General features: G+C 47.2%; 2 protein-coding genes across 3 annotated transcripts; one reads left to right on the forward strand and one right to left on the reverse strand.

Moving 5' to 3' along the window:
* The first annotated feature begins 12,049 nt into the window (after positions 1–12,049).
* tmem243b (transmembrane protein 243, mitochondrial b) lies at positions 12,050–48,782 on the forward strand. The gene is made up of 5 exons (XM_038811970.1): positions 12,050–12,180; positions 33,126–33,369; positions 38,186–38,236; positions 46,595–46,699; positions 48,216–48,782. Exons 2-5 carry the CDS (start codon positions 33,292–33,294, stop codon positions 48,336–48,338), a joined length of 357 nt encoding a protein of 118 aa, XP_038667898.1. The 5' UTR covers positions 12,050–12,180; positions 33,126–33,291; the 3' UTR covers positions 48,339–48,782.
* Positions 48,768–120,927, reverse strand: dmtf1 (cyclin D binding myb-like transcription factor 1). Of its 2 annotated transcripts, XR_005462357.1 has the most exons (18): positions 120,821–120,927; positions 103,498–103,613; positions 94,576–94,707; positions 90,826–90,932; positions 89,071–89,188; positions 88,035–88,111; positions 86,487–86,644; positions 86,355–86,387; positions 84,563–84,672; positions 81,099–81,327; positions 79,695–79,846; positions 78,888–79,100; positions 74,420–74,505; positions 71,809–71,958; positions 58,368–58,763; positions 55,073–55,193; positions 50,329–50,428; positions 48,768–49,866 (listed from the first exon to the last, which is right to left on the reverse strand). XR_005462357.1 is itself a non-coding variant. In XM_038811969.1 (17 exons), the coding sequence occupies exons 2-17, from the start codon at positions 103,604–103,606 to the stop codon at positions 49,790–49,792; spliced, it is 2,268 nt and encodes a 755-aa protein (XP_038667897.1). In that variant the 5' UTR covers positions 103,607–103,613; positions 120,821–120,927; the 3' UTR covers positions 48,768–49,789. The 2 variants fall into 2 exon arrangements, 1 of the variants encoding a protein (XP_038667897.1); XM_038811969.1 differs by lacking the exon at positions 50,329–50,428.
* Between the last annotated feature and the right edge of the window lie 23,252 nt (positions 120,928–144,179).

A 144,179-nucleotide genomic window follows, 5' to 3' on the forward strand; every position in this document is an offset into this window, starting at 1 on the left:
CCCTTGTTCCCAAACAACATCCAATATTATATAACTCTATGAGCTGAATCCAGCAGATAATTACCACATACAGGTTATTTATCCACAATTGGGAAAACCTCCGGTTTCGAGTTTTGGATTTTAACCAGCTACCTTTTTAGAACTAACTTGTTTTCAGGAAGGCTGTTTCTTGCAGCTGGGAGTGGCTCTGATGGTAGCTACTGTTATTGTGATCCTCTCTCCAGTTATTGTGCTACGGATATATCATTCTTCCCCTTTAATGTTCCCCATCCTGTGGATCCCAGTGACATAAGTAAACATTTTCTTTTCTCACTGATATGCTAATTTGCATATCAAAACCCACTTAAGATAGTTGTCCTTATCAATTTCCCCATTTTATTTTATCGCAATTCAATTTTAAAATCTTAATCTTCCCCAATTCGTAACATAGTGCTATTCAAAATAAAATAACAATGTTGGGCCGTAACTCACACCCAGCGGTGGAAAGCCACGGACTGCTGGAATGCATACCTCCCTGTAATGATATGTATATAGGTATGCCAGTGAAGGGTTAATTATTACATCTCAGTGTAACTCAAACACTAGAGGGCAACACCAGTTCCCAGTCTAAATATCAGACCTCATGGAATGCTGGGTAGTTAGTGGAGAGTTAGCAGAGGAGACAGAATGATCACAGCACGAGGAGGAATTTAGATTAGAGAGAGTTAACAGGAGGACATCATTTATAAATACTAGATTATAGATTACTGCTAGACAGAGTCAACCTTACTTTATTATTAGTTATAGATCTAAAGATTGGCGGTTTCTTAGTCACCTACTCAACGGGCCATTCTGGATCAAAAGGCAAAGAACAACGACATATTACCACCAAAGGTAATATAACATGGTACCAGGTGTGTCTACTGCAGCTAACTAGATAGTTTAGTGAGGATCTAGATAGAAAACTGAGAAGCAATTCGAATTTCGAAACACCAACCTGTTACTGCAGAACATCGACGAATCCAGGACTGATGGAGAAAGCTCAAGCTCCGTGGCAAACTCCGGATCACCGGTTAACTTAAAAAAAAAAGCTTTTATTGGGGTTTTCAAAATTATATACATTGCCGTTTGTTTTCATTTATTGTACAGTCACAAAGGTGATCATCGGTAAACTTGATATTAACTGGAGTGTTCAAGCAGCAGTTTCCAATTTATTTAGATGCTTCAGATTTAAATAATGACAGTGATGCACGTAAAATAGTTCTAACTATGGCTGGTCCACAAGCCATCGAAATCTATTACTGTTTTCAATTTGTGGTGGATCAAGATAAAACCAAATTTGAAGTAATAATTGCAAAGTTTGATCACCATTGTAAAATTCAAACAAATGAAACTTTTGTGCGTTTTATTTTCTTTTTTTAAAATAATATTTTATTAAGGTATTTGAAAATCTTTATAACAGTAACATAAACAATCACATCAACATGATAAAATAAACATCTCTCCCCCCAGCCCAATCTTCACACACCTCAACCAAACAACAATCCGCCCCCCCCCTTTGGAATACTGCATCTGCTGACATTTTAATTTTCCCCGAGAAAGTCGACGAACGGCTGCCACCTCCGGGTGAACCCTAACATGGACCCTCTTAAGGCAAACTTTATTTCCTCGAGTCGAAACCCGGCCATATCACTAACCCAGGTCTCTACACTCGGGGGCTTCGAGTCCCTCCACATTAACAAGATCCGTCTCAGGGCTACCAGGGAGGCAAAGGCCAGGACGTCGGCCTCTCTCGCCCCCTGAACTCCCGGATCTTCCGACACTTGAATGATCGCTACCTCCGGACTCGGCACCACCCGTGCTTTTAGTACCGTGGCCATTGCCTGAGCAAAATCCTGCCAAAACCCTCTAAGCTTCGGGCATGCCCAAAACATGTGGACATAATTTGCTGGGCTTCCCACGCACCTCTCACACCTATCCTCTACCCCAAAAAACTTGCTCATCCAAGCCACTGTCATGTGTGTCTGGTGGACTTAACTTGTATCAGGCTAAGCCTGGCGCACGATGAGGAGGTATTAACCCTGCTTAGGGCATCCGCCCATAGCCCCGCCTCTATCTCTCCTCCTAGCTCATCCTCCCACTTGCCCTTAAGCTCCTCCACCGGAGTTTGCTCTGCCTCCGAAAGCTCCTGGTAAATATACGATACCTTCCCCTCTCCCACCCAGGTACTGGAGACTACTCTATCCTGTATCCCCCGTGGCGGCAGCAGCGGAAAGGCCGGCACCTGTTTTCTCAGGACGTCTCGCACCTGCAAATACCTAAAACCATTCCCTGCTGGCAATTTAAATTTATCCTCCAAAGCTTTCAAGCTGGGAAAGCTCCCATGTATAAATAGATCCGCCATCCTTCCAATTCCTGCCCTCTGCCAACTCCGGAACCCACCATCTAGCCTACCCGGTACAAACCTGTGGTTATTACCGGGTCCAAATTGATGCTCCCTCCACTCTCTAATATCTCCTCCATGTGGTGATATGCATCACTGTAGATACACAAGGGGTTAATGTAAGTACATGTAGAATAGCTAGACACTAGAGGGAGCACCAGAGACATTACACACAGGCACTCAACCAATAGGTCAGTAAGATAGGACACGGCCAATGGGCATTCACGATACACACAGAGGTGACACTACCACAGGGGGGCATTACACCAACCCATATATAAAGGACACAGCACATATGATCTTCCTCTTTCCAGTGGAGACACTCAGTGAGTACAGACACAGGGTTGATTGAACATCACACCCATCATGTGGATTGTAGAAGACTGGTTCGTCAGTCTGAGTAGCTATAGAAAGATTAACGGTAGAGTCGAATCTGAGTAGGAGAATTGTTAATAGTTTAATAAACATGTTGAAGTTATCTCCACGTCTGAACCATCCTTTGTCAGAGTGCACATCAAGGAAGCAGCTTATGCTACGCCAAGAGCAGAACAAGACACTCCATTGCCCCCAGATCCTCAGAGCCGCCACCACCACCGGACTTGTGGAATATCGGGCCGGCGAGAACAAAGGTGCCGTTACCAATGCTCCCAGACTGGTGCCTTTACATGACGCCGCCTCCATCCGCTCCCATGCCGACCCCTCCCCCACTACCCACTAATCATGGCTATATTAGCCGCCCAGTAGTAATTGCAGCGCCAACCCTCCCTCCCCCCGACTACGCTCCAGCAACACTTTCTTCACTCGCGGGGTTTTACCTGCCCACACAAAGCCCAAAATAATCTTATTCACCGGCTTGAAAAAGGCCTTAGGGATGAAGGTGGGGAGGCACTGAAAGACAAACAGAAATCTGGGGAGGACCGTCATTTTCACGGTCTGTACCCTCCCCGCCAGTGATAGCGGGAGCATGTCCCATCTCTTAAAGTCGCCTTACATTTGTTCTACCAACTGGGATAGGTTTAACTTGTGTAGTACCTCCCATTTCCGGGCCACCTGGATTCCCAGATATCGAAAGCTCTTCCCTACCATTCTTAGCGGCAGCTCTCCCAGTCTCTTCTCCTTGCCTGGAACGCAAACATCTCACTTTTCCCCATGTTAACATTATACCCCCAAAAATTGCCAAATTCCCCCAAAATTTGCATTACTTCCCCCATCCCCTCCAATGGGTCCGAAATGTACAAGAGCAGGTCATCTGCATAGAGAGAGACCCGTTGCTCCACCCCCCTGCCCCCCCCCCCCCCCCCCCCCCAAACCAGCCCTTTCCAGTTCCTAGAGGCTCTTAATGCCATGGCCAATGGCTCTATGGCCAGAGCAAACAGTAACTTGGAGAGGGGGCACCCTTGCCTCGTCCCTCGGTGTAGTTCAAAATACCCCAACCTCAGCCGGTTCGTACGCACATTCGCTACTGCTGCCTGATAGAGCAACCGCACCCAGTCAATAAAGCCCTCACAAAACCCAAACCTTCCCAGTGCCTCCCAGAGGTAATTCCACTCCACCCAATCAAAAGCCTTCTCCGCATCCATCACTACCACCACCTCCGCCTCCTCTCCTTCTGAGGGCATCATAATAACATTTAGAAACTTTCGAACATTGTCCTTGAGTTGCCTGCCCTTAACAAATCCCGTCTGGTCTTCCCCTATCACCCCCGGGACACAGTCCTCTATCCTTGTGGCCAGTATCTTAGCCAGCAGTTTGGCATCCACATTCAGTAGAGAAATCGGCCTGTATGACCCGGATCCTTCTCCAGCTTCAGGATCAATGGAATCGAGGCCTGCAACATTGTTGGGGGAAGGACTCCCTTCTCTCTTGCTTCATTAAATGTCCTCACCAGCAGTGGGCTCAATATTTCTGAAAACGTCTCATAGAATTCCACCGGATGGCTGTCAGGTCCCAGGGCCTTGCCCGACTGCATGCCCTCCAGCCCCTTGATTATTTCCTCAATCTCAACTGGGGCTCCCAGCCCCTCCACCAGGTCCTCCTCCACCCTCAGGAACCTCAACTCATCCAGAAATTGCCTCATCTCCTCCACCCCAGCCGGGGGTTCCAACTCATATAATTTACTATAAAAGTCCTTAAACACCTCGTTCACCCCCGCTGGGTCCAGGACAGTATTCCCGTCTCTACTCCTAACTTTACCTATCTCCCTGGCCGCCTCTCTTTTCCTGAGCTGGTGCACCAACATTCTGCTTGCCTTTTCCCCGTACTCATAGATCACCCCCCTTGCCTTCCTCAACTGTTTCACTGCTTTTTCTGTGGTCAACAGCCCAAACTCCACCTGTAACCTCCGCCGCTCCCTCAGTAGCCCCGTGTCCGGGGCCTCCGAGTATCTCGTCCACTAATCTATCCCTCTCAGCCCGTTCCACCTTTTCTCTGTGGGCCCGTATCGAGATTAATTCCCCTCTGACCGCTGCTTTCAAAGCTTCCCGGACCGTCGCTGCAGAGACCTCCCCCGTATCATTTGTTTCCAGGTAGTTCTGGATGGACTTGTTAACCGGCCCACAGATTGCTTCGTCCGCTAACAAACCCACATCCAGTCTCCACAGCGGGCGTTGCCCTCTCTCCACACTAACCTGTAGATCCACCCAGTGCGGGGCATGATCCGACACTGCGATTGCCGAGTACTCAGTATCCACCACCTTCGATATTAGCTCCCAGCTAAGAACAGAAAAGTCGATGCGAGAGTATACCTTGTGGACATGTGAAAAAAAGGAAAACTCCTTCGTCCTCGGCCGTGTACACCTCCATGGGTCTACTCCCCCCCCCATCTGTTACATAAAACATTTCAATTCCTTTGCCTCAACCGGCCTGCTCCCTGTCCTGGATTTTGACCGGTCCAATTTGGATCAATGACTGTGTTGAAGTCCCCTCCCATGATCAGGTTATGTGACTCTAAGTTTGGGACCTGCCTCATAAATTCCACGTCGTCCCAATTCGGAGCATATATATTCACAAATACCACTCGCACCCCCTCCAGCTTCCCACTCACCATTATGTACCTACCCCACTTGTCTGACGTGATTCACCCTGCCTCGAATGCCACTCGTTTGCTGATCAAGATCGCTACCCCGCCCCTGGTCTTTGAGTCCACTCCTGAGTGGAACACTTGGCTAACCCACCCCTTCCTCAATCTCGTCTGGTCTGTTACCTTTAGGTGTGTCTCGTGTAGCATTGCCACATCCGCCTTCAGTTCCCTCAAATGAGCGAACACGCGAGCCCTCTTGACCAGCCCATTCAGTCCTCTCACATTCCATGTGATCAGCCTGGACGGGGGGCTTCCAACCCCCCCCCCCCTCCCCCCCCCCGCTGACTAGCCATCACCCTTTTTGGGCCAGCCTCGAGCGCACGCCCTCCACTTCCACCCACTCGGTCTGTCACCGTTCCCAACCTCCCATTTGTCCCCTAGTAACAGTTCCTCCCCTGTCAGTAAAGCAGCACTCCCCTCCCCTCCCTCACCCCCTAGCAACAACACCAGAAATCCAATCCCCCCAAGTCAAGCTCCAGCTTAATACCTGTCTACCCCCCACTGCGCTTCCGAGAGTCAGCTGACCCATGCTGACTCGATAGCTCCCGCCCCGGCACCAAGCAGTCTGTCTCCCTATTGTACTCTCCTCTCTCTCCCTCCCCACATGAATAAACATTTTTAAAGCATCACATTCCCCAGTAAACAAGCAACAGAAAAAACAGTGAAGAAACAGTCACTTTAGAAAAATAGTCACCCAAAAACCAGAACTAAATTCAAAGCCCACCCCCTCTAACAAGGTCCTTGCAAAACAGATCAACCTTTAATCATCCACACAGCTCATTATTTCACATAGAGCTACTTAAATCTATATAAATCCAGCTCCACAAATCACTGCCACAGTACTTCTCCAAGGCTTAAGTGTCTTTTAATTCGCCTCTAGCTTCTTTTCTTTAATAAAGGTCCATACTTTGTCTGGTGTTTCAAAGTCGAAGTCCCATTCCTCATGTGTGTGACCCACAGACGGGCTGGGTACAGCATCCCGAACTTCATCCCCTTGAGGGTCGTTTTTGCCCAATTGGACCCAGCTCGCCTCTTGGCCAAATCCGCTCCCAGGTCCTGATAGATGCGCAACTCACAGTTTTCCCACTTGCTGCTCCATTCTTTCTTGGCCCGCCGCAAAACGTGTTCCTTGTCCATGAAAAGGTGAAAACGTACCACCATAGCCCTCGGCGGCTCGTTAGCTCTGGGCTTCCTCGCGAGGGCTCTGTGCGCTCTGTCCAATTCCAAGGGAACGCCCCAGCCCCCATCAACTTCTCCAACATGCCCGTCACATAGGCCCTCGCATCCGATCCCTCACTGCCTTCAGGGAGGCCAACAATTCTGAGATTCTGCCTCCTGGACCTATTCTCCAGGCCCTCCAGCTTCTCCTTCATTCTTTTCTGGCGGTCGTTCATCATCCCCACCTTGCTTTCCAGCACGGTTATATACGCCTCGTGCTCGGACAACTTTTGTTCGACCTCCTGGATCGCTCGCCCGTGGGTTTCCTGATTCTGAACCACTTGATCAATCGAAACCTTATTCGGGTCCAGCGTGTCCTTAGAGGCTGTCCTTCAGCTTGGTGAAGCAATCCTCAAAAAACTTCACCAGCTGCTCCGTCGACCACTGTGCCGTCTCCCGGCGGCCCTTACCCTCCGCCATGCTGTCCCGCGTTACCAGCTCTGCTTGCGTCTCCCTTATAGGACTTTGTTGTCTCACACGGCCACTTCTGGTCCAATTCTTCATACACCTTGTGTGTGGGGGGGGGTGGGGGGGGGGGGGGGGGGGGGGGGGGGGGGATTTCTCCTTACTGACTCACTCTTCACTGAATTATCCCATAAAATCTGGAAAAAACGGGGGAAAGAGGTCCAAAAGTCCGTTACAGGCGGGAGCTATCAAATGTGCAACCTACCCCTCCATGGCCGCCACCGGAAGTCTTGAGCATTTAATTTTCACAAAGGTGAATCAATTGATTGCTTTGTTACTGATCTCAGACTGTTAGCTCAATCTTGTAACTTCTCAGTATTGAATGATTCAATGATCAGAGGTCCAACATCCGATGCACGAAGCAATTTGGAGCCTGCAGCAAGATAGTCTCCACAGTTTTCACCCTGGCAATGGAGCAGTGTAGCCATGACCCCTTATGATGGGACTGGATGGGGAATGCGCACTGAGGGCATTCTTTGACAGAGCAATTTCAGAGACAATACAGACAGCACACAGATTTTCCCTGGTTTCTAAAAGTAGTTTGAAGCTTCTTTTCCTTTAGTTTTGTTATTTATTTTGAACAGTTAGTGCTTTTGTTATTGACTCATTCTAAGGGCGGGACTCTCCATTCTCATCCATGGTCGGACGTGTTGTGGGAGAAATCAGGAAATCTGGTGTTCCAGCCGAAACTCCATTCACTTTCACTGGCACCAGAAAGTCCCAGCTGTCAATGAGGATGGAAAATTTCGGCCAAAGTGTAATTATAAATTTCCTTTTTTATTTTATTTTATTTCTGGCTAATTTATCCAATTAAGGGGCAATTTAGCCTGGCCAATCCACCTACCCTGCACATCTTTGGGTTGTGGGGGTGAGACCCACGCAGACACAGGGAGAATATACAAACTCCACACGGACAGTGACCCGGGGCCGGGATCGAACCCGGGTCCTCAGTGCTATGAAGCAGCAGTGCTAACCGCACTCCTCTGGGACAACACAATGAGCAAATGACACAGCAAAATGATCATTCAAGTGGGCAAAACGAGTCTCCTTGTGAGATTCTGGTTAAAATGCTGACACCTGCTGCTGCACCCTCTGGCCAGGAACCACCCAGTCCAGAGAGAGAATGAATTGACGTGCAGTGGTCCCTCCAAGAATGAATAGAATCAAAGAATTTTACAGTGCAGAAGGAGGCCATTCGGCCCATCGAGTCTGCACCGGCTCTTGAAAAGAGCACCCCACTTCAGCCCACACCTCCACCCTATCCCCGTAAACCATTGCAGGGGCTGGATTAGCTCACTCAGCTAAATCACTGGCTTTTAAAGCAGACCAAGCAGGCCAGCAGCACGGTTCGATTCCCGTACCAGCCTCCCCGGACAGGTGCCGGAATGTGGCGACTAGGGGCTTTTCACAGTAACTTCATTGAAGCCTACGCATGACAATAAGCGATTTTCATTTCATTTCATTTGAATATGTCAATGTGAATAGCTGCTCGACCTGTGTAATGACATTGCTGCTGCTCGTTACCAGAGTTGGACTGGTCGTCTTTCAGAATCAAAGTAACCTTTGACAAAGGCGAAATGCACGCCACACAGGTGACTGGATTCTTGTGGACAGCTTCCTTAGGTCCGTGGCGAGTGTTGTTGCTTTGAGCTAACCTTAAACTCCTGGCCAATAGAATAGCATTGCATTATATTGAAACTCATTCAGGTTTGTTTGTAATTTGTGTTGAAGGAAATAATGTACAGGATTTCGAGTTGCATTCCAAGAATCCTGAAGTAGGCACTATGAATTTGAAGAATGCAAAATGAACTTTTTAAATGAAGAAATGGCGTTTGAGGTGAACTTTCCCTCACAATCAGACAATGTACGCTTCAGGTTCAGTATGAAACGGATTTTAATATACAAAATACAAGCACATGCACTCACTGCATTGTTTTATAGGAATTGTGTTTACACACTGGTTTAGCACACTGGGCTAAATCGCTGGCTTTTAAAGCAGAACAGCAGCACGGTTCGATTCCCGTACCAGCCTCCCCGAACAGGCGCCGGAATGTGGTGACTAGGGGCTTTTCACAGTAACTTCATTAAAGCCTACTCGTGACAATAAGTGATTTTCATTTTATTTCATTTCATTAACCCTACCCAACCTAAGGGCAATTTAGCACGGCCAATCCACCTAACCTGCACATCTTTCGACTGTGGGAGGAAACCGGAGCACCCAGAGGAAACCCACGCAGACACGGGAAGAACGTGCAGACTCCGCACAGACAGTGACCTAAGCCGGTATCGAACCTGGGGCCTTGGAGCTGTGAAGCCACAGTGCTAACCACTGTGCTACCGTGCTGCCCTAAATTGCCCCTTGGGCCTATTGCAAGGCCTCCCACTCCTGAAAGGTGTATACATCCCCCTCCCCGTTTGCAGGTCTTACTCCCCCATAGCCTCACAAACTCCAGCCACCCGCCCCTCAGTGACCCCTCTTGTCCCCATGCAAAGCTCTATCTATTCCACTGCAATTCGCCTTCTGACCACCTGAGTGCAGTATCAGCCACTGGGTGGGCTCCTCAACATTTTAACCAGAAGGCAGAGGGGGGCAATAGTGCCCGTGCAGATCAGCCCATGGTATAAGGAATAGGAGCAAGAGTTGACCAGACCACCCCTCAAGCTTGTTGCACCAATCAATAAGATCATGGCTGACCTTCAACTTCAATGTCACTTTTTTGCACTGTCCCCATATCACTTGATTCCCTTAGTATCCAAAAGTCTATTGATCTCAGCTTTGAAGACCTTAAAACTGTGGGCAATCACAGCCCGCTGGCGGAGAATGTTCCAAAGATTCACTACACTCTGAGTGAAGAAACCTTTCCTCATCTCAGTTCTCCTTAACCTGAGACTGTGCAACCTGGCTCCAGTTGTTAAAATCTAGTTTACAATCTAATCTAGTCAACAGGATAAACTGCAGCAATTTTATAGAAAGCATATCGATATACAGCTGTTCCGTGGAAGAAGCTATCATCAGATAGGAAGGAATTCAATGGATTGCAGGCCTTACAACCATACTTGGTGGTGCATTTTAATATACATCACAGTACATAAGGGAAAAATTGAAAAATTGAAAGATTTACAGGCTGTATTTTTAAATTGAAGCTTGTTTAGGATATGGGAGTTCCAGTAACCTGTACTCACCTGATGTCTGTGTCTATGTATTTACATTGTGTATTTATCCTATGTCCTATATTTTTCATGTATGGAGTGATCTGTCTGGATTGTACGCAGAACAATACTTTTCACTGTACCTCCGTACACGTGACAATAAATCTTTTTTTATATAAATTTAGAGTAATTAAGGGACAATTTAGCATGGCCAATCCACCTAACCTGCACATCTTTGGGTTGTGGGGGGTGAAACCCACGCAGACACGGGGAGAATGTGCAAACTCCACACAGACAGTGACCCAGGGTCGGGATTCGAACCCGGGTCCTCAGCGCCGCAGTCCTAGTGCTAACCACTGCACCCCATGCTGCCCAGACAATAAATCTAAGTAAGATGTTTATCCTAAAATTGGCCAGCCCTCCATTTATTTCCCTCCAATAGGGAGTGTCTTCCTATCGGTCATGTTTAGCACAATAGGAACACAAATATTTGGAACAAAATTTGGAAAAAGTCATTCCAATATCTATACCATGTAATGAAATATTAAGTCACAAAGATAAGGAAGATACTGAATTAACCCCACCCAGGCCACTTTTGAAGTGTTATAATTGGATTAGTGCTGTTGTCTGACTTAAGCTGATTGACAGCAATATGGTGACGAAAATAAAAAGCGCAATGGTCGATTTATTATTATTCACTCTTTGTAAACATTTGTATTATTTTATGAGCCCTTCCATCTACAAATCCTTTCCCTGAAGGCATATTTGCTGCAATAATTGCACGAATCACACAACCATTCCATGAAAATAAAACCTGTGCCAGTATAAACAAACACAAGACAGCACATCGCTCGATGTCACAAAGCTTGTGTTAGAGGATGGCATGATGAGAGGAAAGGAGGAGAATCGTGGGCACTTCAACCTCGAAACGAAGAGGGCTGACAGAAGATTTGAATAGAAGTGTAGACGGGGATAATGAATAATATATCAAAAGTAAATCCAAAAACATGCAGAAGTGAAGAGGGCACTCACTGGGGCGCGTATGTTTGCCAAGTTGTATTAACTAAACGTTATTACAATTACACATTCCTTCCTTGAGGCTTTTCCCAGCCTGATTGATGCTCTGTAACTGCAAAACTGATCAAATAAGTCCTTTTATCGAGGGCTTCCATCTCACTAAGGAGGCTTCAGGCTAATCCACATCCAATACCTGCTCTGAAAACTCTGCTCACATTTTGATAGCTGTGACAAATTCCACCACACAAGTTGAGTCCTGCACACACCCGGACCTGTATCTGCGCAGACCCGGGCCTGGATCTGCGCAGACCCGGGCCTGGATCTGCGCAGACCCGGGCCTGGATCTGCGCAGACCCGGGCCTGGATCTGCACAGACTCAGACCTGTATCTGCGCAGACCCGGGCCTGTATCTGCACAGACCCGGACCTGGATCTGCACAGACTCAGACCTGTATCTGCACAGACCGGGATCTGCACAGACTCAGACCTGTATCTGCACAGACCGGGATCTGCACAGACCTGGACCTGGATCTGCACAGACCGGGATCTGCACAGACCTGGACCTGGATCTGCACAGACCGGGATCTGCACAGACCTGGACCTGGACAGACCCGGTCCTGGATCTGCACAGACCTGGATCTGCACAGACCTGGACCTGGATGTGGACTCACCTGGACTTGGGTCCGGATGTTGTGACGTTGCCTTTAAGCGCCGCCCCTTTAAGGGTCGCTGACGTCGCGCAGTTTCTGTTTGGCCGACAGTTTGAGCAGCGGGGCGGCGGCAGCGACGGTTAGAGCGGAGCCGGCAGCCGGGAACCGGGAGCGGGGCCGGTGAGTGAGTGAAACCGCACCGCGCTGCGGGCGGGGGAGAGCCGCGGGCGGGTCGGACCGGGCCCCGGACCTGAGCCCCCGGTACCCGGCTCAGTGAGAGGCCCGAGGCGGCGGCGGGGCCCCGGGGTCAGGGACCCCCCCCCCAAGGATGAAGGTCCCCCCCCCCCAGGATGAGGCCCCCCCCCCCCCAGGATGAGGCCCCCCCCCCCCCCCCAGGATGAGGGCCCCCCCCCAGGATGAGGCCCCCCCCCCCCCAGGATGAGGCCCCCCCCCCCCAGGATGAGGCCCCCCCCCCCAGGATGAGGCCCCCCCCCAGGATGAGGCCCCCCCCCCCCCAGGATGAGGCCCCCCCCCCCCCCAGGATGAGGCCCCCCCCCCCCCCAGGATGAGGCGCCCCCCCCCCCCAGGATGAGGCTCCCCCCCCCCCCAGTATGAGGGTCCCCCCCCCCCCCCAGGATGAGGGTCCCCCCCCCCCCCCAGGATGAGGGTCCCCCCCCCCCAGGATGAGGGTCCCCCCCCCCCAGGATGAGGGTCCCCCCCCCCCCAGGATGAGGGTCCCCCCCCCCCAGGATGAGGGTCCCCCCCCCCCAGGATGAGGGTCCCCCCCCCCCAGGATGAGGGCCCCCCCCCCCAGGATGAGGGCCCCCCCCCCCCAGGATGAGGGTCCCCCCCCCCCAGGATGAGGGTCCCCCCCCCCCAGGATGAGGGTCCCCCCCCCCCAGGATGAGGGTCCCCCCCCCCCAGGATGAGGGTCCCCCCCCCCCAGGATGAGGGTCCCCCCCCCCCAGGATGAGGGTCCCCCCCCCCCAGGATGAGGGTCCCCCCCCCCCAGGATGAGGGTCCCCCCCCCCCCAGGATGAGGGTCCCCCCCCCCCCAGGATGAGGGTCCCCCCCCCCCAGGATGAGGGTCCCCCCCCCCCAGGATGAGGGTCCCCCCCCCCCCAGGATGAGTGTCCCCCCCCCCAGGATGAGGGTCCCCCCCCCCAGGATGAGGGTCCCCCCCCCCCAGGATGAGGGTCCCCCCCCCCCAGGATGAGGGTCCCCCCCCCCCCCAGGATGAGGGTCCCCCCCCCCCCAGGATGAGGGTCCCCCCCCCCCAGGATGAGGGTCCCCCCCCCCCAGGATGAGGGTCCCCCCCCCCCCAGGATGAGGGTCCCCCCCCCCCCCAGGATGAGGGTCCCCCCCCCCCAGGATGAGGGTCCCCCCCCCCCCAGGATGAGGGTCCCCCCCCCCCCCCAGGATGAGGGTCCCCCCCCCCCAGGATGAGGGTCCCCCCCCCCCAGGATGAGGGTCCCCCCCCCCCCCAGGATGAGGGTCCCCCCCCCCCCCAGGATGAGGGTCCCCCCCCCCCAGGATGAGGGTCCCCCCCCCCCAGGATGAGGGTCCCCCCCCCCCCCCCAGGATGAGGGTCCCCCCCCCCCCCCCCAGGATGAGGGTCCCCCCCCCCCCCAGGATGAGGGTCCCCCCCCCCCCAGGATGAGGGTCCCCCCCCCCCCCAGGATGAGGGTCCCCCCCCCCCCCCAGGATGAGGGTCCCCCCCCCCCCCAGGATGAGGGTCCCCCCCCCCCCCCAGGATGAGGGTCCCCCCCCCCCCAGGATGAGGGTCCCCCCCCCCCCAGGATGAGGGTCCCCCCCCCCAGGATGAGGGTCCCCCCCCCCCCAGGATGAGGGTCCCCCCCCCCCAGGATGAGGGTCTCCCCCCCCCCAGGATGAGGGTCTCCCCCCCCCAGGATGAGGCCCCCCCCCCCCCCCCCAGGATGAGGCCCCCCCCCCCCCCCAGGATGAGGCCCCCCCCCCCCCCCCAGGATGAGGGTCCCCCCCCCCCCCCAGGAGGGGGGCCCCCCCCCCCCAGGATGAGGGCCCCCCCCCCCCAGGATGAGGGTCCCCCCCCCCCAGGATGAGGGTCCCCCCCCAGCTCCTCTTCCCATTTACCCTTCAGTTCCCCCACCGAGGCCTCGTCTACCTCCTGCATCACCCGGTATATGTCCGAAATCCTCCCTCCTCCAACCCACACCCCCGATGGAGGCCCCGTATCGGGGCCTCCATCGAGCCCCCCACTTCTCCCCTATGCCGTCTCCATTGCCCCCAAAATTTGAGGGTAGCCGCCACCACCGGGCTCGTGGTATACCTCGTTGGAGGGAGCGGCAACGGCGCCGTTACCAGCGCCTCCAGGCTCGTGCCCACACATGACGCCGCCTCCATCCTCTTCCATGCTGCCCCTTCCTCGTCCATTACCCACTTACGCACCATCGTTGCGTTGGCAGCCCAATAGTACCCACAGAGGTTGGGCAACGCCAGCCCCCCCTATCCCTGCCTCGTTCCAGGAACACTCTTCTCACCCTCGGAGTCCCATGTGCCCACACAAATCCCGTGATACTCCTGTTGACCCTCCTAAAAAAGGCCTTCGGGATAAGGATGGGGAGGCACTGGAACAGGAACAAAAACCTCGGGAGCACCGTCATCTTAACGGACTGCACCCTCCCCGCCAGTGACAGTGGTAACATATCCCACCTCTTAAACTCCTCCTCCATCTGCTCCACCAACCTTGTGAGGTTGAGCTTGTGCAGGGCACCCCAGCTCCCAGCCACCTGGACCCCTAGGTACCTAAAGCTCTTCCCTGCCTGCTTCAGTGGGAGCCTACCAATCCCCTCCTCTTGATCCCCCGGATGCACCACAAACAACTCACTCTTGCCCAGGTTCAACTTATACCCCGAGAAACCCCCGAATTCACTAAGAATCCTCATCACCTCCAGCATCCCCCCCACCGGGTCCGCCACATACAGTAACAGGTTGTCCTAATACAGCGACACTCGATGCTCCTCCCCACCCCGCACCAGGCCCCTCCAGTTCCCTGACTCCCTCAATGCCATGGCCAGGGGCTCAATCGCCAACGCGAAGAGCAAGGGGGACAGGGGGCACCCCTGTCTCGTGCCCCGGTACAGCCGAAAGTACTCCGACCTCCTCCTATTTGTGGCTACACTCGCCATCAGGGCCTCGTAGAGCAGCCTCACCCACCGGATAAACCCCTCCCCAAACCCAAACCTCTCCAACACCTCCCACTCAACCCTATCAAAGGCCTTCTCCGCATCCATTGCCTCCATTGCCACCACTATCTCCGCCTCCCCTTCCATGGCCGGCATCATAATGACATTGAGGAGCCTTCGCACGTTCGTATTCAACTGCCTTCCTTTCACAAACCCCGTCTGGTCCTCGTGAATGACCCTGGGCACGCAACCCTCTATTCTAGTGGCCAGGATCTTTGCCAGCAGCTTAGCGTCGGCGTTCAGCAGCGAAATCAGCCTATATGACCCGCACTGCAGAGGGTCCTTGTCCCGCTTCAGGATCAAGGAAATCAGCGCCTGTGACATAGTTGGGGGCAAAGCCCCTCCCTCGCCACGTTAAAGGTCCGGACCAACAGGGGGCCCAACAGGTCCAAATACCTTTTATAAAATTCCGCCGGCAACCCATCCGGCCCCGGCGCCTTCCCCGACTACATGCTCCCTATCCCTTTGACCACCTCCTCCAGCTCGATCGGAGCCCCCAGTCCCTCCACCTGCTCCTCCTCCACCCTCGGGAATTGCAGCTTGTCCAAGAAGCGCCCCATTCCACCCCCCTCCACCGGGGGCTCCGACCAGTACAGTTCCCCATAGACGTCTCTGAAGACCCCATTAACATCTACTCCCCTCCGCACCACCTTCCCAGCCTTATCCGTCACTCCCCCAATCTCTCTGGCCGCGTCCCGCTTTCGGAGCTGGTGTGCCAGCATCCTGCTCGCCTTCTCTCCGTATTCATACACCGCCCCCTATGCTTTCCTCCACTGAGCTTCCGCCTTTCTGGTAGTCAATAGATTGAATCTGACCTGAAGGCTACGCCTCTCCCCCGGCAATCCCTCCTCTGGAGCCTCCGCATACCTCCTATCCACCCGCACCATCTCCCCTATCAGTCTCTCCCTCTCCCTCTGCTCCCCCCTCTCGCTATGGGTTCGGATGGAGATCAATTCCCCTCTAGTCACCACCTTCAATGCCTCCCAGACCGTCCCCACTCGAACCTCCCCGTTGTCATTGGCCTCAAGGTACCTCTCGATACACCCCCGAACCCTCTCGGCCACCTCCTCATCTGCCAGCAGCCCCACCTCCAAGCGCCAGAGCGGACGTTGGTCCCTCTCTTCCCCCAGCCCGAGGTCCACCCAGTGCGGGGCATGATCTGAAATGGCAATGGCGGAGTATTCCACATCCTCCACCCTCGAAACCAACCCCCTGCTCAGGACAAAAAAAATCAATCCTCGAGTAGGTCTTATGTACGTGGGAGAAAAACGAGTATTCCAAGGCCCTTGGCCTCGCAAACCTCCAGGGGTCCACCCCCCCCCCCATCTGGTCCATAAATCCCCTCAGCACCTTAGCCGCCGCTGGCCTCCTACCTGTTTGGGACTTGGATCGATCCAATGGGGGATCCAGTACCATGTTGAAGTTCCCCCCCATGATCAGGGCCCCCACCTCCAGGTCCGGAATGCGGCCCAACATACGCCGCATAAACCCTGCATCGTCCCAATTTGGGCCGTAAACATTCACCAACACCACCCGCTCCCCCTGCAGCTTGCCACTCACCATCACATATCTCCCGCCACTGTCAGCCACCACATTTAATCCCTCAAACGACACCTTCTTCCCCACCAGGATCGCCACCCCCCTACTCTCATCCAGCCCTGAGTGAAATACTTGGCCCACCCATCCCTTCCTCAGCCGAACCTGGTCCACCACTCTCAGGTGTGTCTCCTGGAGCATGGCCACATCCGCCTTCAGCCCCTTCAGGTGCACAAATACCCGGGCCCGTTTGACTGGCCCATTCAGCCCCCTCACATTCCAGGTTATCAGCCAGATCAGAGGGCTCCCTGCCCCCCTCCCCTGCCGATTAGCCATACCCCATCCCTTGCCCATCCCCGGCCAGCGTCCCCCGCTCTGCCAGTTTCCCACGGCGGCAACTCTTCCCCCCCCCCCCCCCCCCCCCCCCCTCCAGCACCCCTGCGTCCTCCAGCTCCTTCCTGACCGTTTCAGCAGCAACCCAGTACACACCCCCCCCCCCCCCCCCCCCCCAAGGCTAGGACCCCTCCTAGCCGTGCCCCTCCCTGCATAGCACTCCTGTGAGCCAGCTAACCTGCTGACCCCGGCGACTCCCGCCCTACCTCCGGCTCCTCCCCACATGGGACTACCCCTCCTCCATCGTGCCCGTCAACGGGTCCTCCCCCCCCCCCCCCCCCCCCCCCCCCCCTTTCCGCGGGAAAAGAAAACAGCCAGCAACAACCCGCGCTTCTCGGCCCCGACCCCGCCCCCACCATCTCCCAACGCGGTAAACCCGCAGAAAGCCCGGGCTTTCGCCCTGCCCGGCCCCGCCTCCTCCAGGGCTATGCCCATTGTCAGTCCCCCCCACCAGCTCCCCGAACTCCCCGTTTACCCCTCTGCCTGAACCCGTCCACTCGACCCCTGCAGAAAAACCCATATAGAAAAGACAAATCAACATCACCCCACCCACCCTAAGGCCAACCCACATCTTGCATTAAACCAAGCAAATACAAATACAGTATTATACAGCATCCCCCATCTTAGACCCTCAGTTTGAGTCCAATTTCTCGGCCTGCACAAAGGCCCACGCCTCCTCCGGGGACTCAAAATAATGGTGCCGATCCTTATAGGTGACCCACAGACGCGCCGGCTGCAACATGCCGAACTTCACACTCCGTCTATGGAGCATCGCCTTCGTCCGGTTAAACCCGGCCCTCCGCCTCGCCACCTCCGCACTCCAGTCCTGGAAGATCCTCACCTCCGTGTTCTCCCACTTGCTGCTCTGCTCCTTCTTGGCCCACCGGAGCACACACTCACGATCCACGAACTGATGAAACCGCACCAACACCGCCCGCGGCGGCTCGTTCGCCTTGGGCCTCCTAGCCAGAATTCTGTGGGCCCCCTCCAACTCCAGGGACCCCTGGAAGGACCCAGCCCCCATCAGCGAGTTTAACATAGTCACCACATAGGCCGCCATGTCCGACCCCTCCAGCCCCTCCGTGAGGCCCAGGATCCGCAAATTCTTCCTCCTCGACCGGTTATCCAGCTCCTCGAACCGCTCCTGCCATCTTTTATGGAGCGCCTCGTGCATCTCCACCTTCCCCGCCACGGCCACGGCCTCATCCTCCCTTTCGGAGGCCTGCTGCTGCAGCTCCCGGATCGCAGCCCCCTGGGCTGTCTGGGTCTACATCAGCTCCCTGTTGGTTACCTTCAGGGACACCAGCAGCTCCAACTTCAGCTCCTGGAAGCAGCGCAGCAGAGCCGCCTGCTGCTCCTGAACCCACTGCCTCCAGTCCCCCGGGCCTCCACCGGCCGCCATTTTGTTTTCCTTCCCCCGCTTTTTTGGGGGTGCTTTCTCCGGTTTTCTCCTTACCCCACTCCTGGTCCGGACCATAGGACCGTTGGGGTTGACTCCTGACCTCTTCCCACGTCGGGATTTGCCGCCACAGCTCCGTTGGGGGCCCTGAAAAGAGCCCCAAAGTCCGTTCTCAGCGGGAGCTGCCGAATGTGCGGCTTAGCTCCTCATTGCCGCCACCGGAAGTCTCGCTTACTCACAAAGATGACGACAGCACAAAGGAACCGGCTGAACTCTGCACCTGATGTGCGCATTGCCCTCTCCTCCTGTGAACCCGATTGGAGTCTGATTTATGAGGACCAAATTGGCTCACCTGTTGCAAAAAGGTTTATGGCGAATGGCTTGGGTCATGAAGGTCAGCTGGCATGGGCCCCAAAGGTCAGCTGGTTGGTAAAAGTGGGTCTGGGGGTGGAGGGGGGAGGGAGAGAAAGAGTTTGCAAAACACTGCAATACGTGGAGCCTGCTGTGTCGTCGTCACCCCCCCCCCCCCCCCCCCCCCCCCCAGGTTCAGGCAGCAGTGCTGTGCTGGTTTATTGTAATCAATGTATTGAGCTCACCATGTGAGATTTATTCTGTAAGCCTCGTGTTGGCTGGTTGTGCTGATTTCCCTTTATGGTCATTGACTGGTGAAGTGAGAAATGTGTTTTTGAGTTTGTTGAAGCACCTTTCTCTTGGCTCACTCAGCTGTGTTGGTTTCTGTTGCTGCCGCTGGCATGTGATACAATACTGAGTGTAAAAACCACACGGCAGATCTGGCAGCTTCTGTGAAAGCGAGAAACAGCCTTTTGACAAGAACCTTTCGTTATACCGGCTTTTTTTAACCTTTTGCTCAAATTTTTAACATACTTTGTTTTACCGGGGTAATTTGTGGTAGAATAGTACTTTTCAGGTCCAAATGTGACGGTCTTTGGTTCAGCAAACCGCTTCACACTGCTACCAGATAGTGGGCTGCACCTGCTAGTTTCCACTAACCGGGTTCTGCCTACCAACTGGGTTCTGCCTATCACCCGATTGAGCAACATCGTGTATGAATTTCAGTGCCAGGGCGATGCAGGTACTTAGGTCGTACATCTGTACTGTTAGATGTGATTGGGCAGCATTTGCTGAATAATCCCAAATGCGCCTGCAGTTACACTAACAATCTATTTACAGTTCATAACGTGGCTCATTGATACTTGGTGGAAGTGACGTACATACATATGTAGGGATCTGTTCCCCTCAGCAACAAAAAATGTTCATGCTGTGCTCCTTTTTGAATTACCCGGGAGTTTGGAAGGCCAGGAGTTCCCTGCTGTTTTTTCCATGGCAATGTATTGGCAGATCAATTTGCCAAACAATCTCTCTGTAGTATAGAGTGTGACCATTTATAATTTGGTATTCTTGTTATTCCTGTATCTGTCGTGATGAGTGCAAGGTAAAAAACTTTGTCAACATGTCTCTCTTTTCAGTAGTTTTTTTTTCTCTGCCTTCGGGTGCTACCAGATTAGTGGCACTAACAGCAACAGTTGCGGTGGGAACTGCTTTGCAATCTGCTAACCACTTACAGATATTCTACTTTCCGTGGCGCTATTAGTCTGAGAAAATGTTAGAGGCAAATTATTCCAGTTTGCCTATACGTTGATTTTTGTATACCAGCCTGTTTAACGCTAGGTTCTGTTTGTAATGCATGCCGCTCTCTGAAAAATGTTTTTTTTTAAATAAACAATTTTATTGAGGTAGTTTTTGGCTTTATAAACAGTTACAGACATCATCAGAAAGAAAGCAAAAAAGGCAAAAGTGTGCAAACATCCACGTACTTTCAATACTTCCATCGTAACATATTGCACAAGCCCGCTCCCCTCCCACCGGTACTACCCGCTGAAAAATGTTTTTTGGCAAGTTTTCGGACTGTGGAAGCATTAGATACCATGTTGAAGTTCATCCATTTGGGAACAAATGAGAGAAAAATAGCTCCTTTACAGTGAGAGTTGTAGGTTGGAGTACTACTTTAGATTTTTACACAAAAGGTTTGCATTTATTTTACCCTGACTCCATCTTCTTTATTCAGCTGAGATTTTACTGTGCTACCTTGTGAGATATAAGCCTTCTATTTTACTCTTCTGACTCTGTTAGGACTGGCTAGAAGCCAAGCTGACAAATCCACTTTCAGCTTTCAAAGTCCCATAATAAAATGACGGTTCCACACCCAGACAGAGCAAGGTACATCAGAACTTTCAGCACAGTGTACAGTTTTACTTGGAGCTGGTGTACTTGGTCCCTGCCTTTGGCCCTCCGGACACGGCGTGCATGGCCAGTTCCCCGGGCAGCAGCAGCAGACGTGCAGTGGGCTGGATCTCCAGGGAGCTGATGGTGCTGCGCTTGTGGTAATGTGCCAGGTTGGAAACCTATCTGTGATGTGCTCGAAGATGACGTTGATGAACAAGTTCATGATGCCTATGGCCTTGGGAGGAGATGCCAGTGTCAGAATGAACCTGCTTCGTCACTTTGTATGTGGAGATGGAGTGACTCCTCGACTTCCTCCTCTTGTCGCCCTTGGTTGCTATCTTCTTCTGGGCTTTCTTGGTGCCCTTCTTGGTTGGAGCAAACTGCAGACACATTGAAGGTGAAGCTGATAGTGGGTAATGCTGGCTGTCAGCTGCACTTTCAATTGAAGAAGACAATTTATGTAAATGGTTAAAACATTGTATGAGTACACAGTGCACTGTTGTAAATGGTTAAAACATTGTGTGAGTACATGTACACTGTTGGAAAAATAAAGTTCACCCTGAAAGCTGCAAAACCTGAGACACCAAGAAAATAGCAGGTTCATTTATTGAAAATAGTTGATCTTAATAATGGCATTGAGAGAGCTGTAGTTGCTGTTGGTTGTTGTGGTTTGGGGACGGGGCGGGGGTGAAGATTCCTACCCCAATTTTGCTATTCACTTGTTGCTGGATGGGGAGGAAAGCATGACTCTGGCTGTGATGACCCCTGTAGTTGAATAACCTCCTAGCTCTTCTTAATGCTCCTATTTTGGAAGTGCCTGACAACTTTGGAACCATATTCGAGGAGATAATGTCTTTAGGAAGAGAGGAGAACAAGCTTTTTACATGGAAATGTGAACATACCTTTTTAGGATGGAAATCTGAACATTTTGTGCTGAGCGTTCTTTGGCTCTGTTTGCTATCTCTTGTTGTCCATTGCTTTAATTCTGTAATGTTCTATTTCTCTTTTTCATTCTATTCTACTTATTTCCAGACACTCGCTTTGTTTCTCTGCTCCCTTGGGTTATGACTTTGTATCCCTCCTCTCATTGTAGTTCCTCTTGGTTTTGAAGTGAATTATAGTACACATGCATGTCACCATCCATGGGATGTTAAAGAACTAAATCAATCTAAAGCAATGCAATGTACTTCAGATTTTACGTTTTAAAATAGATGCCTACCTAAAAACATTTATTTCCCTGATCAGAGGAATGTCAGTACTTGATAATAGAAAGTAACTACTTATTAAGTCACAGTTTCACAAATTGTCAATTACACCTTGAATACTGACCTGTTGTAAATCACTACCTGTTGAAAATTGTGAAATGCAAACACCACAGTTTTGTAATTGTTCCATACTGAATTAAAAATCTGCAAATACTACACCGATGGAAGTGTTTACATGTGCAATTTTATTTTGTTTCTCTATTTAAATGCATTAGATTTCTTTTTAAAGATCAGTTATTTTTATGGAAGTATGTCTATGAAATGTTTTCTACATTACAGCACTGACCGTATTTCAAAAAGCGTGCCATTGGCTGTAAAGCGCTGTATAAATGCAAGTCTTTTCATTATTTTGCACAGTGGAGTGTAAACAAATATGTTGGAAAAACGTGAGTTAGTAGGATAGTTTGTTTATTTTGTTGAAACTAAAGTTGCTGCATGATGCACCATCGATTGCACGTGAGGCGAGTGATTTACCAATGTTAGGCTTTAATTAACTAGAACACAGCCTGGCGATCGTCTACAGTGGAAAGGGACGATCGTCAGGCTTCTGAGCATTTATACCTCGTTGATAGAGGCGTGGTTAACTCAGCCTCTCGGCCAATCGGTCGAAAGGCACATGACCGACCAGGGCCAATGGTAAGCCGACGTTCTGGCCCAATGGCAGACGAGTATGCAGATCATATCATCACACTGCAAATAAGTTGATAATTTTAGTTCTATATCTGGCATTTTGATTAATGCAAGTAGGAGAGCAAAGCAGTAAATACTATGTTGAATAATGAAGGACTTGTGCAATCAAAGCCCTCACTCGTTTTCTGTAGCATTGTGGCACTAGACTAACCTGGACATTTCATTGTGTACTTGCACTGCGGTGTGGATTGGTTTGATCCTGCCTTTTTGCATATGTCAATCTGTACAGGAATTATCCCCACTGCTAAATTTGTGAGGCCCTTTGGTCACTTAGATGGCCCAAGTTGGGTAGAACGGAGGCACAGTGATGATCACTGCTGCCTCACGGCGCCAGGGACCCAGGTCCAATTCCGGCCTTGGATCCCTGTCTGTGTGGAGTTTGTGCGTTCACCCCGTGTCTGCGTGGGTTTCCGCCGGGTGCTGCGGTTTCCTCCCACAATCCAAAGATGTGCAGATTAGGTGGATCGACTGCTAAATTACCCCTTAGTGTCTTAGTGTCTAGGGATGTGCAGGTTAGGTTATGGGGTTACTGGGATGGCGGGGACTGGGCATTGGTAGAATTAGCATTCGAAGAGTCGGTGCAGACTCAATGGGCCGAAGGGTCTCCTTTTGTATTATAGGAATTCTATGAAGTTGGACTGCATACCCAATCTATAGTGTCGTTACCCCCCCCCCCCCCCCCCTGCCATTTACCTGGAAGCTGCTGAGTAGCCTGAAATTGAAGTCTGCGGAGTGTGTTGATCAATTTCCATTGATTTCAGACCTCAAGGTTTAAGTACATGCTAATTAGGATGATTGGTTCTGGATTTGAATAGTCAGTTACAATTTTTGTGCATGTGTATTGAAAACTTTGTATGTTTCAGATACCCAACAACTGTGGAATTAGTGATAGATGTTGTTGGTCTTCTCCATCTCCCTGTAACCAAGATGTAATTTACGGGTTTAAAGTACAACAGTAACTTGTTACTGAGCTGAATCATCAAATGTGTTTCATTTGTGAGATGGTGGATTTTTCTGCTGCTTTTTCTTTGTTGAAAGGTAACAACAGAGGGGGGTCCCAATCAGCCCATGTGATCTGAACCTTGCAGAATATTACCTGTATAATCTTCCCATTACAGCATCTGTTTGTAATGGCACATGCTACCATTGGTGTAGCGTTAAAGTTAGGTATTATAAATTGGATGTGGATGTTTGATTCTGTAGTGAGACATGTTTTGAAATGCTAACTCAGCATCTGAATGGTTTATTGTAAATTCAACCCCAAGTGATTACAATTTTGCCAGTGACTAGGCGCAGGGACATTTTGAGAAAAATTGGTAAATTTGAAAAGTAGCACAAAAGAAAATTGGAAAAAGCCATTGAAGAGTAAAGGGACAGGAGGGTGTCTTGGCAGGTACACATCCAACTTCAAACTATAATCTTCACTATCTAAAAATAACTTCCTAAATTTTTCTCATTAGCTATTTTATAGAATTATTTTATCTGCTCAATTATTAAGCAGGGTTATTATTGTAATTAGTACAGAAATATCCAGAACGTTTGATTAAACTCTAGTTGTGTCAGTTTAATTTAGATATTTACGATTTGCTGTTGAAGCCAGCTTGCAAAGCACCTTGACCCAATAGTACAGCACAGGTTGTCATCCAGCACATGCTGTGCTGCACAGTACTTGGGAAGAAAAAAACATCAAAATAATACTTGCATTTATATATTGCTAGGATTACAGCTAATTAAGTATTTTAGAAGTGCAGTCACTTGACTGCAATGTGGCAGCCAGTTTGTACACAATAAGCATTTACCAACAGCAATGTGATAATGACTGGATAGAGGGTATTCTGATTTTGTGATGTCGATTTGAGGGATAGATATTATCCAGGACATTGGAGAGAACTTCCTTGCTCCTCTTCAAAATAGCAGCATGGGATCTTGTAAGAGAGAGCAAAGAAGGCCTTGGTTTAATGTCTTGTCCAAAAGAAATTGTGCTTCCAACAGTGCAGCACTCCCTCAGTAGAGTGTCAGCACAGATCTTGTGCTTCAGTTTCTGCTGTGATGCTTAAACACAACCTTTTGAGTCCAGCAAGAGTGCTACCAATTGAATACAGCTGATACTAGAAGCATTGAATGAGCTGATAGATTATGGTCTGAACCAGTGGCTTTTACTAATTTAAAATATGCAACAGAGTAGAGCTTAGTATGCTTCTCATTGTTTATTTAATGGGATATTTAATTATCCAGTTTTACAGGAGGAGTTCATTTAGTCCTGTTGTACCGCCTCCCTGAAAGAGAAATCCTTTATGTTGCCCTGCCCGTGCTGTGGCTGTGGCAACCCTGTACATTCCAGTTATGAGCTGCTGTGTAAATGGGTGACCAGATTTCAATCGAGGGAAAGGAAACCACAGCCTTCCGGAAGATCTTAGCCGTGAAATATTGATTGCTTTGCATCCCCCATCTTCAGATAGCAAAGGAAACAAGATGTAAACATTTAGAAATGAAAAAAATCTTTAAAGCCGAATTATTTAACTTCCGCTTAATTCCTTTTGACATTTCTTCTGTTTGTGGGTTAACCATGTATAAAGTACTGAGGAAACGGACAGCATACTGATGGCAGTAAAATCCAGTCATTTACAATTCACTACCATTGAAGAATCATCCTGGACTGATGAATCAGTGTCATGATTTAGAATCATAGTGTCATTGTGCTTTTTACTCTATTTCTGTTCAGTATATAAACTCATTTTAGGGCCATGAGGTAATTCTATTGATTTGGTCCCTTTTTACTTTTAACCCATCTTCCTGGAGCTTTGAGAGTGTCAGTTCTATGTTTGTTCCAACTTTCTTTCTATCACGTTGCTTACCAGGAATCTGCCTCACTCTTCTCCCATGGGTATGTGTTGGAAGGTTTTACATTGATACTTAACCTGTTTGGCGGTGTTAGGAATAGATCTTCCTTGTCGATCAAGTCCTGGAGTGGGGCCTGGAGCTTCTGGCTTCGAGGAAGGGAAGTTATCCACTGCACCACAAGACCTCCCAGAGAGGAGCTTCGTGAACCAAAGATCACAGAGAAGCCCTGCTGATTTGTGGTTTTTAAGCTGGTTCTTTGAGTCATTGCGATGTGTTCAAAGTCAAAGATGTAATCAAAAAATAACAAGCTGACATTTAATGAGACCATAAGATGTAGGAGCAGAAGTAGGCCACTCAGCCCATCGAGTCTGCTCTGCCATTTAATGAGCACATGGCTGATCTGATACAATCCTCAACTCAATTTTCCTGCTTCATCCCTTGATTGTCTTAATGATTGAAAATATGTCTGTTTCGGCCTTGAACATACTTAATGCCCCAGCCCCTACAGCTCTCTGCGGTAACTAATTCCACAGATTCACTACCCTCTTGAGAGAAGAAATTCCTCCTCATCTCTGTCTGAAATGGGTGACTCCCCTCACTCTGAGATTCTGCCCTCTGGCCCTGGACTCTCCCACAAGAGGAAACAACCTCTCAGCAGCTACCCTATCAAACCCTCTGAGAATCCGATATGCCTCAATAAAGTCACCTCTCATTCTTCTATACGCCAATGAGTACAGGCCTAACCTACTTAACTTTACTTCTTCATGAGAAAATCCCCTCCATACCCAGGATTGACCTACTGAACCTTCACTAGACTGCCTCCATTGCCAGTATATCTTTCCTTCGATAAGGGGATCAAAACATTCACCGTATTCCAGGTGCGGTCTACCTAGTGCTTTGTATCATTTTAGCAGTGCTTCCTTCTGTTTATACTCCATTCCCTTTGAAACAAAGGCCGACATTCCATTTGTCTTCCCTATTAACTGCTGAACTTGCATGCTAGCTTTTTGTGATTTATGCATGAGGACCCTGGAAGTCTGTAGAGGGATTTGGATAGGTTAAGTGAATGGGCTAGGGTCTGGCGGATGGAACACAATGTTGGCAAATGTGAGGTTATCCATTTTGGTAGGAATAACAGCAAAACGGATTATTATTTAAATGATAAAATATTAAAACATGCTGCTGTGCAGAGGGACCTGGGTGTCCTAGTGCAGGAACAACAGGTGATTAAGAAGGCAAATGGAGTTTTGTCCTTCATTGCTAGAAGGATGGAGTTTAAGACTAGGGAGGTTATCCTGCAATTGTATAAGGTGTTAGTGAGGCCACACCTGGAGTATTGTGTTCATTTTTGGTCTCCTTACCTGAGAAAGGATGTACTGGCGCTGGAGGGTGTGCAGAGGAGATTCACGAGGTTAATCCCAGAGCTGAAGGGGTTGGATTACGAGGAGAGGTTGAGTAGACTGGGACTGTACTCGTTGGAATTTAGAAGGATGCGTGGGGGATCTTGTAGAAACATAAATTATGAAGGGAATGGATAGAATAGATGCGGGCAGGCTGTTTCCACTGGCTGGTGAAAGCATAAACTAGGGGGCAGAGCTTCAAAATAAGGGGAAGTAGATTTAGGACTGCGCTTAGGTGGAACTTCTTCACCCAAAGGGTTGTGAATCTATGGAATTCCCTGCCCAGTGAAGCAGTTGAGGCTCCTTGATTAAATGTTTTCAAGATAAAGATAGTTTTTTTGAAAAATAAAGGAATAAAGGGTTATGGTGTTTGGGCGGGAAAGTGAAGCCGAGGCCACAAAAGATCAGCCATGATCTCCTTGAATGGCGGAGCAGGCGCGAAGGGCCAGATGGCCTACTCCTGCTCCTAGTTCTTATGTTCTTATGCAGTCTTTCTCGATTTACATAGTATTCAGCTCCTTTATTCATCCTACCAAGGTGCACAACTTCACATTTTCCTACATTATATTCCATCTGCCACATTTTTGCACACTCCCCTAGCCTGCCTATATCCTTCTGTAGACTGTCATCCTCACCACCTAGTCTTGTCATCTGCAAACTTGGCAATAGTACATTCACTTCCCTTGTCCAAGTCGTTAATATATATTGTGAATAATTGTGGCCCCAGTTCAGATCCTTGTGGGACTTTACTAGTTACAGGTTGCCATTCTGAAAATGTTCCTCTTATCCTAACTCTCTCTCTTCTAGCTAATCCTCCATCCATGCTGATATACAACCCCCAATACCATGGGGTCTTAAATAGCCTTTGATGTGGTACCTTATCAAATGCTTTTCGAAGATCCAGGTATATCGCATACTTAATCTATCCTGATCATTACCGCCTCAAAGAATACTAATAAGTTTGGTGGGCATGATTTCCCTTTCAGAAAGCCACTCTGAATCTGCTTGATTATATTCTGCATTTCTAAATGCTCTGCTATTACATCCTTTATAATGGACTCTTAACAGTTTTCCCCAATGACAGAAGTTAAGCTAACTGGCCTATAGTTACTTGTTTCTTGTCTCCCTCCTTTTTGAATAAGGGTGTTACATTGGCAGTCTTCCAATAGAACATACAGTGCAGAAGGAGGCCATTCGGCCCATCAAGTCTGCACCGACCCTCTTATACTCACTTCCACCCTATCCCCGTAACCCAATAACCCCCCCTAACCTTTTGGACACTAAGGGGCAATTTAGCATGGCCAATCCATCTAACCTGCATGTCTTTGGACTGTGGGAGGAAACCGGAGCACCCGGAGGAAACCCACGCAGTCACGTGGAGAATGTGTAGACTCCGCACAGACAGTGACCCAGTGGGGAATCGAACCTGGGGCCCTGGCGCTGTGAAGCCACAGTGTTAGTCACTTGTGCTACCGTGCTGCCCTAATCCTCTGTCCCAATCCTCTGGGACTTTTCTAGAATTTAAGGATTTTTGGAAGATTACTACCGGTGTTATTTCTGTTACTTTTAATATCCTAGGATGCAATCCATCTGGTCCAGGGGACTTATCGACCATTGGCCCCATTAGTTTCCCTAGTACTCTCTCCTCAGTGAGTGTTTTTGTATTTATTCTTACCCTCCCCTTCTGCCCCTTGATTATTTACTTTTGGAATGTCATTAGTGTCTTCCAATGTGAATACTGACACAAAGTATTTGTTCTCTGGGAAGCATTTACCACCTCATGGCTTAGCAGACTATAATTAGGCGTTGGGAACTGTATTTACGTTACTCACATTGGTTTTTGTAAGGTTGGCACTTGTAGTGACAGGAGAATGTGTCACATTTTGACATTTATCCAGGTTGTGCAGCTCAGTTGCAGACTCCATGCATGAATAAATGGGGGATTTGATGAGTTTAAGTCTAGTTAAGCAGGTTGTTCATGATCATTCATCTTTTTTGGTGTCCTATTGGACATTCTTGGTGTGTTCCAAGTAGCTCTGAAGCATCCTAGCACATTTTGGAAATATAACATCTGTCCTTCCCAATTTTTTGATTGTTTGGTGTTGATTTTTTGATGTTGGTGCCAAGAGTGGGTTCAACGGATGCTGGCTTTCGCCTGGAGATGTTGGTACCAAGGGCGGGTTGAATGGATGCTAGCTTTCGCCTGGACCCATTACAACAGGAATCCATTGGGAAGAGGTCAGGAAAGGAGGAGAGTTTTCCTGTTGCTCTGACTAATGTGGGAGAGCAATGTGACAATCAGATGCTCATTCAATTCATTGTTAGTAATGGTATCTTGCTGCTGCTGAACTCTTTGCACTTTGGTTTAATGCACCTTATTTGAGATATTTCCCTCTTATTGTAATGAGATGCTGTACAAATGCAAATCTTTCTGTTTCTTTTTTTGACTGGGACAGAAAGGCAAGGAAATGCTGCTGAAGCTCTCCATTTCCACATTGATAGAACCTGGATGTGGTGTGTGTCAGTACCACAAGACACAGGAACAGGAGTACACCAAATGGCCCATCGAGCCTGCTGCGCCATTTAGTATGGTCACGGCTGATCATGGGCTACGGTCACGGCTGATCATGGGCTATGGTCACAGCTGATCATGGGCTACAATTCCACTTTCCTGCCTGCTCCCAATATTTCTTGATTTCATGCGACCAAAAGTCTGTCTATCTCGGCCTTAAATAGAGTCAGTGATGAGCATTCACAACCCTCTAGGGTAGAAAGTTCCAAAACTTCACAACCGCTCAGTCCTTGGGTAGTACAGTGGTTAGCACTATGGCTTCACAGCACCAGGGTCCTGGATCCGATTCCTGAATTGGGTCAGTGTGTGTGGAGTCTACATGTTCTCCCCGTGTCTGCTTGGGTTTCCTCCGGCTGCTCCAGTTTCCTCCCACAAGTCCCAAAAGACATGCTGTTAGGTGAATTGGACATTCTGAATTCTCCCTGTGTGTACCCGAACAGGCACCAGAATGTGACGACTAGAGAATGTACACCGTAACTTCTTTGCAGTGTTAATGTAAGCCTACTTGTGACAATAAGGATTATTATTATTAAATTATCCACTCCTTAGACTGTGTTGCCATGTTCGAGATTCCCCAGCCAGCGGAAACAACCTCGTGTCAAGCCTCTACAGAATCTTGTGTATTTCAATCAGACCATTTCATTCTTCAAAACTTCAGAGAATATAGGGCCAATTTACTCAGCCTCTCATTATAGGACAGCCCTCCTGGGGCTGGTTTAGCTCACTCAGCTAAATCGCTGGCTTTTAAAGCAGACCAAGCAGGCCAGTAGCACGGTTCGATTCCCGTACCAGCCTCCCCGGACAGGCGCCGGAATGTGGCGACTAGGGGCTTTTCACAGTAACTTCATTGAAGCCTACGCGTGACAATAAGCGATTTTCATTTCATTTGAATATGTCAATGTGAATAGCTGCTCGACCTGTGTAATGACATTGCTGCTGCTCGTTACCAGAGTTGGACTGGTCGTCTTTCAGAATCAAAGTAACCTTTGACAAAGGCGAAATGCACGCCACACAGGTGATTGGATTCTTGTGGACAGCTTCCTTAGGTCCGTGGCGAGTGTTGTTGCTTTGAGCTAACCTTAAACTCCTGGCCAATAGAATAGCATTGCATTATATTGAAACTCATTCAGGTTAGTTTGTAATTTGTGTTGAAGGAAATAATGTACAGGATTTCGAGTTGCATTCCAAGAATCCTGAAGTAGGTACTATGAATTTGAAGAATGCAAAATGAGCTTTTTAAATGAAGAAATGGCGTTTGGAGGTGAACTTTCCCTCACAATCAGACAATGTACGCTTCAGGTTTTATCTTTCAGCAGCTTTTATTTTCAGCTTGGAGTCCCTGGACCCGCTGGGTTCTGGGAGAGGATCCTGTGGATGTTGAGGTCACTGGAGTTTTGAATATTCCTGTGTTTGTTGAATGAGAGCACAAATTTCAGTAACTCTACACTGAACGTTTTATCTTCTGCAGCAAGAGCTTTGTTTTGTATAGTTGATATCATCAGAGTTAAGGACAGAGGGTCCTCATGAGTATGTTGGTATTTGGAGAGAAACCCTCGCATGTGTGGAAGTTCCTGTCCTGCAGTAAACAAATAGACTTTGGAGTAAAGCATCTGTCTTTGAATTGGGATGTGGGGAGGGGAAAATTAACACTTTTAACTTTAAAAAAAAAAAAAAAATTTGCTCACATCACTGTGGAAATTCAAGTTTGTTACAAGTCTAGCAGAGAATTTTTCTGACTTATGAACTTAGCAATTACATGGAGGGGCTATTAACAATTTCCGAGTAATATTCTGCATCAAGATATTGATCAATTTTATAACACCTAGAGAGAAGCAGGAGGAGGCCATTCAGCCCTTCGAGTCTGCTCTGCCATTCATCATGATTGTGGCTGATCATCAAATTCAATTGTCTGTTCCTGCCAATGCACTCTTTTCCCCCCCCCCCCCCCCCCCCCCTGTATCCTTTGATCACTTTTGTCCCAAGTCCTATATTTAACTACTTCTTGAAAACATACATCTACTTTCTATGGTAATGAATTCTTAGGCTCACCACTCTCTGGGTGAAGAAATTTCTCCTCATCTCACCTCATCCCGTATCCTCAGAATGTGACCCTGGTTCTGCACAACCCCACCATCAGAAACATCCTTCCTGCATCTACCATGTCTAATCCTGTTAGAGTTTATAGGTTTCTATGAGATTCCCATCTTATTCTTCTGAACTTTGATGAATAAAATCCTAACGGACTCTATCTCTCTTTTATATGACAGTCCCGCCATCCCAGGAATCAGTCTGGTAAACCTTGGCCGCACTGCCTCTAGAGTAAGAACATCCTTCCTCATATAAGACGACCAAAACTGCCCACACTATTCCAGGGGTGACCTCACCAAGGCTCTGTATAACTACAGCAAGACATCCCTGCTCTCAAATCCTCTCCCAATGAAGGCCAAAATGCCATTTGCCGCCTTTACTGCCTGTTGTACCTGCATGCTTACCTTCAGTGACTGGTGTACAAGGACACCAGGGTCTCGTTGCACATTCCCCTCTCTCAATTTCTAGCCATTTGGATAATAATCTGCCTTCCTGTTTTTGCTACCAGAGAAGGCAGCTTTAACCAATTATAGTGCTCATTGATCTTTGTGTAATCCAATGTTTTTGGGAGTTGAAATAAAACCAGAAAATGCTGGAGGTGCTCAACAGATCTGGCAGAAAGGTCATAGACTTTGAAACTCTGTTTTCTCTCCTATGAAACTGCCGGATCTTCTGAATATTTCCATACTTTCTATTTTTATTTCAAATTTTCAACATTTGCAGTATTTTGCTTTGAGTTGATCTGCTAGAGTATAGTTTCTGAAACAAAATCTGAGCTCTGATGCTATTCGTGTAGCTCAGGGGTGGGCAAACTTTTCCGTGCAAGGGCCACATTCAGAAATTCACAATTTTAAAGGGCCGCATAGTATATTAAGTAAAATAATTACTTCACCCGGTTATGATTCTGGGCGCCTCATGTAGAACATAGAACATAGAACAGTACAGCACAGAACGGGCCCTTCGGCCCTCGATGTTGTGCCGAGCAATGATCACCCTACTCAAGTCAACGTATCCACCCTATACCAGTAAGTAACCCAACAGCCCCCCCCCCCCCCCCCCCCCCCCCCCATTAACCTTAAAAAACATTTTACATTTTTTTAATTTTTTTTTAAATGACTTGGTGGGCCGCATAAAAACCTTGCGGCCCGCGGGCCGTAGTTTGCCCACCCCTGGTGTAGCTGTTCATTTTAGAATGGGTTTCATTGTGGAGAAAATTAGATATAGAAGTTTGTTTGCCTGCTGTTGCCATTAATAAGGAAATGTACTGCATAGTGCTAAGTATATTTGAAGAACTTAATTTTAGTTACATTAAACCATTAAGTTAAATGGAGAAACATAGCCTGGTAGTGGCATGTGTTGGGGGGGCTGTTGCTTCGTACAAAGGAAACCTTTCTTGTCACAAGGCAAAGCAAATCAAAAGAGCAGTAGGGGCACAAGTTCATTCTGACTCACTCATTTATTTTTTTATTTCAGAATCATTCACCATGAAAAACAAGTGGAAGTAGTCAGCAGCTGAAGTGCATTCCGTTCGATGCCTCCACAAATGAATATATTTTCCATAATGTACTCAGGATAACTTGTTTAAAGAGAGCACAAGCAAGATTTTGGTCTGCATGAACGTGTACCATCTAAAATCGCAATGGATGAATATGCCACAAGGACTTATGGCACTAGCGTGCAAGACAACAGGCCCTTGTTTGGAGAGACATCAGCAAGGGTAAGGACATCTAGAAGACCATAGTTCACTGTGATCTCCAATTTTAAAGATTCAAAGACGAGTTTAAAGATGCATTTGGTTACAGGTATTATCGTTTCAAATTTGGTTTTTCACTGAAGCTCCAAGCAATTTGAAATGTATCTTGTTTATTGCTCTGCTTTAAGGTTTTGGTTTGAAATTGATGCATTATTTCGTGTAAATCAATGTGGGAATGAACGTGGAAAGGCAACAGATACCTGGAGTAATGCTGTGCACTGCTAGCCCATCACAGATGACTATTTTAGTTAGATTACGCTCCCTGGAGGCTGGTACGTTAGTTAATCGTATGTTCGTGTTCACATTTTGAATTTTCAGAACTAGGCGTGGTGACATTTTAATTTCTGTTTAATGTAACTGAAGTTTACAAACCTAATTTCATAACGCTTATCCAATGAACTATCAAGGGAGTACTGAGGAATTTTGAGGGTGTTGAATGGTAAACTGCATATTCAAAGCAACGTGTTTTTTAGATTGTGTCTCATGTTATAAAAGAATTGGCAAGAAAGAATGACTCTTACCATCAAATATAATTATTCACAAACATCTTTGAAAATATATTTGTATTTAGAACCTTAGTTTAAATAGGAAAACAAGCAGGAAAATTGGATTATATTAGTTCTGACGTGGAGCTTGTTGCAGCAAAAGGTAGAGTGAACCATCATCTGTGCTGAAAGTTTATTGGTTCCAACAGCACCAGTTCTTAAATGCACACTATTCATTTATTGTTAGTCCATTTTATGTTTGCTTTATTTAATTTTATGTTGTCTCTGCTTTTTGAAATCAATTTTTGTTACATTGCATGTTTTCCTGTTCTGTGCGTAGTAGGTGAAAAAAATACTTCTCTCTTCAAAATAGAATTAAATTCCGTGCTTGTTTTACCAAATGAAATTGTAGCAGTAGCTTACTGTTTTTTAAAATATTTTTATTCTAGGCTTTTTACACATACACACAAATATCAGAGGACCCAAACATCAGCCTGAACTGCAGGAGCTTATTGTTAACAGTAGCTTACTCCTGATATTATTTGTAATGTCACTTTCTGCTCTTGATACACAAGCACGCTGAGGAAGATTTCATTTCCCTGTTTACAGCAAGATTATAAATATAAAGAACTAATTTACACTCTAGCTATAAATACCATGCAGAGGAATTCTTCCCAGTTAGTCTGAAATGGTATACAGGCCAGCACCAAGAATTTGGTGTCAGGTCGAGAAGATAAGTAAATGGGTGTACATCCTTTAATATGCAAAATCTTGATGGTGTTTTCATAGAATCATAGAGTTAGAGTCCAGAAGGGGGCCATTCGGCCCATCGAGCCTGCACCGGCCCTTGGAAAGAGCACCCCATTTAAGCCTACACCCTTTCCCGGTAATCCAGTAACCCCACCCAACCTTTTTTTTTGGGGACACTTAAGGGCAGTTTAGCATGGCCAATCAACCCAACCACACCTTTGGACTGTGGGAGGAAGCTGGAGCACCCGGAGGAAACCCACGCAGACACTGGGAGAACGTGCAGACTCCGCACAGACAGTGACCCAAGTTGGGAATCGAACCTGGGACCCTGGAGCTGTGAAGCAACCGTGCTAACCACTGCGCTACCATGCCGCCCACTTTCTTTAATGTGGCTGATGAGTTTTTAAAACACTATAGCCTTGGTGTAGGGTCAAAATCAAAGAAGATGCATATTGAAAGTAATGTAAATTGCTCAAATGTTGATCTCACTGTTTACATGATGCAAGAAAAGTCAGAGGGATGAAAGGACAGTTAGTTCATCCTCCTGTGCTGCCAAAGCTGTATTTTGCATAACACAAATGTATTTACCTCTATTCTGCTTGGGAGAAGGCTATGATTAATCAAATAAAGTTTTGTTTCCCAGTTTCTACAAATTGTTTTTCACCAATTTCCATTTGACTTGTGTAGCCTTGGTTCATTTTCAAATAAAGCTGGATTATTTAATATATTCTTTCTAATATATTTTGGTGAGGATCTTCTATTAGCTTTCTGGACTGTTCAAGCTTTGCAAATCCTCTCTCATTGTTTATCTTTACACAGGATAGGGCAGCACGGTGGCGCAGTGATTAGCATTGCAGTCTCACGGCGCCGAGGTCCCAGGTTCAATCCCGGCTCTGGGTTACTGTCTGTGTGGAGTTTGCACATTCTCCCCGTGTTTGCGTGGGGTTCGCCTCCACAACCCAAAGATGTGCAGGGTAGGTGGATGGGACATGCTGAATTGCCCCTTAATTGGAAAAAATTAATTGGATACTCTAAATTTATTTTAAATTTTTTTTACACGGGATCAGTTTCAATATTCTTTCCTACAAGTTTTTCAGTTAGTGCATCTTGTTGTGGTTCCGACTAGAAACTGAACACAATATTCACTGTGGGCTGGACCAGTGCACGCTCAACCTGCAAGCTGGTATTTCTCTATTACCTCTTTTAGTTGTTTCACTTTGTTTGAACACTGAAGGTGTTCCCTTCTTAAATCTTCCTGTACTAATGAATTGTGTTAATTGTGTGTATATATTGCCCTATTTTCTAAATGTCTAAATATCGAATCTCAAAGGAAGCATTGCCATCTATTTAATCTTTAAAATCCTCAGGGTTTTGTCAGACAGGATCTTCTGTTTTGAAGTACGTTGTGGTTATTTTAAGTTTTGGACAGGCACTAAGCTTTGATTCCATTATTTTACCTGTTACTGATGTTGGACCAATAGATACTATGTTCATTTTTTAAAAAAGTTCCAATTAAGGGGCAATTTAGCGTGGCCAATCCACCTACCCTGCACATCTTTGGGTTGTGGGGTGAGACCCACTTAGACACGGGGAGAATGTGCAAACTCCATACGGACAGTGACCCGGGGCCTGAATTGAACTGTGGTCTCCGTCACCGTGAGGAAGCAGTGCTAACCACTGTGCCACCCAGTCTATGTTCATTTTAAATACACAGTGGCTCAGTTTCTTCAAGTTACTCTTGTAAACTGATGTGAAATGAGCGGTTGAGTGCAGAAATCTGAACAAAGTGGTGTTTCCCCAGCTGTCTGATACCATGTTCAGGATGGATGTAACACTTGATATATAATATGTCTGCCAAATATGAATGGGTATAATATAATTGAATGGAAGCTATTAGAATATATCACACAATGCATTACCTGCCATTTGTGCCATTGCACCTGTGTGTTAATGTTGCAATCCTGTCACAATAAAGTGTGTGCTCCAGTTGTAAATGAGGGCAGCTGGGCAAGATTAGGGCATTGTACTTCAATATTTCAAGATGTAAAAGAACTGGTTTCCATCTGTGCTTGGTGGGTGGGGAGGAAAAGGGAGCGTGTGTATGTGTTCTCAACCTATATTGAGGAAAGACTGGTTCCAGCTTCCTCCTCATAGTGAGCAGTAATTAATAACACTTGTGTCCTGGAAATTCACCCTGCAGTTGTCATTTCCTTTTCTATCATGGTCTTGTGTAGTTTGTTCGTCTAGTGGATGTACCGTTTATCTATTTGGAGACTATTTATTCAGCACACTTCATAGAATTGTAGACATTTATAGCACAAAAGGAGGCCATTCAGCCAGTGCCCGTGCTGGCTCATTGAAAGAGCAGTTGTGTTCAGTCCCAGATCATTCTTTATCTTTGGCCATAACCCTGTTAAGTTTTTCATCTGTCCAAGTCCCTTTTTAAAATTAATGATTGAATCTGCTTCCACCATCTTTTCACCCTTGTTGGGATGTGAACGTATTCCGAGTGCAAACCTTTCTCCTCCACTCCCCTCTTGAGGTCTCACCAGTGATTTATAACCTGGTTACTGACTCACTTGCCAAAGGGAATGGTTTGTCCCAATCGACTATCAAAAGCTCTCGTCTCTCAGACCTCTATTAGTTCACCTCTTAACCATCTCTGTTCTGAGGAGAAGAGGTCCAGTTCAACCTTTCCACGTAACCGAGACCCTGGTAACCTTTCTCAGGCCTTTACACCTTCCCTGAAGTGTGCTTTGCAGGTTTGCCCGCAATGCTCCAGCTGAGGACTAATCGGTAATTGCTAAACTTAATTTTTGATGGGGATGTTTGCTGACTTTTGTATTGTTTCTGAAGCATTCCAATTATTCTGAACCTGGATGTCCTTTAGCAATAATTTCTACTTAAATCCTTTCATCTCTTGTCTCTTTCTGTTGTTTAAAATATGTCATTTTAAAAGTCATACTTATTTGCTGGTTCTTAATATTTCAGCCACTAATCCTTAATTAATTATTATGGATGTTGATCTAAACACTTGCCTAAACCATACTGAACTAGATGTTAGTCACATTGTGAAATTAAAAACACTCCATGCTGCCCCTGATGGTTTTTTGTTCTGTTGTATTACCTCCTGTTGTATTAAGGAATTCCTAGTTTATCAATGCCATTTCACTGTAGGAATACATAAAGACCATTGCATGACTGTGGTTGGAGTTTTTTGCGGGGCTGAACGAGGATGTAGTCTGGTATATGGTGAATGGGGACAGCAGGATCCAGCGCTAAAGATGGTAGGCTATTTGTCCTCTCGAGCCTGTTCTGCCTTCAATAAGATCATGGATGGTCTGATTATGGCCTTCACTCCACTTTTCTGTGTGCACCTGTAATCCTTGAGACTCTAATTGATCAAAAGTCTGTCTTGAATAGATTCAATGATGCAGCCTCCACTGCTTGGGAAGAGAATTCAAACACTGATGATCCTAAATTGGGTCAGAGTATCTTCTGATTATGTGCATCTTGAAATCTTTCTTGCACTGTTTTTTTTTCAGGATCGCATTATCAACATTGTTGTTGGTGTCCCCACTTCTTTATTGCTAATAGTAAGTACAGAGTTTTTGAATCTTAATTTATTTACAGTTAATTACTTTAGTGGTATCCATAGATCTGTATTTTGCAAAACTGCAACCATAAAATAGACAAACCTAGGGCAAATGCTTCTATGAAATAGATTGTCAGGAAAAATGTTTGCCACCAGAATATTGGATTCCAATGAAACTAGTAACTGTAATGGGAAAATGTTAGTATCAAGTGTTCTAGAAACAACCAACCAAATACGTTGAGGGTGCATCTTTATCTGAACGTATCTAATGGTCGGACAATACAGTGGAGATCGGAGAGGGCAAAGCAAATTTGTTTCATTTGCCAATATTGAAGGTGCTTAATTCTTTACAAAATGGTATACTTGCAACCCCATTCATATTGGAGTTATCTTTGTATATTTTTTTATTAATACTTGCAAATGCACAGTGTAACATCTTAAAATGTTTCTCACAAAGATTTGCTGAAGTCCAGTGAATGTTTGTTCTATGTTAGTGTGGTAAACCACTGTTACACCTGTATTAGGTGATGTAAGGTAGGACCTGTACGACAGGTTCGCCGGTAGTCCCTGCCTGCTGGCTCCACCCAGTAGGCAGAGTATAAATATGCGTGTCCTCATTCAGCAGCCATTTCGCCAGCTGCTGTGGGAGGCCACACATCTTAGAGCAATAAAGCCTCAGTTGTATCCAACTCTAGTCTTTGTACAATTGATCGTGCATCAGTTAGTAATTCTCCCAAATAGCAGTAAAGCAGACAATCTACTTTTGTGTGCATGAGGTACGGGAATAAGTTGGTTGCGACACCCGGAGGATGCTCGCTCTTAATACCATGGAGTTCCTCTGAACCATCAAGACAGGAAGTTGGGCCCCCAGTCTGATTTGAAGAGATGATGCCTCCAGGAATGGAGTCTTCTCTCAGTTGCTCATTTTCATTTTCACTTAAGATGTGTAGAAAATCTTTGTGTAGGCTACTCTGAGGCTATTAAAGGACAGATTTAAATTCATAATATTGTAAAGAGAGCACAATTATTGGTGAAGAATCTTCTCATTCTGAAAATAGTCAGAGTTTTACAGGACAGGAACATAGAACATACAGTGCAGAGGAGGCCATTTGGCCCATCGAGTCTGCACCAACCCACGTAAGCCCTCACTTCCACCCTATCCCCGTATCCCAGTAACCCCTCCGAACTTTTTTAGTCACTAAGGGCAATTTATCATGGCCAATCCACCTAACCTGCACGTCTTTTGACTGTGGGAGGAAACCGGAGCACCTGGAGGAAACCCACGCAGACACGTGGGGGGAACGTGCAGACTCCGCACAGACAATGGCCCAGCGGGGAATTGACCCTGGCGCTGTGAAGCCACAGTGCTATCCACTTGTGCTACCGTGCTGCCTATCCTTTCCCGGCCATCAAACACCTTTCTATTCTATTCATATTTCTACTTTTCAGCATTTTCTCATTTAGACCATAAGACAAAGGAGCAGAATTAGGCCACTCGGCCCATCGAGTCTGCTCCGCCATTCAATCATTGGCTGATATTTTTCTCATCCCCATTCTCCTACCTTCTCCCCATAACCCCTGGTCCCCTTATTAATCAAGAACCTATCTATCTGTCTTAAAGGCACTCAGTGATTTGGCCTCCACAACCTTCTGCAGCAAAGTGTTCCACAGATTCACTATGCTCTGACTGAAGAAATTCCACCTCATCTCTGTTTTGAAAGAGGGCAACATGGTGGCTCAGTGGGATAGCCCTGCTGCCTCACGGCGCTGAGGTCCCAGGTTCGATCCCGGCTCTGGGTCACTGTCCATGTGGAGTTTGCACGTTGTCCCCGTGTTTGGTGGTTTCGCCCCCACAGCCCAAAGATGTGCAGGGTAGGTGGATTGGCCACGCTCAATTGCCCCTTAATTGGAAAAAATGAATTGGGTACGCTAAATTTATTTAAAAAAAACTGTGTTTTAAAGGATCGTCCCTTTAGTCTGCGATTGTGTCCTCTGGTTCTAGTTTTTCCTGTGAAAACATCCTCTCCACTTCCAATCTATCCAGGCATCGCAGTATCCTGTAAGTTTCAGTAAGAGCCTCCCTCATCCTTCTAAACTCCAACGAGTACAGACCCAGAGTCCGCAACCATTCCTCGTATGACAAGCTGTTCATTCCAGGGATCATTCTTGTGAACCTCCTCTGGACCCTTTCCAAGGCCAGCACATCCTTCATAGATATGGGGCCCAAAACTGCTCACAATGGGGTCTGTCCAGAGCCTTGTATAGCCTCAGAGGTACATCCCTGGTTTTCTATTTTAGCCCTCTTGAAATGAATGCTAACATTGCATTTGCCTTCTTAACTGCGGACTGAACCTGCACGTTAACCTTAAGAGAATCGTGAACAAGGACTCCCAAGTCCCTTTGTGCTTCTGATTTCCTAAGCATTTCCCCATTTAGAAAATAGTCTCTGCCTAAATTCCTCCTTCCAAAGTGCATAGCCTCACACTTTTCCACATTGTATTCCATTTGCCACTTCATTGCCCACTCTCCTAGCTTGTCCAAGCCCCCTGATTCCTCAGTACTACCTGTCCCTCTACAGATCTCTGTATCAGCTCTTTTTTTTCTTTTTTTTCATTTATTTGCTCTATTTCCCCCCCCAGCCACTCAACTGCCATTCCGAAAACATGTCAGGTTCCACATGGAGTGTCATGGTAGCAACCAGGGACAAGATTTCAATTCCCGGCTTGGGTCATTGTGCGGAGTCTGCACGTTCTCCCCGTGTCTGTGTGGGTTTCCTCCCACAAGTCCCGAAAGACGTGCTGTTGGGTGAATTGGACATTCTGAATTCTCCCTCTTGTGTACCCGAACAGGAGCCGGAATGTGGCGACTAGGGGCTTTTCACAGTAACTTAATTGCAGTGTTAATGTAAGCCTACTTGTGACAATAAAGATTATTATTATATATGCTGTGATGCCACATCACCTCATTGAACCCTTCAACTACCTTTGATTTGTCTCCTGCATCTATTAGAGGTGTTGGAAGACAGAAGTCAATGCAAGTTGGCAAGGATAGGGGTGATGAGTGAGTGGTACTTGCTATGAGAGAGGTGTTATAATCCCGGTTGATTTTATAGCTGGATGTGAAGATCCCAGAATGCATCCCTGTCTCAAAAGACCATAACTTTTATGTTTTTTAAATCAAACATGGAGGAACACAGTCATAGGACCACTAATTAATTTTTTCCAAAAATTATTGAACATGGAAAAATTGGATTATACTATAGTCCTTTACTCTTTCTCTCTACCACCCCCCCCACCCCCCCTTAGATTAACAATTACACGCCGTTTAAGATTATCGTGGGTGACAAAAGTACATTTGAAGATTGAATGATCTCCATTGACACAGCCCTTTTTAAAATCACATTGGCTGTGGCCAAATACACACTTCACTCTGAACCCAAGTTAGTGTCTGTGGCTGTCTTGAATCTCCCGGATGATTAGTATATGAAAGTTTCCAAATTCTAATCCCAAATCCCTAATTCAAATCTCGTAATAAGGCTTTCCATTAGAAGGTTACATCTGAAATCAACTCTACATTTCCCAAAGGACCCTTTGAACAGAGCTTCTGCTCCATTTCTACGGGTGAATCCACTCCAGGTTTTACACTAACCCCTCTTGGAATTTCTTTGCTGTGACTGCTTTTACACACTAGGTCCAGCCACCAAATCCCACAGCTATTTCAATTTATATTCCACAGACTGTAGTATAATCTCTCGAACCTGAAAATCACTTCAGATGTCTTTCTGGCATCTCGGCCTTCCTTTGAGCTCTGTCTTTATTGAACAGCCCTCCGTTCTCATACTTTAACCTCAGACCACCTGGAAACTTCTTTTAATTTCTCTAGATTCCTTAACTAGCTGCTCTTTAGTTAACCAAGAGATGTTCCCTCTTTAGCTTTCTAAAAACACTGCTTTTAGCAGAGCTGTGGGACCTGTTCCCTCTCCGGCTGTCTATCTACAAACTGCTGTAGCTTCCAGCTAAATCTACAGAACAAAATAAACATTTTTTTTCCCTTACAGGGGCCTCTAGTTGCCAAGCAAATATATTTACTCTTCACACTGTAGCTCACTTATCACAGTTGGCACTTAACCAATCCACCCCCCCCCCCCCCCCCCCCCCCCACCCAAACACCTTTGTCCAGCATGAATCTAACTATAAGTCCCTTCCAGGCACAGAAATATTAAATTAAACCCACCTAAACCTTATTTCTAATGTTTACCAATACAAATATAAATCCCTTGACTAATGTAGGTTATGGAGTTTGGAATGAGCGGAATTTTATGGAGGAGGAGGAGGCCAACTGGGGGAAGGTTGAAAAAGTGATGCAAGTACACTTAATTTGTCTTTGTCTTTTTGTTTACCCAAGTTGGAATTTGGAAATGTCAAGCCTATGGTGCAGAAGAGTTCAAAGTCTGACTTCTTTATTGTTCAGCTGGCTTCCTCAGCTATTCTGGGCAGTCAGTGTTGTGGGTAAACATTTAAGCTCCTTGTGCAAATCTTTGACCTTGATTCATGTGTCAGCACGTGCAGTAAGTTATGGAAACACCATGGGTACTGCAGTACAATTTCTTCAAGTTCTATGCTTGGCTATCGGGTTCAAATTTGATGTATTTGCTACTGTTACAGTTGCTTTTGGTTGGGCCTGTCATACCACTTAGTGTGTCAAAAATACTTCAGCAGCTGTGACATTGACTGTGGTTAAGACATAAATCGTTTGAGTTTAATTTTAAGGACCTGAAAGTGTGCAAAAGTGGCCTAAGGAACAGAGCAAGTTTCCTCAAAAGATTCTTCTTCAGCTGTGATCTTGCTGCACTCAGCTGGTCTGGCAGCATTTATTGGGAGAGAAACAAAGTTGATGTTTCAAGTAAATGACCGTTCTTCTGATTTGGGAAGATTTAGAGATGTACTGGGTTTTAAGCAAGTACAGAGGTGGGGATTATGTGGAGTGAGGAGGTGGAAGGCTGGAGAGATTAAATGAGAAAAGGAGTGATGGTGCAAGGCAAAAGGAGATGGGAATGGCACAAACAAACAAACAAACAAAAGCTGTGTATTGAGGTTTTAATGGGAGGGGAGAATCGTAACCAACAACTGCCATATTTAAAAAAAAAACAGGGGGTGCTAATGGTTGAGTTTGAAGGCTGTGAAAAGCCTAATCAAAAGATGAGGTCCCAAGTTGGAACAGCATTGAAGGTCAAAGTAAGAGTGGAGAATTGAAATGACTGGAAACACTGTCCCGTGTGTGGACTGAGGGGAGATGTTTTGCAAAGTAGTCATCTGATCAGTTTGGTTTCCCCAGAAGACAGTATTGTAAGCAATGAATACACAATACTAAATTGAAAGAGGTACATGTAATTTGCTGTTTTCCCCCAGAACGTCTTTGGATGGTGTGAAGGGAGGAGGTAAAAGTGGAAGTGGTGTATTTCCTGCACTCGTATGAAAATTTCCTATGGGGAGGGAGGGAGCGAGTAGCAGGCCAAGGTTTCACAGAGGGAATGGCTCCTTCAGAACGCTGAGAGGAGATGATGTGCATGCAGGTAGCATCACGCTAGAGATGGTGGGCAATGATGGTGAATGGGGATGTTGAGGCAGGTGGGGTGGGAGTTGAGAACAAGGGGAACCTTTTTCATATTTCTGGGAGCGTTTAAAATAGAAAGAACACCAGGGCCTTGTTGACAGTGTTGAAAGGTTTTATTGTCAGACCAGAGAAATTAAAAGAATGGAATGGAGTCCTTGCAGGCAGCAGGGTGGAAGCGTAGCCTCAGTAACTGTAGGAGTTATTGGGGCTTACAGTAGATATTGGTTGGTAACCTATTTCCAGTAGGGGCCGCAGGGTAGCATGGTGGTTAGCATAAATGCTTCACAGCTCCAGGGTCCCAGGTTCGATTCCCGGCTGGGTCACTGTCTGTGCGGAGTCTGCACGTCCTCCCCGTGTGTGCGTGGGTTTCCTCCGGGTGATCCGGTTTCCTCCCACAGTCCAAAGATGTGCGGGTTAGGTGGATTGGCCATGCTAAATTGCCCGTAGTGTCCTAATAAACGTAAGGTTAAGGGGGGGGGGGGGTTGTTGGGTTACAGGTATAGGGTGGATACGTGGGTTTGAGTAGGGTGATCATGGCTCGGCACAACATTGAGGGCCGAAGGGCCTGTTCTGTGCTGTACTGTTCTATGTCTATGTCTAATGGAATTAAGAGTCCAAGGAAGGGAAGAATTGGCTGTGAAGATGAGTTGAAAATTGGAAGCAAAGTTGATGAGATTGTTTGGCCTTTTTCCTATTAAGCTATTACTATGAAGCTATTTTGTTGGTAGACAGCTGGTTTTCAAACAGTCGTGCCAGATTGGCTTCAGCAGTCACAGGATGTGGAATTTTACGCTTGTTGAAGATACCAGAGAGGTCACACTCAATCTTGCTTTTTGACTTGAACGGTTTTTCATTGAAGAATCGTCAGCTTCTCTTCGATAACCAGGTTTCTGTGGCCTTTTTCCAGTCTGTACTAAAGTTATTTACTTGAGTATAGCTACGAGGAGAGGTTGAATAAACTTGGTTTGATCTCACTGGAACGAAGGAGGTTGAGGGACGACCTGATCGAGGTCTACAAAATTATGAGGGGCATAGACAGAGTGGATAGTCAGAGATGCAAGTGATGCATTCGTTTTTAAAGCAGTCTTCTAATACCAGAAAAGTAGGAATCTGAATTCATGTTAGTGTTTCAATAGTCATTAGAATGAAAGGGCTGTATGCCCCCCCCCCCCACCTTGCAGTGAGACCTCCCGAAGCACAGAAGCCCAATCTTCCAGTTTATTTGAAATCATATGCACCTAACAAATGTGGGTTTCGTCCTATTTCAAATGGAGAAAATCTGAAATGGTTTAGTTTGACAATGGGAAATAAATTTGGTTACTCCTATCGTTTTTAGGATTTCAGATTAAAGGTAGGTAGGACAGAAGGATAAAATGTTAGAATTTTGTTTTCTGGTTGGTTATTCTGAACATCTATTGGAGCTATTATACGGTATGAATAAATAAGTAGAGTCTAAAAACAGTGAAGAATGTCAGTGCTTTGAGTTGATGGTAGAATAGAATTTTACAGCATACATGATTACTTTTGGCCTATTTCACCTATGCCAATTCTGAAAGATCTCTCATTGGTAACTTCCACATGTCACCGTTTAGAAATGTTTTGTCTATTTCCCTTTCAAAAGGTAATTAGATACCCTATAATACTTGGTTCATACTAACATTTCTTTTGGTTTTTTTTCCCCCATACTTGCATTATTAAAACTTCTGTTTTGAGTTATTCTACAGCAGATTCTTTTGATGGGGGCGGGGGGGGGGGGTCAGGGGAGGAAACAGTTTGTGTAATTGTTCTTCATATTTAAAATCTCGTGCTAGGTATTGACAGCCTTTCTAAAGTAGCGTACCAGAAAGTCGATACACTATTTTGGTTCTAGTTGAACCAATGATTTGCATAGATTTCGCATGACCTCATCTTTGGAAATGGCTCTGTTAAAACCTAGGTGCCTTTTTTTTTAGTTGTCAATTATTCCAACTTTAAGATTTGGGCATCTAAATCCCCTGGTAACCCAGCTTTTATTCCTTATTCCTCATAGAACAGACAGTGCAGAAGGAGGCCATGCGGCCCATCGAGTCTGCACCGACCCACTCAAGCCCTCACTTCCACCCTATCCCCGTAACCCAGTGACCCCTCCTAACCTTTTTGGTCACTAAGGGCAATTTATCATGGACAATCCACCTCACCTGCATGTCTTTGGACTGTGGGAGGAAACCGGAGCACCCGGAGGGGAGAACGTGCAGACTCCGCACAGACAGCGAACCAGCGGGGAATCGAACCTGGGACCCTGGCGCTGTGAAGCCACAGTGCTATCCACTTGTGCTACCGTGCTGCCCTCATATCTCTCTATCTCGCTAGTGAACATAGACCTATAAAAAGCAAACATTTCATGATTAATTAGACTAGGAATGTGTGTCTGTGGGAGTAAAAAGATGGACTTTCCAAAGCCAAGTGTGGGATTCTCCGTTTTGCCGGCTCCCGGGGGGGGGTTTCCTGACGGCGTGGGGCTGCCCCACAATGGGAAACCCCATTGACCGGCCGACGGAACGGAGAATCCAGCCCCAAGTATTTGCTTTGGGAGGAGGTCAGGATGAAGAAGTTGGAATTGAGAATCAGCAGTAGCCAAATAAATTTAATGCGATAGATGTTTTCTTCATATAACCTGCTTGCCTTTGGAAGGGATGTAAAAAATATAATGTTGGTGATTCTGTCATTGCATATCTGATTCCTAATTTTTCCAATTTCTGTTCTACAGGTAACAATTATTAGTGCTTTTGTTTTCCCTCAATTACCTCCAAAACCACTGAATGTTTTCTTTGTTGTCTGCATCCTGCTGAGTTGCGCCTCCATCGGTGTTCTTGTAAGTATTGGGATTTTGTAATCTGGTTTTCAAAAGTGGTGATAAATTCAACATTCTGTATAATGTCAAGAATAAATACATACTGGAGAGCCAGTGGAGACACGGGCTTCATGATCACCTCCTGCACTGTAAAAATTGTGATATGGCTAATTTTATTATAATAATTGGGAAACAAATAGCCAAAACTTTCCTTAGAGTGGAAAATGACATTTGTGTCCATGTTCAGTGTGGGAAATGACAATACCAGTGATTCAAGGGTATCTAATAAGCTAATGGGAAAAAGTGTAGTTAATATTTATCGTCATATAATGGGATTACATCAATTGAAATTTTAAAGACCCAATGAGGATATTTAACGATATGGGCCAAAGTTGGATAAATGAAGTCACCGTATGGAGTACAGATGATCTGATTGAATGGTGGAAGATTCTCGAATGGCTGCAATGCACCTTTTTTCCCCACTGTTCCCACCATCCTATCAAACTGAAGTTCACTGGGCTCAAATTTGTCACGGCTCCTTTAGATTGTTGTCAGAGACACAGCAAGAAGAAATTGTGGCTGGACCTGGGAATGCGAGATCTCTGGCTGCCACAAGCTTTCAGGGCAAAGTCTTGGTGTTCTGTCTCCTAGGAGCCCTGTTGTCAGAGGAAACTGAGTTAAGTTGAGGACTTTCCGATGTCAAGACTCTCATTAGCTCCTAGCTTTGCAGGATGCAGGAAAGACGAGTCAGAATTGGAAGATGCTGAATTTATGGATATATCAGGCATTTGAGAAGGGATGCTAAATTACTTTCATGAATACATCTTTTTGTTAGGGAGAGTGTGACTAACAGTGAGGGAGAAAGTGTCTGCCAATATACCCTCAAGTAGCATTAAATATTGCATTTCCCTTTCCCCAGTGGGTGTCCTAAGACGTGCTTGGCATACCAAATGACCCCTATATATTCTGACAGGGTCAGCAGCATTCACTCTGTCATGTAATTCACTGAGCTGGCTTAAGCCCACTGCCTTTCACCTAACAATAGATTCCACCTCCTTATTACAGTAGACTAAGGGGCTGGTTTTTAAAGCAGACCAAGACAGGCCAGCAGCACGGTTAAATTCCCGTAGCAGCCTCCCCAAACAGTCGCTGGAATGTGGCGACTAGGGGCTTTTCACAGTAACTTCACTGAAGCCTACTTGTGACAATAGGCAATTTTCATTTCATTTCATTTTTTTTCATTTCACTTGGGGTTTCTTTTTGAAGATTTGAGCAGAATCCAACACTCAGCTGGTCCAAACTTGTTTCTGATCGCCCGAATTGTACGCAGATCATCAAATGTAATCTGTGCTCCCTACAATAAACACGGGAATTTAAAATAGTCTGGGTTATTTTACTTTCCATCTGCAAGAATTTGTTACTTAGAGGAAACTCTTTTTTAGCCTATTTACAAAATTCATCCAGATTCCACTCCACACACTGCACAATAACCTTCCTATAAAGATCTGCATTTAGTTCACACTTTAATATTTTTCAGATTTTCTGGTATCGACAAGGTGACCTGGAACCTAAATTCCGTAATCTAATCTACTACAATTTATTTTCCATCTTTATGCTGTGCATATGTGCCAACTTGTACTTCCATGATGTTGGTAAATGACTTGGACAGTACCAGCTTAAGATTCTACTTCGTCTACCACATGCTGACAAATGAAGATGACACAAATGAAGTTCTCGAACGTAGAAATGGAATTTCTGGTCTGCACAGCAAGAATGTTTTGTAAATCTGGAACGTGTTTCCTTGCCAGCTTCGTATTGTACTACAGAACTTGAAGCATACTGGATGCAGATTGTGTCTTATGTGAGCTGGGATTGATGCCACAAACATTAATGCAATTTGTTTTCCAAAATAAATTTTAAGACTTGCACTAAATGAACATTGCAGACTTGCCAAGGTTCCGAGATGACACACACAATCTTTTTGTAAAGGGTGTTTTTTTTCTCCTGTAAATTGTTTTTTAATTATATACAGCACTTCAAGGACAATGACCTGTTTGTAAAGTATAACACAAAGTAGAAATAAAGATACTGCAGGACAAATATACTTTTTATTTTGTCTTAAGTAATGAAATAATTGCACTATGCAGCCACGTAACTACTGGATTTTTACAATAAAATGAAATAGCCAAACCAAGCCTGTGAACCAATACTAGACAATACAACGGTAAGAAAGCATTTACTTTTTGTTTTAAAGAATAAATAGTAATAAAATAATTTATATACATTGAACTTGTGTCTACTACACTTTGTTTATTTGTGCACAAAAATATGTTGAATACTAAATATTGATTATAATTCCTGGAGATGTCACAATATTGTGACAAGTATTAACAAATTTGTCACTAGTGCAAGTTTGTTTTTGGTAAGTACAGTTTGTCTTTTTCCTTAATTATGCCTGGGCACTTAATTCCTGTACTTTTCCTACACGATAGTGAAAGGTCGTTTTTCTGGAACGATGGGAGGGAGAAAGGGATGTTCTTTCCTCCTATTAGACTAACAAACACCTCTAGCTATAAAGATATTTCTGAAATACTGTGGAGTTGCAACAGATGTATGAAACTCACATTTAAACCACATTATTTATAGTACGAATTACATATTTTTAAAAACCCTTTCAATTCGAAGAATGTGTAACTTGGTTCAAAATCTGACTTCAGGAGCTGTGAGGAGGGACGGCGAACTGTTAAGGTGATATTAGTAAAACAAATTTCAGCACCTTTAGCAATGATAGTTCATATAGTTAGAACACTTTTTCTCTCATTTCAAAGGCAGTTCCTCAACTCAAGCTTATGTCAGTCTGAGTATGATGTAATTTTTTTACACACTTTCAGGAATTTGGTAGTTTCCTTGGCCCAATGTCACTTAAAGTTTACATTGTTTAGTAAAGATGCACTAAGGAATTCAATTGATTTTAAAACTACTCAATCCAATCCACTTTATGCAGTTGGTCTCAAAGGCAGCACCATACATTCAGAAATGTTGTTGTTAAGAGGATTCATTAGTGACCATTTCATAGTTGGTGAATGGTGAACAATAGGACAGTCTTTATTTTCAATCATCAGGATCTGGGGTTTCCAGTGAAGAGCCAATGATGTCTGAACAGTCCCCTCGGGGATGTAAAATAGGATCTGAGAACAGAAAATGAGAATTTTAATCTCCAGTGTGTGTTGTAAACTTGGGGTATTCAAACTTGTCGAAATACGGAAGCTCTGACAATTCAGTTTTAACTACTGCTCATCGGAGTGAGGGTAGTTAGTGCTGAGAAATGGAACCCTTCCCATTTCAGAAACTCTAATATCAGCATCAAGCGCTCCCTACAGGTTTAAATGCACAGCTCGATTATGGAGTAAACGTTCCCTTTGCACTGTCTCAACTCCAGCCTCAGGCCTATAATCCCATACCAACTATTGTGACTTGGAGGGGAAATTGAAAGCGATGGCAGTGATTGGCTTCACCAAATACAAGCATCTTGCTTTGCGCCAGGCACGACACAAGCCACTTTTGACCCCATTGACCTCCATTTTGCTATGGTTCCTTGGTGCCACGTTTGGTCGACCGATACCTTGCTGTCAGGGACAGCTTCCTCTTACCTCGTCTCGGGTATTCAGCTCTTGCGTCCATGGCTGGATCAGTGTTGTTTTGAGGGCTGGAGCCTGGCTCAATTTCAATGTTCTGATAAAAGTCACACAACTAGAAGGCAGGAGTAAAAAAAATGAACAAGTTCTGAGCAAGACTAGAGATTTGGAGAATAGTTCCCCAAAATAATGAATATGTGGAATAGACTCCTTGTAAAAACAGTTATTACTATGTAGATTAATGATGTTAAAAGAATAGGATTAAAGGCTAAGGCTAGAAGGATAAGCGGAGATGATGAAATATCCTTGGGTACATGAGGCGGTTCTGCTGGGGCTTGTTCTGCTGGGGCTTGGGAGTTAATGAAGTGGATTGTAAAATAGGTTTTATACTTTTTTTTAGGCCACTACTGCAGTGATTAGGGAGAAATTTCAAAGATTGAAATTGCTGGATATTTTACCAATTGTTATTTCTCTCCTTTAGGAAATGGAATGATAGCATCCATATGGGACAGAGAGGCTTGATAGTCTGAATACTTTATATTACTGACATTTTTCTGGCTTTCCTACTCAAGTACAGACATATGGTGAATATTAATATTTACCTTATTGTAATATTTTACACTGGAAAGGTAGAAATGCTCATGATTTTCCAGTTAAAGCATATCTTTGCGCAGGCTAATAACCATTTCAGATATGCCCACATATAGCAAAATCTGGACAATGTTCTGGTTTGGACTGATATGTGGATTTGTGCCTGGAAATAGCCATCTCCGACAACAGAGAATCAAACAATTCCTCATGCTGTTCAAAGGCTTTATCCATTCTGAACCTCCCACCAGCAAAATCCTGGAGCTTCTTAATTGGACAGCCACAAAGACCGAGTACAAGAATGGGTCCGAGCTTTGGTGTTTTGTGGTGAATAACTTTACTCTCGAGTTGTGTGTTGGAGAGTTGGGAGTTATGAATAAGCTCCTCTTCACTGGATGAGTGCAGGTCCAAAAACATTCAAGAAGGTTGACACCACCCAAGCTAAAGCTTGATTGGTGTGCTATTTACAAGCTTAACCATTCACTCCCTCCGCCACTGACCAAACGTGGCTGCAGTGTTTACCATCTGGAAGATGCACTGCAGCAACTCAACTTGTGGAGTCTACATCTGAGCAGGACAAGAGCATTATTAGGCACATCGGACCACCTGCAAGTTCCCCTTCAAGTCACATATCATCTTGACTTAGAAATGTATTACCGCTCCTTCATTGTCAAGAGTCAAACTCCTGGAACACTCTATCCTCACAGCACTGCAGGAATATCTTCACTACACACACACATCAGCAGCTCAAGGGCAATTAAGGATGGGGAGTAAAATTTGGCCTTGACTGACACGCATCTTGTGATTGAATAAAAAAAAAAGGAGGGTGGAGGTTTATCCTTCATTGCCAAGCTAGGATTGTACCTGATGATGCTGATATTGGGTGCTCAAAATGGAGAAGCGTCCATTCCCCAGCACTAAAATCCCTCAATTACTTGGCACCAATAGTAAAATAACTGCATCTTCACAAGCACAAAGATATCCTTATGTTAATGCTTCATAGAATGTTTACAGCACAGTAGGAGGCCATTTGTCTCATGGAGCCCATGCCAGCTTTCTGCAAAAGGACCTAACTAGTTGTGCTATCCTATCCTTTTTATTTCCTGTACTCATACATTTTTCCCCCTTCAGATGTTTATGCAATTTCCTTTTGAAACTTTAGTTTGAATCTGCCTACACTGCACTCAGGCATTTTTTTTGGATCCACATCACTTGCTGTCTAAAGTAACTTTATCCTCATGTTGTCTTTGTTCATTTGCCAATCATTTTAAATTGGTGTCCTCTTTGGCAATAGGAACAATTTATTTTTATTCACCCTGGTTTGACACCTCATGATTTTAAACACGCAATCAAATTTCTCAAAGTATTCTCGAAAGGGAACAATCCCAGCTTCTCCAATCCCTGTAATTCCTGGAACTATTCCTGCAAATCATTTCTGTACCCTCTCTAATATTTTCACAGATTTCTGGGCAAGGTGCCCAGAACTGGTCATAGCATCAGAAGCCTGACCAATGATCCATAAAAAAGTTCATCATAACTTCTTTGCTTTTGTACTCTGAAGATTTATGGTTTGGTTTCCACTTTGAATTCTACTTGGATCTCTCAATGGGTAACTTGTGGCCTGTTCTGGATTGGGAAGGTTTCCCACTACTCAGCTGACTGAGGACGAACTCTGGTATGTTTCTTCAAAAGCTCCTTTATTTACATGATAGTACATTCTAAGCTTCTAGTTAAGTACATCTCTTTTTTTTGTACAAATTATTCCACCTATCTTAGTCTCTTGCACATGACTGGTGATATCACTGTTACATCATGATACACATCATGATGGGCGTGGTGCCCTCCTGGGACTGTATAGACATTTAGGCTTAGAATCTGGAAACAATATATGATATTCATGCTTGAGCTTAACAAGTCCCTGAAAGAGCTGTGGGAATTCTTAGTACATCTTTGTGCCGTTGACCTGATGTGGGATCTTGTCTGATGTTTTCAGAAGACCCAGCTCTATACAGGTATTTCTGCTCAGTAACGATGTGCTTTGATTGTGCAAGATGTAGAGTGTCTCGATAATTTCACCCCTTGTGGCCAAGGGTGGCAATTTTCTGAACTTTCACATGAAGATCTGTACCACCTGGGCTTTACAATTTAATTCTGGATAGCTGGATGTTTACTGCATTGAGCCATTCCAATTAATCAGCCAGTGTTGTAACACGGGCTCCAGTGTCAAGTTTGAACTCAGTTTGGAAGCCTTTCACTTCAAAGGCAAATAACCAAAATATTTGTTTTTGATCAGTTACTTGTTCTAGGAGGTCTGTATTCCCATTTCTTTCTTTATTCCCAATTTGTCTGCTTTTCATCGATATTCTTTTACTTTATTTAACTGCATATTTACAGAACTGCTTGAAGTATCCTGACTTTCCGTATTGGAAACAGTCAGCTGGGCAATCCTGCTTGTTACTCCAGTATGGGCACCTTAAAATGGCTGTTTCAGCGTTTCTCTCTCTTTCCCCTTTTCTGGTGGGCTTTTGAGAGGGTAGAGGTGCCACCTTTGAGCCTACCCAACTACCTAACCCGTCTAAAACCTTGTTTTTCCCCCACAAATTATAGTCCAATTTTTCTCCCTAAGTTCAGCCTGTCTAGTGTATCAGCCAACTGGTTGAGTCACAAAATCTCTGACAGCGTTTCGCTGTAGACTACAGCAACAATATGGTTACTAATAAGAAGTTAATCTTTCAATGAACCATACCCGCAGCAAGTGGCTAGCCAATTCAACGAATTTCAGAATCTCTGACTGAATCGCACTCACTCGATTCAGAGGTTCTGTTTTGGGCTGACGTACGCATAAAATGCTTGCAGAGCAGTTTCAAATCTGTGAAGGTCTCTTCCATCCCCTGTCTCCGGAGGACATCATCAGTAAAGAGCTCCACCGCACACTGGAACATACTAACCTGGTGTTTCTGCTTTTTGGTCTGCAAACCCAACACTGCTCAATGTCTCTGGAATTGCTGTTTCACAACTCCCAACGCTGACCTCTCTGTGGACCATCAAGGTTTGCAAACAGCTGCAGGAAGGGGCAGTGTCTGTTCAGCTGGTGCTGACATTGCCGCCGAATCTCAGTGTACCGCTCACCAATTTAAGTCTTCTGATTCTTCCTTCGAAGAAGTCTTCTGATTCCTCCCTGTGTGTGTTCTGTCAATGGCACCAAATTGTTGTCAGGTTGATGTCACCACTGCTGCTACCATGGCGTGTGGTTTGGTTTCCATTTTGATCATTATTTGGAACTCTTCGGGTAACTTCTACACTCTATGCCTTTACTTAAAACGTCCATCATTCTGCTTACCTTTTTAACCATTGTTTCAAGCTGCCTGTCACCTTCAACAATCTGTGCTTAAACCCCAGGTCTCTGCTCCTGCACCCCCTTTAGACTTGTATCCTTTATTTGATATTGCCTTTCCTTTTGTATGTCAGCAGTGGCCCATTTGGTTCCACAGTCGTCTCTCCAGGACTTGAGTACTAAAATCAAGGCTGACACTCCCAGTGGGGTACTGAAGGAGTGCTGCACTGTCTTTTGGATGATGCATTAAACCAAAGTCCCATTTACCTGGTCAGGTGCATGTAAAAGATCCCAGGGCACCATTTCAAAGAAAGGCAGGGGAAGTATCACTGATGTCTGGCTAATATTAACTCCAGAATCATCACCAGAAGAATAGATCATCTGGTCATTGTCCCATTGCTGTGTATGTGAGCTTGCTATACACAAAACACATTTCCTCCATCACAACAGTGACGATACCTCACTGGCTGCAAGACTCATTCCACCAGCCTGGCCATGTCCTCTTGGGGTCTATCACTATTGTTCTTCCAGTTCACAATACTTTCCAAGTTTTGTGTCACCTACCAATTTTTAAATTGTGCCCTGTATACCAAAGTCTAGGTCATTGATATATGCCAAGAAAAGCATTGGTCCTACTGACCCCTGAGAAAAGGCTATTCCTTTTACAAAAGAGAGTGTGGAACTCTACCATTTTGAAGTTACTATTTTTGACCATTTTCTGAGAAATGCAAAACAAATTTATCAAGTTAGTTTCTATACATGGTCTTAATAACCATAGGCATATATGTGCATTGAAAAAATAAATTAGCATTTAACCACGCAAATAAAATTCCTTACCAGTCAGCGTTGTTAATGGCAAAACAGAGTCATTATCAATATCATCTGTTGATTGAATAAACTCCTGATCCGATGAAGCAATAAGCGTTGTTTCTTCATCAATATTGGGAGAACCGAGAGCCTATGAATAGAAACATGTATTGAGAGACATATAAATTACATCCTGAATTCAATCGCAAGCGTTATTAGGAATATGAACAATACAATATTTGGCTTCTCTAGTAATAATACTAGAATATGAGTATTATCACTGATGATTAGGATTAACAGTCAACAGATTCACTCTCTATTTGGTCACTTTGTACTCTCTCCCATTATTACTTTGCAGGATCTATATACAGCACAGTACAGGCCCTTTGGCCCCTCGATGTTGTGCCAACCATTTATCCTAATCTAAGATTAATCTAACGTACTTCCCTTCAATTTACTGCTGTCCATGTGCCTGTCCAAGAGTCGCTTAAATGTTCCTCATGACTCTGACTCCACCACCTCTGCTGGCAGTGCATTCCACACACCCACCACTCTCTGTGTAAAGAACCTTCCTATGACATTTCCCCTATACTGTCCTCCAATCAATTTAAAACTATGTCCCCTCGCGACAGCCATTTCCACCCTGGGGAAAAGTCTCTGGCTATCCACTCTATCTATGCCTCTCATCACATTGTACACCTCGATCAAGTCACCTCTCTTTCTTCGCTCCAGTGAGAAAATCCCTATTTCCCTCAACCTTTCTTCATAACACATGACCTCCAGTCCAGGCAGCATCCTGGTAAATCTCCTCTGCACCCTCTCCAAAGCATCACATCCTGAATTGGGCACAATATTCCAAGTATGGTCTAACCAGGGTTTTATAAAGTTGCAGCAAAACCTCGCAGCTCTTAAACTAAATCCCCCTGTTAATGAAAGCCAACACTTCATATGCCTTCTTAACAGCCCTATCAACGTGGGTGGCAACTTTGAGGGATCTATGTACGTGGACCCCATGATCCCTCTGTTCCTCCAGACTTCCAAGAATCCTGCCTTTAACCCTGTATTCACCATTCAAATTCGACCTTTCAAAATGAATCACTTCACATTTATCAAGGTTGAACTCCATCTGCCACTTCTCAGCCCAGCTCTGCATCCTGTCAATGTCCTGTTGTAACCTGCAACAAGCCTCAACACGATCTAAAACTTCCCCCAACCTTTGTGTCATTGGCAAACTTACTAACCCACCCTTTCCACTTCCTCATCCAAGTCATTTATAAAACCCAAAAAGAGCAGAGGTCCCAGAACAGATCCTTGCGGGACACGACTGGTCACTGACCTCCAGGCGGAATACTTTCTATCCGCTACCACTCGCTGTCTTCTATCGGCCAGCCAATTCTGTATCCAGACAGCCAAATTCCCCTGTATCCCATGCCCCCTAACTTTTTGAATAAGCCTACCATGGAGAACCTTATCAAATGCCTTACTGAAATCCATAAACACCACATCCATTGCCCGACCTTCATCAATGTGTCTCGTCACATCCTCAAAGAATTCAATGAGGCTTGTGAGGCATAACCAGCCCCTCACAAAGCCATGCTGTCTATCTTTAATTAAACTATGTTTTTCACAATAATCATAAATCCTATCTCTCAGTATCCTTTCCATATTTTTCTCATCACAGATGTAAGACTGACTGGTCTGTAATTCCCAGGGATTTTCCCTATTCCTTTCTTGAACAAGGGAACACCATTCACCGCCCTCCCATCATTCGGTACTACACCAGTGGAGAGTGAGGATGCAAAGATCATCGCCAACAGCGCAGTAATCTCCTCCCTCGCTTTCCATAGTAACCTTGGGGATATCCCATCTGGTCTGGGGGACTTACCTATCCTGATGCTTTTCAAAATTTCCAGCACATCATCTTAATATCAACCTGTTTGAGTCTATTAACCTGGTTCAGGCTGTTCTCACGGGCAAAAAGGTCTCTCTGGTGAATACTGAAGAAAAATATTCATTTAGGGCCTCATCCACCTCCTCAGACTCTAGGCACAAGTTCCCTCCACTATCCCTGATCGGCCCTACTCTCACTCTGATCATCCTCTTATTTCTCACAAAAGTGTAGAACGCCTTGGGGTTTTCCCTAATCCTTCCCGCCAGGGCTTTTTCATGCCCCCTTCTATCTCTCCTCAGTCCATTTTTAAGTTCCTTCCTGGCTACCTTGTAATCCTCTAGATCCTTGCTTGCTCAACCTCAAGCTTCCTTGTTCCTCTTGACTAGAAGCTCCACTTCTCTTGTCATCCAAGGCTCCTTCACCTTACCATTCCTTCCTCGTCTCAGTGGGACAAAACTATCCAGCACTCGCAGCAAGTGCTCCTTAAAAAGCCCCCACATTACTGTTGTGCATTTACCTGAGAACATCTGTTCCCAATTTATGCTCCTCAGCTCCTGATTAATAGCAGTATAATTTCCCCTCCCCCAATTAAATACCTTCCCTACCTCCCTACCTCGAGATAGGAACTGTCTGTTCCTATCCCTCTCCATGACTATGGTGGTCACTGTCACAGAAATGCTCCCCCATCGAGACATCTGACACCTGGCCTGGTTCATTGCCAAGCACCAAATCCAATGTGGCCTCCCCCTAGTCGGCCTATCTGCATATTGGGTCAGGAATCCTTCCTGGACACACCTGACAAAATCTTCTCCACCCAAACCATTTGCACTAAGGAGGTGCCAGTCAATATTAGGGAAGCTGAAGTCACCCATAACAACTCTGTTACTTTTGCACCTTTCCAAGATCTGCCGCCCAATCTGTTTCTCCATCTCTCTGTTGCTATTGGGGCGGGGGGGTCTATAAAGAACTCCCAATAAAGTGACTGCTCCTTTCTTGTTTCTGACTTCCACCCATACTGACTCAGTAGATAAATCCTCCTCGACTATCTCCTTTTCTGCAGCTGTGATGCACTCACTAATTAACAGTGCCACTCCCCCTCCTCTTTTACCTCCCTCCCTATTCTTCTTAGAACATTTAAACCCCGGAACATCTAACAACCACAGATGATCCCTGCACCGTCTGCCTGTTCCCTTTCCTTCCTCTGACTGTAACCCAGCTACTCTTGTCCTGAACCTTGGGTGTGGCTACCTCCCCGAACCACCTCTCTATCGACCTTCTGCCTCCCGGATGATCCAAAGTTCAAAATGAACTCTCCGTTATTCAAAATGAACTCTCGCCTTTCTGCTATTAAAAAAATAGTAATATTGCAACAGCTTTATTTTTGATTTAATTATATAGTAAAATATGAATTTGTTATTCAGTGACAGGTCTTACCTCAGTTACATAAGCAGCACTTAGATCAGATTGCACTTCAACGTCCTGTCTGAGATCTGATTCATTAATATTTACATCTGAACCCATCACATCCTCACTGCTATCAGAGTTCAGGTTTGATTGGGTAATTTCTGCTTCTGTGAGGTCTGTCTGACCTGCACTTTGGGCTTCAGTTAACTTTGCCTGGTCAATCTCACTGTACGTTTCAGTCTCAAGAGATGTGGAATTAATCTGATTCTGTGTCAAATCCGTGTGGTCGATTGTGGAATCCACTGTCAACTCGGCTTGTGTTATAGAAGAGGTGATGTCATCTGTGGCAACGGCATGGATGATGACACTCGGGTGCGTCATTTGTACACTGACATTTTCATTAGCACCGTGAAGGAGAGCTTCGGGCTGTGAAGAGATGTCAGAGTTGGCTGGGTCAACAAAATATTTTCACCAACAATATTTTTAAAACTCCAAGCACTCAAATCATGAACTGAACCCTTCAAACAATCTTGCACTAATTGAACTATATTTGTAATGAGGGTATATAGCGACAAATTGAAACAAAAATACAAGTGGTTAGAATTTGCTGTGAGCATCTGAATTATATACATATTATAATGTATTTGCTTATATGTACTTTTAACTGTCATATTTGTTTCATGGATATTTTCCCCAACAGACATTAACATGTGTTAAGATTTCAGACCAGACTCCCAAATTTGGTTATGTTCTGGTTAAGGAGCAATAATGATTTGTTTACAGTAGATAAAATTTGAAATCACAGTTACTTACTAAGAAAAAGCCACAAGATTCTGGTTTTCTAAACAAACAACAGATGTATTTACAACCCAAAAGTCGGCAAAGCAAACAATCAACAATATCGGTCATATACTCCAACATCCAGAATTTAAATGAGGTAAAGAAGCAATTAAACCGGCAAACTGTGGTCAACCGCAATGCGGCACGGTAGCACAGTGGTTAGCACCGTTGTTTCACAGCGCCAGGGTCCCAGGTTCGATTCCTGGCTTGGGTCACTGTCTGTGCGGGGTCTGCACATTCTCCCCGTGGGTTTCCTCCGGATGCTCCGGTTTCCTCCCACAACTCCTGAAAGACGTGCTGTTAGGTGAATTGGACATTCTGAATTCTCCCTCTGTGTACCCGAACAGGCACTACCCGCCGAAAAGGGAGGTAAGGCTTCTTTGAAGCCGGAACTGAACCAGCGACCTAAGGATATATGGGGATATATTGGGTATATTGAAGAGGTTTGATCCTTTTCAGTGTATGAACTGAATATTGGGAAGAGTATTTTATGGTTGGCCCTTCGAGGGGAGGAGTGGCTGCCGTTCCATCTGGGGAGGACTATATTTTGCTATTTGGGGGCCCAGGTGGCCTGGGACTGGGCGCAACTTCGCAAATTAAATTTACGGGCCTGTTGAGTAGTTAGAGTTGATCTACAAAGTGGGACAGTCTCCCATTGTCCTTGGTGGGCCGAGTTTAATTCCCAGTTTTTTGGGAAATGGAGTGGCTCATAACAGTTTTCATTTGGGTGGGGAGAACTCCTTGGATTTGGAGGGGGGGGGTCCTACGGTGGAAAGGCAGGTGTGTGGGGGAGGGGGGGGGGGGGGTGGCGCTGCTGATCCTGATGTATTGATGTTGGGTGGCTAATGCGGACAAGGTGTTAGGGTGATTTGGGGATCAGGACGTTCTTTGGGTGAGGACGGAGTCGGGGTTTGGAGGCGCTGGTGACGGCATCTCTGCCATTTGCTTAGCGAAATATTCTTCAAACCTGGTGATGGTCTTCAGGTTAAAATATATGGCGGGAACTCTGTCAGCATTTTAAGCTGAGGGCGATGTCAAGGTGGGCCCCTATCTGCAAAAACCATTTGTTTGAGACGGCGAAATTGGACGCTACATTTGGGGGGTGGAGAGGCAAAGGACTGGAGAGGGTGAGAGACTTGTTTCTGGAGGAGAGGTTTGCCAGCTGGGAAGAGTTGAAGGAGAAAGTACGGCTTGGGGGATCGGATACATTCAGGTATTTTCAGCTGCGGGATTTTGTTCGGCGGGCATTCCCGGAGGCACTGCCGTTTACCTTGATGGAGAGGATACTCTCTTGTGCAGGGTTGGAGGAGGGCAGCATGTCCAGGACAAATGGGCAGATCATGGGGAAAGAGCAGGTTTCAGTTGAAGAAGTGAAGGCCAGGTGGGAGGCGGAGCTGGGACCCATATGGAGAGGAGGTGCGGAGTGAGGCCCTTCACAGGGTGAAGGCGACGTCTTCTTGTGTGAGGCTGAGCCTGATTCAGCTAAAAGGTGGTGTTTATGGCACATCTCACCAAGGCCAGGTCAGTCGATTTTTTAAAGGGGTCGAGGATAGGTGTGAGCGGAATTTTTGTATCTTGAGAAGGTCAAGTTCACAGTGAAGGGGTCGATCGATGGGTTCTATTACAGATGACGGCCGCTTATACTGCACTTTAAGGAGCTGGTCACTGTTGGCTGTTAGTGGGAGGGGCGGGCATTTTTCTTTCTTTTTTTGGTTTTTACGTTGTTATTGTCATATGCGGGATTCAGGTTGTGATTTGTATGAAATGATAAAAGTTCAGTTAAAATGTCTATTTACAAAAAACAGGGCTGTAATGAGGTCAGGAGCTGAATGACCCTGGTGGAACCCAAACTGAGCAGGTTACTACTGAGTAAGTGCTGCTTGATAGCACTGTTGATGACTCCTTCCATTACTTTGCTGACAAAGGTGAGTAGACTGATAGGGCGGTAATTGGCCGTTTCATGATCGTTCCTATCGATTTCCTCCAATAAAGGGCTGGGTGCCCTGATTGCTGGGCAGGTCCTAGGTGGCCGTTGGCCTGCTTTGTTCTAGTCTCCTCTGGCGCCGGGGTGTCTGCCTTAGTATCGTTTACCTAAATGTTACTCTTTTGTCCCCGGAGATGGCTCATTAGTACGGTAATGGCTTTGCAGTATCTGTCTTGTCTGGGAGCTACAGCTCCAATCAACAGATAAACCTTGCACCTGCTTGCTTTCTCAGTATTGTCCATTTTCCCTGCATTCTTTGCAAAGTGTCCATTTTGTATTCTGGAAGTGGCCATCCCAGGTGGCTACACTCCCTCCTTGTGATCCTCAACGCGAAGGATCACATTACCGCGTCGTATTCGTTCTCGGACCAAGCGGGGCACCCATAAACAGGCTCTACACTGCCCTATCCTATGAAACACAATTTTACCTAAAATCATTTAAAAAACATACATTATTATAAAACTCTACGGGGCACTATGACGTTCAGGCATGCATTACAAAAAAAAATAAAAAAGCTGGAACCTCTAACTATCCTCAATAAACTATCCTCACTCAAACAATCCAAAAATAATCTACAACATCTTAAATTGTACAAATAGCAGCACACAAATTTCTCTGGCTTGGCAGTCAAGCAGAGAGTTTTACATTTCTTTATTGGAACGAGCAACACACACACAAAAAACCGGATGCACTTTAATTCATGTCAAGGGGTTCAGGGATTTGGTGAAGTCCGAAAATAGGGGACCTAAACATGTATACCGGAGTGCGAGAGCGGTCGGCTCTCCTTTGCCATTTCCTGATTCTAAGTGTCTGCACGACACTGCAAAGTATTGCCAGTACTAAGAGGGCTTCTACTACATACGATAGTGAATACCAGGTGATAAACTTTTCACACCAGGTCGGGGTATTGTTAACTGTCACGGGGCTAACTATCTCGGGGTTCTGTGTATTGCATGGGTGGGAATCATTCACGGCTTGTGTGGTAGGGGTCAGGGGGGTAGCGTCCGCGCGCAATTGAAGGGATCCCGCTAAGATCCAGGTGAAGAAGATGGAGGTCGTCTTCATCTTTCCTGTTGTCGGTCTTCTTCCTCTTCCTCTGCGGTTCCTGAGTTTCCGGAATTCTGTGAACACAAGCATAATATCTGTTATTATCTTGCTTAAGATCTCGTATGTCTGTCTGTCCTTTATTGCCAATCACCCTTTATAATTGGTCACCATCTGTGACTCCCTCATTTTAAAAAAAACCGAATATCTGGACAAGACATCAGTGAAAAATACTGACACAGTGCGAGCCGTCTCGCAGCCTGTGCGATTTACCATCCCAGTGTTTGAGGATGTAAATAGCATGCGGAAACAACCTAAGGGTCGCCATAAGCAAACAAAAACATTTTTGAACTAAAAGTGCCAAAATGGGGTGCATATGGGCCGCGACGGGTAAGAAATGGGTGGAATCCCCGGGTAGGACGGTGATCAGTACCGTTCGTGCTCTACCCGAGCATAGCTGACCAGAGTGGGGGTCCTCAGGCAGGGCGGGGACCAGTGCCGTTTCTCCACTGCCTGAGCAACTGGCAAGAACGGGTAAGAACGTGGTCGTCATGGGGGTTGTCTTGGCGTCTGCTGACAAACTTGTACCTCAAAACGGATTTCTGTTGACAAACTAGTTCCTCTGAACAGGTATCTGTTAACAAACTAGTTCCTCTGAATGGTTGTCTGTGGACAAACTTGTTCCATTAACTTCCAGTGGGCGTTAAAGGAGTGGTGGCGTGGGGCCGTGAAAAACGTGCAAATGTACAACCAACACTTAACATTAACACTAACGAACAAACATGCAACAAACATGGTGCAGGTTCCATCCGAAAGGACACCATATCTCTCCAACGGTTTCTTTTTACCATCATCTGGACACCTCACTGCTCAATAGCGAACAGAGTCGCAAAGGGATTGGTGGGAGTCAGACTCTATGTCATCATCTTCTCCCGGCTGCCATACACTTGACTGGAGTAATTTTGCTCAAGCTGCTTGGGGAGAATTGTAGTCCATCTCATCATTCCGGATGAGCCTGAATGAATTGTCTCGGTGCCAGAATCGTGTGTCGAGGTTGGAGCTACTAGGGTTTAATCCATAATCGTCGGGCGGTGGGTCTGGGTCAGGGGCTTTGATGTACGTAATTTTGAAGGGGTCACTGGAATCATGCTCAGATTCGCTGGGAGTGGAGCCTGGTACAGGGGGATAATCATAACGTGGTGTGCTGTGGCTGTCGTCATTGTTATCGTTATCACTGTCGCTGCTGGTTGAAGGAAGGGAGAGGCGGAGTCATGCCTCTGGGGGTGGAGTTGAAGTCGTGTCTGAGGACGGGCTGGACTGGCTGGGGAGGGTCGGAATGCGTCATCTGTGGGCGGGGCGTGCTCATCTGCTGCTGCGACCAGGATGTGGTGTGTGTGGCTATTCTGCGAGCCATAAGCCTTGAGCTGGTTTATGTGAAACCACGCAGACTTTCCATTGGGATATGTAATCTTGTATACCGGGGGGGCTGACTTTGTCTGAATGGAGTACGGTCCGGAAAATTTAGGGGAAAGGAATGAACTGGGGTTGTATAGGGAAAGCATCACTTGCTGCCCTACTGCAAACTCAGCGGCGTGTACTGTTTTGTCGAAACAAGCCTTGCTCTGTTTCCTCCATGTCCAAAGTCTCACAGCTGCTGCGATTTGGGCTGCCTTTATGTTCTCAATTAGCTGCTGTACAGCGTTTTCATGTGTGAGGGCTGTCACTGCGGGGCTGGCCAAATCCAGTCCTAATAAATACTCTGTCCCTTTCATGGGGCGTCCAGTCATGAGAGCGTGGGGGGTGTATCCTATGGATGTGGATACCGTGTTCCGTAAAAACATTAAAGCAAATGGGAGAACTGAATCCCAGGTGCTGTTATTCTGCAGCACCATTTTCTGGAGGGTGGCTTTTAATGTCCTGTTCATCCTCTTGACTGGGGGTGGTATGCTATGTGAAACTTTTGTCTAATGCCGAAAATTGTGAGGACGTTTTTCATTACGCATCCTGTAAAATGTGAGCCTTGATCGGACTCTATACTGCGGGGGAGTCCCCATCTTGTGAAGATGTGGTGGGTTAGTATTTTAGCCGTTGTTTTCGCCATATTTGTTCTTGATGGAAAAGTTTCCACCCATTTTGTGAAGGCGTCGATGACCACCAACACATACTTATAACCATTTCTGCAAGGTGGTTGGGGTTCTATGTAATCTATCTGCAGATTCGTCCAGGGGCCATTAACGGGGCGGGTATGACTAAGTTGAGCCTTTTTTGCATATCTATCCGGATTGTTCTGGGCACAGATCAAGCAATTCTCAATATAGTGGGTTACATCGGCTTTTAAATCAGGCCACCAGCAGAGCGGTCTGAGGTGGGCTAAGGTGGGTTCAATGCCTTGGTGTCCATGATTGTCATGGAACTGACAAATGAGCTGGTTCCTGTCCTGGCTGGGAACTACATAAATGCCTTCTTTCAAAATCACACCGTCATGTGTGGTTATTGCATTCTTAAACTTATCATACGGGGCAGGGAAGGTTCCCTTTAAAACTTCCCTGAGTTTCTCATCTTCTTCCTGTGCCTTCGCTAGATCCTGAATGTTGGTCTGTGAGACCTGAACTGCGTGTACTGGGGCGCTTTCGGGGGGATTCCAAAAATAACCATGCCTGGAACCTGCCTTCGCTAGGGCGTCTGCTTTAATGTTACCGGGGGGGTTAGAACGGCGATGACTGCGAACCTTAATTATACCATATTTTCTATCTTTTGCTGTCTCTAAGATATGTCGGAGTAATGGGGCTGAGGGTAGGGGTTTTCCATCTGCGGAAACAAATCCTCTCGTTTCCCACAGGGGTAGGAATTCTGTTAAACTATTACAGATATACAAGCTGTCCGAATAGATGTCTGCTGGGGTCGGGAACGAGTAGGGGTGGTCTACAATACAAGCGATTGCTGCCAGTTCTGCTGTCTGCGAGCCTAAGTGTCCTGGCAACTTCAGTGAAATCTCATCTAGGGCGCGTCCCTGCGCATCCTCTACATAAATGCCGCAACCGGTGATTCTCTTTCCATTTCAAACTGTGGAGGAGCCATCCACATACTTTCAGGGGTGCACACGTGTCTGTGGACTGGGGTCTCTGGGGTGTACTACCTGCTTTCCTGGGAGGTGTGTTGGGTATAAATGGGCCTGTGTTATGTTTTGTGGTGATGATATCACACTTATGAGGGGTGCCTGCATACTGCAAATTATCGGCAAGGAAGGTGGGACATTGGTTCTTTTTACTGTAATGTCCCGTCCCTGTAAAAGAAGGGTCCAACGGGCTGCGCGGATTTGGCTGACTGTGCCATCTTCAAGTCGGCCGTCTAATAATAGCTGTGTTGGGGTGCGCTCAGTGAGAATGGTGACGGGGTTGAGTTGTGTAATGTAGGTGAAGTACTGTATTGCCCAAAAAACTGCGAGCAGGTGCCTTTCACAGGCAGAAAATCCTTGCTCAACAGGATCTAAAACGCGTGAGGCGTATGCTACGGGGCGTAACTGGTCATGGCGTTCCTGGAGGAGCATGGCCGAAAGGGTTCGGTCGGTGCTTGCTACTTGCTACTTTCGGGGAAAGTGGATCTGGGACCTGTAGTGCGTGGGCTGTGCTGAGTGCTCTTTTTAAAGCATCCACGGCATCTGTATGCTGTGGAAGCCATTCCCAAAGTGCCTTTTTCTTGAGACGTTCTGATAGGGGCGCTGTTTTAGTGGCAAAACCGTCAATATGGTTTCAGCAGTAGCCAACCAGTCCTAGAAATGACCGGAGGGCTGAGACATTGTGGGGAAGGGGCAATTTGACGATCGAGTCAATTCCCTTTTGCTCGATCTCGCGTTCGCCATGAGTGATTACTGTACCAAGTAAATCACTTCTTCTTTCAAAATCTGGGCCTTCTTGGGGTTGACTTTACATCCAATTTCCTTTAGGAGTCCTGGGAGTTCGGCGAGAAGCAAAATGTGCTCTCCCTTTGTGTCTGTTTGTAGTAGCAAGTCATTAACATACTGGACCAGACAATCGGGGCGGGAAAATTTGGCTAATCCATTTGCCAGCTGTCGATGGAAAATGGAAGGGGAGTTGTGGAAGCCTTGTGGAAGGCACGTCCACGTATATTGTTGTCCCTGGAATGTAAAGGTGAATTTGTACTGGCACGCTTTATCTAATGGAATGGACCAAAAGTCGTTGCTAATGTCCAAAACCGAAATTTGTTTTGACTGGAGTCCCTGTTTGAGCATTGTCTCGGGACTCGTGGCTACGGTGGGAGCTGCTGCTGGGGTTACTTTGTTCAGTTCCCAGTAATCAATGATCAGTTGCCATGATCCATCCGGTTTCCTGAGGGGCCAAATTGGTGCATTGTTTGTGGAAGCTACTGATCTGAGTACGCCTTGGTCAAGAAAACTCTCTATTATCTTTGAGATTTCTCCCTCTGCTTCCTGGGGAAATCCGTACTGCTTCTGGGGTCTGAACCTGTAATATGCACAAAGCCAGCCAGTTTGCCACAGTCGTGCTTGTGCTGTGCAAATGCTGCTTTGTGTTCCTGCAGGACTGCCCTAACCTGTTTGTCTGGACTAATGGCTCGTGGGTCGAACCAGAAGTCTCCTACTGAGCTAATCCTGTTTTCATACTCTCCTACTGTGAGCGTGGCGGGGGCTCGTGCTGCCTTTGCCATTTTCCAAACACACTTGTTTGTCGGATCAAAAGAAAGGTTGTGGGAGCTCATAAAATCGATCCCTAGGATATGTTCAGCTGTCTGGGGCAGATCAACCAAAACTACGGAGTGCTTAGTTGTAATGTGACCTATTTTTATCGCTACTGGGGCTGTGATGTGTCCCTGTAACAAATGACCTGTAAAACCGCTGAGTGTGATGGTGTCTCTTGTGGGCCACGTAACACCGTGGAGGAATTGAGTGTGGTGCGGGACCCTCCAGTGTCCCAAAGAAATTCTACGGGATGTCCCCGGACTTTGCCTGCTACTACCAGTCTACCGGACCTGTCCTAAAGGGTGTCGCAGACCCAAGTTGGGGAGCCCGAACACCGTCAGTCGGTGCCGTTCATGTCTGCATTCGCTGAATGGGTGCTAACGCTATGGATCGGCTTTGCCCTATTCCTATTTAGGGAGCCTGTCTGTTGGTTTCTCTGCTGCTTTTGTGGCGCGTTGCACTCTCGTGCAAAGTGTTCTAACTGTCCACAATTGTAACATTCTTGGGAACTGGGCTGGGGTGGGCTGTTCCTGCCCTCATTTACCCATGCGGGGTTCTGGTGCGCTCTAACTGGATTCATGTCTGCCTGTTCTTCCTCAGGTTTTATAAATGCGGTTTTGCCTTGGACTGATTGCTCCCAAGCGCGGGGCAACCTTTTCAAAACCCATTTTTCTTTGTGGGCCTCGTCTGAGGGGTCATAATTTGCGCAAGCTCACTGTCCTGCGTCTGTCGCGTGAGAGACCAGGATTCGAGTCCATTTGGCCATATTATCTGCGGACAAATGGGCGCGGGCTAACTCTCTAAAAACTGCTGTGAAGTGTATCCACAAGCGTCCAGCAAACGCTGTGGGGTGCTCTGTTTTCTTTTGCCTACACTTGTTTAGGCCTTCTACCGGGCCGCCTCTGTTATACGGGCTGTTTAGCACAGGGCTAAATCGCTGGCTTTGAAAGCAGACCAAGCAGGCCAGCAGCACGGTTCGATTCCCGTAACAGCCTCCCCGAATAGGCACCGGAATGTGGCGACTAGGGGCTTTTCACAGTAACTTCATTTGAAGCCTACTCGTGACAATAAGCGATTTTCATTTCATTTCATTATAGTCGATCACATCTAGGATCGCTGTGTGCATTTCTTTGAGGGTGCCTCCTCCTACATTCTGTGGGTTGGGTAGGGCTGCCACGGCTGAAGGGTCGAGGCTTAAAAGCGTGAGCTTCACTTGCTCCTTCTCGTCCAGGCCGTACATGGTGGCCTGCTGTTTAACTCTAGCGAAAAACTGGTGGGGGTCTGATGTGGGAAGGAATGGTGTAATTTTTCCAGACGCACCCCATAATTGGGTTATGGTTAACGGGGTTGTATAAAGGAAATCTGCGTCTCCTTCTGCTGCGGCCCTGCGGTGTGTGGTTACAGGGTTCATGGGGGTATGTTCTGCCTGTTCAGTCGGGAGTTGGGGTGCTCTCCTTTTCTGCAGTTTTTCCTGCGTACATAGAACATTACAGCGCAGTACGGGCCCTTCGGCCCATGCACGTATCTCTGGGCAGTTTCATTCAATTCCTGCCAATCGGGGCCGTTTTCCTGATCTAACTGGGGTCCAAATTTACTTTGAAACCCATTCTGAACGGAAAGCAGAGATTGCAATTCTGCAATTTGCTTCTGGCACTTTGCGTGGTCTACAGAGCTCTGACTTTTTTTCCATCGTGGAAGTGTGGAGTGCTCGTAGGGCTGCTTTTAAATCAATGCACTGTTTCTGCAATTTCTCAACTTGTTGCTCGGTTTCTTGTCTTACCAAGACCGTACATTGTGTGTCCTGGTAGGCCTTATCATACTGGGTTTGGAAACTACTCAAATGCGCGAGACAAGACTTGTGTGCCCTCTTGGCATCATCCACCTCTCTCTCCCTCGCTGCTAACTGCTCTCTTAAATCCTTATTCTCCTTCTCAACTTCGCTCACATCTACCTCACTATTTCTGTCTCTCTCCTCAATCACTCTACGGAGCATCCTAACGACCTCCTCTGTGCCTCGCAATTGTGCCAAGCAAGACACGATTGCCATTGGCTTGCGCGCTTTCCCTAAGCTCTTCTTGTGGATCTCTGACAGGTTCTCCCACCAAGTATGTCCTATACTCCCGGGACCTGTTTCGTCATTGGCGCAGAATTCACTCCAAAGGGGACATCCTTTCCCTTTGAGATATTTTCTGATCTCATCTTCCCATACGGGACACTGTCCTACTCTACTGGTCGCTGCGACCTCGAATTCCTGGTGGTTCATAAGGCGTTCCATTGCCTTCACTGCCATCTTCTCTATCTAGATTCTCTACTGAATTTGGAACAGGGGGTGATAAAGTGGTGATGTAAACACGGGTACGGCTTACGCTATTTTCCGGCCTACAAAACTCCAGACAGTTTTACGCAACAAAATCTCGCAGGTTTACCTTATATCCCTGTTAGTGCGCATGCATTAACACACTTCAGAATCTCAGAGGCTTGATCAGTATTGTTCTTACGCTTGTGGTTTTCCGTTTCTAATTGGATTCTCAATTCAAATTTGGGTTCTCTCGGAGTGGTTAGGCCACTTCTAAATCGAGTCCCGTCAGAGTCGCCAGTAAATGTTGCTCGTTATGTTCTCTCTTTAATTGGCTCTGTTTATAGTGGTTAATATGGTCGCTTTCCTTAATTCTAATTACGTTTGCTCAAGAGTCGCCAGGTATCTTTCGATACCGCCACAAGGTTCAAAACCGAATACTGATCAAAGACTCGATACACCAGTTAGTAAGTTCAAAATCAATGCTCATTTATTTACATACACAAATATACTCATGCACAAAACTCTACCAACTAAACTACTACTAAAGCCTATACTTAACTTTGGGCGCCCACTCAGTCAGAGGAACAATGGCCGTTGTCCGGTTCTGAGGCTGCTGGGGTTGAGCTGGTACGAATAATAGCTAAGATAGTCTGTCTCGTAGCGTGCGTTGACTTTGGACTTACTTGTTCCGGTGCAGCTGCTAGGCAGGTCTCTCCTCGCTGAGAGCCAAGGCCAAGAGAGCAATTCTCTCTTGGGGGGGGATCCTTCTTATACCCAAAAGGGGCTTTGTGCGCTTTTGGGCGGGCCTTGAACTTGGTTCCAATTAATTGGGCCGTTTCTTGATCGTTCCTATTGATTTCCTCCAATAAAGGGCTGGGTGCCCTGATTGCTGGGCGGGTCCTAGGTGGCCGGTGGCCTGCTTTGTTCTAGTCTCCTCTGGCGCCGGGGTGTCTGCCTTAGTATCAGTTACTTAAATGTTACCCTTTTGTCCCCGGAGATGGCTCATTAGTATGGTAATGGCTTTGCAGTATCTGTCTTGTCTGGGAGCTACAGCTCCAATCAACAGACAAACCTTGCACCTGCTTGCTTTCTGAGTACTGTCCATTTTCCCTGCATTCTTTGCAAAGTGTCCATTTTGTAATCGAGACGTGGCCATCCCAGATGGCTATACAGTGGTCCGTCTGGTTTCATTCCTTTTTCGTGTTTTTGTAGCGGTTGAATACAACTGAGTGGCTCGCTTGGCCATTTCAGGGGGCATTTAAGAGTCAGCCACATTTCTGTGGGTCTGGAGTCACATGTAGGCCAGGCTAGGCCAGGTAAGGTTGGCAGATTTTATTCCCTAAAGGACATTAATGAACCAGATGGGTTTTTACAACAATCGACAATGATTTCATGGTCATCGTTATATTTTTAATCCAGATTTTTATTGAGTTTAAATTCCACCACCTGTCAATACCTTGGGCCTCTGGATTACTAATCTAGAGACAATGCCACTACGCCATCCCCTCCCCTTATTGATTGATTTCCCATTTTAGTAGGCAATGAGACTTTGTTCCCTAGTAGGGACACAAATACACTTCAGTGATGCAATTCTCTTACAAAACAACATCTCAAAGTACACTCCAAATCCCAGATTACTTGTGAGCAACAACAAAGGAGAACAGTTAGTAATTCATCAAAAATTTACTTAACACTACAGCTCCTAGTTACTGGGACACTTCTTAAAGAAACCATTCTACTACTGATACCATTCCAAGGGTATCCTATGGCAACCATCTAGTTACACCATTGACTATATAATCATTAATTTTCCATGGATACAGAGTAGAATCCATGCACATTCAGAGGCAGGTTGACTCATTGGTACTTGAATAGCAGCTAAATTTCACAGTCAGAAAGCAGAATGTCCCGTAGCGATTTCGTACAGAACATGGTCGAATTTAGAATGTTGAGGAGCATTTTGTATTATCACCAAATACAGACAGGAAATGTAAAATGCACCATTCTTCATTAATCCCACTCGTTAACTGGAATTAATTAAATGAAACACTAATTTAAAATCATCAGTCGGGTTCGCAATGTAGCTCACTTATGTTTGCTAGAAGTTACATTTATTCACAGACAGGGACTTGTTCTCTGCAGGCGAAAGGGACATCAGGCACCTTTTTTGAATTAAACAAAAGGGTGAAATCAATAGTTCCCTGGTGCATTCTCTATGGCAATGCCTTGACCAATCAGGGCTGACTTGCCCACCAATCAGCACTCTTTTGTCATGCTGTGTAAATTGTTGCTCGCTTTGAAATTTGGCATTCTTGTATCTGTCCCGATGAATGAAAGACAAAGAGCATCAATAGCTGATCGCTTTTTTCAGCAATGCTGAAGTACTAAGTGACTACTAGCTTGAAAGAGAGAAAAATCCAGATGCCTTGCAGAAAATTAAATTGCACATGCTAAAACTGTGGTAAGTTGCAATCAGTGTCAGAATTATGCAATGACAATGATAACAAATGACTTAATATTAAGGTAAACTACCTTATTGTTATGATGGTATTTCTTAGCTACAAGATTTGATTCTTCAACTCATACTTACAGAAAGTGTGTGCACAATAATCTGTTCTGGAGAGGATGGCGAGGTAAGGGTGACGGTTGGACTAGTTGTCAGTGTTATAGGAAGGCCTTGACTTGAGCTGGTCTGAATCAGGTACGTTCCTGGCGTTCCTGTGGGCTGTAATCGGAAAGACTGGAAGGAAAAAAAGCAACAAAGTGAATTTCAACAGGGTGAGAATTCAACACTGTAATTTTGGATGAATAAATTTAAATGCATTTTTAAAAAACAATATAGTTCGCAATTACATCGAAATCAAGACGAGGAAAAGGGCTGTTTGGCTCAGCCAGTGGGTGTTCACAAAACCTGAACTTTTCCCATTTCCATTACTGCTTTTTAGAATCTGTATTGCTCCTTTGCATTAATGTCCACCACGCAGTTGACCTTCCAGGTTCTATCACTGCTCCATTAAAATCACTTCACAGTGCTCCTGCATGAAGTTCACGCCCCAGTTAACAATTCCTGACACCCAGTAGGCATTTGGCAAATTATTGGTGGTAATCCATGTTTGATCACGTTGTTTCACATCTTTTTTTAGTATCTGAAACACTAGCTATTTATGGCTACTGATGTGTCCTATTATTGGACCATCAATTTCTTCTCAGTTCTTAATTTTTGCTCCTCCTCCAGCTCCTTCTAGCTGGAAGACAGTCCCATGAGCAAAGGAAAACTCTTGGCAATACGCGAGTTTAAAACCATGAGGATGAGCAGACTACTTCAGCACACAAGGTGTCTTGGGGGTGAAATTGGTCTCCACCAGTGCGGAATAGGCTTGTTGTGAATCAGTAGCTGATTTTTTTCATTGCATCCGATCTACTTTCCTCTGAACAGAACAACAGTTCAAACTCTTTTTGGGGTCTTATTTCCTGGTCCTTGTATCTGGCTGTCCCAAATGCCAAATCTTCAGTTTCTTGGGTCCCTATTTCTCCCCCAGATTACATGCTATCTATTTCGATCACATCCCATTCATTTTCCCAGGTCTTGAAAATGTCCTAAGAGCATTGAGCCCTCACTAACTCACGGAGGAAGATTCAAGCTGAAACAGTAACAGTATCTGTACATCAGCATTTAAATTTTAAGTAGGGGACTGTTTGTGGTCAAGTTGCTAAAGTAGTTAAAAAATAAAGGATACATGGCTTTGTAAATTAGTGTTCTTGAATACCAATAAGGAAGGGATGCGATGTCTTTACAAATCACTGGTCAGGCCTCAGCTGTTACACGGTGTACAATTCTGAAAACCACACTTTAGAAAGAACGTCAAGATCTCAGATAGGGTGCAGAGGTTTCCCAGGATGGTACCCGGGAAGAGGATGTTCAGTTGTTATCCTTAGACCATATAAGGTTAAGAGAAAATCTAATATAGGCATTCGAAATGATGATTTTGGTAGAGGAAGTAGGGAGAAAATGTGGCAAATGGAATAACCATCGGTTCCAGATAAAAATAACTGACAAAAATACCAGCGGGGCAATGAGGAGAAATGGTTTCACAAGAGGACAGGGAAGACCTTCACACTCGGGAGTTTGGTGGAAGCAGATTCCATCAGAATTCCCAATAGACAATTGGACACGTACCTGAAGAGGACTCATTTTCAAGCTAATTGGGAAAAGGCTGGGATATGGGATCAAACTGGACAATTCTTTCAAGGAGTTGAGGAGTGGAGTTTGTGTTAACTGAAACATGAGCTGGTTGGGGCAGATAGAAGGCAGGTCTCTGATAGGCACTGAAGACTGTCAGGAACAAGAACCTTCCTCCAAATTATTGGATTACCGGTCCAGAAAATCTAAAGCCTAATTGCTTCCTTAGTAAATGCATATTCATTATATGCAAGTGATGGGTATAAACAGCCATTGGGTGGAATTTTATTTAGGTGATGGGGGTTTTGCTCACCGCTGGGGGCCAGCAAGGGCTTTGTGTCACTCCTTTGGAGAAGACTGCAATAGTAAGTGCCAATCAAGCATGTAAGAGACCAATCAAGGCCCAGGGGATGAACCCTCCCACCATTAATTGCCCACGTAAGGGATCAATTGGCATTAGGATGAGATGACCATCCACGACCCTTCTTTCCATAGACATAATAGGAGTAGAAGTGGGAAGGCGATGGGGAGTCCCCACCCTGCAGCCTCTACCCAATTAAATCCTTACCCTGCCTTGGGGAAAGGCATGAAATTCTGCTTAGAGGCTGAAAAAATGTTTGTTGTTTTCGGAGGATTTTGTTTGTAATGTGTAACTCTATAAATAAATGTTTAATAAGATTGGCTCTAACCTTCACCAACTGATTTTCTGGAATATCCAGCATACACTTCCAGTAAGGATGGCTGGATAAGTTAGACACAAGGGCCCAGGCTGATTCTCTCTGCCCTAACCTTGGATGCCATTTCAGATTAGATCAGATATCTTGGGCAGGGCAACTTTTAATCCAGCCACTTCATTTGCCATTACATTTGTGAGACGTAACTATTTAATTTTTTTGTTGGAAGTCTCCCATGAAACCATCTCTCTTTCACTAGTTTGGTTCTGATGAACGATCCTAGGAGAGTATAGAGTTCATTGTGAGTGACACTATAGGTGTAGTTCCTGCTGGTTAGCTTTACTTACAGGTAAGAATTCGAATCTCTGTAGCGTCCCCGCGTTCAACGTTATTGTTTCACAATCTGTAGTGCTACCACAGGAATCGCCTGATGCTGCACAAAAATTATTAATACTTAATTGAGTATTTAATTAATACTTAATTATAGCAGACATATTGCAATCTCAAACATAAATGACAATGTTTGGAAAAATACAAACAGGCTTCTCTAGGTTACAGGGTTGTATTATTTATTATCACTAAATAGATCTGGGTGCCCTGGTACATGAAGCACAAAAAGTCACCATGCAGGTAAGCAAGCAATTAGGAAGGCAAATGGTATGTTGTCATTTATTGCAAGGGGGGTGGAATATAAAAGTAGTTCTGCAGATTTACAGGCCTTAGTGAGAGCACATCTGGTATATTGTCTACAGTTTTGTTCTCCTTATTTCAAACAAAGATATAATTCCATGAGAAGCAGTTTAGGGAAGGCTCATTTAACTCTTACCTAGAATGAGGGACTGGTCTTATGAAGGTTAGGCCTTTACTCTTGGGAGTTTAGAAGAATAAGAGGTAAACTTATTGAAACATATCAGATCCTGAAGGGATTGATAGTGTGGATACTGGAAGGATGTTCCCACTTTGGGGATGACTGGAACTAGGACATGCAATTTAAGAATAAGAGGTTGCCGTTTTAAGACGGCGATGAGGAGAAATGTTTTCTGTCAAAGGGTCATTGGTATTTGGAATTCTCTTTCCTAAAAAGCAGAGCCGGCTGGGTCACTGAACTTACTCAAGACAGAGTTAGACAGATTTTTGATCGACAAGAGTTAAGGGTTATGGGGGGCAGGCAGGAAAGTGAGGTTGAGACCACAACGAGGTGAGCCATAATCTTACTGAATGTTAGAGCTGACTGAATGGCCTCTTCCTGCTCATCAATCCCTATGTTCCTAAAGCATAAAACTGCCTCTAATTTTGTTTTAATCGTAACGAGACCAGAGACAGCTTGTGTGGGAAATATGTGACCACCCAATTGCTGCTTGGAAATGAAAAGTATGTTGCACCTCAGCGCTCATAGTTCTCAAAGTTCATGAAGATGTAAAGATAAAGAGTGACACAGATTAGTACTGTGTGGCACCAAAGAATGATGCTCCAACTGGCGGTAATTGCCCAACACCCTGATTGCAGAATTGTTGGAGAGGACAGGGAGTTGGACTGTTTCTCTTACAACGCCTTGGTAGCTGGTTTTAGAATTGCCCTTACAGAGAACCGAGAAGCAGGTGAGCTGCTCACCCACAGAAAGATATTGTGTATGGGAGGGAAGTAAATAAAACAAAGAGGTAGTCTTTGAAAAGTAAACATATTTGCTAAAAGCCAGTATATTCGAGTGAACACTTGTAATTCAAATTATAGACTTTGTAATCCAGAAATCCATCATCTCATAAGATTATCCTCATGATTTTCCAGGATTTACTGGATTCGGGAACAGTCCCACTAAATTGGAAGTTGGCAAATGTTTCTCCACTTTTCAAGAAAGGAGGGAGAAAACAGGGAATTATTCACCAATTCTTCATCAGTTGTTGGGAAATTGCTGGAATCTACATGGAATAGCATAGCATGATTAGACCAAGTCAACATGGTTTTACTAAAGGAAAATACTATTTAACAAATTTATTGGAGTTTTTTGAGGATGTAACTAGTAGAGCAGATAAAAGGGAACTAGTGGAAGTTGTCACAACACTCTCAGCAATGAGCGGTCAATTCCAGCCCTACTTGGCCCAGAGAAATTAGGGGCTGGATTCTCCATTCTGGAGACTAAGTGCTCTTGCCAGCGGAGTCTCGGGACAGGTCTCCAATGGCACTACGTGCGGTGTCCAGGTGCGATTTACTCTACTTTTCCATGCACATTTATGCATGGTGTGAACCATTTTGAGCGGGCAGCCCAAGTCCGAGGTCCACACGGTCCCCCCACCCCCAACGACGCAAATCCTGCCACCCCGCTGCCTGACAAATAGCGTAATCCTCTCCCTTCCACCGCATGCTTTGACTTTCTCTTTTTCACAGCAGAAAGCACTTATCTGCTTTTGTTGTGATGAGGAACTGTCAATCATAGCAAGAGTATTTATAAACAGTGATTAGCTTCAAAGCAGGGAAATAGAGATACATTCAAGCGTGAAGGGAAAGATAGATCAATAATCCACGAAGCAGCTGTCTTTGGAGAAATAAAACTGACAATCACTGGCTAATACTATGTGAAATTGAATGGAAGGTTTGCATTTCAAAGGCTGTCAAGGCATTTGAAGCCCATTCAAGTGTACTTCGCTTTTGGGAAAGCTTCTGAAACTTGCTGAGGCAGCAGATTTAAGGAAGGGGTAAGCGAAAATGCAGTGAGTTTTCACTCCACTGCCTGGACTGCTCTTCAGCCTTCATGCAGAGGTGACTTATGGGGGCCTCTGTTGTGTGTGTGCGTGTGTGTGGGGAGGGGCTTGGCTGACACAGTTTGCAGTCACCAGGTTTGTAATGAAATGAAATGAAAATGACATGAAATGGAAAAAAATTAAATGAACTTTAAAACACAAGCTATCTTTTAAACTTTAAAACACAAGTTATCTTGTATTATATGCAGTAATATGAATAATCTGCGGGAAGGTGGCACAGTGGCTCGCACTGTGCCTCACAGAATCAGGAACCAGGGTTCGATTCCGGCCTTGGGCCACTGCCTGTGTGGAATCTGCACGTGACTAGTGGAATGTCAAAAGGATCAGTGCTGGGGCCTCAGCTATTTACAATCTATATTATGACTTTTTAAAGACAGAGATCTAGGAGGAAAGGTAACCAAAAGAGAAAATGCTGGAAAATCTCAGCAGGTCTGGCAGCATCTGTAGGGAGATAAAAGAGCGAATGTTTCGAGTCCAGATGACCCTTTGTCAAAGCTGTTGGTGAAAAGGTAAGCTGTGGGGAGGACACAAAGAGACTACAGAGGTATAAACAGGTTAGATGAGTGAGCAACAAGAGAGAAGATGGATTATAATGTAGGGAAGTGTGAAGTGATTCACTCTGGCCGAAAATAGATGAGCTGAATATTTTTTAAAGAGGTGAGAAACTTATAAAATGTTCGATTTTTAAAGAGACATCGGTTTGTTTGTACAAGAAATGGAAAAAGTTAACATACAGGCAAATGGCATGTTGGCCTTTATTGCATGGGGATTGGAATTTCATAGAATCTACAGAGCAGAAGGAGGCCGTTCGGTCCCTTGAGTCTGCACCAGCCCATGGAAAGTGCACCCTACCGAAGCCCACACCTCCACCCTATCCCCACAATCCAGTAACCCCACCTAACCTTTTTTTGGACACTAATGAGCAATTTAGCATGGCCAATCCACCTAACTTCCACATCTTTGGACTTTGGGAGGAAACTGGAGCACCCGGAGGAAACCCTCGAAGACACGGGGAGAAGGGACAGACTCCGCACACAGTGACCCAGCCGGGAATCGAATCTGGGACCCTGGAGCTGTGAAACAACAATGCTAACCACTATGCTACCATGCCACCAATCATGCCAGAGTTGTACATGGTTTTGGTGAGACCAGATTTGTAATACTGTGCACAGTTTTAGTCTTCACGTTTAAGAAAGGATACACTGGCATTGGGCACGGTAGAGCGAAGGTTCACTAAATTGGTCCCTAGGATGAGGGGATTGTCCAGGCTTAGCAAATCGGATCTATTTTCTCTGGAGTTTAGAATCATGAGAGGCAATCTCATTGAAATGTTTAAGATTCTGAAGAGGCTCGCCAGGTAGACACCGAGAGATTGCTTCTGCTGTTCGGGGAATCTAAAACAAGGGGCACATTCTCAGGACTGAGAGGAGCAGAAATTACCTCACCCAAAGGGTTGCGAATCTTTGTAATCCACAACCCAAAGGATTGTGGCTGCTCCATCGTCGAATACATTGAAGGCTGTGAGTTGAATTCCAAGATCAGCCTCGATTGTACTGAATGGCGGGGAAGACTCGACAGGTCATGTGACCTACTTCTCCTGTTTCTTGTGTTCATTTGACTGTCCAGGTATAGCATCAAATATGAATATGAACTTATGACAAAAAAGGGCATAAAGAAACAGCTGGCCTTGAAAAGATGAGTTTCACGTTTTGGATCCGAACTGATTTTAAACTCAGCCTTTCTGACGCTGATGGATTTTCTGACCATTTCCAGTATTTTATTTCTGAATTTTAGGCTTCAACCTCTGCCTAATTTTACAGTCTTCATTATGCGTTTAGAATGTATACTTGTTATGACACATTTGGGAAATAATTTTGCTATCGACCGACAGGAATACAAATAGGCGGGATTTTCCAGACCCACTAAAAGACTATGGACATTTGGCCGCCTCCAAATTTCCTGTTACTGCACGTGGGCAGAACTGGAAAACCCTGGCCAAGGTTATAAAGCATAAACTGAAGAAGCAAGCACATTGAACTGCTGTACTTTAAAGACATACCAACGTGAGTGATTTGCACAGGAATCTGCAGAGCGGCCACCGGACTGTTGGAGCTGTTTTCTTCCACTTGGGCTAACCGGACCCGCAGGTGCTGAACAGAGGATGAATTTGAATTGCGTGAACTCGATCCGGTTGGACACTCGGGTAATTGGTGCACTGGGACATGTGGCTGCTTTAAGCTCTCTACCAACTGTCTCAAACTCTCTACCAATTCTGCCATTGAAGTACAGAGAAAAAATAATGTGCCAATAGAACTGGAGCACTGACAATGAATATCTTCATTATACAAGTGAAAATGCAGATTATATATAGGATACTTAGTCAGAAGTTAAAAGTCATTTAGCAAAAACATGCTCATCTATTTATTATACCGGTAAATGGTCAATTCATTTGGGAGAAATTTAATAAGAATTGAAGACGAAATGTGGATACATTTTGTATTCCCTGCAAGAAATATACCATATAACATATACATGACTTGATCATCATCACTGATTGAAAACTATAAAACCTTCCAAAATAAAGGATTTAAATAAGAAATCCTGAATGAGCTAATTGTATGAAATCTGTGTTTAATCAAATAGCACTATTGTGAGCTAGAAATCAGAAAGATTTGGCCACAAAAATAACTTTTAGCCTCTGCAACTGTCACAGAACTTCTTTCGTTGTTATTTGCAGCTAACATCGTGAAACAATTTGCTTTTACAAAACATGCAATAGGTTGTCAGGCTGATCAGTGGTTTATTCGCTACAGAAAATGTCAGGGCAAAAGATATGTCAACAGTGTATCTGAGGGTATTATTATACCTGCAAACGTCAAATCTTTATGGTTTGTAACCTGCCGTTTGATGGTCCACCATTTACTTCTCAGCCACTGGGGAGAGCGGACACTGCTCCAACCTTCCGCCATGATGTCCCAGTTAATCTCACTTTCATCCTCTGCGTTGAGTTCTGCGATCCTACAATTAATTTGAATATCATACTATTACATACAACTGTTCAAAATGTTAGCAAATCTCAGCAGTATTCAAAGGTTCCACTGAATCATACAATTATTAGTCTTAGTTCCTATAATTGAATGACTTTGAAAACTTATCTTCCATCTTTCACCAGTTTTAATCTGTAGCATCCTGCACTGTATAACATGCTCAGCTCATAGCTAATTTCAAGCGCCACTGATGAATCAAAACACACAAGTGTTGTTTGATGGGCACGGTGACCCCGTGGTTAGAACTACTGCCTCACAGTGCCAGGGCCCCGGGTTCGATTCCGACCTCGGTGACTGTGTGGTTTGCACATTCTCCCCGTGTCTGCGTGGGTTTCCTCCGGGCCCTCCCGTTTCCTCCCACAGTCCAAAGATGTGCAGGTTAGGTGGATTGGCCATGCAAAATTGCCCCTTATGGTGGGGTTTCAGGAATTGGGATTGGCCTAAGTAGGGTGGTCTTTTGGAGGGTCAGTGCAGACTCGATGGGCCAAATGGTCTCCTTCTGCACTGCAGAGATTCTATGATATCATGATTCTAATTTGATGGTAGTCAGTCACACTCCTGGGCAGGCAGCACCTTTAATGACAAAGGCAATTGCTTGGACAATATTGAATCTTTTAAATATTGATAATTAATTAGCTGATTCCTTGTAATTTCCTTGGTAATTATTTCAGAATCATTTTGATTAAACAACTTTGTTCTATTTCACCTGTGATACGCATCAATGCAATAATCCATAGCAAGATCAAGATTATAAATCTCACTAAATTTTCTATCGCAGGAATGAAACTTCACTTCAGAACAGAGGAAATTAAAATACGTCCTCAATATCTGGTTTCAACGTGTTTATTTGAAACAATGAACCTAAGTTTATACACTAAAAGTCTCGGTTTGATAAAATAATGCCATAGCAGTTATTAAAGGTATGACATAGAAACATGTAACTCGGATCATCTGTGTCTATGCTCGTTCATTAAAGGGTAATCCAAAGTTAATTCCACTCTCTCTCCTTGTATCTTTCTCTGCTCCAAATATTCTTCCATTTTTTCCTTAAGTGTAATTGTCTGCAGGAATGCATTCATCCACAACGAGCTTGAACTTAAAGAAATTAACTGATTCCCTGGCAAAAAAAATGTACTGTCTATGGGGTTTTTAATTTGCTGCTTAGAAGCAGGTTGTTTGCTTTCCCCTTGCAACTGGCACTGTTGGCAGCTGAATTAATATACCTTAAAATTAGGTTTATTTCATCATCTTTGCTCCATTCAGTCCCTCCGCTCTGCTTCCAGTTGAGGTAATTGAGCCATTTGGAACGGCATTGCTTCTCTGAACGGGTGCCCACCCGCTCAGCCACTGCAGCCCAAGAGACACCCTGGGTGACAATGTCACCTGGATCCGTGGCAGTTAATTCATGGACCACCTCTGCGAGTCGCTTTTCTTCTTCTACTGTCCATTTACCTGGGGAAGGAGAAGTGACAAAATGTTTGTGCAATTTGAGCAACCAGGGCTCACTGAACATTAGCCGTTGAAGCCTCTTCACACTGTATAGAGGTGAAAAAAGAAAGTGGGGAATATTTCACAGTCCGTTGGAAATTATAGAACTGGGCTTACTTTAAAATTACCCTAATTTTCTCAGAATAATATTCTGGCAAAACAATTACTAAGACTAAATGTGCTGACCAAGGAATTTGGTGTTCCAATGTATGGAGCTAAAATGTGGCTTGAGGTAATTCTTCAATATTACAATACTAAGGCGGGGGTGTGGGGGGGGGGGGGGGGGGGGGGGGTGTGGGGGGTGTGGGGGGGGGGGTGAATTTGCACGACCCCACCTTGTGAGGGGGCCTGACATTGGCCAGCGGCAGGATCCTCTGGTCCTGCCACTGTCAACGGGATTTCCCATTAAATCAACCCCACACCGCCGGGAAAGCCACAGAGGGGTTTGCCATCAACAGTATCAGAATATCCCGCTGCTGAGAACAGCCGGAAAATTCCCCCACAATCTCTGGCAAATCACAAACAGGCCAGAGCATGGTTAAGCACTTACTAAAGGATTGGATTGGATTGGATTGGATTTGTTTATTGTCACGTGTACCGAGGTACAGTGAAAAGTATTTTTCTGCAAGCAGCTCAACAGATCATTCAGTACATGGAAGAAAAGGGAATTAAACAAAATTCAAGAAAATACATGAGAATACATAATAGGGCAACACAAGATATACAATGTAACTACATAAGCATTGGCATCGGATGAAGCATACAGGGTGTAGTGTTAATGAGGTCAGTCAATAAGAGGATCATTTAGGACTCTGGTGACAGTGGGGAAGAAGCTGTTTTTGAGTCTGTTCGTGCGTGTTCTCAGACTTCTGTATCTCCTGCCCGATGGAAGAAGTTGGAAGAGTGAGTAAGCCGGGTGGGAGGGATCCTTGATTATGCTGCCCGCTTTCCCCAGGCAGCGGGAGGTGTAGATGGAGTCCATGGATGGGAGGCAGGTTTGTGTGATGGACTGGGCGGTATTCACGACTCTCTGAAGTTCCTTGCGGTCCTGGGCCGAGCAGTTGCCATACCAGGCTGTGATGCAGCCCGATAGGATGCTTTCTATAGTGCATCTGTAAAAGTTGGTAAGGATTAATGTGGACATGCCGAATTTCCTTAGTTTCCTGAGGAAGTATAGGTGCTGTTGTGCTTTCTTGGTGATAGCGTCGACGTGAGTGGGCCAGGACAGATTTTTGGTGATGTGCACCCCTAGGAATTTGAAACTGCTAACCATCTCCACCTCGGCCCCGTTGATGCTGACAGGGGTGTGTACAGTACTTTGCTTCCTGAAGTCGATGACCAGCTCTTTAGTTTTGCTGGCGTTGAGGGAGAGATTGTTGTCGTTACACCACTCCACTAGGTTCTCTATCTCCCTCCTATATTCGGACTCGTCGTTATTCGAGATCCGGCCCACTATGGTCGTATCGTCAGCAAACTTGTAGATGGAGTTTGTTTGGAAACAAATGAGTAATTAAAATTGACATCACTCAAAGTACGCCCACACACCCCTTTCAAATTAGTCTGGCAACAAAATTAACATTGAGAGTGCAGTTAGAGTGCATTCTTGCCATTCCTCTTAACCAAGAACTAATGCTCGGGGAGCCAAATACAGAGAAATTTGAAATGAAAGAAAGCAGCTCCATAAAATTAAACCTAGAGAATAAGCTATGTCTATTTCACTTAACTGTAAAGGTGGTTTTGTGGTGATTTGATTACATTACGGTTTAGTCCAAATTTTAAATTAAATATTCCTATATTTAAATTAAGCAATGTAATAGAGGCTTTTTCCCAGGATAGAGGGGTCAATTACTAGGGGGCATAGGTTTAAGGTGCGTGGAGCAATGTTTAGAGGAGATGTACGAGGCATGCTTTTTTTACACAGAGAGTAGTGGGTGCCTGGAACTCGTTGCCGAGGAGGTGATGGAAGCAGGGACGATGGTGACTTTTAAGGGGCATCTTGACAAATACATGAAAAGGATGGGAAGAGAGGGATACGGACCCCGGAATTGTAGAAGATTTTAGTTTAGACGGGCAGCATTGTCGGCGCAGGCTTGGAGGGCCGAAGGGCCTGTTCCTGTGCTGTACTTTTCTTTGCTCTTTGCTAAATACCACATCAAAGTAGGAATTTGGAGCTGAAATTGCCAAATTATTTGTTCATCTAAATTCAAAGCATTGCATTAAGAATGGAATGTAAAAGCTTTAAGGTACATTTAAAAAAATAAAAGATTGACAATGATTGAGAATGGTAATGGCCAGCGTTGTCAGATATACTAATAACTGGGAGAAATCTGTTAAGAATAAAAGCGTAGAAAATGCTGTTAGCTTTCAGCTTTCTGGGCAATTTCTCGGCCTCCATTCATTCTAGCCAATCTGTTGCTTGTCTGCTGTTCCTGATCATTTTCATTCTTTTAAAAACTCTAAAGAATTCTGATTCTAAACGTACCATTTAATTAAATCATCATGAAACCACAATTATGCATGACTTGTAAAAAATTATCTTAGCAAAATCCGTTAAGGGTTTCCTGCTCATTTTAAAGACGATGTGGGAAGAACCTTTGCGTCCAGCGTTAATATGATTAATTGCAAAGCTCCAATTCGGATGAAACATTCAAGAATGAAGTGCCCCATAGTGTCAGCCTAATGCACGTCTCATGCAGAGCAATCACCCTGGGTGACAGGCAATGCAGGAAAGACTGTAGCGAAAATACCGTTGGCTGGGATTTTCAGCTCCGTCAAATCCAGGATCTTCCCGTCCTGCTGGAGAGTCGATGGACTTTTGGCTGGCCCTCCACATTCCCTGCAGCAAGTCCCGCCACAGCAGGGCAGGAAAATCCCGGTTCAACGTATTCACTTAAAAGCAAGCCACTGAAAACTTTCTTTCCACGTTGTCAGTTTTCGTACATTTCCTCCAGAAATGTTTTCTCAGAGGAAATGGTGAACTGTGGCTCCATTTTGTCTAAGTCATTGGAATAACCAGCTCCATTTGAAGAGTTGAAGAAACCAAGCAGTTGGCTACCAGGCTTTTTCTCATGAATGCTCTCTTAACATAGGACAATGATTTGGACACAAATGACAAAGCAACTTTACTGTTGTAAAATACAAGAGGATTTAGAGAGCGTATTTTAAAATAATATAAGATGTGTATCGCTGCTGGTTTTACCAGTGTTGCAAGTATCTTTCATAAGTCTGCATCGATCTTTTACCGAGGATGCACTCCTTCCCAGAGCGGCGCCTATCGTTGCCCAGTCATTACCATGCTTAGATCGTAACCTAAATATTAAGCAAAAGAGTTAAATATATCTTTGCTTCACAGGTAACATCAAGCAATATATAAATTCACTATTAACATTTCAACAACAACTTTTGAGTCATATCTGTACAGGTTTCTTCTGGGTGTTCTGGTTTCCTACCACAGTCCAAGTTATGTGCAGGTTGGGTGGGGTTGTCGGGATTGCGGGGGGGGGGGGGGGCTAGGATGGGGGGGCGGCTGCACTGAGGTATGGTACTCTTTCAGAGGGTCATAGAATCACTACAGTGCAGAAGGGGGCCATTCGGCCTATTGAGTCTGCACTGACCCTCTGAAAGAAAGAGGCCCACTCCCCCTCCCTATCCCCGTAACTCCACCTAACCTGTACATCCCTGGACACTAAGGGGAAATTTAGCATGGCCAATCCACCTAACCTGCACATCTTTGGACTGTGGGAGGAGACCGAAGCACCCGGAGGAAACCCACGCAGACATGGGTAGAACGTACAAACTCCACATAGTCATCCAAGGCCAGAATTGAACCCGGGTCCTTTGTGCTGTGGGGCTGCAGTGATAACCACTGCCATTGTGCCGCCCACCGAACGCCAGAATTGTTTCACTTTCAACATTGATACGGTCAGCCCTTTCTTTTTGCCCAGAACACATACAATTTATTTGTAAAGTCACAGGATCAGAAGTTCTCAGCTCAAACTGAAATATTCACTTTCTACAACTTAGCTGTTCAGTTCACATTTAGCCTGTGTAACTGCCGGTAAATCAGGCCCATATGGTCTCCGGAAAAGTGGCAGCCACAGTTCAGCTGGGAACCTCCTGACTCAGAGGCGAGAGTGTTATGTGCTTGAGACCCATGCCAAGGATTTGAGCAAATGGTCCACGTTGACAGGAGGAAGTGCTGCACTGTCAGAGGTAACATCAGTCGGCCAAGATGTTAAACCGAGGCTGCATCTGCCACCTCGGGTGGATGTAAAAAGGTCCCATGTCCCCGTTTTGAAGAGCAAGGCAATTCTCTCCATTTCCTGGTCAATATTTATCCCAAAACAAACATCTGATAACTGATTATCTAATCATTATGATGTTATCGTTTGTGAATCTTTCCTATATTCAAATTGGCTGTTATGTTTGCTACATAACGGCAGTGACTACACATCACAAGTACTTCATTGGCTGTGAAACACTCTGGAACACCCTGAGGTTGTGAACGATACGGTATAACCACAAGGTTTTCTCGATAACCTAATTAACCAATAACAAGGAAAGGTACATTTTAATTACCGTGCGACGGAGGCGACGTTTTCTTCAACATGTAAATACAATTTTTCCGAGCTTAATTTTGAAACTTAGGCAGTTTGTTCAAACAATTTTCAGCAATGTCCAGCTCAACCATTTGAAAAACATTGGTTTGAATGCTGAACTTCCACTTGTCCCCTCAGACACAATGACAAACAGAGGCAAGTTACTTAGCAGACTGGCAGCATGTAGCCAGGGAGAAAGATTAGCATAATCCCACTGTACCATGCTGTCTGACAAAATAATAACAGCAGCAGAGGCCAGGAAGTTATTTTGTGAAGGGAGGTTTTAGTCCGAAGTGGGGGTTGGGGGAATTGGGAATAGAGGGGATAAAATGGGGATGAAAATTTTAAATGAGGTGCATTTTTATGAGTAACATAGCAGAACGCAACACTTACTCTTTAAGTTTCTCAATTTCTTGTGGCGTATACCTGACAACAAAAATAGTTCAGAATGGTTAATACAGCCAAATAATGTTATTTTAACTTGTAAAAATTACATCAAAATATAAAATACAAAATTGTTCGTACTTTCCAACATGGTTTCGATTGTCATACATCCGAAGCACACGTCTATAAACTGCGAACAATGGCCGGTTAAGGCCCCTCGCTATAGTCCGGTAGAAATCTTTTCTTTCGTCTTTTGACATTTCAAATATGACTTCTGTGGCATCACTTAGTCCATGTATCTATGGAAAGACCAGGAAATCAGGGGCAAACAATAACTTTGGGACACTAACATCTTGTATTGTTCAGAAGCTCCGATCGCCATAATGATTTGGATCGTAAATACTTTGGCATTCTTCCTTTGCATAACAAATAGCATTTATATAGTCCCGTTAACATATGGAGAGCATTTAGAGTGAACAGGGAAGTAAAGATATATGGAAAGAATTTGTAAATGTAGGCTGAGATGGCTGAGTACTGCTGCAATAGTAGGGCAGGTGATGCAAAGGAAGGGTGTGGGTGGAGAGGGGAGTAGGTGGGGAAAAGGGTGCAGGCATCAACTTTTGAATGAGGTGAAGTTTACAGAGGTTGGAGCAACAAAGATTTAGTTTTGTCACATGTACCGAGGTACAGTGAAAAGTATTGTTCATGCGTACCGACCAAGCAGATTGTTCCATGCATACAAAACATAGGACATATAGAACAGTACAGCACAGAACAGGCCCTTCGGCCCTCGATCTTGTGCCGAGCAATGATCACCCTACTCAAACCCACGTATCCACCCTATACCCGTAACCCAACAACCCCCCCCCCCCCCTTAACCTTACTTTTAAGGACACTACGGGCAATTTAGCCTGGCCAATCCACCTAACCCGCACATCTTTGGACTGTGGGAGGAAACCGGAGCACCCGGAGGAAACCCACGCACACACGGGGAGGACGTGCAGACTCCACACAGACAGTGACCCAGCCGGGAATCGAACCTGGGACCCTGGAGCTGTGAAGCATTTATGCTAACCACCATGCTACCGTGCTGCCGTGTATATGATAAATACACAATGTAAATACGTAGACATCAGCCAGGGGAACATTCAAACAGTCGAGAAGGAGATGACAAAAGTATAAATGAGTATTTCATTAGCAGATGGGATGAGGCAAGTAAAAGGAGAGGAGTGAAAGGTAACTTAACTGGGCGACAGGAAATGAAATGAAAATCGGTTATTGTCACAAGTAGGCTTCAAATGAAGTTACTGTGAAAAGCCCCTAGTCACCACATTCCGCCGTCTGTTCGGGGAGGCTGGTACTGGAATTGAACCGTGCTGCTGGCCTGCCTTGGTCTGCTTTAAAAGCCAGTTCTTTAGCCCTGTGCTAAACCAGCCCCAGGAGATATATGGAAAGAATGCGTAAATGTAGGCCTAGATGGCTGAGTACTGCTGTAATGGTAGGGCAGGTGATGCAAAGGAGGGGTGTGGGTGGAGACGGGGTGTGAGTGGAGGGGAGGGTTGGGGGAAATAGGAGGGCAATAGAAGTGAAGGGGTTGAGAAAGGTCAAGAGAGAAAGGTCAAGATAAATAATTAATTATATGAACAATGGCCTCGCGTAATAATATAATTATTTTTCATTATTCCTCACCTGTAGGTAGTTTTCAATATTACTCATTAAAACGTCTATTTCCTCTTTTGACCACATTCCCTGTTTCCACTTGTGACCTGTTAAAAAGAATTATACTTAACAAGAATACTTAAATAAAGTGAGTGACAGGTCAAAGTTTTATATTAACAATTTCTCAGTCTTGGCAATGTAATCAGGAGAAACGGAAAAGAACGACTAGCTACCAAGGAGCGAGGCCAGCAAAAAAATAAAAAGGCTCGCTCTTCTTGGGTACTATTGGAATAAACCATCATTACAACATAAATCACTGTTACCATGCACAATGGAATGCAGCATACATTTTCCTCACCTTACACAAGCATGATGGATAAATACATACACACACATACAAATAAGATACACAACATATTGTAACAAAAGTAAATAGATTATCACATTACAATGTCATCCTCTAATTCAAGCCTCACATCTGTATTTAATTTTAACTAATTCTGCTAACTGGGTTCAAGTTTCATTGGAGAGCTTGTGCAGAAGAATCAATGTTGATGCTACAAAGCGGCACTGAAGGTGTGCTGCACTGTTGGAGGTGCCGTCTTTCAGATGAAACACTACGACAGTCCCTCCTGCCTGCATGTGTGAATTTATAAGATCCCACGGTACTATTGCGAAGAAGTGCAGGCCTGTTATCCCTGGTGCCAAGGCAAATATTTATTCCTCAATTTATAAATTTCACTGTTTAATTTCTTTTGCACATTTTAGTGTCGTAATCAGTTTGAAATTTTTGCCAAATGTAAAAAACAGCAAATGCACATTTTACATTATATATTTTGATCAGAAAAAGAAAAGTAATGGCAGACAGACCAATAAAAGGTTCTGTATTTTAATGACAAGCCCATGATTACAATAGTATATTTTTGAACACTAATTTGCCTCAAGTTTTAATAGGAGGAAAAAATACTTTGAACAGATTTGTTTACCATTTTTTAGGTGATGATACTTGCTAAGATTACCATCAGATGGTGTACAATCTATTTTGGGAGCTGCACAATGTTCTTACCTTTATTCTGGAGAGTGTCCTTATCTTCTTTCGTTGTAAACCATGCTTGGCTAACAGGATCCAAATCGTCACTGTTTTGGGGAGAAATGCCGTCTATTTGATCTTCATTGTGCAAAATCTACACAGAAATAAAAAAAGAACTTGAATTTCTACATTGCCATTTGTGGCCTCAGAATCCGCAAAAACACTTAAAAAAAAATAAATTTAGAGTACCCAATTCTTTTTTTTCCAATTAAGGGGCAATTTAGCCTGTTCAATCCACCTACCCTGCACATCTTTGGGTTGTGGGGATGAGACCCACGCAGACATGGGGAGAGTTTGCAAACTCCTCATGGACAGTGTCCCGGGGCCGGGATCGAAACCGGCTCCTTGGCGCCGTGAGGCAGCAGTGAACATAGAACTTAGAGCATGCAGTACAGAAGGAGGCCATTCTGCGCATCGAGTCTGCACCAACCCACTTAAACCCTCACTTCCACCCTATCCCTATAACCCAATAACTCCTCCTAATCTTTTTGGTCACTGAGGGCAATTTATCATGGCCAATCCACCTAACCTGCACGTCTTTGGACTGTGGGAGGAAACCGGAGCTCCCGGAGGAAACCCACGCAGACACGGGGAGAACATGCAGACTCTGCACAGACAGTGACCCAGCGGGAAACCGAACCTGGGACCATGGTGCTGTGAAGCCACAGTGCTGACCACTGGGCTACCGTGTTGCCCAAGACAATGAGATAAATGACCAGCTGTTTTAACTTGTGTTGGTGGAGTGGTCTTTATATATGCCAGAGTATGCCTTGCTCTTTATCAAAAAGTGCTATGCGACATTTAAGTTCCAACTGAAAAGGCAGACCTGGCTGCTGCCTAACCGAAAGACGGTACCTCACAAGTGTTAGTCTAGGCTACACACGCAAGTCTTTGGATTGGGGGGTTTGAACCTATGATTCAGAAGTATGCAGAAGGGTAGCACGGTAGCATGGTGGTTAGCATAAATGCTTCACAGCTCCAGGGTCCCAGGTTCGATTCCCGGCTGGGTCACTGTCTGTGCGGAGTCTGCACGTCCTCCCCGTGTGTGCGTGGGTTTCCTCCGGGTGCTCCGGTTTCCTCCCACAGTCCAAAGATGTGCGGGTTAGGTGGATTGGCCATGCTAAATTGCCTGTAGTGTCCTAAAAAGTAATGTTAAGGGGGGGGGGGTTGTTGGGTTACGGGTATAGGGTGGATATGTGGGTTTGAGTAGGGTGATCATTGCTCGGCACAACATCGAGGGCCGAAGGGTCTGTTCTGTGCTGTACTGTTCTATGTTCTATACATCGAGTATAAGGAAACCAAATAAAAGGGGAAAGAACGGAGATCTTTTTGTTGGAGGGTGAAATGCCCTCTTTAGTGTTGATTCTCTTTCCACTTTTCCACAGACCATGGTGAGCAGGGAGAGAGAATGGAACAGCTCACCCTTTCCTTACCTGCCAGTCTTCAGCCTTAATAAGCAAAGACTGTAACAATTACACTACAAATTTAAAAATCACCTCATGTACGATCATAGAATTTAAGCTTAGATCAAGCAAAGTCCCTGGTAAAAATTGTTTATTTTTTGCCCCATAAGCCCATACCTTAATACATCGATTAACCCTTTATAACTCTGAAAATAGGAGCAGAAGTAGGTGACAACATGATGGTACGGGTACACAGAGAGTTTAATATTTAAATTCCTAGGTTTTGTTGCGTTTTGAACAGGAGGCATTCCTAAGAATAAACACTTACTTGTATTTGAGTGATAGTTTCACTGTCTTCAATTTCAGTTGCATGTGTCAGCTCAGATGCTGCCTCTCCCGTCATGGTTACCTCAAAACTTTGATCGTTGTCTGAAACTGTTACCACAAAATATACATAAAGGTCCAGGAAATTGTAGCATAAGGTAATAAGGGAATTGAAAAACAAATAAATTCTGAAAATTAAAAATCAAAATGCCTGATTAATTTATTCCTGCTGCTCAAACAGAGATTATAGAAGTGGGTACTGTGGAATTTCCCTTGCTGGGTCATTACTGGTAAAGGCAAAGATTCTATACTCTGGAGTACTCCTGTAAACAGGAACAATGCTTGTGGGGGAGAGAGGTGGGGTGTGGAAGGAGAAGGTAGACACACTTTCAATACATAAGTCGAAGTGCTCAAGTTCGGAGTAAACTACCCTAGGGTTTGTGCAGCAGACTCAATAAAGCCATCCTATTTCCGTTCATTTGGAGTTGACCATGCTCTGAGCACAATGGTCAGATTTTGCAGTTGCGATGACAGAGAAAGTGCCAGAGGCATGGGAGGGGGGAGTTTTGCCCCCGACGATGTCACAGGCGCTGATTTCCCTGATCCTGAAGTGAGATAAGGACCCCCTGCAGTGTGGATCATATAGGCCAATTTCACTGTTGAACGTGGACGTCAAGTTGCTGGCAAAGATCTTGGCCACTAGAGTAGAGGACTGTGTGCCGGGGGTGATACATGAAGATCAGACGGGATTTGTGAAGAGGAGGCAGCTGAACACTAACGTGCGAAGGCTGCTAAATGTGATAATGATGCCGGCGGCAGAAGGAGAGGCGGAGATTGTGGTGGCATTAGATGCGGAAAACGCCTTTGATAGGGTTGAGTGGGGGTACTTGTGGGAGGCGTTAGAGAGGTTCGGGTTTGGGGAGGGGTTTATTAAATGGGTGAGGTTGCTGTACGAGACCCCGATGGCGAGTGTAGCGACAAATGGGAGGAGGTCCGAGTACTTCAGGCTCTACCGTGGGACGAGGCAGGGGTGCCCCCTGTCCCCCCCCTTGCTGTTTGCGTTGGCAATTGAGCCTCTTGCCATGGCTCTCAGGAGTCGAGGAGATGGAGGGGTCTGGTGTGGGGTGGGGAGGAGCACCGAGTGTCACTTTATGCAGATGACTTGTTGCTGTATGTAGCAGACCCGGTGGGGGGAATGCCGGAGGTGATGGAGATTCTTGCTGAGTTTGGGAGTTTCTAGGGCTGCAAGTTGAACCTGGGCAAGAGCGAGCTGTTTGTTGTACACCCGGGTGATCAGGAGGGGATTGATAGGCTCCTGCTAAAAAGGGCAGTGAGGAGTTTTAGGTACCTGGGGCTTCAGGTGGCTAGGAGTTGGGGGACTTTGCATAAGCTTAATTTTACTAGGTTGGTGGAACAGATGGAGGAGGAGTTCAAAAGGTGGGACATGCTGCCGCTGGCGTTGGCGGGTAGAGTATAGTCCGTCAAAATGACGGTGCTCCCGAGGTTTTTGTTTTTGTTCCAGTGCCTCCCCATCCTTATTCCGAGGGCCTTTTTTAGGAGGCTGAACAGCAGCATCACGGGATTTGTTTGGGCGCATGGGACTCCGAGGGTGAGGAGGGTCTTTTTGGAGCGGGGCAGGGATGGAGGGGGGCTGGCGCTGCCCAACCTCTCTGGGTACTATTGGGCGGCTAATGTCTCGATGGTACGCAAGTGGGTAATGGATGGGGAAGGCGCAGCATGGAAAAGGATGGAGATGACGTCCTGCGGAGGCATGAGCCTGAAGGCACTGGTAACGGCGCCGTTGCCGCTCCCTCCAACGAGGTACACCACGAGCCCGGTGGTGGCGGCTACCCTCAAGATTTGGGGGCAGTGGAGGCGACATAGGGGGGAAGTGGGGGGCTCGGTGGAGGCCCCGCTGCGGGGGAACCACCGGTTTGTCCCAGGGAACATTGATGGCGGGTTCCTGGGGTGGCACAGGACGGGCATAAGGAAGTTGGGAGACCTGTTCATTGATGGGAGGTTTGCGAGCCTGGGTGAGCTGGAGGAGAAGTTTAAGCTCCCCCCGGGGAATATGTTCAGGTACCTTCAGGTCAAGGCGTTTGCTAGGCGGCAGGTGGAGGGGTTCCCTTTGCTGCCCCCGCGGGGGGTAAGGGATAGGGTGCTTTCGGGGGTGTAGGTTGGGGATGGGAAGGTATCTGACATCTACCAGGTGATGCAGGAGGTGGAGGAGGCGTCGGTAGAGGAGCTGAAGGCTATGTGGGAAGTGGAGCTGGGGGAGCAGATTGAGGAGGGGACATGGGCGAACGCCCTGGAGAGGGTTAACTCCTCCTCTTCATGTGCGAGGCTTAGCCTCATCCAGTTCAAGGTACTGCACAGGGCTCATATGTCCGGGACAAGGATGAGCAGGTTTTCTGGAAGTGAGGACAGGTGCATTAGGTGTTCGGGGAGCCCAGCGAACCATGCCCATATGTTTTGGGCATGCCCGGCACTGGGGGAATTCTGGCAGGGGGTGGCGAGGACAGTGTCGAGGATGGTAGGGTCCAGGGTCAAGCCAGGCTGGGGACTCGCGATATTTGGGGTTGGGGTGGAGCCGGGAGTGCAGGAGGCGAAAGAGGCCGGTGTTTTGGCCTTTGCGTCCTTAGTAGCCCGGCGGAGGATCTTGTTGCAATGGAAAGATGCGAGACCTCCGAGCGTGGAGACCTGGATCAATGACATGGCCGGATTCATTAAGCTGGAGAAGGTCAAATTCACCCTGAGGGGGTCGGTACAAGGGTTCTTTAGACGGTGGCAGCCTTTCCTCGACTTTCTGGCTCAACGATAGGGAACTAGGTCAGCAGCAGCGGCAACCCGGGGGGGGGGGGGGGGGGGGGGTTCAGGGGGGTATTGTTTATGTTAATTTAATTTATTTTAAATTTATTTTGTTGTTCATCGGGTTTGGGGGGGGGTGGGGGGGGTGGGCTCGTTATATGCGTTGTTACGGGTCCGGGGGGTGTTTATTATTGTTTTGTTGTTATACATTTTTCAAACATTTAACTAAAAATTATTTACTAAAAAAAAATCATACTAAATGGATCTCCCCGTCCTCTTATACATTCTGCCCAACATTTTGTTCCATTGCAGCTCTCATGCAATTTGTATGTATGACTGTCGATGTGGGTCGATATTCAAGAATAACTTCCAATTATAATTTGTCTTTCTAGCTCAAGGATTTCCGAATTCTACCTTTGAAATGAAAGATTTCCTACAAATTGTTTTTGCAATTCCCTGTATTATTCCCATGACACATCCAAAAGTAGCAATGCTTTCATACTCAATCCAGTGCTGAAAGGTATTAGAATTGGGAATAGACCTCACTTAACACTCATATAGCAAAACTTAGCACAATTGTTCTCTTATTATATTGTACAAAATAGCTAGAAATGTCATACTTATGTAATTGATACCAAAAGAAAACATACTTTGCAAAATATTTATTTTAGTAAAAGTGCTAATTTACAGGACAGTTTTCAACCTGTGTCACAATCAGATTTTTCATAATCTACAATTTTGAGAATAGCGTTATGAAAATAATGCAGCTGATTTGAAGCATTCAGAGAACACCAGTGAAGAGGCAGTTTGCACAAACTGACCCTTAATTACAACAGGCAGAATAATTGAGAGACATTATTCGATTACAGGAAGTCAAAGTCACATTTATACAAGATGAAATTAACTAACAATCATGAATTCTCACAAATATTTGTAATTATCTTACTTGGAAGTGTAACAACTGATTGTACTCCGGCAAACGGACCAGCAATACCTGTGGATTCGAGACTAGCGTCATCTTCAGTCGACAAACAAAGCCTTTTGTGCAGAGGTTCTTGATTGTCCTCAGATTCTAAATCTACATTTGATAAGAGAGAAAAAGTAGTACTTGTAGGGTAAGAGGAAAAATAACGTTGTAGTAAATTTTAGGTAACCCTTAATATAGAAACATTAAATATAAGCAGCAGGATGGACAGTGTATTAGCGATTGAGGAAGGCAGCAGCATAGGCTTCTTTGATTCAAACCAAATGATACATTCTCAGAGTGTGGCACCGACAAGCTATAAATCTTTCCTTCAGGAAGGGGGAAATAATGATCTTTCCACGAGGAATGGGGAATTGCAAATACAAGCAAGTCACCTTGGTCTTTTTTAGTAGCTGGATCAAAAGTAATATGGTAGGTGTCTGGGCAAGGTCAGCCATTCATTCCAGCTGGGACATGTTGCACAAAGCAGGGAGCAAATATATAGCGTTTTAATAACAGGAATCACCTATTTGCCCCACTGGCAGCCTTTTTTTGTTTGTTCTAAACTTCACTGCCTAATTTCTAATTCGCTGAAATCCAGAAAGGGTTTTCCCCTGAAAAAATTCTGTATTCCAAAATACGATTATGGCAGGCTACAGAGAAATAAAAGAATGGGAATGCTAATGTTTTGTGAGAGCCTTGTTCCTTCATTACAACTTCTCTGACAATAGCACTGGAGTCTCCTAAATTGACCATGACCTGGGATGACAAAAGCTGCTCACAATATGGCCAAGTGGAAAGTTGAGAAATGGCTGCAGATATAAAACTGGAGACCCAAAGCTTGAATATTGCCTGATGTAGTGCCTCCGGTAAGAATGCTATACTCCCGTGGAACTATTCGAGAGGAATGAGAACACTAGATTCTGGCTGTGGTTTTGGAGCGACAAACTATGATGACTGCTACGAGGTCAGAGCTACCTTCCCGTTGAGAGTGCGTTCAGGGACTCCAAGTCCTGATAGGCCTCGGGAGTTTTGCGCATGTGTGGCCCGGGAGCGGGCGGGCGGCACACAAGCAATCCAGCATTTCTATTGGTTTTCAGGCCAAAGACAGGCCCCGTGCGCCTGCATAAAAAGAAAATGGCCCCCTAAACCCTAATCATGTGATTGGTGGCAGAGAGCCATAATCAGAAGGGAGTCCTAGGTAGGGGACAGGAAGAGGGACAGGGAGGGGTCCCTGTTAAGAAGTAGAAAAAGAGGAGCAAAGAAAGAGATTCCAATTGAAAATAAGACTGCACTTGGCAGACCTTAAGTGGAGAGGGCACAAGCAAGCCCTTGCAATTTAAGAGGGAAACCCTAACAATCTAAAGGGGTTCAGGAAAAGCCCTGGCGATCAAACAGGAAGTTGGTGACTCTGTGATGCAGGCAACTGAGGTGAAGGTAACCCTTTGGAGGGGTAGTACCTGCACACGGTGCTGGAGTGCAGGCTCAGGAATCCAGGTGAACCGAGGATCAGGAAACAAGACTGAGACCTTGCAATGTGGACTGCCGGCGAGATTGTCAGAGTTAGCGCGACCATTGGAGAGGAATCCAAGGCAAGATCTGGAATACTTGTGAGAGAGACAAAGTTTTGATGAGATTGATTGGCTCGTGCATTTGGTTGGGTTGTTGGAAATCTGTGGATAGTGTCTTGGTCACATCTTACATTTATTTACAGTGTGATGTGTTTGCCTGTTAATTCGCAAGTACCTTATATTAACCCTGAATGTTAAGAGTATAAGATCTGTCCTTGTGAAGTTTATTTTTGTTTGTTCAAACTGGCAGACTTTTATGGTTTTATTAAGTGTTTTGAACCTTAAATTTTGTTTAAATAAAAAGTAATTAGTCTCTAAGCGGGTCGTCCCATAAACTAGGAGGTCTGGTCCAAGATCATAATAATAATCTAATAATAATAATCTTTATTGTCACAAGTAGACTTACATTAACACAGCAATGAAGTTACTGTGAAAAGCCCCTAGTCGCCACATTCCAGCGCCTGTTCAGGTATACAGAGGGAGAATTCAGAATGTCCAAATTACCTGATAGCATGCCTTTCGGGACTTGTGGGAGGAAACAGGGGCACCCGGAGGAAACCCAAGCAGACACGGGGAGAGCGTGTCAACTACGCACAGACGGTGACCCAAGCCGGGAATCAAACCTGGGTCCCTGGCGCTGTGAAGCCATAGTGCTAACCACTAGATCATAACATGATCCATAATGGATCTGGAGTTAGCCCTGAAGTAGTACAGCATATAGATGACTGCCAGTGTTAAAGGCGAAAACCTTTTTGCACAATGATACTCACGTGCCCCATTGATAAACAGGAATTGCAAAGGGACAAAAAATAACTGCCTACGCTACATCAGTTGCTGACTGGTTGCTCATGACAAACGTGAATATGTTTCTGGTGCCTATACAGCAGCAGAAATATGTTGATTAATATAACCAAATTATATTAATCAGTAGAAAGAGACTATAGCATATCAGCAAGGGAGATTTAATCATTATATTTGGATGATTGTGGATTTCATTGCATCTCACCGATCAATATAAAGCAGTTTGTTATGTAAACTGCAATGTGTTCCTTCACAATGTCACACCTCAAATGTCAACCATATTTACACTCAAAATACTTTGTTGCACATGCACTTAATTGGTTCAAGTGTAACATTAGTAAAATTGCAACTAGTCATAAGAGGCAAGGGAAATGTGAGAAAGGTTTAATAAAGTCGGTCTGAATGAAGTTTGAAGTTTTCCCAGCTGTAAATTTAACAGTAAAAATAATTATACCACGAGAGATGATAAAAAATTTATATAATTATAAAATTCTTATTCTTACTTCACGAGTCACCAGTAGATTGTCAAACCTCTTGATTCCCAGAGAACCTGAATTTGAGAATTTTTTTGTCATTTAAATTATACGGTTGGTCTTTGCTGACCATTCTTACTGCAATTGCCTTGATAGGCTACTGTCCAAGTCAATCACTGCAAATCATTCCCCTCACAATTGTGCCTCCAGCTTTCAGGTTCTTTTTCTCTGAATCTAAATGAACATTCAAAGAAGATGTCAACACATGTTGTTTGTGAGACCCCGCTCTACTCCTGTAAGGAACAGCAAGACCAGAAGCTGTGAAGTAACTGAATTTGTTAAAATTGAAAATCGTGAATTTTTTGTTTGAAGGACTCCAGCTGCGTATCCTACCCATCATAGCGACTGCCTTCCATCACCCAACTCTTCACTTATATCAGCCCATGCGCTGCCAAAACCCTCATCTGTACCTTTCATATCCCCAGATTTGGCTACTCCAATGTTGTATTCAAGGCAGCCTCTCACCCTTCACCCTCAGCTCAGCCAAAATTATGCTTTCATATGCTGTCTCAGACAAAGTACCATTTGCCAATCACTCTGCCGTTGTTGGCCTATACCAATTCCTGCAATCCCAACATTTTTATCCTCACATTTAGATTCCTTATGTCCCTGCCCCTCATTATTGCTGTCGTCTCTTCCAGCTTCCGTCCCCACCACTCCCCCACCCCTCAATCCCTATCCCTCCATCTTGGTCTTTTGTGCTTGTCTGCCCTTCACTCTACCATCGGCAGTCATACTTTATAAAGGATGCATTTTGTCTCCATAATTTGTCAATTAAACACCAACAGCTTCTCTAGTGAAATTAGGGAGGGGCAATAAATGATAGCCTCGCTGGCGATGTCCACATCCTCGGAAAGAATAGAGAAAAACACACTGTCCACAGCCTACTGTGAGACTATCCCGTAAAACTCTGGAAACCATTTTGCTTTCTCCCTAGGTAAGTTTTCTGTTCAAAGAACAAAGAACAAAGAAAGGTACAGCACAAGAACAGGCCCTTCGGCCCTCCAAGCCCATGCCAACCATGCTGCCCGTCTAAACTAAAATCTTCTGCACTTCCGGGCTCCGTATCCCTCTATTCCCATCCTATTCATGTATTTGTCAAGATGCCCTTAAATGTCACTATCGTCCCTGCTTCCACCACCTCCTCCGGCAGCGAGTTCCAGGCACCCACTTCCCTCTGTGTAAAAAAACTTGCCTCGTACATCTCCTCTAAACCTTGCCACCCGCGCCTTAAACCTATGCCCCCTAGTAATTGACCCCCTACCCTGCTTTTTCTTCAATTAAGATACCCTCTCAACGCTAATGTAGAAATAAAACTGGGTTTCATATCACTCCTCTTCAACATTTGTCTCACCCATAATTTAAGTATCAAAAATGGGAACATAAAATTAACAATATGACTTCACAATTATGCCTGTGCACCAATGTTTCAATTGTTCCCTGACCTCTCTAATCCTGCTTCACTTGAAAACCACTCTTGGCTTTGATTCCCTGGGGCTGGAAACGGGGCGGTCTCAATTTCTATTCACCTGAAACGATCGGCCTGATCTAACATTGCCTACATTGTGCACATTCTGTCTAACTGCATCATCATTCGGAACAGCAAATGGGCAGAATTATATGTTCTATTTTTGTGGATCTCCACAAAACCACTGAGGACCAGATCGCTCCCTCCTCAGCATCACCACCTCCCCCTCTTCCCCCAGCCCACTCCACCGCCACCCCAGACAAGGCAGGTAGCGAGAAACTGTTCCCATTGGTGGAAGTGTCGAGAACGAGAAGACACAAATTTAAAGAATTGGAAAATAAATCAAAGGTGACATCAGGAAAAGCCCTTGGAATGCACTGCCCAAGAGCGTGGTGGAGGCAGATTCAATTTCAAAAGGGAACTGGATAAGTACTGAAAGCGAAACAAATATAGGGCTATAGTGATAGGTTTGGGGAGTGGGGCTAGCTAAATTCCTCTTATAGAGAGTTGGCGCAGTCACAGCAGGGTGAATGGCATCCTTTCCTGCTGTGATCTATGATTCTAAATGTGCCCTGATACATTTTCGACACAAGCTGCTGTGGTTCTGGCTGGCCGATATTTCAGGGACCAGAGTGAGACAGCATGCTGTGTGGTTGGGGATTCACAATCATTGATGATTCTAGTTCTTGGTGTGTGGAGAGGACAGGTGACAGAAGAGTGAGGGATCACTTTGGGACCAGTGACCATAATTCCGTTTGTTTTAAGATGAATGGCCCAAAAGTTAAAATTCTAAATTAGGGCGAGGCCAATTTTGATGGTATGAGACAGGAACTTTCAAAAGTTGATTGGGGGACTCTGTTGACAGGGAAAGGGATGGCTGGTAAGTGGGAGACTTTCCAAAGTGTGTTAACCAAGGTTCAGGGTAAGCACATTCCTTTTAGAGTGAAGGGCAAGGCTGGCAGAATTAAGGAACTCTGGATGACTCAGGATATTGAGGCCCTGATCAAAAGAAAGGAGGTATATGACATGCTTAGGCAGCTGGGATCAAGTGAATCCCTTGAAGAATTCAGAGGTTGTTGGAGTAGAGTTAAGAGAGAAATCAGGAGGGTAAAAAAGGGGTTGATATTGCTTTGGCAGATAAGGTAAAAGAGAATCCAATCTAAAGAATTTCTACAAACACATAAAGGACAAAAGAGTAAAGAGGGAGAGAATAGGGCACCTTAAGATCTACAAGATCATCTATGTGCGGATCCACAAGAGATGGGCGAGATCCTAAATGAATATTTCTCATCGGTATTTACTGTTGAGAAAGGTATGGATGTTAGGGAAATTGGGGAAATAAATAGAGATGTCTTGATGAGTGTACATATTACAGAGAAGAAGATGCTGGAAGTCTTAAAGTGCATCAAGGTAGATAAATCACCAGGACCTGATGAAATGTATCTCAGGACGTTGTGGGAGGCGAGGGAGGAAATTGCGGGTCCACTATCAGAGATATTTGAATCGTCGACTGCCACAGGTGAGGTGCCTGAAAATTGGAGGGTAGCAAATGTTGTGCTTTTGTTCAAGAAGGGCTGCAGGGAAAAGCCCAGGAACTACAGACCGGTGAGCCTGACATCTGTGGTGGGTAAGTTGTTAGAAGGTATTCTGAGAAACTGGATCTATAGGCATTTAGAGAGGCAAGGGCTGATTAGGGACAGTCAGCATGGCTTTGTGAGTGAAAAATCATGTCTCACGAATTTGATTGAGTTTTTTGAAGGGGTAACCAAGAAGGTAGATGAGGGCAGTTCAGTCGCCGTTGTCTACATGGACTTTAGCAAGGCCTTTATCAAGGTATCTCATGTTAGGTTGTTGCATAAGGTTAAATCTCATGGGATCCAGGGTGAGGTAGCCAATTGGATACAAAATTGGCTTGATGACAGAAGTAAAGGGTTGTTTTTCAAAGTGGAGGCCTCGGACCAGCGGTGTGCCTCAGGGATCAGTGCTGGGTGCTTGACCAATTGGGCCACTGGGCCAATTTTGGGGCAGCACGGTGGCGCAGTGGGTTAGCCCTGCTGCCTCACGGCACCTAGGTTCCAGGTTCGATCCCGGCCCTGGGTCACTGTCTGTGTGGAGTTTGCACATTCTCCCCATGTTTACGTGGGTTTCGCACCTACAACCCAAAGATGTGCAGGGTAGGTGGATTGGCCACGCAAAATTGCCCCTTAATTGGAAAAAATGAATGGGGTACTCCAAATTTATATTTAAAAAAAATTATATTCATAATTTAGATGAGAATTTAGGAGGAATGGGTAGTACGTTTGCAGATGACACCAAGATTGGTGAAGAAAGTTATCCAGGATTGCAACGGGATCTTGACCAATTGGGCCACTGAATGGCAGATGGAGTTTAATTTAGACAAATGTGAGGTGATGCATTTTGGTAGATCGAATCAGGGCAGGACCTATTCAGTTAATGGTAGGGAGTTGGTGAGAGTTATAGAACAAAGAGATCAAGGAGTAAGGTTCATGGCTCCTTGAAGGTGGACAGGGTGGTGAAGGCATTCAGCATGCTTGGTTTCATTGGTCAGAACATTGAATACAGGAGTTGGAACGTCTTGCTGAAGTTGTACAAGACATTCAAAAGGCCACACTTGGAATACTGTGTACAGTTCTGGTCACCCTTTATATAAAGGATATTATTAAACTGGTAAGAGTGCAGAAAAGATTTATTAAGATGCTACCTGCTGATTTGAGATATAAGGATAGACTGAGACTTTTTTCCCTGGAGCGTAGGAGGCTTAGGGGTGATCTTATAGAGGTCTATAAAATAATGAGGGGCACAGATAAGGTAGATAGTCAACATCTTTTCCCAAAGGTGGGGGAGTCTAAAACTAGAGGGCAAAGGTTAATGGTGAGAGGGGAGAGATACAAAAGGGTCCAGAGTGGCAATTTTTTCACACACAAGGTGGTGAGTGTTTGGAACGAGCTGCCAGAGGCAGTAGTAGAGGCGGGTACAATTTTATCTTTTAAAAAACATTTGGACAGTTATGTGGGAAAGATGGTATTGAGGGATATGGACCAAAAGCGGGCAATTGGGACTAGCTTAGTTGTAAAAACTGGTCGGCATGGGCAGGTTGGGCTGAAGGGCCTGTTATCATGCTGTAAACCTCTAACTGGGTCTCAAGTTCTGGATGGACAGAAGAGAGTTGCAGTAGCTGGTGAGGTTTGGGACCTCAACAGGGTGAGCATGCAATAACTTTTCAGAGGCCAGGGTGATGGAAGAAATTCAGCGGCTAGTGGATTCCCTACACGATCTTCCTGTCTTAAAACCTCGCAAGAATAAATAGCAGTATCTGAAGTTTAAATAAAGACGCGATCTCCACAGTCTTCCCTTTCATTCCGGTTGACTATCTGCCGGTTGTAGCTCAAAAGGCATTTACAATGTGATGGCTTATGACCTGGCTGGATATTTCGCTGATTAACATCATGCACTTGGAAAATTCATCTGCAGTGTTACATAAATGATCTGGACGAAGGTATAAGTGGTCTGATGAGCAAGTTTGCAGATGATGCTAAGATTGGTGGAGTTGCAGATAGCAAGGCGGGCTGTCAGAGAATACAGCAAAATATAGATAGATTGGAGAGTTGGGCAGGGAAATGGCAGATGGAGTTCAATCCAGGCAAATGCGAGGTGATGCATTTTGGAAGATCTAACTCAAGAGCAGACTATATGGTCAATGGAAGAGTCAGCAGGTCACGTTACAGTTGTATCGGACTTTGGTTAGGCCACATTTGGAATACTGCGTGCAGATCTGGTCTCTGGTCGCCACATTACCAGAAGAATGTGGATGCTTTAGAGAGGGTGCAGAGGAGGTTCACCAGGATGTTGCCTGGTATGGAGGGTGCTAGGTATGAAGAAAGGTTGAGTAGATTAGGATTGTTTTCATTGGAAAGACGGAGGTTGAGGGGAGACCTGATTGAGGTCTACAAAATTGAGAGGTATGGACAGGGTGGATAGCAACAAGCTTTTTCCAAGAGTCAATTACAAGGGGTCACGATTTCATGGTGAGAGGGGAAATGTTTAAGGGAGATGTGCGTGGAAAGTTTTTACGCAGAGGGTGGTGGGTGCCTGGAATGCTTTGCCAGCGGAGGTGGTAGAGGCGGGTACGATAGCATCATTTAAGATGCATCTGGACAGATATATGAACGGGTGGGGAACGGAGAGAAGTAGACCTTGGAAAATAGGCAACAGGTTTAGATAAAGGATCTGGATCGGTGCAGGCTGGGAGGGCCGAAGGGCCTGTTCCTGTGCTGTAATTTTCTTTGTTCTTTGTGTTCATCTTCTTGGCTAAAACACCTATTACTCAAAAAAAGGGGGAGAAAGAGATGCAATAAAATAAAGAATGACAAGTAGAAAAGAGATAGAAACAGGAGAAAAATTAAAACTATACTTCACTCTCAACACATAAATCCAATAATATACAAAGGAACTGATTGCTTATGTGTGCACTTAAAAAAAAAAGAAAAGAATAACGCATGATCCAGCTCACCGTTGTGAGGGCAATGCAAGATCAGATTGCCTTCTGTGTCCTGGGCTAGGGTTACCGAGCTGATTGTTTCCAAAGTAACTGTGCCAGATTCGTCCTCAATTGTGTTCATACTCAATCTGAAAGAATTAAGACATAACATTTAAAGTGTGTATATCTTGTGATGCTTAAAGATGTTTTATTACACGAAAGGGCATAAATAAATACATGTTGCTGTTGCTATAGAGATGAGTTTTGGCTAGGACTTGAGGAGAATTCTCGGTTTTCCTTTGAGGAAAGTGACACAGTAATTTTGCCATTGACCTATGCATCTTCACAGGGCCGAGATTTAATGTTTCATATAAAATATCACACCTTTAGAGGATGTACACACCCTCAGTATTGCACTGAAAGGGTACATGAAATGATCTACTCAAGCTCTCAAATGGGTCTTAACCCCACAACCTTCTGGTCAAAGTTGACCGTGACATCAATTTAACACTTTGCCATGAGAGACAGAGTTCCCAACTCTGCCTGGACATATTCTGGAGGGCTTTGGTGAAAGCTTTCCCAAGCGTGACCCTGATGCAGTAGCCCCCAAAGTGAGTCAAGGGGACCAGAGCATAACTTTTGCCTCCTCCACCCTACCCCCCCCCCCACCCCCCGCGACAAGTAGGAGCATTCTCCTACTTGGGCAGCATGGTAGCATAGTGGTTAGCATCAATGCTTCACAGCTCCAGGGTCCCAGGTTCGGTTCCCGGCTGGGTCACTGACTGTGCGGAGTCTGCACGTCCTCCCCGTGTGCGCGTGGGTTTCCTCTGGGTCCTCCGGTTTCCTCCCACAGTCCAAAGATGTGCGGGGTTAGGTGGATTGGCCATGCTAAATTGTCCGTAGTGTCCTACAAAGTAAGGTTAAGGGGGAGTTGTTGGGTTACGGGTATAGGGTAGATACGTGAGTTTGAGTAGGGTGATCATTGCTCGGCACAACATCGAGGGCTGAAGGGCCTGTTCTGTGCTGTACTGTTCTAAATTCTCTCCTGTCCCCCCACCACAAGAATAACAGGTCCCACCCCCACAGCACGTATGCAGGAGGGTGACAAAACCCCACCTTGATCAAACTCTGTGATCAGAGAACGCTGCCTGAAAGATGAAGAGCAGTCCAGGAAGTAAAGTGAAAACTCACTGCATTCTCACTTACCCTTCCCTAACATCTGCTTCCTAAAACAGCAGAGTTTAAAGCAGCAGCTTTTACAAGTGTCAGAGGCTTCCTCGAAAGCCAACTACACTTGAAAGGGCTTTAATACATTGGCAGCATTTGAAATGCATCTTTTCCATTCAATTTCATACAGCAACACATTTCACGAGCCAGAGATTGAGTTTTATTGGTCCACACACAGCTGCCTCGTAGGTTTGTTTATTTATCTTTCCCTTCACACTTGAATGCATCTCAGTTATCCTGCTTTGATGCTACAAACAATGTTTATAAACACTCTTGCTATGATTGACAGCTCCTCATCACATCAAAACGGAGTGAAGTGCTTCCTGCTGAGAAAAAGAGGACATGAAAGTATGCATGCTGTGGGGGGGGGGGGGGGGGGGCAGTATTTGTACTGTGCCTGGGGGGAGGCCCTCTGCCAGGCCTCGCGACTGGGATGCCCGCACAAAACGGCGGCCAAGTACAAGGATTCTTACGGAATCCTGCGAGCTCTACCCCATGCATAAATTAGCATGGTAAAAGGGAGAGACTTGGATACCGGGCCCCTCTTCGCTTAATTGTAATTCTCCACTTACGGTTGTGGTTTTCTGCATCATTTTAGAATATATTTATTTCACAGAGAACTTTTAATCCACTCAAGTTGTGTAAGTAAGCCTGATGTGTGACTCCATCTATTTTGAATCGAGAGTCAGGTGCAGTGTCAAGTTGGAAACAAATCTGAATATCTTTCCACAGTTGGAGTCAGTCTGAGAATTATGCGATGAATTGCAAGCAGGAGCTGGACTTCTGATGAGCAAATGAAATCACCCTTTCACACTTTGGATTGATGGATGTGCTACCCAATCTGGAGCACATTATTCATTATGCCACTGCAATAAACCAACAGTGCGTAGCTCGTTGAGGACTATGGAGTTCTGCCCAATCTGAATCTTTTTACTGGGAGTTGGGTGTTTATCTAAGATGCCAACATCCTGCCCAAAACCATTCGGATTGACCCCATTAAGCAGCTTATATTTGGGATTGGGGGCAGCACGGTGGCGCAGTGGGTTAGCACTGCGGCCTCACGGCGCTGAGGTCCCAGGTTCGATCCCGGCTCTGGGTCACTGTCCGTGTGGAGTTTGCACATTCTCCCCATGTTTGCGTGGGTTTCACCCCCACAACCCAAAGATGTGCAGGGTAGGTGGATTGGCCACGCTAAATTGCCCCTTAATTGGAAAAAAATGAATTGGGTACTCTAAATTTTAAAAATAAAAAAAATATATATTTGGGATTGCTATTTTCAAGATATAAAATGTTTATTTGCAAACAGTGGTTAGCTAAGCCATCTGGTGCTTTATTACATTTCCAGCTGATTATGCGTCTATAATGCACTAGATCCAAGGGGAAATGCATTTGATTTGAGAAGCTGGATATAAATGAAATGAAATGAAAATCGCTTATCGTCATGAGTAGGCTTCAATGAAGTTACTGTGACAAGCCCCTAGTCGCCACATTCCGGCGCCTGTTCGGGGAGGCTGGTACGGGAATTGAACCGTGCTGCTGGCCTGCCTTAAAAGCCAGCGATTTAGCCCAGTGTGCTAAACCAGCCAGTGAGCAAGAGAAATATGGCCATAACATGTACTCTTTTGCTTTCTAACTAATCCCCACATTAGCAATTTGCTGAAGAAAGTAATTCATGCTGAGAAATCAGAAAATCAATGTTTACTTTATGGTGCTCAATAGGTAGGTGAAAAATAAACTGTTAAGAAAACATAGGAACGGAAAGACAACATGTTGCCTCTCGACCATGTTCTGCAATCCAACAGATCATAGCTAATCTGTACTCAACTCCATTTCATCTTTCTTACCCAATTAAAATCTAGTAAGAAGTCTTACGACACCAGGTTAAAGTCCAACAGGTTTGTTTCAAACACAAGCTTTCGGGCCACTGCTCCTTCCTCAGGAATCTACTGATTGTGATCTTGAAAATTTATATTGACCCAGTAACGTCCAACCTTTTGGGGTAAAATAATTCTAGATTTCCACTACTCTTTGTGAGGAAGTATTTCTTGATATAAGAACATAAGAACTAGGAGCAGGTGTAAGCAATCTGGCCCCTCGAGCCTGCTCCGCCATTCAATGAGATCATGGCTGATCTTTTGTGGACTCAGCTCCACTTTCCGGCCTGAACACCATAACCCTTAATCCCTTTATTCTTCAAAAAACTATCTATCTTTATCCTTTAACATAGGATTATATATGACATATGGCACAGAAACAGGCTCTTTGACCCATGCAGTCCACCCAGGCGTTTATGCTTCATTTGAGCCTCCTCACATCTTTCTCATCTAATCTACCATCGTAACCCTCGGTAGCAAGTGTTGTTCCACAAGGATCGGTGCTGGGAGCGATGGTATTTTTAAAAGATAGGCATGTAGACCACGAAGGTACAAACAAGAGCTTTATTGGTGTTTTCTCACAGGCTAGAATAGGCTGACTGACTGTTAACCTGCCCAAATTGCCGATGACATCAGTATGTCATGTGATTGGACTCTTAAAGTAACCTTGCTCCAACTAGTAACAAACATAAATCCACAACCTTCCTCCCCCTTTATATCAGAGACTCCTGCAACAAAATATAACATAATATAACCAAAATTTACAATTAACAAACAAAACAGTCAAACAGTCAATAAGTTGGACATTGATTTTGGTGTGATTGTCAGTGACCCTCAGGCATCTGTTTTTTTGTGTTGACGGTAACATCTGGTGTTTTTGGTTTGGACGTCACCCGTTGTTACCTCAACTGGAGTTGACATAGGACTTGGGGGTTGTCTCTGGCAACCTTGTTCTAGCTGCTAAAAGTTGGCTCATGGGTCTTCTCCACACAACATTGTCCAGTGTTTGAACAGTGTAGGAGGCTGTGTGTGTTAATATGATGGTAGGTATCCACTTCTCACTGGTGGTATAGTTCATTGTCAATACCGTTTAAACCAGTGCTCACATTGTACAACCTGATTTGGTTGCTTTTCTGAGCTTTCACTTCAGAGGCTAGTTCTTACCCCAGGCTGTCGATCTGTTTTTTTTTTAAGTTGTCAACCGCTGCCCCTCCAGGTTGAACAGCAAGGCCTCCTTTCCCTGAATACTGTGGCACAGCCTCTGTGGTGCCTTCTCCTGAATCTGGCACGCCTCCATCAGACCCTGCGTCTCTCCCCTCAACGTTTCTATCTCACTGCATTTATCTTCACATTTTATGTCTTGTTTCTGGAATACAACTTCTAAACTAGTTGAAGCTGCTGCTCCTAGGAATTTCAAAAAAGGTTCTCAAGAGTGTATCAAATTTAGCCTTTGGGTTTGCCTCAAAGTCAGGTTATGGTGATTCTTCCTGCTGGTGGTATAATCATTGGACTGCAAATGCTGCTGTACAGAGCGAAATAGGAACGGAATATTTGTCACGACACCCTGGGCTAGTGCTCGGTCAATACCAGCCCTACTTTACCCCGAGTCACAACACAATTGAACTAACGAATGATTCTTAGAAAAATACCTGAAATCATGGCTGACCGAACATTAGTCACCAGGTTTATAAATGTAAACACAAAACTTATTAACAAGAACTGTAATGAAATACACAAATGGTTAACTATCAGCTAATTCCTTGCTTTAACTTGCACCCCATCCTCTACACCAGGATTTTTCAAAGTGTGGGTGTCGGGAAAGTCGCAGCGCGATCGGTCGAAGTGTTCCCCATCACGGGAGAAGCATTCAATATCCACTACTGGCATATTTACTTAAAATGGCTGGAGCCGCACTGTTCAAGCCAGGGTTGGTTTTCAGTCTCATCACTCTCCTGTTTCTGAGCAGAAGATTCACTGACAAACCTTCATGCCTTGAAGCAATCCGCTGATCTTTCACATGCTGAATTCAGAAGATGACGGTTGTGATGGAGGCTCAATTCAGCATGTACTAGGGGAGGACAGTTTCCTGGCATCGCTTAAGGGTGAGATGGGCCTCCGGATTGTGGAGCATGTTGTCAATGTGAGACACCTGAGAAAGTTCTGCAGCGTTAGGCAATGGGACACTGGAAGATTCAGAAGCTCAAATGTCAGTGAAAGGACTAAACCTACCTTAAGCCAGTGGCAGCTCACAACTGAAGAGCATGGCTCAGACTCTGCAACAGATGATGGTGAAGATATCCCAGAAGATCAATGCAGGTGAACATCAGTCACAGTGGAACAAGCCCAACTCCCAATAGAGATCAAAGATGCAGGCATGTGGTCAGGAGGTGAGTGGAATATTACAGTCAGTAGATCCTGGAGACAGTAATGCGGTCTGTTTATATTAGATGTAGAATCAAGCCAGACTGTGTTTTGGAACAAGGAGACTTGGGTTTGATCCCTCAAAGCTCGAGTTAACTCTATACTTTGGAGATACTTGTGGGACCAAATGTTGAGTCTGTAAATGCCACTGGGTTCTGTGTCATTTTTGGGACGGTCCTTCCAGTTACTGGTGAGTCTAGGTTGCCGATGAGTCTTGCTGGTAACCTGTGTATTCCAGAACAGTTGATACAATCACCTTCCCTTGTGTACATATCTCTCCAGATTCTAAAATTATTACACTCACCATATCTCCAAAAACAAAGGCACAAATTAGGCAGAAAATCAGCTTAGAGTGTGAAGAAAGTGAGATATATTTATTCCTATCCACTTGCAATGATAAATGCAATCTTGTCATCATAATTTTTATGTTCGTAGTCTGTATGGAGCTGATTTTCAGACAATGATTGAAATCTGGATATTCATGCACTGGTTCCAACACTGGGGGACAGTGAAATGGGAGTGAAAGATAGTTACTACACACTGAATGTGAGAGCGTGTGAATGCGAGAGAGAGAGAGAGAGAGAGCGAGAGAGTGTGTGTGTGTGTGTGTGTGAGACAGCAAGCAGGTGAGTGTGTGTGTGTGCGAGAGAGAGTGTGTGTGAGTGAGAGACAAAAGGATGTGAGTGTGTGAGTGAGAGAGTGAGCGATCAGCCGTAGAATCAGGGCTCAGGACCAAAGCTGTTTTCTTTTGGCAAAACCTTCTCAACGTGACAGATAAAAGGGACAGGTTATTGTTTTAATTTGTGACGAATGGTGAACTTTCCAACCTGTCTTTGCCCTGAGCATGGCAGTTGATTTGCATATTATTTTGAACTTACTTGCAAACACATTTACCGGTTATATTTTTCAATCGCTTATTTCTCACTGACTGGGAAGTGTTGGAACAACAAACTATTTGGTTACGCACATTCGATGAGCTCCTTTTTACCACAATTCTTGTATTTTGCAATTGCCGTGGAGCCAGTTTTTGCACGTCGGTGCAAAGAACATGGCAGCCAATTTGAGCAATGTGATAGTCAGCAAATGATTCATTTTTGTGATATTGTTTGAGGGATAAACATTAGTTAGGATACCAGGGAATTCCTTTGCTCTTCCTCAAAGGCCAAGGGATTTTTAAGATCCATCCAAAAGATGGGGCCTCAACACCTCACCCGAAAAGATGGCATCTTCACCCGTGTAGCACGTCCTCGGTACTACACTGAAGTGCAGCCTCAATTTTATGTTCGAAATACTGCGGATCCTGAAAATCTGGTGGAGAAACCCAGCAGGTCTGGCAGCATCGGATTCGGAGGAAGAGTCGTATTGAACTTGAAACATTCTGACTCCGTTAATCTCAACACGGTTGCTGTAAAAGTTTTTCCAGCACATTCTGTTTTAATGTCCATTATGTTGTTCTGGTTCCCTCTAGTGTTCACAATGGACCAAACAGATAATTGACTACATCTCCCCAGACACACTTTTTCTATAGCATACAGGAAAGTACTTTTTCTTGATACAAATATTTGTACATATAAGAATTACAATAATCCAACTGAACAGTAAAGTTCCATGTTGTTATGGGCCTGTGCAGTCCACTGTTAGTAAGTCATAGTCCCCGAGGACCACAGGCTGCTCTCCTCTCTTAAAATCATGATGTGGCGATGCCGGCGTTGGACTGTGGTGAGCACAGTAAGACGTCTTACAACACCAGGTTAAAGTCCAACAGGTTTGTTTCAAACATGAGCTTTCGGAGCACTGCTCCTTCCTCAGGTGAATGGAGAGGTATGTCTCCATACCTCTTCATTCACCTGAGGAAGGAGCAGTGCTCCGAAAGCTCGTGTTTGAAACAAACCTGTTGGACTTTAACCTGGTGTTGTAAGACTTCTTACTCTTAAAATCAGGCCCATGTTTCCTCCAGCCTGTGCCCGTGTTTAGTAACAGAGGAAATGATTAGGATCTGAAATAGTTGAACTCAATATCTAGTCCTAAGGTGCTGTTCCTTGAGGATACACTGAGCTTCAATGGAATAGTGCAGCAGGTTGAGGACAGAGGGGTTAGCATGAGAGCAGGTCAAGTATAAAAATTACAAGTGCCCAGAAGCGGAGTGTCTAACCTGTGGACCGAATAGAGGTGTTCTGAAAAATTGTCACCAATCTGTGTTTAATGTCCTATGGTCACTCGAGACAATACACCGGGGACTTGCAGTAACAACAAAGGGGGTTTATTAACATAGAAAGGCAATTATATACAGGCACAAAGCAATGATGGAAAGGTCTGCCCAGGCCCCGGCCCCACGCTCAGGGTTGGCAAACTGTAGAAGCGTCACAGGGATCCATGTCAGGACCACAATTATTCACAATACATAGTCACGACTTGGCACGATAAAGTCGCCATCGTCCCAGGTGACCACAGGCTGCTTTCGAGGGGGAGAGCTGACTGGTGGTGATTAACCCGAGGGTCACCACACCTCAGCCGAGGGACTAGGTTGAGAATGTGGCCTTCCTGTGGACGAGGGAAATTAATGCACTGTTGCCAAGTTTGCGGATGACACAAAAATAAGCGGGAAGGCAGGTATATAGTCTACAATAGGATATGTCCAGGTCAGAAAAACTTGCACGTTGGTAGAAAGAATAAAGGGCTGGTTTAGCACACTGGGCTAAATTGCTGTTTGTAATGCAGAACAAGGCAGCAGCGCGGGTTCAATTCCCGTACCGGCCTCCCCGAACAGGCGACGGAATGTGGCGACTAGGGGTTTTTCACAGTAACTTCATTGAAGCCTACTTGTGACAATAAGCGATTATTATTATAAAGGAGCTGGATATTATTTAAATGGAGAACGACTGCAGCCGTGATATTTGGGGATCCTCGCATATTGCAAGTTCAGCGGATAATTTGGAAGACAAATGAAATATTAACCGTAGGAATGGAGTATAAAAATAGCAAAGTCTTGCTATAACTATTCAAGGCACTAGCTAGACCACACATGGAATATGGTGAATGTTTTGGCCACCTTATCTAAGGAAAGATATACTGGCATTGGAGGCAGTCCAGAGAAGGTTCACAAGGTTAATCTAAGGTCTGGAAGGATTTTCTTTTTGAGGAGGTGAAGTAGGTTGGGCCTGGAGATTAGAAGAATGAGAGGTGACCGTAGACATATAGGATTCTCAGTGCTTGACAGCATAGATGTGGAAAGGATGTGTCCACTTGTAGGACCAAGGGTCACCCATTTAAGACAGAGCTGAAGAGGAATTTCTGCTGAGAGTAATGAATCTGTGGAATTCTTTATCTCGGAGAACTATAGAGGCTGGGTTGTTAAGCATGTTCAAGACTGACAACAATCAAGGGTTATGGGGAGAAAGTGGAAAAAATGGAGTTGAGGATTATACCAGGTTACCCATGATCTCATTTGAATGGTGGAGCAGACTGGATGGGCCGAGTGGTCTACTTCTGCTCCTATGTCTTATGGTCACTTAGGTTGAAAAGTCTTGCCTTAAAGGGGCCACGCGACCACATCATTCCCCCCTTAAATCCTTCATTACATTATACAAAGTAAACCATGTACAAGAGCGATACACAAGATCAAGAGGCAAAAGGGATAAACATTCAGAGTCAATCTGTCCGGGGACCTTAGAACCCTCGCAGACTTCCTTGGTCCAGCAGCTGGCTCCATCATCTCCAAGGTAGTCCTGCAGAAGACCACAGTTCAGGAGACTCCACCTCTTCTATAGGGCTGTCCGTCTCACCAGCTGCTACCCAGACTGCTGACCCCAGCCGCTCTGGAACAGCCACTGGTGCGCCGGCAGCATTAGTTGGACCCATGTGTTCTGGAATGAGGGTTACCATTTCCCAGTTGCTCACTAGGTTGACATGCTTCCGCACAGTCCTGCCATTGACATTTACCAATACAATACAGACTGGCTAACCAGAGTGGGTCCGAGCGACATTTCAAACAAGAACTAGGTCACCCACCTTGAATGATCTGCCACCCTTTTGTGAAGTATGCTGATTTTTCTGGGAGGCCTGATTTGCCTCCACCCTCCTTGCCAAATTTGGAAATGTCACGTCTGAATGAATTTGGAGGTGACGAACTGGAAGCAGCCAGTGTGATCCTCGTGGTGGTATTGAGGGAGGGGAGGGCAGGGGGAGAAGAGGCCATGTTATAGGACAATAGGAAAACGGACAGCCTATGGCTCAATAGCCAGTCTGTTTGCTTCCTCAGAATTTTTTTAGAGTTTGTACAGTCCTTTCTGCAAACCCAGTGGATGCAGGGTGATATGGGGCCATCCTGGCATTGCAAATTCCATTTGCCATAATGAAATATTTAAATTGTTCCCAGTAATGAAGGGTGCCATTATCAGTCACAATGGGGCTGGTTTAGCACAGGGCTAAATCACTGGCTTTTAAATCAGACCAGCAGCACGGTTCAATTCCCATACCAGCCTCCCCAAACAGGCGCCGGAATGTGGCGACTAGGGGCTTTTCACAGTAACTTAATTTGAAGCCTACTTGTGACAATAAGCGATTTTTTCTACTACTTCTTCTTCAATGACTTCCGGCAGGCCGCGTAAAGCATCCACAGTGGCTGCCGAGGTCGTAACTCCCATTTCATGTATGGATACCCATTTGGAATGAGCATCTACCAAGACAAAGAACATCTTGCCCAAGAAAAGGGCCTGCAGTCGATGTGCACTCTGGTCCATAGGCGGCCTGGCCATTCCCAGGGGTGGAGACTGGCCGAAGGAGGTAACAATTGTTGAGTCTGGCAGGGGATGCATTACCATACTACTTTCTCAACAGCTTTATCAATTCCCAGCCACGAGAACTTTGAGTCAGAAACCCCAATTTTGTTTGGCCCAGATGGGCGCTATATAATTCTTGTCAGAGAGGACCCCCTTGCTGGGGGTGAAATGACAGCTCGAGAGCCGCATTACTCCATCCTCCCAGGTTAGGTTGTTACTGCGGGTTAAGTACAGCCTCAGCTGTTTGGGCGCGTGCAAACTGTTTGCATCATCCATTTCACTTTGGACAATACTGAACCTTGCTGGGTCCAATTTCATGTACGTCTGGACGACACCAGCAATGTGCCCAAGAAGTTCAGCGCCGAGATGATTTCTTGGGGTACTTTAAGCAAGGGGCGTCTACTCAATGCGTCCACATTGGAGATTTGGGTGCCAGGAAAATATAGCTGTAGGCAGCAATGTCCAATGTTGCAACCTGAAGACGATAATTGTGGTATTGGCTTGACCTCTGACCCAATAGCAGCTTATGGTCAGTCATTACTACAAATTGCCGTTCGTAAACATATTGGTGAAACTGACAGTTAATTTTTGATGTGGGCGTAATCTTGCTCAGCTTCTGAGAGAGTCCTTGAGGCAAACGCACCTGATTCTGGGATAGAACTGCCCCTAGCCCGTATGGCGACATGTCACATGTGGCAACAATTGGCTCCCCCGGCTTGACATGAACTAAAATGTTCAAATATTGCAGGGCTCATTTTACAAACGTTCTCTTGCTACCCCATCCATTGCCACCATTGGTGCTTCCGTAGCACTTTGTGGGGAGGTTTGACCTAATAGTTCACCATTCCCAGGAAGGATTTCAGCTCAGCCTCATTCCCGGTTGCTGGGACCTCTCATATGGCTTTCTCTTCGAGTGCATGTAGACCTGGGGCATCCACCTGGAACCCCAAAATTCTTTGGCATCTGTAGGCTGGCTGGTAATTCCTCACGTCTAAGGTGGACGGTGGACTCCCCCCACCCCCCCGTGAAACTCTTCATACCTCTTCAAAGCGTGACATGTGCTCTTAGTGAATAGCTCCGGTGGCGAAAACATTGTTGCGGTAGACCACCACTTTTGGGATACCCTGAAGGGGGTTTTCCATGGTGTGCTGGAAAATAGGACAGGCCGAGCAAATTCCAAAAGGTAGCCTTGTGTACACAAGTAGGCCCTTATGTGTGATCCTAGCAAACATTTGAGACTCAGACTTTGTTTAATTCAAACTGCAGGTACATGTGCCTGAAGTCCAGCTTGGAGTAGGTGAGGCCTCCAGCCAGCTGGGCATAGAGGTCCTTGATTCGGGGACCTATCCACCTGGGTGGCCCGATTCACTGTGAGCTTGGCCAGCTTATTGTCCCCACATATTCTTATTGATTGGGAGTGACACGGTGGTACAGTGGTTAGCGCTGCTGCCTCACGGCGCTGAGGACCCGGGTTCGATCCCGGCCCTGGGTCACTGTCCCTCTGGAGTTTGTACATTCTTCTCGTGTCTGCGTGGGTCTCACCCCGACAACACAAAGATGTGCAGGGCAGGTGGATTAGCCACACTAAAAAAAAGTTGATTGGTCTGGCTTCAGCACGGGAACTACGGGGGATGCCCACTCGGAAAATTGCACTGATTATTATTCCCAGTTCCTATGATCGATTTAGCTCAGCTTTGACCTTTTGATGCAGGGGATAAAGGTCTGGTCCGGCCCTAAAAAAAAATGTTGGTGTTGCGTCTGCAACAAAGACTTTGGTCTTCACGCTATTGATCCGGCCTAACTCTTGCGGAACGCATCCTCGTAACTTCGCTATACATTTTGAAAAAGGCTGTTTTCAGTTTTTAAAGGTTTCCAGCCAATTTGGTTTTAATTCACTGTAACTAGTCCCTTCCCCATCATGCTTGGTCTGTGCCCTTCTATGACACTCAAAACGCAGCTGGCCCTCTTGTTTTTTAAGCAACTGGCGGTCCCCATGTTGGTTGACAGCTTGGCTGTTGTGCTACCCAAATTCAGGGTCTGACCTTGTTCTGGAATATAATCAAATATTTGCTCCCCACAACCATAAGCCTGTACCAATCTCCATCTTCAATGAATTGGATTGGATTTGTTTATTGTCACGTGTACCGAGGTACAGTGAAAAGTATTTTTCTGCGAGCAGCTCAACAGATCATTAAGTACATGGGAAGAAAAGGGAATAAAAATACATAATAGGGCAACACAAGGTACACAATGTAACTACATAAGCACTGGCATCGGATGATGCATACAGGGTGTAGTGTTAATGAGGTCAGTCCATAAGAGGGTCATTTAGGAGTCTGGTAACAGCGGGGAAGCTGTTTTTGAGTCTGTCCGTGCGTGTTCTCTGACTTCTATATCTCCTGCCCGATGGAAGAAGTTGGAAGAGTGAGTAAGCCGGGTGGGAGGGATCTTTGATTATGCATGTGGAGGAAGTGTTGTTGTTCATTCTTACTGATTGTGGTCTGTTGGTCATAAAATTGAGGTTCCAGTTGCAGTGGGGAGCCAAGTCCTAGGTTTTAGAGCTTTGATACGAGCTTGGCTGGGATTATGGTGTTGAAGGCGGAGCTGTAGTCAATAAATAGGAGTCTGATGGCTATGGCTGTTTAGCACAGGGCTAAATTGCTGGCTTTGAAAACAGACCAAGGCAGGCCAACAGCACGGTTCAATTCCCGTATCAGCCTCCCCGAACAGGCGCTGGAATGTGGCGACTAGGGGCTTTTCACAGTAACTTCATTTGAAGGCTACTTGTGACAATAAGCGATTTTCATTTCATGTAGGAGTCCTTCCTGTCGAGATGCTCTCGGGATGAGTGTAGGGCCTGGGAAATGGCGTCTGCTGTGGATCGGTTGCGACGGTATGCGAATTGCATTGGATCAAGGCGTTCTGGGAGTATGGAGGTGATGCGCTTCATGATCAACCTCTCAAAGCACTTCATTACGGCTGACGTCAGGCCACCGGACGGTAGTCATTGAGGCACGTTGCCTAGTTCTTCTTTGGCACCGGTATAATGGTGGTCTTCTTGAAGCAAATGGTTTCCCATTTGGTTTCAGAATTATTTCTATTGGGGCGGTCATATTTACTTTGATGACATTCTGATGGTCCATTTTGTGCTCCTCCTCTGAACTCTTCCCCAGTTGGATCATTGGTATCTGTGGATTGAGGCTGCTTTTTGTTTTGCATCAGCAACAAGCCTAGATTATGGCCTCCTTGATTGCATCAAAAACAGGCAAACACATGACAATGGCAAGCTTCGTGGGGTGGTCTCCCCTGCATTGATAGCAATCCACCTCTGTCTTGGGCTAACAACCCGCCTTGGACTAAAGATCCATTGTTTTCCTGGTCTCTGACTTCAATCCAGTCCTGAGGACCGTGTCTGGTTGATCTCGTCATGTGCCATGCAGCCATATGGTCCCTTTACTGATTCACTTCCCCTTCCTGCAAGCTTTGGAGCTCAAATGCCCCTTTTCCGCCGCACTCGTTGCCTGAGCTACCTCAGCAGCTCTAACGTAATTTTAGTTTCCGGCCAGGTGTCTTTGTATGCTGAGATTGTTAATTCCGCACACTAGACAGTTGCACAGCATACTGCACCAAACTCAATGCTCAGCCGTTTGGCGGAGCCTGGCGTCGAAGCAGGAGATGGACTTTTCTGGGTCCCTAACGGCAGAGTTGAATTTGTACTGCTGTAGGATGATCAAGGCCCTGGTGTTAAAATTTTCCTTGACCAACGGAATTAACCGCTAAGACTAACATCAAACTGTTTACTTTGTCACCAATGTGGTGACCCAAGACAATAACAGGCATCCAGTAACAAAGGGGGTTGATAGTTGCAAAGGCAATTATAAATAGGCACAGAGCAATGATCGCTTGATCTGGTCGCTCCTGTTTATAGGTCCACACTGCGAGAGCGCTGGTCCCAGGGCTTTCTCACTTGGCCACCTTTGTAAACCCACCTCTCATTTCACCTTCAGGCAACTTAGCCCCACAATATTCTCGCAAATCCACTCCTTCAAAAATAACCTATTCTTCCTTGGGGGTTAGTCACCGCACCGATCCTTCTCCGACCATTGCTCAATGCCCGGTTATTTGCACACCTACATGGACATACAAATTAGAAGCAGTAGAAGGCCATTCGGCCCATCAAGCCATCTCTTTCAATAAGACCTCAACTGATTAGATTGAGGCCTCAACTCCAGATTCCCACTACCACCTATAAGCTGACTCCCTTCTTGGTCAAATATCTATCTACCTCAAAAATATTTATTGACCCTGCCTCGCCACTCTCTGGGAAAGAGTTCCAAAGATTCACAACCCTCTTAAGAGAAAAGCATTAAAACAGGAATTTTAAATATTTTTAAACTGTGTCCCCAAATTCTAGCCTCGCCCCCAAAGTGAAATATCCTTTCAGCACCCACCCTGTCAAAGTCCCCTCAGGACCTTGTATGTTTCAGTATGATGACCTCTCATTCTCGGTTCACTTAACTCCACACTTCTTAGACACTCTTTCTGCCCAATTCCCTGGTTATCTGGACTGTAACTTGTGGTTTAGGAAGCCTGCCTCTTTGCACTTCTCATCCTGTCCAGTCTTCCGTCTGGCAGAGTTGAGAGATGTTAGGGGCTGGTTTAGCACAGTGGGCTAAATAGCTGGCTTGTAATGCAGAACAAGGGGTCAATTCCCATACCAGCCTCCCCGAACAGGCGCCGGAATGTGGCGACTAGGGGCTTTTCACAGTAACTTCATTGAAGCCTACTTGTGCCAATAAGCAATTATTATTATTCCGCGAGATCCTGTCTCCAACTGTCCACAAATTCAGCCAGATCTAAAATTTAAAAGCTTCTCTAACGTACAAGGCCACAGTTGCTAAGCAAAACCACATACCACTGCTGGCCTATTTATTTACTCTTTACACCATAGCCCTCTCTAAGCACATGAGAAACCCAGTTGAAACTTAACCAAACCTCACACATACCAGCAGGAATTAAACTATAGGTTTTACCTTTCTAGGCACAGAAACATTAAATAAAACGCATTTGAAACTATACCTTATTTCTAATGTTTCCCAATACAAATCTTTTAAACTTTCATTTTCCTAACATCCTTCAAGTCATTGATATAGATTATAAATAGTTGAAGTCCCAAGACTGATTGTTGTGGCATTTGGTACGCCATATCTCGCCAACCCAAGAATGACCCACTTAGACCTACTCTTGGTTTCAGCTAGGTGACGAATTCTACGAGCTTTTATTTTGTTACTTCCTTAAAGAACTCCAATAAATTAGTCAAACATAATTTCCCTTTCACAAAACCATGTTAACTCTGCCTGATGGCATTGAGATTTTCTAATGCCCCACTCTAACCTCTTTAATATTCGATTCCAACAATTTCCTGTGACCGATGTTGAGCTAAATGGCCTGTAGTTTCCTGCTTCTGTACCTTTCTTGAATAAAAGAGTCACATTCGCTATTTTCTAATCCAGTGGGACCTTCACAGAATCTTGGAAAATTAGAATCAATGCATTGACTATCTCAGCAGCCACTTCTTTTAAAACTCTAGTACGTGGGGACTTGGCACACCTAAAACGTTTTTTAAACTATAGTTCCGAGTCCTAGACTCTCCAACCAGGGGAGTGAGATATTAAATTTCCCATAATATCTTGAAATCTTCAATCAAGTTATCACTTAAACTTCCACATTCCAGGTAAAACAACCCCTAGTTTATCCAATAGCTTCTTGTTGCTTAATCCTTGAGAATCTAGGTGAGTGCAGCTCCAAGAACACTGAAGACAATATCCAGGACAAAACAGCCTGCTTTATTGGTGCCCCATTATTCAACCTTCACTCCTTCCACCCACCAGCACAAAATGGCAACAGTGTATACTATCTACAAGATGCACTGCAGCAACTTGCCAAGGCTCCTTCGACGACACCCCCCTTGGTCAAGGGCAGCAGATGCAAGGGAACAACACTACCTACAAATCCCCCCCACCCCACAACATCCTGACTTGGAACTATATTGGCCACTGCATCACCGTCACTGGGTCAAATCTGGAAATACCTTCCTGACAACACTGGCTGTGGAAATACCTTCCTGACAACACTGTGGGTGTGGTTACACCACACAGGCTGCAACGGTTCAAGGTGGTGGCTCACCATCACCTTCTCAAGGGCAATTAGGGATTGGAAATAAATGCTGGCCGGGCCAGGGACACCCACATTCTATGAATGAGTTAAAGTACCATTCTGTCAAATCTAGATACAGACACAGAAACAAAATGTTCCATAGAATTCCTACAATGCAAGTGCAGAAGGAGGCCCTATGGCCCATCGAATCTGCACCAATCCTCTGCACGAACACTCTCTTTCGGGCCACTTGCATGGACTATTCCCGTAACCCCGTGCATTCATCATGGCCAATTCACCTAACAAGTGCATCTTTTGGGACTTGTGGGAGGAAACCGGAGCGCACGGAGCAAAACCACGCAGACACGGGGAGACTCCGCACAGACAGTGACCCAGCGGGGAATCGAACCTGCGAGCCTGGACCTGTGAGGCAACAGTGCTAACCACTGGTGAATAACCCTGACTCGCACAGGTTGCCCGATACACACACACACACACACACTTGGACAAAGTGCACAATGAGTGTGTAATCACATCCACACGGCCACCAGGAATTTTAAGAAGGGATGAGGAAAAGGTCAACTGTGTCTTTTATTGTGTACCAGAGGGAATTGGGGGGAGGGGCGGGGGGGAGAGAGGCCAGGCAGGACCCAGGGAGCCACGTTGGGGGAGGGGGGGCAGGCAGACCCCCGGGGGTGGGGGGCACGGGCCGGGGAGCCAGCCGGGGGGCAGCGCGGCCCATTGTCAGTGAAGCCAGCCGGCCGGCCGGCCGGCGCCATGTTGAGCGGAGCGGCCCCTCTGCCGATGCCGCCGGTCCGGAGCGGCGGGCCTCACTCCTTCCCTCCCTCACTCTGATCCCCTCACTGCCGCCTCCCTCACTCTCCCGCTGCATTTACTTACTTCCTGTTTTGAGGTCCGGGCACTTTGACAACGTCCGAGAGACCAGGATGACAAAATACCAGGATGGAGAGAGAGAGAGAGACTCCCAGCAGGCCCTGCACCGCCCCGCCGGAAACCCAAATACCTCACATCCGGCCCGGCTGCCCTGGCAACAGGGCCCGCACCGCCCCGAGCCCGACCCGGCGCCCGCACCCCGGCCCGAGCCCCCACCGCCCGGAGTCCGCCCCCCCCCCGGGTCTGCCGCACCCCCCCCCCGGTCCGGCACCAACCGCGCTCGGCGTTTCCAGCATCTTTACCGCACACCCAGAGCAAAAATCAAATGACTGCCGCGGTGGCAAACACCAGCGAAGGCCGCCCTGGATGAATGCAGAGTGAGGGAGAGTTTCCCATTGACGGCAAAGACAGGCATGGGGAATATATCGCTGTTCCTTCACTGTCACCCTGGCAGCATCCTGCAACCCCCTCACTAACAGCACACTGGGTGTACTTACACCTCAGCCACCCCACCGTCTCCAGGGCAACTAGGGATGGGCAATAAATGCTGGGTTCCCAGTGACGCTCACATCCTGCAAATGATTTAAAAAATATATACTGCGCACTCTCGCCAGCTCGGACAGTGCCTATGGAGAGGGACGGGAACAAAGGTCCGGGGTCTGCCTCATTCTGTCAAAGACCGGGGTCCGTTTAACTCCCTGTCAAACACCAGGGTCCAGCTCAATCTCTGTCAAAGACCGGTGTCTGGCTCGCTCTCGTATTAAAGACCAGGGTCCAGCTCAATCTCTGTCAAAGACCGGGGTCCGGCTCACTCTCTGTCAAAGACCGGTGCTGTTGAAAACTCACCACTATTCTTAGAATTTCCCTTATACAAAAAATGGCTGACATTTTAAATGATGAACAGGGATTCTCACTCCCTGACTCCGATGCAGGCTTCGGTGGGTGCTATTCAGGTCAAACTATATTTTCAAGTTATCCCCCGGTATAACCCATACCTTCACCGAAAGTTTCATCTACTTACCACTTAGTAGCATCGATCCTGGGTCCCGCATTGCTAAGTAAGTAAAGTAGACTTGGGAATAAACCACCGTTTCAGGTTAAATTAAGTTATTTTATTATTATATTTTTTCTTTTAAAAGCTGCTATCACTTTCTTTACAGAAAGGTAAAAAGATCTTGCTTCTGGATCCTTCTGATTGGTTGAAAGGACCTTCAGGCTCAACTTGACAATCAATCTTCTTTAGAGTCTGGTCTTCTTTAGATGTATTCGCTGGATAGCTTGGTTGCTATGTCTTGTCGATCCCATGTACTGAGCTATGAGAGCTGGCTATCTCTCAGCTGACTCTGCCTCCTGTCTTCCTTAGATGTATTAGCTGTTTTAGCTCGGCTGCTATGTCTGATCTTTCCCATGACCAAGCTGGCTGTAAGGTGACTGCTTCTCTTGTTCCTTCTCTCTGAGTTCTCGTTCTGGTTCTGCTAGTTCCTGCTCTGGTCTCTGGGTTTCTATTCTCTTTCTAACAGTTATTCAGTTTTTATGACCTTATTGTAAAATAACTTATTTCACTTTGATTGTAAAAAGTATCTTTGATCTAAACATTCTAATACAACTAAGTATTCATTTTGACATAACCTCACTTCTCAGGGGCAAAAATCTCCGACCCCCCGCAGGATCAGAGAATCGCCCGGGGCTGCCGAAATTCCCGCCCCCGCCATGGCAGAAATTCTCCGCCACCCGAGAATTAGCGGGGCGGGAATCACGCGTCAAAGGCTGTTGGAGCCGGTTTGGGCGCCAGTCGGTGTGGTGCCAACCGCTCCGGCACGGGCCTAGCCCCTCAATGTGAGGGCTTGGCGCCTAAAGCTGCGGGGAATTCCGCACCTTTGGGGAGGCCCGACGCCGGAGTGGTTGGTGCCACTCCAACACGCCGGGACCCCCTGCCCCGCCGGGTAGGGGAGAATCCCGTCCCTGGTCTCTGATTACGTTGTTTCCTTTGTGATGTTCAAAGTTGCTTTGGATTCAATAGAGGTGTGAATTTTGGTTTGGTTCCTGTAATTTCTGTAGTTTTATTTTCCAATTGTGTCCCCAGCTCATAATTTTGACTTTGATTTTAGCTTTAAATTATGTTTCTCGTAGACTGATAGTCTCCAATTTTCTTTAATTTTCTTGGTGATAGTAGAATTTCACACCTAGAATTTTCACCAAATTCAACTGAACCTCATCCTTTCCTTTCCAGCTGTTTACTAAGATAGTTAATTTCAATGAAGGTGTGAAACATTGCTTTTAGCTGTATGCTAAATTCCACTTGGTTTTAACTTGAAAGACCTGCCTGTTTTAAACATTCGTCACTTAATTCAACTGAAACCTTCACCCATGCTTTTCCAGATCCTGCTTGGGAGAAAGAATCTGCATTTTATAATCCTGCTCTTTGCAGCTGCTATTAATCTTTCATGGGATCTTTCCCTGTATTCTCTTATGTTTCTGTCAGACCAGATATTGCCAGACTTTCATGTTTCAAATGACACATCATTCCATATTTTCAATTACACCGGGGTCCGGCTCACTCTCTGTCAAAGACTGGGGTCCGGCTCACCCTCTGTCAAAGACTGGGGTCTGGCTCACTGTCAAAGACCGGGGTCCGGCTCACTCTCTGTCAAACACCGGGGTCCGGCTCACTCTCTGTCAAAGACTGGGGTCCGGCTCACCCTCTGTCAAAGACCGCGGTCTGGCTCACTGTCAAAGACCGGGGTCCGGCTCAATCTCTGTCAAACACCGGGGTCCGGCTCACTCTCTGTCAAAGACTGGGGTCCAGCTCACTCTCTGTCAAAGACCGGGGTCCAGCTCACTCCTGGCGAGCCCCCTGCTGCGATTCTCTGGCCCGCGATGGGCCGAAGTCCCCCCTCTCCCGCCGCCGTAGTTTGAACCACCTCTGGTGGCGGCGGGATCGGCGGCGCGAGCGGGCCCCCGGGGTCCTGGGGGGGCGCGGGGCGATCGGACCCCAGGGGGTGCCCCCACGGTGGCCAGGCCCGCGTTCGGGGCCCACCGATCGGCGGGCGGACCAGTGCTGTGGGGGCACTTTTTTTCTTCCGCTGCTGCCACGGCCTCCACCATGGCGGAGGCGGAAGAGAATCCCCGAGCGCGCATGCGCCGGTGGTGATATCAGCGGCAGCTGATGCACCGGCGCATGCGCGAACCGGCGAAGGCCTTTCGGCCAGCCCCGTCGTCAGGCGTCAAAGGCCGTAGGAGCCGGTTTGGGCGCCAGTCGGTGTGGTGCGAACCTCTCCGGCACGGGCCTAGCCCCTCAATGTGAGGGCTTGCCGCCTAAAGGTGCGGGGAATTCCGCACCTTTGGGGAGGCCCGACGCCGGAGTGGTTGGTGCCACTCCAACACGCCAGTCGGTGGACTGTCAAAGACTGGGGTCCGGCTCACCTTCTGTCAAAGACCGCGGTCTGGCTCACTCTCTATCAAAGACCGGGGGCGGCTCACTATCTGTCAAAGACCGGGGGCGGCTCACTCTCTGTCAAAGACCGCGGTCCGGCTCACTCTCTGTCAAAGACCGCGGTCCGGCTCACTCTCTGTCAAAGACCGGGGTCCGGCTCACTCTCTGTCAAAGACCGGGGTCCGGCTCACTCTCTGTCAAAGACCGGGGTCCAGCTTACTCTTTGTCAAACACCAGGGTGTGGCTCGCTCTCTGTCAAAGACTGGGGTCCGGCTCACTGTCAAAGACCGGGGTCTGGCTCTCTCTCTGTCAAAGACCGGGGTCTGGCTCACACTCTGTTAAAGACCGGGGTCCGACTCACTCTCTGTTAAAGACCGGGGTCCGGCTTACTGTCAAAGACTGGGGTCCGGCTCACTCTGTCAAAGACTGGGGTCTGGCTCACTCTCTATCAAAGACTGCGGTCCCGCTCACTCTCTGTCAAAGACCGGGATACGGCTCACTCTCTGTCAAAGACCGGGGTACGGCTCACTCTCTGTTAAAGACCGGGGTTCGACTCACTCTCTGTCAAAGACCGGGGTCCAGCTCACTCTCTATCAAAGACCGGGGTCCGGCTCGCTCTCTATCAAAGACCGCGGTCCGGCTCACTCTCTGTCAAAGATCGGGGTCCGGCTCGCTCACTGTCAAAGACCACGGTCCGGCTCACTCTCTGTCAAAGACCGGGGTCCGGCTCACTCTCTGTTAAAGACCGGGGTCCAGCTCACTCTCTATCAAAGACCGGGGTCCGGCTCACTCTCTGTCAAAGATCGGGGTCCGGCTCACTCACTGTCAAAGACCACGGTCCGGCTCGCTCTCTGTCAAAGACCGCGGTCCGGCTCACTCTCTGTCAAAGACCGCCGTCCGGCTCGCTCTCTGTCAAAGACCGCGGTCCGGCTCACTCTCTGTCAAAGATCGCCGTCCGGCTCACTCTCTTTCAAAGACCGCGGTCCGGCTCACTCTCTGTCAAAGACCTGGGTCCAGCTCGCTCTCTATCAAAGAACGGGGTCCGGTTCGCTCTCTGTCAAAGACCGCGGTCCGGCTCGCTCTCTATCAAAGACCGCGGTCTGGCTCACTCTCTGTCAAAGACGGGGGTCCGGCTCACTCTCTGTTAAAGACCAGTGTCCGGCTCACTCTCTGTCAAAGACCGGTGTCCGGCTCACTCACTGTCAAAGACCGGGGTCCGGCTCACTCTCTGTCAAAGACCGGGGTCCGGTTTGCTCTCTATCAAAGACCGGGGTCCGGCTCACTCTCTGTCAAAGACCGAGGTCCGGCTCACTCTCTGTCAAAGACCGGGGTCCGGCTCACTCTCTGTCAAAGACCGGGGTCCAGCTCGCTCTCTATCAAAGACCGGGGTCCGGCTCACTCTCTGTTAAAGACCAGTGTCCGGCTCACTCTCTGTTAAAGACCGGGGTCCGGCTCCCTCTCTGTCAAAGACCGGGGTCCGGCTCACTCATTGTCAAAGACCGGGGTCCGGCTCACTCTCTGTCAAAGACCGGGGTCCGGCTCACTCTCTTTCAAAGACCAGGGTCCCGCTCATTCTCTGTTAAAGATCGGGGTCTGGCTCACTCTCTGTCAAAGACCGGGGTCCGGCTCGCTCTCTATCAAAGACTGCGGTCCGGCTCACTCTCTGTCAAAGATCGGGGTCCGTCTCACTAACTGTCAAAGACCGGGGTCTGGCTCACTCTCTGTCAAAGACTGGGGTCCGCTCACTCTGTCAAAGACTGGGGTACGGCTCGCTCTCTATCAAAGACTGCGGTCCGGCTCACTCTCTGTCAAAGACCGGGGTCCGGCTCACTCTCTGTCAAAGACCGCGGTCCGGCTCACTCTCTGTCAAAGACCGGGGTACGGCTCACTCTCTGTTAAAGACCAGTGTCCGGCTCACTCTCTGTCAAAGATCGGGGTCCGGCTCACTCTCTATCAAAGACCGGGGTCCAGCTCACTCTCTATCAAAGACCGGGGTCCGGCTCGCTCTCTGTCAAAGACCGCGGTCCGGCTCACTCTCTGTCAAAGATCGGGGTCCGGCTCACTCACTGTCAAAGACCACGGTCCGGCTCACTCTCGATCAAAGCCCGGGTCCGGCTCACTCTCTGTCAAAGACCGGGGTCCGGCTCACTCTCTGTCAAAGACCGTGGTCCGGCTCACTCTCTGTTAAAGACCGGGGTCCGGCTCACTCTCTGTCAAAGACCGGGGTCCGGCTCACTCTCTGTCAAAGACCGCGGTCCGGCTCACTCTCTGTCAAAGACCGCGGTCCGGCTCACTCTCTGTCAAAGACCTGGGCCCAGCTTGCTCTCTATCAAAGAACGGGGTCCGGTTCGCTCTCTGTCAAAGACCGCGGTCCGGCTCACTCTCTGTCAAAGACCAGGGTCCAGCTCACTCTCTGTCAAAGACGGGGGTCCGGCTCACTCTCTGTTAAAGACCAGTGTCCGGCTCACTCTCTGTCAAAGACCGGAGTCCGGCTCACTCACTGTCAAAGACCGGGGTCAGGCTCACTCTCTGTCAAAGACCGGGGTCCGGCTCGTTCTCTATCAAAGACCGCTGTCCGGCTCACTCTCTGTCAAAGACCGAGGTCCGGCTCACTCTCTGTCAAAGACCGGGGTCCGGCTCACTCTCTATCAAAGACCGGGGTCCAGCTCGCTCTCTGTTAAAGACCAGTGTCCGGCTCACTCTCTGTCAAAGACCGGGGTCCGGCTCACTCTCTGTCAAAGACCGTGGTCCGGCTCACTCTCTGTTAAAGACCGGGGTCCGGCTCACTCTCTGTCAAAGACCGGGGTCCGGCTCACTCTCTGTCAAAGACCGCGGTCCGGCTCACTCTCTGTCAAAGACCGCGGTCCGGCTCACTCTCTATCAAAGACCGCGGTCCGGCTCACTCTCTGTCAAAGACCGGGGTACGGCTCACTCTCTGTCAAAGACCTGGGCCCAGCTTGCTCTCTATCAAAGAACGGGGTCCGGCTCACTCTCTGTCAAAGACCGAGGTCCGGCTCACTCTCTGTCAAAGACCGGGGTCCGGCTCACTCTCTATCAAAGACCGGGGTCCAGCTCGCTCTCTGTTAAAGACCAGTGTCCGGCTCACTCTCTGTCAAAGACCGGAGTCCGGCTCACTCTCTGTCAAAGACCGCGGTCCGGCTCGCTCTCTATCAAAGACCGGGGTCCGGCTCACTCTCTGTCAAAGACCGGAGTCCGGCTCACTCTCTGTCAAAGACCGCGGTCCGGCTCACTCTCTGTCAAAGACCGGGGTCCGGCTCACTCTCTGTCAAAGACCGGGGTCCGGCTCGCTCTCTATCAAAGACTGCGGTCCGGCTCACTCTCTGTCAAAGATCGGGGTCCGTCTCACTAACTGTCAAAGACCGGGGTCTGGCTCACTCTCTGTCAAAGACTGGGGTCCGCTCACTCTGTCAAAGACTGGGGTACGGCTCGTTCTCTATCAAAGACTGCGGTCCGGCTCACTCTCTGTCAAAGACCGGGGTCCGGCTCACTCTCTGTCAAAGACCGGGATACGGCTCACTCTCTGTCAAAGACCGGGGTACGGCTCACTCTCTGTCAAAGACCGGGGTACGGCTCACTCTCTGTCAAAGACCGGGGTACGGCTCACTCTCTGTCAAAGACCGTGGTCCGGCTCACTCTTGGTCAAAGACCGGGATCCGGCTCACTCTCGATCAAAGCCCGGGTCCGGCTCACTCTCTGTCAAAGACCGGGGTCCGGCTCACTCTCTGTTAAAGACCGTGGTCCGGCTCACTCTCTGTCAAAGACCGTGGTCCGGCTCACTCTCTGTCAAAGACCGCGGTCCGGCTCACTCTCTGTCAAAGACCGCGGTCCGGCTCACTCTCTGTCAAAGACCAGGGTCCAGCTCACTGTCTGTCAAAGACGGGGGTCCGGCTCACTCTCTGTTAAAGACCAGGGTCCAGCTCACTCTCTGTCAAAGACCGGGGTCCGGCTCACTCTCTGTCAAAGACCGGGGTCCGGTTTGCTCTCTGTCAAAGACCGGGGTCCGGCTCACTCTCTGTCAAAGACCGGGGTCCGGCTCACTCTCTGTCAAAGACCGCCGTCCGGCTCGCTCTCTATCAAAGACCGCTGTCCGGCTCACTCTCTGTCAAAGACCGAGGTCCGGCTCACTCTCTGTCAAAGACCGGGGTCCGGCTCACTCTCTGTCAAAGACCGCCGTCCGGCTCGCTCTCTATCAAAGACCGGGGTCCGGCTCACTCTCTGTTAAAGACCAGTGTCCGGCTCACTCTCTGTTAAAGACCGGGGTCCGGCTCCCTCTCTGTCAAAGACCGGGGTCCGGCTCACTCATTGTCAAAGACCGGGGTCCGACTCACTCTCTGTCAAAGACCGGGGTCCGGCTCACTCTCTTTCAAAGACCAGGGTCCCGCTCACTCTCGGTCAAAAACTGGGGTCCGGCTCACTCTCTGTCAAAGACCGGGGTCCGGCTCGCTCTCTATCAAAAACTGCGGTCCGGCTCACTCTCTGTCAAAGACCGCGGTCCGGCTCACTCTCTGTCAAAGACCAGGGTCCAGCTCACTCTCTGTCAAAGACGGGGTCCGGCTCACTCTCTGTTAAAGACCAGTGTCCGGCTCACTCTCTGTCAAAGACCGAGGTCCGGCTCACTCTCTGTCAAAGACGGGGGTCCGGCTCACTCTCTGTTAAAGACCAGTGTCCGGCTCACTCTCTGTCAAAGACCGGGGTCCGGCTCACTCACTGTCAAAGACCGGGGTCCGGCTCACTCTCTGCCAAAGACCGGGGTCCGGTTTGCTCTCTGTCAAAGACCGGGGTCCGGCTCGCTCTCTATCAAAGACCGCTGTCCGGCTCGCTCTCTATCAAAGACCGAGGTCCGGCTCACTCTCTGTCAAAGACCGGGGTCCGGCTCACTCTCTGTTAAAGACCGGGGTCCGGCTCCCTCTCTGTCAAAGACCGGGGTCCGGCTCACTCTCTGTTAAAGACCAGTGTCCGGCTCACTCTCTGTCAAAGATCGGGGTCCGGCTCACTCTCTGTCAAAGATCGGGGTCCGGCTCACTCTCTGTCAAAGACCGGGGTCCGGCTCACTCTCTGTCAAAGATCGGGGTCCGGCTCACTCTCTGTCAAAGACTGGGATACGGCTCACTCTCTGTCAAAGACCGGGGTCCGGCTCACTCTCTGTCAAAGACCGCGGTCCGGCTCACTCTCTGTCAAAGATCGGGGTCCAGCTCACTCTCTATCAAAGACCGGGGTCCGTCTCACTAACTGTCAAAGACCGGGGTCTGGCACACTCTCTGTCAAAGACTGGGGTCCGCTCACTCTGTCAAAGACTGGGGTCCGGCTCGCTCTCTATCAAAGACTGCGGTCCGGCTCACTCTCTGTCAAAGACTGGGATACGGCTCACTCTCTGTCAAAGACCGGGGTCTGGCTCACTCTCTGTCAAAGATCGGGGTCCGGCTCACTCTCTGTCAAAGACCGGGGTCCGGCTCACTCTCTGTCAAAGACCGGGGTCCAGCTCACTCTCTATCAAAGACCGGGGTCCGGCTCGCTCTCTGTCAAAGACCGCGGTCCGGCTCACTCTCTGTCAAAGATCGGGGTCCGACTCACTCTCTATCAAAGACCGGGGTCCAGCTCACTCTCTATCAAAGACCGGGGTCCGGCTCGCTCTCTGTCAAAGACCGCGGTCCGGCTCACTAACTGTCAAAGACCAGTGTCCGGCTCACTCTCTGTCAAAGATCGGGGTCCGGCTCACTCATTGTCAAAGACCGGGGTCCGACTCACTCTCTGTCAAAGACCGGGGTCCGGCTCCCTCTCTGTCAAAGACCGGGATCCAGCTCACTCTCTATCAAAGACCGGGGTCCGGCTCCCTCTCTGTCAAAGACCGGGGTCCGGCTCACTCATTGTCAAAGACCGGGGTCCGACTCACTCTCTGTCAAAGACCGGGGTCCGGCTCACTCTCTTTCAAAGACCAGGGTCCCGCTCACTCTCGGTCAAAAACTGGGGTCCGGCTCACTCTCTGTTAAAGACCAGTGTCCGGCTCGCTCTCTATCAAAGACTGCGGTCCGGCTCACTCTCTGTCAAAGATCGGGGTCCGGCTCGCTCACTGTCAAAGACCACGGTCCGGCTCACTCTCTGTCAAAGACCGGGGTCCGGCTCACTCTCTGTTAAAGACCGGGGTCCAGCTCACTCTCTATCAAAGACCGGGGTCCGGCTCACTCTCTGTCAAAGATCGGGGTCCGGCTCACTCACTGTCAAAGACCACGGTCCGGCTCGCTCTCTGTCAAAGACCGCGGTCCGGCTCACTCTCTGTCAAAGACCGCCGTCCGGCTCACTCTCTGTCAAAGACCGCCGTCCGGCTCACTCTCTGTCAAAGACCGGAGTCCGGCTCACTCTCTGTTAAAGACCGCGGTCCGGCTCACTCTCTTTCAAAGACCGCGGTCCGGCTCACTCTCTGTCAAAGACCTGGGTCCAGCTCGCTCTCTATCAAAGAACGGGGTCCGGTTCGCTCTCTGTCAAAGACCGCGGTCCGGCTCGCTCTCTATCAAAGACCGCGGTCTGGCTCACTCTCTGTCAAAGACGGGGGTCCGGCTCACTCTCTGTTAAAGACCAGTGTCCGGCTCACTCTCTGTCAAAGACCGGTGTCCGGCTCACTCACTGTCAAAGACCGGGGTCCGGCTCACTCTCTGTCAAAGACCGGGGTCCGGTTTGCTCTCTATCAAAGACCGGGGTCCGGCTCACTCTCTGTCAAAGACCGAGGTCCGGCTCACTCTCTGTCAAAGACCGGGGTCCGGCTCACTCTCTGTCAAAGACCGGGGTCCAGCTCGCTCTCTATCAAAGACCGGGGTCCGGCTCACTCTCTGTTAAAGACCAGTGTCCGGCTCACTCTCTGTTAAAGACCGGGGTCCGGCTCCCTCTCTGTCAAAGACCGGGGTCCGGCTCACTCATTGTCAAAGACCGGGGTCCGGCTCACTCTCTGTCAAAGACCGGGGTCCGGCTCACTCTCTTTCAAAGACCAGGGTCCCGCTCATTCTCTGTTAAAGATCGGGGTCTGGCTCACTCTCTGTCAAAGACCGGGGTCCGGCTCGCTCTCTATCAAAGACTGCGGTCCGGCTCACTCTCTGTCAAAGATCGGGGTCCGTCTCACTAACTGTCAAAGACCGGGGTCTGGCTCACTCTCTGTCAAAGACTGGGGTCCGCTCACTCTGTCAATGACTGGGGTACGGCTCGCTCTCTATCAAAGACTGCGGTCCGGCTCACTCTCTGTCAAAGACCGGGGTCCGGCTCACTCTCTGTCAAAGACCGGGGTCCGGCTCACTCTCTTTCAAAGACCAGGGTCCCGCTCACTCTCGGTCAAAAACTGGGGTCCGGCTCACTCTCTGTTAAAGACCAGTGTCCGGCTCGCTCTCTGTCAAAGACCGGGGTCCGGCTCACTCTCTTTCAAAGACCAGGGTCCCGCTCACTCTCGGTCAAAAACTGGGGTCCGGCTCACTCTCTGTCAAAGACCAGTGTCCGGCTCACTCTCTGTCAAAGATCGGGGTCCGGCTCACTCTCTGTCAAAGATCGGGGTCAGGTTCGCTCTCTGTCAAAGACCGCGGTCCGGCTCACTCTCTGTCAAAGACCAGGGTCCAGCTCACTCTCTGTCAAAGACGGGGTCCGGCTCACTCACTGTCAAAGACCGGGGTCCGGCTCACTCTCTGTCAAAGACCGGGGTCCGGTTTGCTCTCTGTCAAAGACCGGGGTCCGGCTCGCTCTCTATCAAAGACCGGGGTCCGGCTCACTCACTGTCAAAGACCGGGGTCCGGCTCACTCACTGTCAAAGACCGGGGTCCGGTTTGCTCTCTGTCAAAGACCGAGGTCCGGCTCACTCACTGTCAAAGACCGGGGTCCGGTTTGCTCTCTGTCAAAGACCGAGGTCCGGCTCACTCTCTGTCAAAGACCGAGGCCCGGCTCACTCTCTATCAAAGACCGGGGTCCGGCTCACTCTCTGTCAAGACCGGGGTCCAGCTCGCTCTCTATCAAAGACCGGGGTCCGGCTCACTCTCTGTTAAAGACCAGTGTCCGGCTCACTCTCTGTTAAAGACCGGGGTCCGGCTCACTCTCTGTCAAAGACCGGGGTCCGGCTCACTCTCTGTCAAAGACCGGGGTCCGGCTCACTCACTGTCAAAGACCGGGGTCCGGTTTGCTCTCTGTCAAAGACCGAGGTCCGGCTCACTCACTGTCAAAGACCGGGGTCCGGTTTGCTCTCTGTCAAAGACCGAGGTCCGGCTCACTCTCTGTCAAAGACCGAGGCCCGGCTCACTCTCTATCAAAGACCGGGGTCCGGCTCACTCTCTGTCAAAGACCGGGGTCCAGCTCGCTCTCTATCAAAGACCGGGGTCCGGCTCACTCTCTGTTAAAGACCAGTGTCCGGCTCACTCTCTGTTAAAGACCGGGGTCCGGCTCACTCTCTGTCAAAGACCGGGGTCCGGCTCACTCTCTGTCAAAGACCGGGGTCCGGCTCGCTCTCTATCAAAGACTGCGGTCCGGCTCACTCTCTGTCAAAGATCGGGGTCCGGCTCGCTCTCTATCAAAGACCGGGGTCTGGCACACTCTCTGTCAAAGACTGGGGTCTGCTCACTCTGTCAAAGACTGGGGTACGGCTCGCTCTCTATCAAAGACTGCGGTCCGGCTCACTCTCTGTCAAAGACCGGGATACGGCTCACTCTCTGTCAAAGACCGGGGTACGGCTCACTCTCTGTCAAAGACCGGGGTGCGGCTCACTCTCTGTTAAAGACCAGTGTCCGGCTCACTCTCTGTCAAAGACCGGGGTCCGGCTCGCTATCTATCAAAGACCGGGGTCCGGCTCACTCTCTGTCAAAGACCGGGGTCCGGCTCACTCTCTGTCAAAGACCGTGGTCCGGCTCACTCTCTGTTAAAGACCGGGGTCCGGCTCGCTCTCTATCAAAGACCGCGGTCCGGCTCACTCTCTGTCAATGACCGGGGTCCGGCTCACTCTCTGTCAAAGACCGGGGTCCAGCTCGCTCTCGATCAAAGACCGGGGTCCGGCTCACTCTCTGTTAAAGACCAGTGTCCGGATCACTCTCTGTTAAAGACCGGGGTCCGACTCACTCTCTGTCAAAGACCGGGGTCCGGCTCACTCATTGTCAAAGACCGGGGTCTGGCTCACTCTCTGTCAAAGACCGGGGTCCGCCTCACTCTCTGTCAAAGACCGCGGTCCGGCTCACTCTCTGTCCTCACTCTCTGTCAAAGACCGCGGTCCGCTCACTCTCTGGTCAAGACCGGGGTCCGCTCACTCTCTGTCAAAGAACCCCGGCTCTCTGTCAAGACCGGGTCGCTCGCTCTGTCTGGGGATCAAGACCCGGTCCGGCTCCTCTCTTAAAGACCGCCGTCCGGCTCGCTCTCTATCAAAGACCGGGGTCCGGCTCACTCTCTGTTAAAGACCAGTGTCCGGCTCACTCTCTGTTAAAGACCGGGGTCCGGCTCCCTCTCTGTCAAAGACCGGGGTCCGGCTCACTCATTGTCAAAGACCGGGGTCCGACTCACTCTCTGTCAAAGACTGGGGTCCGGCTCACTCTCTTTCAAAGACCAGGGTCCCGCTCACTCTCGGTCAAAAACTGGGGTCCGGCTCACTCTCTGTCAAAGACCGGGGTCCGGCTCGCTCTCTATCAAAGACCAGGGTCCAGCTCACTCTCTGTCAAAGACCAGGGTCCAGCTCACTCTCTGTCAAAGACGGGGTCCGGCTCACTCTCTGTTAAAGACCAGTGTCCGGCTCACTCTCTGTCAAAGACGGGGGTCCGGCTCACTCTCTGTTAAAGACCAGTGTCCGGCTCACTCTCTGTCAAAGACCGGGGTCCGCCTCACTCACTGTCAAAGACCGGGGTCCGGCTCACTCTCTGTCAAAGACCGGGGTCCGGTTTGCTCTCTGTCAAAGACCGGGGTCCGGCTCGCTCTCTATCAAAGACCGGCATCCGGCTCGCTCTCTATCAAAGACCGTGGTCCGGCTCACTCTCTGTTAAAGACCGGGGTCCGGCTCCCTCTCTGTCAAAGACCGGGGTCCGGCTCACTCTCTGTTAATGACCAGTGTCCGGCTCACTCTCTGTCAAAGATCGGGGTCCGGCTCACTCTCTGTCAAAGATCGGGGTCCGGCTCACTCTCTGTCAAAGACCGGGGTCCGGCTCACTCTCTGTCAAAGATCGGGGTCCGGCTCACTCTCTGTCAAAGACCGGGGTCCGGCTCACTCTCTGTCAAAGACCGCGGTCCGGCTCACTCTCTGTCAAAGATCGGGGTCCGTCTCACTAACTGTCAAAGACCGGGGTCTGGCACACTCTCTGTCAAAGACTGGGGTCCGCTCACTCTGTCAAAGACCGGGGTCCGGCTCGCTCTCTATCAAAGACTGCGGTCCGGCTCACTCTCTGTCAAAGACTGGGATACGGCTCACTCTCTGTCAAAGACCGGGGTCTGGCTCACTCTCTGTCAAAGATCGGGGTCCGGCTCACTCTCTGTCAAAGACCGGGGTCCAGCTCACTCTCTATCAAAGACCGGGGTCCGGCTCGCTCTCTGTCAAAGACCGCGGTCCGGCTCACTCTCTGTCAAAGATCGGGGTCCGACTCACTCTCTATCAAAGACCGGGGTCCAGCTCACTCTCTATCAAAGACCGGGGTCCGGCTCGCTCTCTGTCAAAGACCGCGGTCCGGCTCACTAACTGTCAAAGACCAGTGTCCGGCTCACTCATTGTCAAAGACCGGGGTCCGACTCACTCTCTGTCAAAGACCGGGGTCCGGCTCCCTCTCTGTCAAAGACCGGGATCCAGCTCACTCTCTATCAAAGACCGGGATCCGGCTCCCTCTCTGTCAAAGACCGGGGTCCGGCTCACTCATTGTCAAAGACCAGGGTCCGACTCACTCTCTTTCAAAGACCAGGGTCCCGCTCACTCTCGGTCAAAAACTGGGGTCCGGCTCACTCTCTGTTAAAGACCAGTGTCCGGCTCGCTCTCTGTCAAAGATCGGGGTCCGTCTCACTAACTGTCAAAGACCAGTGTCCGGCTCACTCTCTGTCAAAGATCGGGGTCCGGCTCACTCTCTGTCAAAGATCGGGGTCAGGTTCGCTCTCTGTCAAAGACCGCGGTCCGGCTCACTCTCTGTCAAAGACCAGGGTCCAGCTCACTCTCTGTCAAAGACGGGGTCCGGCTCACTCTCTGTTAAAGACCAGTGTCCGGCTCACTCTCTGTCAAAGACCGGGGTCCGGCTCACTCACTGTCAAAGACCGGGGTCCGGCTCACTCTCTGTCAAAGACCGGGGTCCGGTTTGCTCTCTGTCAAAGACCGGGGTCCGGCTCGCTCTCTATCAAAGACCGGGGTCCGGCTCACTCACTGTCAAAGACCGGGGTCCGGCTCACTCACTGTCAAAGACCGGGGTCCGGTTTGCTCTCTGTCAAAGATCGGGGTCCGTCTCACTCTCTGTCAAAGACCGCGGTCCGGCTCACTCTCTGTCAAAGATCGGGGTCCGTCTCACTAACTGTCAAAGACCGGGGTCTGGCACACTCTCTGTCAAAGACTGGGGTCCGCTCACTCTGTCAAAGACTGGGGTCCGGCTCGCTCTCTATCAAAGACTGCGGTCCGGCTCACTCTCTGTCAAAGACTGGGATACGGCTCACTCTCTGTCAAAGACCGGGGTCTGGCTCACTCTCTGTCAAAGATCGGGGTCCGGCTCACTCTCTGTCAAAGACCGGGGTCCGGCTCACTCTCTGTCAAAGACCGGGGTCCAGCTCACTCTCTATCAAAGACCGGGGTCCGGCTCGCTCTCTGTCAAAGACTGCGGTCCGGCTCACTCTCTGTCAAAGATCGGGGTCCGACTCACTCTCTATCAAAGACCGGGGTCCAGCTCACTCTCTATCAAAGACCGGGGTCCGGCTCGCTCTCTGTCAAAGACCGCGGTCCGGCTCACTAACTGTCAAAGACCAGTGTCCGGCTCACTCTCTGTCAAAGATCGGGGTCCGGCTCACTCATTGTCAAAGACCGGGGTCCGACTCACTCTCTGTCAAAGACCGGGGTCCGGCTCCCTCTCTGTCAAAGACCGGGATCCAGCTCACTCTCTATCAAAGACCGGGGTCCGGCTCCCTCTCTGTCAAAGACCGGGGTCCGGCTCACTCATTGTCAAAGACCGGGGTCCGACTCACTCTCTGTCAAAGACCGAGGTCCGGCTCACTCTCTTTCAAAGACCAGGGTCCCGCTCACTCTCGGTCAAAAACTGGGGTCCGGCTCACTCTCTGTTAAAGACCGGGGTCCGGTTTGCTCTCTGTCAAAGACCGAGGTCCGGCTCACTCTCTGTCAAAGACCAGGGTCCAGCTCACTCTCTGTCAAAGACGGGGGTCCGGCTCACTCTCTGTTAAAGACCAGGGTCCAGCTCACTCTCTGTCAAAGACCGGGGTCCGGCTCACTCTCTGTCAAAGACCGGGGTCCGGTTTGCTCTCTGTCAAAGACCGGGGTCCGGCTCACTCTCTGTCAAAGACCGCTGTCCGGCTCACTCTCTGTCAAAGACCGAGGTCCGGCTCACTCTCTGTCAAAGACCGGGGTCCGGCTCACTCTCTGTCAAAGACCGCCGTCCGGCTCGCTCTCTATCAAAGACCGGGGTCCGGCTCACTCTCTGTTAAAGACCAGTGTCCGGCTCACTCTCTGTTAAAGACCGGGGTCCGGCTCCCTCTCTGTCAAAGACCGGGGTCCGGCTCACTCATTGTCAAAGACCGGGGTCCGACTCACTCTCTGTCAAAGACTGGGGTCCGGCTCACTCTCTTTCAAAGACCAGGGTCCCGCTCACTCTCGGTCAAAAACTGGGGTCCGGCTCACTCTCTGTCAAAGACCGGGGTCCGGCTCGCTCTCTATCAAAGACTGCGGTCCGGCTCACTCTCTGTCAAAGACCGCGGTCCGGCTCACTCTCTGTCAAAGACCAGGGTCCAGCTCACTCTCTGTCAAAGACGGGGTCCGGCTCACTCTCTGTTAAAGACCAGTGTCCGGCTCACTCTCTGTCAAAGACGGGGGTCCGGCTCACTCTCTGTTAAAGACCAGTGTCCGGCTCACTCTCTGTCAAAGACCGGGGTCCGGCTCACTCTCTGTCAAAGACCGGGGTCCGGCTCACTCTCTATCAAAGACCGGCATCCGGCTCCCTCTCTGTCAAAGACCGCGGTCCGGCTCACTCTCTGTCAAAGACCGGGGTCCAGCTCACTCTCTGTTAAAGACCGGGGTCCGGCTCCCTCTCTGTCAAAGACCGGGGTCCGGCTCACTCTCTGTTAATGACCAGTGTCCGGCTCACTCTCTGTCAAAGATCGGGGTCCGGCTCACTCTCTGTCAAAGATCGGGGTCCGGCTCACTGTCTGTCAAAGACCGGGGTCCGGCTCACTCTCTGTCAAAGACCGGGGTCCGGCTCACTCTCTGTCAAAGACCGCGGTCCGGCTCACTCTCTGTCAAAGATCGGGGTCCGTCTCACTAACTGTCAAAGACCGGGGTCTGGCACACTCTCTGTCAAAGACTGGGGTCCGCTCACTCTGTCAAAGACCGGGGTCCGGCTCGCTCTCTATCAAAGACTGCGGTCCGGCTCACTCTCTGTCAAAGACTGGGATACGGCTCACTCTCTGTCAAAGACCGGGGTCTGGCTCACTCTCTGTCAAAGATCGGGGTCCGGCTCACTCTCTGTCAAAGACCGGGGTCCAGCTCACTCTCTATCAAAGACCGGGGTCCGGCTCGCTCTCTGTCAAAGACCGCGGTCCGGCTCACTCTCTGTCAAAGATCGGGGTCCGACTCACTCTCTATCAAAGACCGGGGTCCAGCTCACTCTCTATCAAAGACCGGGGTCCGGCTCGCTCTCTGTCAAAGACCGCGGTCCGGCTCACTAACTGTCAAAGACCAGTGTCCGGCTCACTCACTGTCAAAGATCGGGGTCCGGCTCACTCATTGTCAAAGACCGGGGTCCGACTCACTCTCTGTCAAAGACCGGGGTCCGGCTCCCTCTCTGTCAAAGACCGGGATCCAGCTCACTCTCTATCAAAGACCGGGGTCCGGCTCCCTCTCTGTCAAAGACCGGGGTCCGGCTCACTCATTGTCAAAGACCGGGGTCCGACTCACTCTCTTTCAAAGACCAGGGTCCCGCTCACTCTCGGTCAAAAACTGGGGTCCGGCTCACTCTCTGTTAAAGACCAGTGTCCGGCTCGCTCTCTGTCAAAGATCGGGGTCCGTCTCACTAACTGTCAAAGACCAGTGTCCGGCTCACTCTCTGTCAAAGATCGGGGTCCGGCTCACTCTCTGTCAAAGATCGGGGTCAGGTTCGCTCTCTGTCAAAGACCGCGGTCCGGCTCACTCTCTGTCAAAGACCAGGGTCCAGCTCACTCTCTGTCAAAGACGGGGTCCGGCTCACTCTCTGTTAAAGACCAGTGTCCGGCTCACTCTCTGTCAAAGACCGGGGTCCGGCTCACTCACTGTCAAAGACCGGGGTCCGGCTCACTCTCTGTCAAAGACCGGGGTCCGGTTTGCTCTCTGTCAAAGACCGGGGTCCGGCTCGCTCTCTATCAAAGACCGGGGTCCGGCTCACTCACTGTCAAAGACCGGGGTCCGGCTCACTCACTGTCAAAGACCGGGGTCCGGTTTGCTCTCTGTCAAAGATCGGGGTCCGTCTCACTGACTGTCAAAGACCGCGGTCCGGCTCACTCTCTATCAAAGACCGGCATCCGGCTCACTCTCTGTCAAAGTCCGGGGTCCGGCTCACTCTCTGTTAAAGACCGGGGTCCGGCTCACTCTCTGTTAAAGACCAGTGTCCGGCTCACTCTCTGTCAAAGATAGGGGTCCGGCTCCCTCTCTGTCAAAGACCGGGGTCCGGCTCGCTCTCTATCAAAGACTGCGGTCCGGCTCACTCTCTGTCAAAGATCGGGGTCCGGCTCGCTCTCTATCAAAGACCGGGGTCTGGCACACTCTCTGTCAAAGACTGGGGTCTGCTCACTCTGTCAAAGACTGGGGTACGGCTCGCTCTCTATCAAAGACTGCGGTCCGGCTCACTCTCTGTCAAAGATCGGGGTCTGGCACACTCTCTGTCAAAGACTGGGGTCTGCTCACTCTGTCAAAGACTGGGGTACGGCTCGCTCTCTATCAAAGACTGCGGTCCGGCTCACTCTCTGTCAAAGACCGGGATACGGCTCACTCTCTGTCAAAGACCGGGGTACGGCTCACTCTCTGTCAAAGACCGGGGTGCGGCTCACTCTCTGTTAAAGACCAGTGTCCGGCTCACTCTCTGTCAAAGACCGGGGTCCGGCTCGCTCTCTATCAAAGACCGGTGTCCGGCTCACTCTCTGTCAAAGACCGGGGTCCGGCTCACTCTCTGTCAAAGACCGTGGTCCGGCTCACTCTCTGTTAAAGACCGGGGTCCGGCTCGCTCTCTATCAAAGACCGCGGTCCGGCTCACTCTCTGTCAATGACCGGGGTCCGGCTCACTCTCTGTCAAAGACCGGGGTCCAGCTCGCTCTCGATCAAAGACCGGGGTCCGGCTCACTCTCTGTTAAAGACCAGTGTCCGGATCACTCTCTGTTAAAGACCGGGGTCCGGCTCACTCTCTGTCAATGACCGGGGTCCGGCTCACTCTCTGTCAAAGACCGGGGTCCAGCTCGCTCTCGATCAAAGACCGGGGTCCGGCTCACTCTCTGTTAAAGACCAGTGTCCGGATCACTCTCTGTTAAAGACCGGGGTCCGACTCACTCTCTGTCAAAGACCGGGGTCCGGCTCACTCATTGTCAAAGACCGGGGTCTGGCTCACTCTCTGTCAAAGACCGGGGTCCGGCTCACTCTCTGTCAAAGACCGCGGTCCGGCTCACTCTCTGTCAAAGACCGCGGTCCGGCTCACTCTCTGTCAAAGACCTGGGCCCAGCTTGCTCTCTATCAAAGAACGGGGTCCGGTTCGCTCTCTGTCAAAGACCACGGTCCGGCTCACTCTCTGTCAAAGACCAGGGTCCGGCTCACTCTCTGTCAAAGACCAGGGTCCGGCTCACTCTCTGTCAAAGACCGGGGTCCGGTTTGTTCTCTGTCAAAGACCAGGGTCCGGCTCACTCTCTGTCAATGACCGGGGTCCGGTTTGCTCTCTGTCAAAGACCGGGGTCCAGCTCGCTCTCGATCAAAGACCGGGGTCCGGCTCACTCATTGTCAAAGACCGGGGTCTGGCTCACTCTCTGTCAAAGACCAGGGTCCGCCTCACTCTTTGTCAAAGACCAGGGTCCCGCTCACTCTCTGTCAAAGACCATGGTCCGGCTCACTCTGTCAAAGACCGGGGTCCGGTTCGCTCTCTGTCAAAGGCCAGGGTCCGGCTCACTCTCTGTCAAAGACCGCGGTCCGGCTCACTCTCTGTCAAAGACCGGGGTACGGCTCACTCTCTGTCAAAGACCGCGGTCCGGCTCACTCTCTGTCAAAGACCGGGGTACGGCTCCCTCTCTGTTAAAGACTAGTGTCCGGCTCACTCTCTGTCAAAGATCGGGGTCCGGCTCACTCTCTGTTAAAGACCGCGGTCCAGCTCGCTCTCTATCAAAGACCGGGGTCCGGCTCACTCTCTGTCAAAGATCGGGGTCCGGCTCACTCTCTGTTAAATACCAGTGTCCGGCTCACTCTCTGTTAAAGACCGGGGTTCGGCTCACTCTCTGTCAAAGACCGGGGTCCGGCTCACTCTCTGTCAAAGACCGGAGTCCGGTTCGCTCTCTGTCAAAGACTGGGGTCCGGCTCACTCTCTGTCAAAGACCAGGGTCCCGCTCACCCTCTGTCAAAGACCGCGGTCCGGCTCACTCTCGGTCAAATACCGGGGTCCGGCTCACTCTCGGTCAAAGCCCGGGTTCGGCTCGCTCTCTGTCAAAGACCGGGCTCAGGCTCGCTCTCTGTCAAAGCTGACTTTTCACCACAACAGTCCTACTGCTGATTATCTTGTGTCAGAAAACACTGGAACTCATGAGATTCCAACTAAAAGCTGGTTTATTCTACTTGTATGTGTGTGTGTGTGTGTATATATATATATATATATATATAGACGCACAGGGATGACCGCAAGAGGATGCGATCAATCACACCTCCCAATGAATGAAAACGTTGCACTCAAATTCCAATACCATTATTTTCAAACAGGGAGAAAGACAGGGATGGGAAATAGGTCCCGGTAAGTGAAGGTGAAGAAAAGGAGCAGACAGAAAGGCTTAAAGTGAAAGGAAGAGCTGCGGGGAGCAGACCTTAAGCAACATGGGCTTGGGAAAGTTGTGAAGATTCGAGGAGGCAGCTGGAAGTTGGTGACTTGTTACTGCAGTTTTTTGGAGCAGTGGTGTTCTGCTTGACAACAGCCAAGGGTCTGAAATTATGCTTGAAAAGTGAAGCTTGACTGTAGATCCAGGAGAAAGAAATCTCAGAAAGCAAGATTGAAACCCTGTGAGTTGAGCCATTGTTGCAGTAGTAGCAGTACAAGTGGGAACAACGTTTGGAGAGAAGTCCAAGGGAAATTCTTCAAATGTGGGGAAATACTTTTGGGTAAGACAAAGTTTGGAAGATGATGAATCAAGGCTGACAGCTGTGTGTGTGGAAGCTGCCAATCACAGAGAGATGAATGTGTCGCTTGCAGCTCCAGAATCTGGGTTGTAAACACAGGTCACTGGTTTACTCTTTCCAGGAATTGACTTGTGGTGCTTCCTCTGTGAGTTTAACAACAGTAATTTATTTCACTGCCTCTGCCTGGGCTGCTCTCCAGTTTCCAGACAGGGGTCTCTTTTCTGGGAGGGGTCTGTGGGGGTCCCTTTATTTAGGGAGTCGCTGTGGCGCATCTCCCTATTTATAGGGTCTCTGGGGAGTCTCCCTATTTAGGGGGTCTCTGGTGGGGGTGACATGTCGGGTCACCCCCTGTCCAGGAAATCCGAGGGGGAGGCCTAATTAGGGATGCGGGGGGGGGGGGGGGGGGGGGGGCGGGCGCGCGCTGGTACGGGGAGCTGGCCAGGTGCGGGACCTCACTATCGGACTGCCCACTTAAAATGGCAGCCTGATAATGGGATACCCTCAGGAATCCCAATTCCCCAATTCTTAACATCATATATAGATGGGTTGCCAGTCACAGCAGATGACATTGGTAGAATTTGCAGCAACTGTACTGGGAAGGGTGTACAACTATATCACGAATTCTTGCCATGCATAGTCTCCCAAATGGAGAATTTGGCCCTTATCCCCCTTGTCCTAATCGAACTCTAGCCACCAAAGATTGCTTCTTGCTAGCCTCTTTGTCAAACTCATCCCGAGATGTTGATGATGAAGATCACATAGCAACTGTGATCTGGACCTTTGAGGAACTACAACTCTGGATCCCCTCATAACAAACTTTATCAACGTGCAACTCATTCTTAAACATAAAAAAGACTGATTTCTAAATCCAGTATCTGTGTTAGCCACCCATTCGTGATATAGTTGTACACCCTTCCCAGTACAGTTGCTGCAAGTTCTACCAATGTCATCTGCTGTGACTGGCAACCCATCTATATATGATGTTAAGAATTGGGGAAAATTAAGATTAAAAAATGAAATAGGGTTAAAATGAATAAAAAGGGGAATTGCTCAGGGCAGTTGTCTGAAGGGGGTTGAGATATGCAAATGCGTACACCAGTGCGAAAACATGTTTACCAATGTGTCGAGGGGAAAACAAAGGGGTACAGAAGAATGGAGAAATAAGGGAATTGGCACTTATATGGTAACATGCCAGGTCCACAGGGTGGGTAACATTAAAGGAGAAGAATGATATATCCATAGCACAATAATATAATTATATAATACTGGATGTTTTTTGGGAACAAGGGGATCATAAAATGACTCGACTCTTCCTGGTTTGAATATCGTTTCTCACATTATACCAAATTGGAAATACACACCACTAAGGCTGTGTGCAAGCTGCCAATCACACCCTAGATGGGGAGGGTCGGGTCACCCTCATATTGTGGAGTTTGGGGGGTCCACCACATCCTGAGGTGCGGTGGTTGGGGGGTGGGGCAGCTACTGGAACTCATTATCGGGCCTCCCACTCAAAATGACAGCCCGATAGCTGGATTCGCAAGGGAATCCCTCGCAATACCCACCATGCATACACTTGTATGTGAATCGCTTCTGGATTCCTTCTTCAAGTGTGACTGCAAATCAGAAGCAATTCATCTCTGGCCAGACAACATAGTCTCCCAAGCGGAGAATCCTGCCCAGTATGTTTGCTAGAGCAGTAATTAAAAGTGAGGTAATCAGTGAATTTTGCAGGGAAAGTGTTTTGCTAATAGCCATTTTACCTGTTTGCAGAAAGAGAGTGAATGTAATATTGCCATAGTTTGAGCCTGGCTAAACAAATCAGGAAACAAAAGAATGCCATGTGCTTTGAGTGCAGTTGGTGTAGGTAATGTGAGGTGTAAGATCTTTCTGAACAAAGGAGTTGCTTCAAGGACTCTAGGCTGAGCAAAAGGTTTTAAATTTGGTCCTCTCCAAGGACTCTGCACCAAGGTAAGCAAGTAAAACTTGGCTGTTAACTTTATACATAAGCGGTATTTGAAATAAATGGTTGCGTATTTGGAATGTAGAGGCAGGATTCAGGAAGCAAGTTAAATGTTGTACCTGTTAATTGTAAAGCTGTTTTTTTGTTGCTAATATGCTTAATTCTGTGCTCAAATTAAAGTTTGTTTTAATATAAAAGCTGTCTACTGGTCAGTGTTATCACTCCTGTGGTGCAGTAACATTTCCTCAGTTTTACAAAATGTAAATAGTGAGGTTCTGGTCCGGACCCATAACAGTGCTGCGGCAGCATCATCTACAAGATTCACTGCAGGAACTCACCAAGCCTCCCTAGACAGCACCTTTCAAATCTGAAACCCCTACCATCTAGAAAGAGATGGGCAGCAAACACATGGGAACTCCATCACCAGGGCACTCACCAT

The sequence above is a fragment of the Scyliorhinus canicula genome, chromosome 11 (assembly GCF_902713615.1).
Source record: "Scyliorhinus canicula chromosome 11, sScyCan1.1, whole genome shotgun sequence".
Taxonomy (NCBI): domain Eukaryota; kingdom Metazoa; phylum Chordata; class Chondrichthyes; order Carcharhiniformes; family Scyliorhinidae; genus Scyliorhinus; species Scyliorhinus canicula.

What these genes read in the sequence shown, in the direction of transcription:
- tmem243b (XM_038811970.1), top strand. Translation starts at nt 33,292, where the DNA reads ATGGATGAATATGCCACAAGGACTTATGGCACTAGCGTGCAAGACAAC. An exon ending in TTGGAGAGACATCAGCAAGG is followed by an intron (nt 33,370 to 38,185) that starts GTAAGGACATCT and finishes TTTTTTTTTCAG; the next exon opens with GATCGCATTATCAACATTGT. An exon ending in GCGCCTCCATCGGTGTTCTT is followed by an intron (nt 46,700 to 48,215) that starts GTAAGTATTGGG and finishes AATATTTTTCAG; the next exon opens with ATTTTCTGGTATCGACAAGG.
- dmtf1 (XM_038811969.1), bottom strand. Translation starts at nt 103,606, where the DNA reads ATGAACACAATTGAGGACGAATCTGGCACAGTTACTTTGGAAACAATC. An exon ending in TAAAGATTTGACGTTTGCAG is followed by an intron (nt 79,101 to 79,694) that starts GTATAATAATAC and finishes CTTCAATGGCAG; the next exon opens with AATTGGTAGAGAGTTTGAGA. An exon ending in GCCATTAACAACGCTGACTG is followed by an intron (nt 49,867 to 55,072) that starts GTAAGGAATTTT and finishes TTCTGTTCTCAG; the next exon opens with ATCCTATTTTACATCCCCGA.